A 144179-nucleotide genomic window follows, 5' to 3' on the forward strand; every position below is an offset into this window, starting at 1 on the left:
CCTGCTTGCCACTCCAGGAGCAAAGATGAATATGGCAGAGCTGCACTCCACCTTAGATCTCTACAGGAACAAGACAAGAAGAAGAAGGACTGTCCTGCTGGATCACTGGCCTGCACCTGGACACTGCACTGAGAAGGACTGCACCAGCTTCACACTTGGGCTTCAGCACAAAAAGGATTTTGACTGATTTTTATGGTGTTTTGTGTTTTACTTATTTACTGTTTTGTGATTTTTAAATGATTTACACACCTGTCTCCTAAGTTAAGTGACTGATTACAATTGTGGCTGTCCTTGGACCGCCACGCTCATGGCAGCTGTCAGACCGCTGTGGTTATGGTGGTCCAAGTGCCACACTACGAGGTTGGCGGGCAGCCCCACCAACTTACCGAGCTGCCAGTGGCAGGGGTCGGAATCAGCCGGGGTGGTCAGCGCCTCCCTGCTGATTACGACCTGATTCTTTGCCAGCCTTTTCATGGTGGTTTCACCGCCATCAAAATTTTGACGGAGAACAGGTTAAGGGTGCATTAGGGGGGCATATTATGTATATGTTAAATATGTATTTTATATGTATATGTATATATATATCCAACAAGCAAAACCTCAATCGTCGGGCCCCCAACCCTGCATTATAGTTGGATATATAATACATAATATATATATATAAAAAAAAGTTAGATTCTTACAACACTTCAGAGCCATAAAAAACCAAGATAGAACTTATCCTTTGGCTAAACATTTCTGGGATATACATAAAGGAGATTGTAGTACATTATCTTTTTATGGTATTAAATGCATTAAAAATAATCCCAGAGCTGGAAATAGAACACTAGAGCTCAGACAAATGGAATCAAAAATGATTCTATTATTAGGCTCTGAATCCCCTTGGGGGCACAATCTTGATGCGGAGTTATATGTCCATCTCAGATGACATCATAACCATCAATTGTATCTATTTTGAATTTAGAAAGAGACTCTTAATGCCTTTCATCTTCGTAAATAGTATTGTAAATATGATAACATTTTACCATCATCATGTCTATGAGGGAAGGTGAGAAGACTATAACTACTAAAAAATGCCATAATAAACTTTTAAAGGGGTTATATCTATCAATTTGTATTTATCTTATCCCCAACTGTAGTCCTATGAACTTTGTGGGAAAAGGGTCCTTTGTATGACTATGTATGTCTCACTGTGCAATTGGTTTTTTAAGCATACCTCCTTGCAATCTAGAAAATGCAGAATATTGAATTAACATATATATATATATATATGGAATAGGATAGAAGATAAAGAAACAAACACATTTTTTTTTAAATTAATATTAGGGTTTTGTAACACTCAGCTGCACTTTATATGCTTTTTTTGCACACATTATTATTATATATCCTTAGCACTATGCACTTCAAGCTTAGGCCCTGTTTAAATACAGTTTATTAACATGCATCTATAGAGCCACTTACTACATAGATACGAACAGAGAAGAATTAATCCTGATTATATAGGTATTAGAGACATATTTAAGTATCACAATACAATCAAATATGATTTTGATATATGGTACCAACTGGCTACACATATGAAAAACGACAATTTAAAAATAATAAGAAATTGCAGGTCCTTTTCTCATTTGAGTAATTCTAACACGAGACCAGACATCACTATCTATTGAAAACTATTGGAATATATTATTCATTTTAATATGGGGCCTATTGATGATATAGAAGAGGTTCCAAGTGTGAACATAATGTAATTGATTGTTGTCGCACATGATAAATGTTAAATTGAGGAATCATGTATGATTAATTGGGTTTTTCTATGATCTATTTATCAACTATCTAATAATTTTCTAACAATTTTTACAATTTTGCATAGTTAATTGGTTATAGTCAACTTTTGATATTCTACCCATTTTTAATATTGTTTCATGTGTAATAACAATTCATTCTTATTAGTTTCCGATTTTTTGCAATATTTATAATATTTAGAAAAATTTGTGACTAGATGATGATGTGTACAAATTGATAAAACTATAAGTAAATAGTTGTATACTTTTAGAGAAGAATATATTCTATAGAAACATAACTCAAAATCATACTTTAAACAACATCTGATTAACTGATTGAATATAGGTTGACCAGAACAATTGATAACTGTGGTTTCAATGATGAATCAATTTGCATTATTTGTCATCAAATAGCTAACCTATGATTGATACCAGAATGAATTAATGATATGTATTAATATGTATTATTATTTATTTGGGCTTCTCAAGTGATACACATATGATATCTATGTCTTTTTAATTCGAACTTTTTAAAGCATTCTCATGAATGAAGGTGATTCTTTTATCAAGTGTTGAATTTAAATAATGATCTTTGCATGTTTTAAAATGGCCGTCGCTTTACATCACACTAGGTTGTTATGGAAACAAATGAAGGACTTCTAATTTGCATGTAAATGGTGCCTGCTTTGTAGCCAAACTGTCCAGTAGAAGGTGTTTTGCCGAAACGCGTTGACATTGCATTTCAGGACTCTGTGTTACCTGCATAAAGAAATAAATTTATGAACTGAATACGAGCTTATTGGATATGAATTTGCTTCGATAATTGGGATCCATTCGACGGGATCAGGGCAGCCGTCAGATGGCCATCAGTCCATCTGTTGAAGAATTATATATATATATATAGAGAGAGAGAGAGAGAGAGAGAGAGGAAGAGAGAGAGAGATATCTGTCTTTCTATATATATATATATATATATGTATGGAAAGAGAGTGAGAGGTTTATGCCTTGTATAGAAATATTATCAATTGTGATATGTATTTTTTAGTTATTAACAGTACTTTTACCTATGACTGTTCCTCCACTCTGAATCTTGGCTTCCTAAACATCCTTCCCACCTAAGGGAAGAATGCGAAAGAATACAATTTCTGAAAGCAAGTGTTTTTTTTTTAACAAGGTTGACACCAGTAACATTTTGACATAATTAGGAAAAGCATTTTTCAGCCACGTGTTACATTTTTCCATACATTTTAAACACTGAACATGAGACTTTTTTTTTAAACCAATCTCTTCCAATAAAAACTGTTGCTAGTAAATGTTTACTACAAAGAGACTTCACGTCCGACCTCTCCCTTTCTTCAATGCTAACAAAGAGAACAAAATACTAGCTACGGCAGTAAAATGGATATTTTTTAAAGTTCAATTGCATTTTGTCAGAAATGTAAGGTGCAAAATCTTCACAATTTTTAATTGATAGGGCCCATATGTTCTTAGCAGATGGACGTCACACTTGTCCCACAGGCTCGAAGCACATTCTTGGTCTATTTTTGGTTGGTTTCATTTGAAAGTAGGAGCGCCGTGCCTCACTGAGGCTATGTCAGTATGTAGCACGTATTTTAAGAAAAAGAAAGTTCTCATATTCCATTCTCCCTAAAATTGAAGGAACAAAAGGACTCTGATCGCAGACGCTGATGTACCACCAACCTCTCAACGCTCAAAAGAACATAAGGATTTCAGTCTCGAGTTTGAATGTACAACATAATCTTCATAATCAGGTTTTTGGTATAATATGTAGTTACTACCGCCTACACCAAGCAACATTCTGCCTTGGTTTGGCACAATGGAAAAAAAATGTTTCCTGAAATACTGAAATAAGGGACGTTTTGGGTATTCTGTGCTGCACTTTACCTAAAAAAAAAAAAAAATTATCTGTGTGCACTGCAGGTACACGAGATGTAATGTCACATACAGTCATGTTGTGTGGTCACAGCGAAAGGCTATGCAGGACAGTGGTCTGAGGGGCATATTTATACTCTGTTTGCACCGAATGTGCTTCAAAAATTTTGACGCACATTCGGCGCAAACAGTGCACCGTATTTAAACTTTGACGCCGAGCCCTCGGACGTCAAAATTACTCTGTGTACGTAATTTTCGAGATGCAGGAAATCACCTTGCGTTAATGACATGCAAGGTAGGCGTTCCCGCCCAAAAAATGACTTTGAGGCCTGTGCGCCTTATTTATACTCCTGCATCATTTTGATGCATAGGAGGGGGCGGGCCTTAAAAAACGGCGCACAGCCTGATGTGCACCGTTTTTTAACGCCTGGGTGAAGGCAGGCGTTAAGGGACCTGTAGGCTCACTTCTATAGTCTCTGACCATGGAAGCAGTCCAGAGGAGCCCTTCCCTGACCCCAGGGACACCCCCTGCCACCCTCGCCCACCCCTGGAGGACACCCATGGATGGAGGGACCCATCCCAGGTAAGTACAGGTAAGTTGAAGTAAGTATTTTTTTTATTTTTTTAAAGTGACATAGGAGGGCCTAATTTGGCCCCCCCTACATGCCACTGTGCCCAAAGACCATGCCCAGGGGACAGAAGTCCCCGGGGCATGGCCATTTGGCAAGGGGGCACGACTCCTGTCTTTGCTAAGACAGGAGTCATTTTCATGGTGGTTGTGCGTCAAAAAATGGTGCAAGTCTGGTTTGAGGCATGATTTTTGCCTCAAACCTAACTTGCACCATTTTTTGACACACAACCTCCATTTTCCCCTATCCCAGCGCTGCCTAGTTTGAGTCTTTTGTTTTTTACTCTGACCAGTCCGCAGGGCCAGCTAACGCCATTCCTTAAATAAGGCACCGGCATGGCGCGTAGGAATGGCATTAGCCGGCGGTAAAAATTTTGACGCAAACCAGCGCCGGTGCTGGTTTGCGTCAAAAAGTATAAATATGGGCCTAAGTGTCTGCCCATCTGTTCCACGGTTTTTCAGTGGTCAGGATTGGGATAACGGTCGGAGGCAGCACTTTTACGCAGCTGTTGTTGAAGCACTTTACTCCTACAGGAGATGCCCATAATTACAAAATGATGCTAAGCTAGATAGGAAGTGTCCTACATCTAATTGAGACCTTCAATTTATTCATTTCACATGCGCGAGTTAGGCATTCTGCTTTGATTTTTTTTTTTTTTTTTTACTTTTTTGTTTGCTTTCTTTGCCCTGTCTATGACACTGACACATATTGTTCTTATTGCTATTATTGTTGTGTTGTTCCAAGGGTTGTTGTCGGAGCCATAACTCGTACAACAGTTGTGTTGCTAGTACAGCATCTGTACTATGCTGGTGAAATTTCTGAAAAGTCTTGAAATGTATTATGTAATCCTGCGTACCTTTTTTGCCGCAGCCTAGTAGTTGCACAGAAAATACCTTTTGCAGTCTTTCTTGTGACTTTTTAAAACAAAAACTCACAAAGAATACAGGTAAGCCACATTTCATACAAAAAAAAATATTTTATAGAATTTTCAAAAAGCTTCATGAAGTTTTGTTTAAGAAAACACTGTTTTGCACAGCCTCATGACTTTTTGTTTGCCCATGTGTATAGAATACAGATACATCAATGATAAAGTATCGGGGAACTGTAGGTAGTTAATCAGAGGTGGAAAGTATTCATACCAGATTTGAGAGAGGCCTAGGCTTCGATTACAAGTACTCTGTACTGGCATTAGGTATTTACTGAACCAGTTAAAGAACAACACGCTGGAGAGAGGTATTTAGCAGGTTATTTACTAATACCTAGCAAATATATCATGTTGGCTCACTAGAAGTGGACAACCAAATATGTAATTTTGTCTTCTGCACCCAATTATGCTTGTATCAAATTTTACAAGGCGTTTTTCAAAGGTACGTTTTGGAACTGTTAATATCGAACTTGAATTGGTCAGAATTGCAGGGGGCGCTGTGTTTGCTACACAACTTATAATTCAGAAGCCTGTCAAAAAGAGGAGTGTATGCAGGGTTTAGAATTTCTAGGCCCACTATAAATGGGACCATGGTCGATGAGTAATCAGAGACTGATATAGGGCCTGATTACGACTTCGGCAGAGAGAGTTAATCCGTCCCAAATGTGACGGATATTACGCCAGCCCTAATATGAGTTCCATAGGATATAATGGACTCGTAATTCAGCGGGCGGATATCTGTCACATTTGGGATGGAGTACCTCTCTCCGCCGAAGTTGTAATCAGGCCCATAGTGTTAAGACTTTACATACGTATTATGTTCCAGCATGCAGGAGGTTCTGCCAGGTCAGACTGGCTAGTTATCCAATTTGTCATTTCCCCAGGGGGCTTAGGCAAATGGATGCTGGTTGTTGGAGGCTCTGCACTGCTGGCTGCGCCTCTGTCCCTTTCTCCAGATGGCCGAGATTAAAAGAAGCAGTGAAGAAAATAGGGTGCATGGCCAAGGTGGCAGCCAATAGGAGAGCTTTTGTGCAAATCTGCCACCTGACTGCCTTAGAATATAGCCATACTGAACAAATGCACAGGCCAAATGCTGAGACTACTGGTAGAAACATTGTGGGAGACATTGGGGTCCCTTAACCTGCCTCGGGAGAGAGGATCTCACTGGATTCAGCCCCTTTACCTGCGACTGAAACAGGACTAGAAAATGGCGCTCGCCACAGATCCAGACTGGGGTGACCTAGCCAGACGCTACCCAGCACAAGGCCTCTGTCAGCTGTTGCCCACCGAATCGGGTTCACCTCCTATAAACAGGTCTGGGGCATAGGGAGCATTCTCCTTCTGACGTGGATGACTGGTGAGAGAAGGGACATCTAGCTCCATCGGCTTCAGCCTGCTCAGTGGTAGGCATTTACCCCAATGCAGATAGCAGGGCTGGGTGACCTGGTAGACTGCAGATGCAGTGTCATCTAGCGGGCTCTGGTGGGGCAATACAGCAAGCCCCAGAGGGGCAATCCGCTTAGTTGCACACACCTGAGTGGAGAACCCTTCCAAGGAACTGTAGCCACCATCCTACCATTACAAACTGGACTGGACACATGTCATCAGACTTGTAAGTGCCTTCCTACTTCTGAGTGGCAGAGATACCACCATTCTTGACTACTCTCGGATCAGCCAAGCCAGATGGTGCAGGCCTTGTTTTACCTCAGCTTAGGTAAGGGACCTTTTCCCAGAGGTAGTCATAGCCACTCACCATTATAGCCATTCTGAGAAGCCACCATCCTCTCCCCACAATGTAGGAACACAGGTAAAAAAAGACACCTCATTAAAGGACATGTTGCTTAAAACCTCCTGAAAAAAACAGACCAGGTGAGAGCCACTCTGTCCCTGGAGTTGATGGACTCTGGGTGTGGCCCACTGACACTGATCAGGCAGATGCAGAGGGCCCTTTCACCCTTTCTTACATGGAAGTACTAGTTGGGGCTCCAGAAGGACATCACAAAGCTCAAGAATGAGATTGCCACAGAACTCAAGGAGGTGAAATGCAATGTAGTGGAGCTCGGCCGGTAAGTTCAGCCATTTAAGCAAAGAGGTGATGCCAAAGAGGAAGAACTTGGTGCTTTTGACGGCAAACTGTTGGAGCTATGAGCATGTAATGCAGATCTACAGCTCCATCTTGAGGATATGGAAAACAGACCCTGTCGTTTTAACATCAGGACTAGAGGTGTTCCTCTCCTGGTGGACATTGGAGAACTGGAAGGCTACTTTCATCGACTCATCTGCCACATATTACCTTTTCTGGCCCAGGGGGAGACTGATGCTCCATCCCTGTGGCAAACTAAGGTTCCAGTACTTTTATTTGCGGATGACACTCTGTTGATTTCCAAAACCCTGAGCGGACTGCAGAAACTCCTTACTTCTTTTGACGAGTTCTGTCACACTTGTGGGCTTCAGATCAACACATCCAAAACTAAATTGATGACATTTAACCCACATAAGCCATTCAAAGGAAATATTGTCCTGGGAGACACTTTGCTTGAGACGGTGGACTCCTTTACTTACCTGGGAATAAAAATCTCCAAGTATCATGTGGAAGCCACATATTACAAAAGTGGGCACCAAACTAAAGCAAATCATGGGTGCCCTAATTAAAGAGCTTTCTCTTTCATACATAAAACCAATTTGACTGGCATTACAGATCTACAAGGCTGGGGCCTTTGGCTCAGCCCTCTATGGTGCAGAACTGTGGGGGTTCTCTAGCATCCAGGAACTAGCTAAAGTAGAAAACAACTTTGTGAGGAACTTAGACCCATTTTTATACTTTTTCTGATGCAAAATCGGCGCAAACTTACAAAATACAATTGTATTTTGTAACTTTGCGCTGATTTTGCGTCAGAAAACCATGCAAATGCAGCGCTAAAAAAGTATAAATATGGGCTTTAGTTTCTCTTCCACAGAGCACCCTGTTGATCTGTCTTTTCATGGACTTGCGTATTAGGGAGCTGGCATGCAAAGCTGGATTGCATTCTCTTATGTATTGGAGGCATCTCTTGTCTACTCCTGAACTAGTCCACTATTTGGGAGCTCTTAAGGCTGTGTTAAAAGCTGACCGCTTTACCATAGTACCATGGCTCAGGAGTGTAAAAAACATGCTGTATTCACTTGGGTTGTCTGAGTTGTGGAATTGCCCAGAGGCTATTATATTTTCATCTAAGACTGATTTGAAAAAGTGCTATTGGTCAATCGTAGCTGCTGATGAAGTGCGTATTGCTGCTGGCTTGAAGTTATCTTGTAAATGAATTGATTTTAAATGTGAAAGAAGACATGAGGAATTTTGGGGCCAGATCTTGGCACCAAGGGACTGGAAACTTTACTTCCAGTTTCGAGTAGGTGCCTTGCCATTAAGATCATTCAAATGGTCTTACAAATGATCGAGTGGGGGAGCAATTGTGTGTCCACCTTGTAATATTTATAACTAGGATCTACCCCACGTTCTATTTGTCTGTCCAGTTTATGCTTTGCCTCGCAGGAAGTGGTTAGCTCCAGCATGTAGACTTATAGGTGTAGTTAGGCCCATATTTATACGCAGGTTTGCGTCAAAAAGTATAGTGCTGGCTTGCGCCATTCCAAGATGCAAGCCGGGAGCCATATTTATGGAATGGGGCAATCCGGCGTAAAGGGTGGGCTAGCGTAAAAAATATTGACGTTAGCCGAGTGGTGGTGGTGGTATGAAAGAAGGGGTTTTTGCACCAAAAAATGATGCTGGGCTGGTTAGAGTAAAAAAAGATGACTCTAACCAGCCTGGCGTCATTTCTTGACACTAAACCTACCATACCACATGACTCCTGTCTTAGAAAAGACAGGAGTCATGCCCACCACCCCAATGGCCAGCACACGGGACAAGGGTCACCTGGGCATGGCCATTGCACCAAGTGCCATGCGCGGAGCCCCATTTCAGGGCCCCCAATGGCACTTAAAAAAAAATCAAAAAATACTTACCTCTACTTACCTATACTTACCTGGGATGAGGCCCCCCATCCTCCGCTGTCCCTCTGGTGTGGGTGGGGTGTCCTTGGGACCTGGGGAGGGCACCTGTGGACTTATTCCATGGTGTTCCACCATGGAAATAGGCCCACAAGTCCCCTAACACCTGCCTGACCCAGGCGTTAAATAATGGTGCTAAGCAAGCTTAACTCCATTATTTAGGCCCGCCTCCCTCTCGTGCACCATTTTTGCACGGGAGGATAAATAAGGTGCATGGGCCTTAGAGTAATTTTTTTGCCCGGGGACGTCTACCTCGCGTCTCATTGACATAAGGAAGTTTTGCGCCAAAAATTACTTTAACTCCAATATTGTGATGCTAGGCGGGTCTAGCGTCAATATATAAATATGGAGTTAAGTTTGCGCTGAAATAGCGTCAAAATAAACAATGCTATTCCCGCAGAAACAGAGCATAAATATGGGCCTTAATTGCTTTACGCATCTTCGGACGGACAGCAGACCAGCCTTGGTCGTTTCTGGTGCTGTGTTTCTTGGCGCCATGTGGCTCCTTGGAATGAAAATTCTACGTCTACTGGAGAAGCCTGAAGATTTTTGGTAATTTAATCGCTGTACTTTTTATCATTTTTAAGATTTGATTTTCGGAAGGGCAATTTGTGTACAGGTATTATTAATGATTTGTAATGTTCATATTTTATTGTCCGAAATGTGTTTATGTCAATATTTATTAGCTTTATTTTGTTGTTTGTACTTTTATGGCACTGGTGGCTGAAATAAAGTTTTAACAATGACAATGACCTAAGGCGGCTGACAAGGACATCATCCTAGACCTCATCCACAGGGCAGGCTGAATGTCCACTGCCACTGGCACAGTGTAGTACATATTACGTGCATCCATCATTTCCTTCAGACAGAAGCTATCATGGCTGCGGTCTGTGACCAAGGGATCATCCTATTTGAAGGTGTGTAGGTGTGGCTATGCAAAGACTAGTCACCTATAACTCTTCAGACAAGTCACACTCTCAAAGAGGCCAACACCTTTCTGCTATACAAGGGGGTTTAACACAAATAGGGCCACACATTCAGCTTCACCTTTGAATGGAACAGCAAAACCAATGTAATCCACACTATGGAGTAGTCTCTCAATCCTCAGACTCAGACCCCCGCTCTGGAGAAATGGACCAACCTGCTTGACCTAGAGACTGACCATGATTAAGCAGCAAGAAACAACATCACTCCTCGAGGCGGAATGCCCACAAGCCATCAGTGGATACAAGATTCCAGGAATGATCAGCAGTGCTCCATCAACTACAGCACATCAATATCACCTGCGCAGTAAGCCCACTTTGATACCACTACAGTAGTCCCTGCTCAAGATGGAAATTGTAATGACAACACCCTATGAGCAAAGACTATACTGATGCAGTGACTCTTGCACACCGGAGGCTGTAGATCTATTTTCCTGATGAATAATGTTTGGGTGGCTGAAGATACTTACCCTACCTGACCACTGACCCATTACAGTAACCACCACCATGACCCCCCAGTCGTGTTGAGTTTCTTGTGCCTATGGAGGGAGCAGTGATGTTCCAAGTTGCACCACCAGTTAGATCCTTCTTCCCACCCAAGATATCACACGTTGACTAAGAGCCTCACTTACTCATGGGAAACACAGGTTCTTCGTTTTAGCACCCATACTTGGCCCTACCTCGTATCCTCTTACTGCCACCACCACCCATTACACATGGTTGAGGTCCTGAGCTTCAATGTTTGTGGCCTCAATGCACTTGCAAAACATTCAGCACACTTGTACCTACTGAGAGACTCTGACTGCAAAATATGCTTATTGCAAGAGCCGCATCTCCTGGAGAAGGATTAGGCGAGGACTACTGGTTAGGTAGGCAATTCTACTCATCTAGGCTGGCTAAACGAGCAGGAGTGGTGATTCTGTTGGCCACTAAATTTCGAAAGCATATCCTGCAGACCTAAGCGGAACAGTCTGGTAGGCTACTTTCCCTATGTATAGCATTACACAACTTTATCATCCCCTTAGCCACACTTTATGTACATGAAGACCATCAACAGCAATCTATCTCAAATGATCTGGGCCAGGTCACATCCTCTCCTGATTCAGATATCACAATAGGGTGAGACTTTAACTTAGTCCCTGATGCCACACTGGACAGATCGTCTCAGGGAGTGGGACAAACTGGAACATCAGAAGGCCTATGCTGGCTGCATGAGGTGTTCTGTCTGATCCTTGGAGGTTACAACATCCAGCTTCCAGGGATTATACATTTTTTTCCACATCCCACCAGACATATGCCTGTATATATTATTTTCTCATCACTTACCGTAAATGGATTGCCATCACACAAGCAGAGGTGAGCATTATGGCTCTCTCCCACCACTACCCAGCAGAATAAATCTTTGTACTCCAGGACTCCTCTCAGGACACACACCCTGGCAGCTTAATGACTCTCTCTGACAGACAATTCCATTCTTAATTCAGCCTGGGAGGGATCTGCAATTTTTTGCAGATGAATGACACACCAAACACCCCTAAACCTCTGCTTTGGGAAACACAGAAAACATTAATCTGGGGGACCTTGATAGCTGCCATATTCACACAACTGAATACAATTAAAAAGGCCAAACACTTCTCCCTAGAGAAACAAGTCCATGCTCTTGAAACCACCTACAAGAAGTCTGGGTCCCATAGGGTGTAGGGACAACGGACCCTAGCACATAAGCAACTTAAGGATTTAGACACCTACAAAGTGGAATATGCCCTACTCCGCTTAAAACAGAAATACTACACTGGAGGGAATGAAGTGGGATGAATTCTTGCTAATAAACTCCGGGCTCACGTTCACAAAAGTAGGGTCAGAAATTCACTTACTCACAGGGCGCCAGGTACACAAGGACAAGGGAACTTCCCACACTTTTGAGCATTTTTACGCATATTTGTACACCACAGAAACATTAAACCTCATTGACACAGATGCCTACCTAGCTACTACCCATATAACCAGGGTCACTGGAATTATGAGATTGTGCAGCTGCAGAGATTTTTGCATAAATATACTTTTGCCACATTTACTGCATGATCCATCATCTGCCATATTATCTTCAGATTTTCACAAAATAACTTGTTTCTAGCTCAAATAGTTCAAAAGTTATTAAAAATGCAGCGAAATGTGTTGCTGTGCAGTGGAAGCCCCTTTGCAAAGCTGGACTGGTCAACATTCTGTTTCTTATTGTTATATTTGGATGTTAAACTGGTACTATTGAGGTACAACCATTGCCCAGACACTGTTACTAACTTTAAATATGACAACATAATGAAGTAATACTATTATTACATAATGTGCTGAATTATGCTGCACAATTTTCCTTTTCTTTCTGCATAATTTCCTCAGCCCTGCTGCATAATGTGGCCCTCTCCTGCTGCATAATTCCAGTGGCCCTGCATATAACACACCTCCTGGCACCTGAAGTGCATCCCTGGAAGTGGATATTTGCCAAGAGGAAGTCTTTTCAGCCATTACCCGATTACAACCGTGAAGAGCCTACAGATCAGACAGCTTCACCCCCAACATTGACAAAGCATTTGCTGCCCAAATGGCCTCTCTTCTCACTCATCTGTGGAATTCCTTCTGGGGCACTGGGGCCCTTACTGACTCCATGTGAGAAGCAGTGATCACAGTTATTCCTAAACCAGAGAAGGAACCCACAAAATGCCCCTCCTACCATCCCATCATCCTCTTAAATGTTGACACAAAACTTTTCATGGGCATCCCTTTGTCACGCCACAATTAACACATGCAAGACCTGGAAGATCCAAACCAAGGAGGATTTATATGGAATTTATTCTGAAGCAAGGCTGCAGCAATAATACCAAACAATTGTTCCACCTTATAGATAATGCTCACAGCTCCTGAACCCTAGTGCTCCTCATGTCGATTAATGCTGAAAAGATGCCTGATCAAGTGCACTGGCCTCTTCTGTGGCAGGCACTCAACAAGATAGGACTGGACCCAAGCTTTATATGGTGAGTGATGTGTAGTTACAAAGCCCCCATAGCCCAAGTAGGAGTCAATGGTGGAATGTCCCAAGCCTTCTCCATCATTAGAGACACACCCCAGTGCTTCCCCCTCTTCCCACTCATGTTTGCCCTTTACATGGAGCCATTGGCGGACATTAAGGGTCCATGCAGATCTGGGGCGTTACTTTAGGCTAGCAAGAACACAACATAGCACTGTATGCTGATAATGTTATGATCCACCTCTCACAACCCTTCGGTTCCTTGCCCACCATACTCAGTGAGTTAGAGAGTTTTAATGCTGTTGTTCGCTTTAAAGTCAATGTTAAAAAGTCACAGGACCCTGAATCTCATGATACAACAAGTCTATAGATGTGGGACTGAATGCCCTAGAAACTGACTTCGAAGACACACCTTTGGCCAATAACTTGGCGCTACATAGCATAATGGTCAGCCCTGCTGCATGGGAGTTTATAGTTATGGAACTGCATGTCCCAAAAATCCTTCTGGGCCAAGAAGTGCCCCCTGACTTCAGAGATTTACCTTTGGCCAGTAACTTGGCACTACATAGTGCAGTGACAAACAGTGCTGCATGGGACGCACCGGGGCAAATCTGGGCCAACGGAGTGCCCATCCTGCATCTGTCAGCACCAGGAAGAGCCAGGGCAGGGCCAGTCCCTTTGACTCTTCATTAACCCAAATTTCAGCCCTCATTTCACCCTGGTAAGCCTCCTTGAGTGTTTTTTTGTTTTGTGTACTTGTGAACCTTTTATTCCATTCGATTGCTGCTAGGGCCCTTGCTTGTCAGTCACCCTGTGACTTTGTTTTCCACCATGGATAAAAGAAAGACATTCAACAACCCTTTAGGACACGCAGGCACCCAAGCATTTAAACTTCCAAATTATTCAATTTTATAAGGGTAAACTGAATAGTGTCTGCCCCAGTGCTATATCCACTTTGATACCAGCAGAGGCAATGCCATTGATCCCTATTACCATGCATGCTGCCAGGCTAACCCCTGTTACTGGGGGCTCTTTTGGAAAATGCTTTAGCCAAGGCCAAGCATCAATCCTTACACTTTGTCAGCAGGTCCTCACAACTGTTCAATCCCTGAGGTCGGCGGTAAGGATGGGACCTATACTGGCCCATGAAGTACAATGGGGATCTGAAAACATTTTGGTCCTGACAAAGCTGTCCACATTTCGGTGTGAGTCGTCTGAAACATGCCAACCTTTTATTATCACTAACTGGAAGTAAGGGACAGATTATGCACTTACAGTGCATCTCATACATTTTTAATCTTGCCCTGATCTCAGTTTATCTTATTAAAGGAAAGGAGTACTTTTGGGGATTGAAGGCATTTTTAACTTTGAGCACATATGCCCACCTTGTCTCAGATGATGGAGACCTTAACTCCTGGTGGAGGAGAGCCCTTGTGATGAAGTTATTGACTACCAGTACTCTAGTTGCTCTGGACAATGTCAGAGAGATCCCTTGGTTGAACTACATCAAGCATCAATTTGTTTCATTGTGTCACCCTGATCTGCTCCTATGCCCTGAAAAGATCATAAAGGCTGATTATACGTGAATGAAGCAGAATGTGTTACTGCATTTTAATATCATAAGGGAGGGCTCTGAACGGCTGTGCTCATTGTCTGATAAAAACTGAAATTTCAATTGAGCCCTATGTTGCTTGGGTAACTAATGCATACCACTGCCATCTGTTAATTAGGTTTAGATTAAACACATTTCTGCAACTTATTAGTTTGCTGAAGGGCTGGTCTGCCTCCCTTGGACCTTACAAATGTGCCAATCTCTCCATGAAGTCTTTCATCCACTCTGTCTTTTTCTATTCATTTTACACTGCCCCAAGGAAAAGATTCCTCTTCCTGATCTTCAAGGCCCAAAACTGTGAACAAGTGATATCAGCATTGCTGCACTTCCTAATGCTTAAAGATGTTTATACTTGTGTGAATGTTGGGTGCTTTCTGAGCTATACTGTGAAGCTCTGAGAGGACTGGTCCTGATCCAGCTTATGGCCCAAGTGCTGACTCATAAGGCAACCCTGACTATCTTTCTGACTATCTTTAGCCTTTGGTTGTGTGTTCCCCACTTTTAGATTGTTTACATATATTCCTCGTACTGCTTTGGAACCACGGCCCTGTTTGTGTTTGTTCCATAGGAGAGCACTACTGGCTTAATTTCAAGATCTTTGTATTATCACTCTACTTTAGATAGCATAGAGGACCCTAGATAGAGGTTTTTGCTGTATAGAATTTAGAGGTAATTATGTTGGGCCTGTTTGTTCTTCACCTTATATTGTCTTAAACCTTATTTTACCTCATAGCCATGCCTCAGCATGACAATTGCTTTAAACAAATAGGTGCCCCTGGGAGTTGTTTTTAACATATTGATTGTTAACAGTTTTTGATAATGATACTGTTGAAGGGATGCTTTAATATTGTTGACATTGCAATGTCTTTGTCTCACATTTTACCCTTCCTACAACCTTATTTTAGGATGTTTTCTTATTAATCTGGTTCATATTTTTTATCCAATTTCAGAGATGTAGTATGCCTGATTTGATGTGACTCAGATTATTTCATTTTATCTATAATTGTTGTGTCTTATATGCTTTTAATTTTAGAACAGAAGAAAGGTTTTTCTTATTCATGAAACCACAACAAGACTGACTCTGCCTGGAGTACCAGTTTCCATTCCCATGGGCGGATTCTTCAGTCGTCTATATAGGACTTAAATCTGCTCCACACTGGAAAGAACAGTGGAGCGTAACTACACTTAGCTCTTGGACACAGAATGTGCCACCCTACACTCCTGGGTATGTAAAGGTCTTTCCTGGTTAGGACGCAGCACTGCAGTTAAAATTATTCTCATCTCTAAGATACTCTATCCCAAGCAGACACTGGCCCTGCAACCTCCAAAGCTCCTCAACAAACTGCAGCTATTGATTGAAACTTGTAAGTGGGTGGTAAAAGAACCCTGCATAGCCTATAAGAGTACTTACTTAGCACTAGCTGAAGGAGGACTCAGAATACATCTCCTCACCTATTATAACCAAGAAGCACAACTGTGCTACACAGTAGAGTGGAACAGACCATTCACGGAGCAGCAGTGGTGCACTTAACCTTCAGGAACCAAATTATAGCTGGGACACACAATGAAGCTGCCAGGGCGGCAAGTGAAGGGTGCCTCTTAGGGATCAGAGTTAGTGGAAGCTGTGTGCAGCCGGTCTCATGGTGCGGGTGAAGCGTGGGTGCGAAGGTCGCCTAACAGTTAGTTAAGAGCTGGTGATTCAGTGGCCTCGGCCTGGTAGTGTTTACCTTGTGTCATCCTGTGGGGGTGCTAGCCCCGCTGCCCCACCATGGGTCAGTGGCTCCAGTCCCTTTCCATCCTCCTCCAGGCTCCCTGCTCCGGACCTGCAGCCTCAAGTCTGAAAGAGCTGTGTTTAGTGTTTTCATGGCAATGGTGCGCAGGGGGATTATTTGGAGGGGGAGGAGGCGGCCCACAATCTAAGTGAGGTGGACTAGGACCACGCCTCTCTGCAAAACATTAGTTTGCTCTCCTGGAACATATATGGGTTTAGGACCGTAAGCAGATGGCAAGTGGTTGATGGAATTCTAAGGCAGTATTCTATTTTATGTTTCCAGGAGACATAGCGGTGCAGAGAACCCCCACGTTTAGATGGTTTCCTGGGGATCTATCATGTGGCTGCAGAAAATAATGCAGGTTGGCCCTCTGGGGGATTGTTAACTTTGGTCTCTACCCAAATTGCCTCCAAGGTATGGCAGATTGAAACATGGTATAATTGGATAAAGGCCTAAGGTATACAACTGTTGGATATAGGTAGGAGAAAGAAATATATTATCATTTAAATGTATATATGAATGTGTGTGGTAGCTCTGATTATACTGGGCAGATTGAACTGTTAAGGACAATGTTATTGCAATAGGTGCATTGAATCCCGAAACCCTGACCATTATGATGGGAGATTTCAATCACAAATTGCTTTCTGAGTTGGAGGATGGAAAGTATGGGGTGTGCCTAGCTGCTTTTAATTTGATGTGCAACTGAGAAGGATATTGCTTGATTAGATTATCTTTGGTCAATTGGATTAGTGAATGTAAACGGTTGTGTGCCCAGAGATAATCCAGGAGTGACCATTATCCACTATGAACTTTTATTAAAATGGATATTGCCCAAGACAGATGAGGGATCCAATGGAGCAATTACGAACAAGGTTCTCAGAAAAGCACCTAAGCTTGTTGAAGGAATTGCAGTATAATTATAGTGATCTAGATCACAGGATCGTTCCCTTAGATCCCTAAATCGGGTATGTGAATGTGATAAACAAGGTGGTTGCGTGCCTTAAACCCAAAGTTAGGAATTTTAATCCTAGACACATTTTTAAAAAAGCTGTAAAGCATGAAATAAATAATTGGTTTGATAAAGAATGCAGGATATTAAAAAGTAATATGAGGAAATTGGAAAGGTACCACAGGCGTTCAAGAAATATAGGCGGGAGATGGCAGCTCTTGAAAAGGGAACTCAGAATTTTGGTAGCTCAAAAGAAAAGGGAATCAAAGGCAAAATGTTGGGGTGTGATGTTAAAAACTATAGAGTCTAACGATGTTAGGATCTTTCAGAGGTTAGTACAATGTGGGGCAGGTTTCTCATAAAAGTGGACCTAGGAACAGGTGGGAGAGGAAGTGTTGGTTACATTTTTAGAGGAGACATATAATCATGGTGTCCCGACAGAACAGACACCAAGTAGCCCCTCTACTTTTAGTATTGATAAGGAAACAAAGATGGGATTTTCTGAGCTAATAATTAAGGAAACTATTGAGTGGATAAAGTTCACTAGTGCTGCAGGCCCAGATAATGTGCCGGCAGTGGTAATAAAAACTAATATTGCATGGTGGTCCAGGCTGTTCTATACTGTCTTCCAGGAAATCCTGGCAAAGGGAAGATTTCCAGAGAGTTGGAAGGGGACAATGATAAAACCAATCCGCAAGAAAGGCGACTATAGCGTCCCGGAAAATTATAGGCAAATTAATCTATTGCACATAGGTGTTAAGAATTTTTCCAAAATATTATTGAAGATGATTAAGGATTAAGCGGATGTAAATTCCATCATACCACTGGAGCAAGGCGGTTTCAAGGAGAGTCACTCGCCCATTGATCACTGTTTTAGTTTGTGGGCCATTGCAAAGAAATCCATAGAACAGAGGGGGGCACATTTTTATTGTTTTGTTGACTTTAGCTCTGCTTTCGACTTGGTTGATCAGGAATTGCTGTGGGAGGTATTAAAGGGATTAAAGAGATATGGGATCCCAAAAGACCTGCTTTTAATTCTGCAAGAACTGCATAGGGGCAACTGGGACCAAGCAATGCTGGATAGATCAGGTTCACTTTTTAGGAAAATCAGTCTAAGAAATGGTCTCAGACAAGGATGTGTATTGGCCCTAAAATTGTTTCCCTGTTTCTTGACGATCTCCCTGAAGTTTTAAATTTGCCAAATGTTTTTAGTCCCAAAATGAATGGCAGAAAGATTAGTTGTCTCTTATATGTGGACAATTTAGTGATTTTTGATCGGACAGGAATTGGACTACAATGGAAATTGAATATATTTGGGGATTATTGCATTAAGAAAAAATTGAAAATGAACATGAAAAAATGGAAGTGCTCAAAATAGGGAATCATGGGAAGAGTATGAGTTGGGTAATTAATACAACTAAAATAAAGACAATCAATAAATATAAATACTTAGGGGTATGGTTTTCACATAATTTGGTTGGAAGGGCCCTCTCGCCTCCTCACAAGATAAGGCACTGTTATCAGTAGCGGGGCTAAGGAAATGTGACAAACAATATGGGACCAGGAAGAAGGAATGTGCCTAGAAAGGCTACTCTGCCTCCCATCCTCTACTATGGCACAGGCGATTAGGGAAGAGATAGGTCTATTAGGGTGGACACTGATTGCTTGTGTAGAGATATTAAAATTTTGGACAAGAATTGATAGGGCAGGAATATCGAAAATCTCCCTGTTATGTAAAAAGGAGTTACTACAAAGTGAATTATCTTGGGCACGGGGAGTGAGAGGAAGAATTTAGGCTAGCGCCAGGGCATTAAATATACAGGTAACATGGAGTAATGATGAGGTGGGAATAAGTGAGACAGAGTTTAAAAGATTATTGAAACAGCTCTCCAGGGATGAGGATCTGTTGTGCCTGAGGAATAAATGCCCAGTCTCACATTTGCTAAATTCCTGGGGGAATGCTGGAATCTTCCTCCATTTGAAAAAGATTCCAAAAATTCAGATGCACCACAGTATATTAAGGTTTTGTTGTGGATTAAACTGAGTTTTTATGTCAGGGAATTCGGAGGTTCTGCAAAATTAATCGAAAATCTGCCAATGTGGTCTTAATGTGAAAATTAAATCTCTCCATATCCTGATTGTCTGCCTGTGGTTTTTACCCCAATGGGCGAAGTACCTAAAGCCTCTTTTTTTTAAATATGGTGTTAGAGACAGGGGACTGGTGATTGACCTATTGATGGACTTGAGACTTTTAGATGTGACATTTGTGATGGGTCTATTTTTAATCTCCTTGAGTACATCGCTGACAGAGAATAATGTGATTGATCTACCAGGTTGAAGGAGAAAAGTTATTTTATATAATAGGGTTTTGTATATGGTGTATTTATAGAGTTAGGACATGTTTTATTGTATTTTATGGTATAGTATTTAATTGTGTATATTGAAATTTTATGTGATAAAGTGATTTAGTAGTGTTTTAAAGGCTATAGCCTTCATAAATATGTTTTTTTCAACAACAACAACAACATATTTGAAAAATTTCCCCAGGAGTTTATATCTCACCCGTGCCACAATAGAAGCATGGGACAGAGAAAAGATACCTAAGAGCCTACCACCCCACATTTCCTCCCTCGCACCAATCATAGGCAACACAGAGTTTCTGCCTGCAGAGGCCAGGTCCACATTTCAAGCCATGCAGGCAGCTAATTGTAAGAGGCTAGGAAATATATGCAATCACACAGGACGTATGGACTTTCCGCAACTTCAAAAGAATTATGGGCTACTGACTAAGTAAATCTGGTGTTACACAGAAATTAAACACTGGGTCGCTGAGCCGTCAACTCTCTCCCTTGCGGTCAGTCAGACTCCTTATGAAATTTGAAAAGTGGCTGATTATCAGAAGTGACGACAAAGGCCTCCTCTCTGACATTTATGCCTTTCCTAATAAACCCACAAACCTTACCCAGTCTCCAGCCCAGAGGATATGGGAAGCAAAGCTATAGCGCACGTTTACATCTAAAGAATGGGCCGATATATTACATAGAGCACATACTTCATCCCGCAGTGGAGAGGGAGAAGAGGCAGTACTTAATGTTACACAGTATTGAAAATACAGTCCAATAAGGGTGGCCAGGTGGAGGATCGACACCTGCTGCTGTCACTGTGACCAGACGGACACCCAGACACATCTCATTTGCTGCTGTCCAAAACTTGAAAGATAATGGGAGGAAGTACTCATAGATATTAAGGTGATTTTTACTATGATTAGCCCCACCTTGCCGAAATATGTCCTTTTATGGCTGCCAAACACGCTAACATATCCACTACACTTCAACAAGGGGAAGGCCGTTATGATGGCACTGTCCTGCGAAACAGGCCATCACCTTTAAATGCCCAACCAATCCTGCACCAGACCACACGGACTGGTTGCATAAATTGTGGGACATTGTTGGAATGGAGAAAATCACAACCTCACTAGATGCTAAGCTGCCACATTCCATAAAATGTGAGGCAGATGCACCCAATTCTTAGCACAGAAATTTCATAAACTTGCATGTCTGTAATATCTTTGAATCCTGAAACTAACTTCAAAAACGTCACTGAGTCCAAAGGTAAAAATCTTCACTGAGCAAAGGCACCAAAAGTACCTGGTCGCAGAGGAACCTTCCTTGGGTGTGAAACAGAAATTTCTCCAGTGTGGGGCTTTCCTCCCAAATGTCAAAGGAGTCAGCAGGACCTTCTTCAGCAACTATCCAATGTCACAGAGCCCTCTTTAGGCAGAGACTATGCCTTGCCTTGCTGCATTTTTCTGATTTCCATTTCAGAGACTGTATTCGAAGGTAAAACTTCTTACCTTGTTTTTATTTCTGACCTGCACTCCATCGGAGTCAGCCTTAAGTTATAACTAAGTATTGATCAAGGGCAACCAGATGATTGTGGTTGGTGCACAATATTTTTTGGTGCTATTTTTATACTTAAACTTTAAAAACAATAACCCCAGTTTCTCTTTTTGTTGTTTTGGTATACTATTATTTATTAAAATATACTCTATTTTTCAAACTTTTTGGTTTGTTGTGTTTTGATTTTATTACTGCTTTGGAACTCCATAATTACTTTACACATTGCCTCTAAGTTAAGCCTATCTGGTCTATACCACAGATTAAAAGGGGTGAGCTGAGATTTATTGAGTGATTTTAGTGGTTCACCCTGACATGGGCTGTGGTTATTACTAAAGGTGGGTTCTCACCCCGCCTCAACTAATACCCCAATGCCTTACACTGGGGAAGATGGCATTGTTGGAAATCATTTAACTAGGTGCTAATATAAGAGGTGTTTGACACCCCATTGCCTACCTCCATGTCCTGAGTGGGAAAGTGCTGAAAGTACCATTTTTTTAAACCACAGAAGAGTTCAGTTTGGGGCATCATACACATGGTTGCTTGTTCCTAGCACATTCCCTGATAATTATGTTGTTCATAATGAGAAGTACCCTCAACTTCACAACTCTCATCCCAAACGTATTCTGTTTGTATTGCAGTATTGATCCAGCAATACAGTTAATCCCTTTTACATGTTTAACAGCATGTTTTTTTCAGTATCACCTCCATTGCTTACATCTATGTTTTGATATGTGTAAATAAACATAGGTTGTTTACTTCAGAATATTACCTCCCCACCCCTCAGATACGATGGTAACAATTTAGTTGCCTGACAAAATTTTGTGTCATCCCTTTTAGAGCAAGAAATAAGTAACCTGTAAATTACTTTGAAAAATATTGATACTGGGTCACTTATTTCCCTTCACAAAATAAATGTGAAGGTACTAAACCAAGGCTGGGCTCCTGGGGCCTACTATTCTGATTTTATACCTCATATCTTAATTGCTCTAAATTTCTAATGTCTTAAATCATTTATGTGTTCCTTCAACAAGTCTGATGTAACTAAAATGCAAAAACCATGCAATCATGCTCTGGTTCTAATGTGATAGTAAAGTGGTAGTAAATGGGAACTTATTCACTCAAATAAAACCCCTGCAATGTAAACTTTGACTAATCTCAGATGCCTGCCATAGTGGGAAATACACTCAGTGGTTACAAAACATTGTGTATCTACAAATAGTTTCCCTTCTAGAAATTGTCCCAATAGAACAGGTACCTTTAAGCAAAGGCTAGTTCTGTGCATTGATGTCACATATTGTGCTGCTATGTGGTCAACGGCAGACCAGAACAATAAAGTAATCTTTGCAGTGAGACAGAAGCTGAGCATACAGCGTGAGTGCTAAAAATAGAAGTATAGGCGGCTTAGTGACTGCAAGGCCAGCTGGGAGTGATTCTTGCTAACGGTTCGCCATCACCTTTCTGGCTCCTTCTTGCACCAGCCCACAAGTTAAAAAGACATAGCTATTCAAAATGGCTTGAGGATATAGGTTTTATATTTCTGAACTGCTTTTTTGCTTAAGTTTGAACCTCAAATTGAACATTTAGCAGGGGAAAACTAGAGGTACTGGTCTATAATTTAGCAGTTGATTATTTTACACTTAGGGGCATATTTACAGGCCCTCTGGTCTTTTCCCCCATGCCAGATTTGTAAAGTGTTGCAATGCATGCATTGCCCCACTTTGCAACCCCTTACGCCAAATTATGCAGCTGGGAGGCACGAAAAAAAGGCGCAGTCAAATTTACTAGATTTCACTGCGCTATTTTTTCCACCACTTTTAACGCCCGATCAAGTCAGGTGTTAAAATGACGCACCCATTAAAATTCAATGGGTCTCCCTGTGCTTTGCTGCACTAGCGCCACAACGCAATCAGAATCTCTGATTAGGAGTTGGGGCCTCTCATAAATTAAGGGGCACTTTCCTTGTGGAAATTGCAATGTCTGTCACATCACTCAAGTGACTAAGAACTTGGAAGTAGGCGTAAGACTAGGGTGGGAACTACGAAATCAGACAAACTGTAGCACTAAGAATTGTCTTTGTATGATCACATGCAATCGTGATCTAGAAATGTCGGTATTACAACCAGACCAGTCAAAGTTAGAATAAAATAATATAATCAGATGTAAATGCTGTACTACCAAGCTTACAACCCTCTTTCTTGAAGTCCTGCACACACCCAATGACGTGCAATGGACTACATAAGAATCAGTATCATTAGGTCCCAAGAGCAAGAATTTTCTACTGGAGACATATAATTAAGGCAATGTAGCGAGGTCTAGGAGGGGAGGTTATATTTGTGTTGAGTATCACTATAATGGTGATGTGTTGATACCTTGAAAAAGTGAGAATTATGCATTTAGAACAAAAAAATAAATATAGTTGAAAACCATTAGAATAAATTGAGGAAAATGACTGATCCCTTGAAGAATGAAGGTGATGCTAAATAGTTTGTGTCCAATCGGTACTTGACCCAAGATAATTAAAAGTTTGGCAATGTTCATGTCCTCTATAAACGCGAGTAGAGTGGTAAAGATGATGGCTACGATATGCCCATAGTGTTTGGGATGAAAAGAAAGTGAGGTCGCTATACCTATATTGTGGTGTACCAAAGAAAACAGTAAATACACAGTGACCAGCTGCAGCATAAGCTAACATTTATGTCTCCGTGGACTGACCTGTACCTTAAGCCCTTCAAAAGAGTGAATCTTCGGGGGCTAAAAGAATATCCATAGAAAGTAGACTAGTAATGGCTAAATTGGAAAATAGAACTTATGAGTGAAACAAATCTATGGTGACCAAGGTAAAGAGGAAAGGAAGCAGGGGAGAAGGGAACGGAGTGATCCTTTACAAAGAAAAGGCATCAGCGGGACCAGATTTGGGAACAGAGAAAGAGGTGTGTTTAACGAGATGCACAAGAAGAACAGTTAGATAGTGTGAAGAAAATTAAGGAGGCAGGTGTTAGTAAAGAATAGAAATGAACATCAGATGTCAATACAGGTAAAAAAAAAAAAAATCCAATTTTAAATGTGCAAATATCACATTGTACATACATTAGCGCCTTATGTAGGACCTTAAACTCAAACCCAACACCATATCATGCCCCAAACATTATAACATTGTCCAAAGCAAGTTACTCATTTTCGGGCTTGTGTCAGAGTATTATCTATGATGTATATGGTCAGGCAATGCAATAATACTTATATGAATTTTCGGCGTCTCTACATAACAGTGGTATATTATAGTGGTGGGCTATCTAGCTCATGTCAATACGTTGCATAGCATATTTAACTTATAACAACTAAATTCCAATACTGTAATATATTTTACTAGATACAAATGGGGAGAAATAACCGCTGCCATGCACTACCAGACCAGTCCACACCATCTTGGGTGGCAGTCCCCAGATGGGTAGCCAACCCCAGGCCTTGACCACATAAGCTGAGTGAACAATGGAAGGAGGAGACCCAGACTATGCAATGAAGTCTACAGGGGAGGCGGGGGAGGATGCATCATCACCCAGACACACACAACTATTTATCACACGATACCACTCCACAGCCCAATAGGGTATAACAGCGCCCGCATCCCACTATTTAGTGATCATCCACTGAGGGGTCTCCATCCTCTCCCATAGACTCCTCGTGCAGACTTTCAAGCATGCCATGCCAGAATTCAAGGTCGCTTTCTGTATGCTCATCCATTCATGCCTTGGGAAGGCTACCCTCCTCTGCATTGGCCCACTCAATGAGGTCATTCAGCCATGTCTCCCGTACCGGAGGGGCCAGACTCGCCCATCAAATCGCAATGCGCCTCTTAGCAAAAACAAGCCCCAGCTTTGCGAATTTAAATGCCATTTTGCACTCTGTTTTAGGGAGAGCAAGGAGGCACATTAAACAATGTTTCTTTGTTACTTGCAGTTTCATAGCTGTTACCCCTCTTAGCGTTCGCACTATTTGGCACCAAAACGGTATAATAGAATTGCATGTCGATGTGACATGCTTGAAATTGGTGGGGACACGCCACACCGAGCACAGCCATCAGAACGCAACGGGAAAAGCCGGCATTGCGGCGTCAGGTATACTCTATGCAAATAGTCAAAATGTGTCAGTTTAAACCTGGCATTGCTAGTCCCTTCACGCACTAATGCACAGGCCCTATTCCAATCCCCATCTGTAAGCGGAGATCCCAGGTCTGCCTCCCACTTATTCCTTATCCCAGTGATATTGATCTGTCTATCTCTCTTGAGAGCCTTATAGGTGCTAGAAAGAAGAGCAAAATCACATCCCGGGTCAATAATAGCCATCACAAGGTGAGATTCACTGGGTTCTGCTGGGAAAGAGGTCCAGATCTCCCCAGCTCTCTACAGTAAGCTGGCATATTGTAGGAATTGGCCCTGGTCTATGCCAATGAGGTTCTCAGCTTCTTCTCACGTGACAAATGTGCCATTTTGATATAAATCCCCTGCATTGTTGAATCCGCCAGCTTGCCATCTAGAAAGATCCAGTAACTCGGAGGCACTAACAAAAGGGCGAATCCACCAGAGTGGGAGAAGGCGTGCATATTGCTCTCTCTGCAATACCCGTGTGACTGCTCTCTCCCACATCTTCGCCACCTGTAACACCCAAAATGGGCCATTCCGCGGTAGTACAGTTTCACTCATAAGCAGGCCTGGCAATCTGGATGTACATATACAGTAGAGCCTGCTAGTAACTAGTAACTCTTTTTCCCAATTGGGGGTATCGTTACACTGTATGACTGCATACTGTAATAAACTTGCCATGTAATATAAATGGAGGTCTGGCAGCCCCAGTCCCCCGTCGGCTAAGTCTAACTTCAAAACCTCTAGGCGGACTCTGCATCATCTGCATGCCCAAATGAAAGATCACAGTAGTTTCTCAATCTGCCAAAACAGCGAAGAAGGCAATTCACAGGAGGAATTTTGTATGACATATAGACATTGTGGGAGTAATACCATTTTACTGAGTGCTATTCTACCCATTACCGATAATGGTAGGGTTATCCAGAACCGAACAGAGGCACAGAGACCATCCATTATTCTTCCCATGTTCAATTCATATTGAAGCTGAGGGGAGTGGGCTATTTGCATGCCCAGGTACTGAAAAGACTTGGGGCCAGATGTATCCTCACGGCCCTTTGCGATTCGGAAATAGCGATTTTTAAGAAATCGCTATTTCCGACTCACAAAGTGCCATGTAACACATTTGCGATTCGGTAATAGCGATTTCTTAAAAATCGCAAATGCTATTACCAAATCGCAAATTGCGTTACCGGCCCCATTTGCAGCTATGGGCCTGTTGGCCCATATCTGCAAATTTTTTGCATTTCCAAAATTGCGATTTCTGAACCTGAAATCGCAATTTCGGAAATGCAAAACCCCAGGGTGCTGGGGGGCTAAGGCCCCCTCTGCTGCACCCAAAACATTTTTGGGGGGACATGTAAGGTGCACACATGCCAAAAGAGCATGTGTGCTTTACATGTACAATTTAAAAATGCATTTTCAATGCATTTTTAAATTTTGCACCAGGTTACCACCTGGTTTCAGTTAATGGTATTTTGCATGTGCAAAATGCCATTCTGCTAAAAATCGCAATTTGCGATTTTTTGATGCATCTCTTTGCGACTTGGATTTTGCAAGTCGCAATTTGCGCCTCGCAATTTCCTACTGGAAATACCGAATCGCAAATTGCGACTCGCAAAACCAGGTCGCAACGCAAAAAATCGCAATTTTTGCGATTTTTTATTTGTGGTCTGCGAATGCCTTTCATGCATCGCAGACCACTTTTTTGCACTCGCAAACGGCCGATTTTAGCGATTCGCACCGTTTGCAAGTGCAAACAATTTCATACATCTGGCCCTTTGTCTCCCATGTCAACCCCCACCGGCGGCAATGCCGATGCCTCGACATGGGGAACAGTACCATCTTTTGGTGATTGACTTGGAGGCCAGATATCTCTCCAAAGTCTGCCATCATTTGTAGCAACAGCAGGATGGATCCCTCCGGAACAGTGACATTCACCAGAGTGTTGTCTGTGTACATCAATACGACATGCATTCTGGTCCCCACTCTGATGCCCCACCCTTCTAAGCCTGCCCTCAGTTGTATAGCTAGAGACTCTATAGCCAACGCGAATAGTAGTGGTGACAACGGGCAGCCCTGCGGGTACCTTGTTCAATATCAAAAGGGTCCAACACCATCATTCCCATTCTCACCCTTGCTCACGGTGCTATATACAGCAAGCGTACCCATGCCAGGAGGTTTGGTCCAATTCCCATTCTGCATAGCACCTCCCTTATGGAATCCCAGGACAAGGTATCAAATGCATTTTCTATGACTAGGGCTGCTAATGCGGCACAAGCTGCAGAGTCGGACGTCTCATGTATTACATGCAATAACCTCTTTAGATTCATATATGTTCCCCTCCCCGGGAATAAATTCACATTGATCGTCTCTAACTAGATGGGCCATAACTCGCCGCAGTTGGGTTGCCAAGACTTTGGCCAGCAACTTCACATCAACATTGAGCATAGAAAATGGTCTGTAGGAGCCAAGTTCCATTGGATCCCTCCCTAGTTACAGAACCATAACTATCAGTGCTTCCCTCATGTGTGTTGGGAGAGTGCCTACATTGTGGGCTTCGCAGAACATTTCTAATAATTGGGGAAGGAGCGTTGCAGAATATACACAGTAAATCTCAGTTGGGAGTCCATCCGGACCCTGCGTCTTACCGTGCGCCATGGTGTCCAAAGCTTCCTGTAGCCCCTCTTACATCACCTTCCCATCCAGCTCCCCCGTCTGATCCTTAGTGAGCCGGGGAATGTGGAGTCTGTCTAAATACCTGTACATCTGGCCTATGCCCTTCGTCTTCGGGGAAGTGTATATGTATTTCAGGTGATCCCACGAAAGGAGGTTCACACGCACCTGTCCCAAATACCTCTCCCTGGACGGATCTTGCAATGATAGGCTTGCTGGCACCGGCCGCTCTCGCTTAAGGAGCCAGGAAAACATGCGCCCTGAACAGTCACCCTCCCTGTACAGCCTCTGCCTGTAATCCTGACTTACATAACTATCTAGTAGCAAAGTGTAGGTAAACTCATGTTTCAATTGGTTAATTCATATCTTCACTTTCACAGTTCAAATTATAGTCAGCACATCCAAACAGGTCAGTAAATCCAAAGATAGTTTATTGTGAAGTACATAGATGACCGGAAGTCAATGTAATGTGCATTAGTGAGGTAAAAACACCAACACGTGTTTCGCCCCCTAGTGGTATGTAAAACTGGGGCTTTCTCAAGGCTGAAAAATACAAAGGCAAATTAAAATAAAATTAAAGCACCTACTTATAAGAAGAACACAAAAAGAAAAGAAAAGAAAAGACCAAGTGTCACCCAAGTGCAACCTCCCAAGTAAGCCCGAGCAAATTAGAGCCAGAAGCCATGAATCTGAGTAGAGAAAAGGCCATCTCATAGTATATATAATTGCCAAACTCAGAAGACCCCTCTTGGTACATAACTATCTAGCCTGTTCGAAATACCTCCTATTTTTGCATGCTTTGCGCAACAGTCTGCCTCAGAGATATCTCCACTAGTCACTTGGGACTAAAGAGCAGTCAGGACCTCCTCCTGTTGCGTAAGTTCCTGTTCTAGCTTTTTCCGTATGCCATAGTATTTGCCAATACTCTCATCCCAAAGAACTACCTTTAGGGCCTCCCATTCTATGCCTCGTGTTTGAGTTGAAGACCAGTTCACGCTAAAATATCCATTTAGGGCCATTCACATGTCAACTTTATATTCTGGGTCCCCTAATAACTCAAGCCGCAACCTCCACATGGGGATTGTCAGTCTGGGTGTATGGGTCTCGCACTCTAATAACAAAGAGGCTTGGTCTGACAGAAACCGCACCTGATAGGCAATCTGACAAACATCTAGTGTACCCATGTTAGCCAGCAAAACTCTATCCTGTCTGCTATATGCCCCATGCATAGACGTATAACAGGAGTACACTGAGGAAGCAGGGTGTAGTTCCCTCCATATGTCCACGAAATGCAGGCCATTCATAACCTTGCGTAGTTGAGCTGTCATGTGTGGCTTATTGCCAAGTTTCGGAGGGCTCCTGTCTAAAACGCCATCCAGGACACAATTAAAGTCTCCCGCCCAGATGATGGGCATTCCCACATAGGGTACCAACTCCTGTTGCAGTTTTTTAAAGAACTCTGCATCGTCTGAGTTAGGGGCATATATATTCAGGATGTGGAGTTTGAGCCCAGCAAAATCTCTGTGTAAGTATATATAATAGCCTTGTACATCTGCTGTTAAGCGTTTAAAATGGAAAGGCACCCCAGGGCCAACCCAAACAGAGACCCCCCCTAGCGTCCGAGGAACAAGTCACAGAGTACAATTGCCTATTTTTCTGTAGCTTTTGCACTTCACTATCCACAAATGCGTCTCTTGGAGTAGAGCAATTTGGGCGCATGTGCGTCTAAGGTAAGTGTGCACTCTATAACGCTTTACAACAAAATTCATCCCCCTCACATTCCTTGTGATAATTTGCATCTAGGTACACATCTTGAGCTAAGTCTACCAACAGATGCTCATCCCCATCCCCCCATCATACCCATGCTCACCCCAACTGTATATTCTGGTCCAACATGTGCTCAATATTGCAGCTCTATATCCCCTCTCCCTCACAATAAATACAGTACCCCAGGTGTATAACATAGAACACCAACTGTAACTTAGCATCACAGTCAAAATCCCCAACCCGCACCAGGTAAACACCACCCCCAACTAGTGTCTGCTCACTCCGTGTGTGTGCCCGGCTATCTACTCTAGGATCCAGAGGAGAGAGAGAGCAAAACAATACTCCCGCTCAATAGCAAGGAACTGTTCGAGATGGTACGGTTCAATTCCCACACAAGCATCCAAACCTCACCCACACTACACCCAATATAGTAGCCTGCTACTGCAATAAAATAAATAATTGAATGTAATAACAAAATGCAGGGCGCGGCCAGCTGCGGTAGAAGGTAAAAGAGCGTGCCTGTTAGATCGCTTCCCCCTCCCCACATTGTGGCCATCCCGAGTCGCCGCCCACCCAGCATCAACAGGCAGCAGCATAGAAGAAAGGGAGGGAGAGAAGAAAAACTAGAAAGAGGAGAGCAGTAATAATGTCAATATTTCCAGACCTGACACAGGTTCGAGACTGACAGTCCTTCATGGCGTCACGGCAGCACCCTCAGCTAGCTGCAATATCCAAGCCCGGTGTCAGGTCTACACCACCGTTTGGTGATCCAGAGGGCGATGATGTCGAGGTGACCAACTGGACTAATAGTCTGGCCTCCTCGCGTTCCTGTCTCAGTTGCTCCAGACTCAGGGTATCATCCGTGTGCATCTTTACTCTGTCTTCACGGCCGGTGCGGCAGCGTCTGTTGTTTCTGCGTGCGGTGGCCTGCGTGTCACTTGCCCTCTGATCTCTTCCACGGATCCCCCTGTATGGTGTCCCCAGTGGTCCCTTACCGGTTCTCAATTCCAGCCAGTCCCAAACTCCTTTGGGCGACTGAAAGAAATGCGTGCAGCCTGTATGTAATACCTTTAATTTTGCGGGGTAGAGTAGCATATAAGTATAACCCAGTTCTTTTAGTTTTTGTTTAGCTCCTATATATGACTGGTCTCTGGAGTTGCACCGCCCTAGTGTAGTCAGGAAAGAACCGTATGGTGTGGTTTTCATAGGAGGGATCTCCGTGTTTGTGAACTTCCTGTAAGATTATATCTCAATCTCTATAGTTGAAAATCTTGGTGATGATCGTTCTAGGGGGAGCCCCTGGCGGTGAGGCGAGCCAATGCCCTATGCACCCGCTCAACTACAAACACTGGCGACAGGGGGGCAGAGGGCATTATTTTTTTAATCCACTCTTCTAGAAAGGCCTCTGGGGCATTCCCCTCCACCCCTCAGGGAATCCCACCACGCTTAAGTTGCATATCCTCGCTCTGCATCTTCGGCTCGCGCCTCCAGCTTGCGCGTCTTCATCTCAAGAGCGCCCACTGTGGCTTTCAGAGTATCCATATCCATTTGTAGGGATGTCACTTGCTTCTCAGTGGCCACCAAGTGCTCTGTCACCACCCTCAAATCCACTCTCATTAAGTTAACATCTACTGTTATAGCGGTGATTTGCACCTGCACTGACTGTCCTGATGTCTCAATGGCTGCTAGGATATGTGTTCTGGTGGGCTCGTCCCCCTTACCCATGGGGGGTCTTTCTGTAGACTCCCTCCTGCATTCTGGGCAGTATGTTGGTCCATCTTGGTCGGCTGTGCACCTTTATTTGATCTGTCCTTGCCCAAGGTGTATTATTTCGCAACCTTGGCCACCAACAGTCTCACAGGGCCCCGGTAGCCAGGTCTGCCGTGTCACAGCATGTAGCAGCAGTTTTGTCTGAAATGCACTAAAAACAGTCAGTGTGTCCAGTCCATTCCGTCTGTGTAGATGCAGTTTCTGTTGTTACTCAAGCAATCAACTTATCTGGCCATGCAAGTGCCAACAGGGAGTGCGGGCATCTACCTCCCAGTGTGGAGGACAGGGGGAGATGGAGGCAACCACATCCAAAACCGTCAACCCAGTTACGAAGTCCTGGTCACCTCCAGAGCCTCTCAACCCCGTCCTTCGGCTCAGCACTGTCCCACACCAGATTTGGGTCCACTCCAGGAACGCCCGGTCAGGCACCCCTCATCGTCTCAGCCGCTCTGCTCACCATATCTCGCCCTCGTTGCCGGGCCCTCCTCACTTTCACTCCAGCAGTCCACCAGGCCAAACTCAGAGGCCTCTCCGGCCTAGATCTCCACAGAGCGGGGGGTGTCCGAAGTACAAGCCACCAACCACATGCCCGTCTTAGAGCCTCCCAGTCGGGCCCCTCCAGTGCCACACGCCCTCCGCGGGCTCTACACGGCGATGATCACTGCCATGGCTGCCATTTTGGGGTCAGGCATTCCTCATGTGTGTCACTCTGCAAAGCCTCCATGGCACATCTGTTCCTCTCCCCGTCCTCACCACCGTCCCCCACCCTCTCAACCATCAGTTCGCCGGGCCGGCGGCAAGCCAGGGTGGTAGGATGGTGCAGGATCCAATTGCCGGGGCCCAGGAGCACTCGCTTAGTGCGTCCGGTTGGCCATCTTGTTGGCCACGCCCCCCCACAGGTAAAAATATTGACAAGCCATTTTGGTATTTGAGTAAAACAGATGCAAAAAAGGCAAAATGTAAGAGAGGCATTTTACAAGTAAAATGTCAAAGGTAAAAACCTGGAAGATAACAAACTATAAATTAGCAAAGGCTGTACATACGACAAACAAACCTTTAGGTTGAATTTGTAGCCGAGAAACAATGTGAAGGGAATGCAATACAAAAGTTTTGTCATAGTAAAAATAAATAATAGAACAGCCTAAATTATACTTTCATTTTAGCCATACATAGATGAGAAGATTAATGTAAGCAAGTTTAATCAGTTACAAAGAAATGTAGTTCTCTGTCTTGATTGATGCCAAACTCCACAGCTCTTAGTTCCGCAATCCATATTCCCTTAACCATGTGAGGTAAGTGTAACATACAGGGTCTTGAAGAAATGGCACTTAACCTGGCGGGCAGTCTGGAGGGAAACATGTAGACCAAAGTTGAGGGACCACCGAATGACTAGTGTTCAATTTGTCCACATAGTGTTTTTAAACTCAGCAAGAATCCCCACACAATACTATAATTTTATGTGGGGATTCATAGTCAATTTGTACACTTACGTTTAGCCACTCATTACACAAAGGCACCCACCAATGCCACTAACGCACTACCACTAATCATGCACAGTGAAAACACCTCTCTAAATAAGACCCCCCCAACCTTAGGTTTTGAGGCCTGCTAGCAATTGGCCCGCCTGCCTAGTGTGAAGTTGAACTCTATGATGAAGCATGCCATCTGGGTGGGTGAGGGTTTGTGTTCCTAAACATAGGATACCCTAAGTAGGACTTGTTAGACCAATAGGGATACCAAATGTAGTTAAAAAAAAACTCTGCCACAGGTATAGGCCAGAGGGACGTTTTGGAGTCCCATGTATTGATTAGTTGATTAGTATAGGGAGAATATGTGACAGATCATTTCCAATCTCACAGCCCCCTTCTTTGTTTATATAATGCCACTGCATGTAGCCACTGCCGACGGTGTTGTGAATAGGACTGAAAGAAATGAAAACTACGTGAGTGTAATTTCTGGAATTTCTGGAATTTCTGGAATTTCTGGAATTTCTGGAATTTTGTATTATGGTGTTAGAAGATGGGTCTCCAGTTGGCAGTATACACCCGTGTACAAGTAGGGACCACAATCCTAGTCAGGGTAAGTCACAACACAATCAAACTTATCCTGTGCTCACCATCTGGCAGCTTGGCACAGAGCAGACAGGCTTAACTTAGAAGGCAATGCATAAAATATTTGTGCAATAACTCATACAGTAACACAGTGAAAACACCACAAAAAGTACTCCACGTAGTTTAGAAAAATAAATAATATTTATCTGAATGAAATAAGAGCAAAATGAAAAAAATCCAATATGCACAAGTCGAGATATAACTTTTTAAAGGTTTAAATGACCCTGAATCCTTAAGATTCAGTGATTATATCCTTGTAACACATAGTACCTGGGGTGCGTCAAAAATAACGATGCACGGGGACACAGAGGAGGAGATATGTTGAAAAATAAGGCCCTGCTTCGGATTTTGCAGCACAGACGGTGCTTCATTTCTTTCCATGCTACAAGGTGATGCGTTGATTTCCAGGAGCACAGCCTTGGTTCCTCACTGTGATGCAGGGGTTATTTGGATTCCCATGGATGATGCATTGAAAATCCTTGACATGCTGGTAGAAGGAGCAGGCGCTGCATCGATCTGGTAGGCAATGCCACAATTGTTCCACTGCGAGGCAGGCACTGATTCGATTTCTGCAGGTGTTGCAATCGATTTTCCGATGCACAGGGATTCTTTTCTCTGCGGTGAAGTCTTCTTGGCCCTGAGAATTCAGAAAAGGAGACAAGCTCAATCCAAGCCCTTGGAGAGCAATTGTTGGGAAGGTAGAGTCCTTCCAGCAGAGTCAGAGACCAGCAAACCGCAGGGCAAAAAGCAGGCAGCAGTCCTTCTCAGCAAAGCAGTCCAAGTGAGTCCTTCAGGCAGTCAGGCAGTCCCTCTGACTGGGTCCAGGTGTAGATCCAGAAGTGTCTGATTTGGTGGGGTCAGAGAGCCAGTATATATACCCAAACATGCCTTTGAAGTGGGGGAAACTTCAAAGAGTGGTTTTGAAGTGCACAAGTTCCCCCTTACACCCAGTCCTCTCTGTCAGGATCCCTGTGGATGGTTATCAGACCTTTGTGTGAGGGCAGGCCATTGGCCTTTGGAGTTGGAGAGAGAGCCCCTCCGCCCTTCCTGCCCAGGGAGACCCATTCACTATGCAGATGAATGCAGATGTGACTGAGTGTCCTCTGTTTATGGCTGTCTGGGTGGAATGCACAAGAGGAGCTGTCAACCAGCACAGACCAGATGTGGATGGAAACAGGCTGTAAGGCACAATTGGCAGTAAGTGCAGAGAAATGCCCACTTTCTAAACGTGGCATTTCTAAAATAGTAATATAAAATCCAACTTTACCAGTAGGCAGGATTTTCTATTACCACCTGGCCATACTAAACATGACAGGGCTACTCCTTTAGAGATCAGAATCGACCACTTAAAAGTATATGAGAGCAGTTCTAATGATGGCCCATGAGTGGAGCAGCCCTAACATCAATGGAAAACAGATTTGTGGGCTTTTCAAGACCAGGACATATAAAACACATACTACATTTCCTGCTTTTTACTTACATAGCACCCTGCTCTATGGGTTACTTCAGGGGTGACAAATGTAGAAAAGGGGCAGTTTAAGGCTTTGCATGTAGTTTCAAATGCCAAGTCGAAGGGCAATGAAACTGCATACGCAAGCCTTGCAATGGCAGGCCTGAGACATGGTTAAGGGGCTACTTATGTGGGTATCACAACCAGTGCTGCAGGCCCACTAGTAGCCACCTTTAATTTACAGGCCCTGGACACATCTAGTGCAATTTACTAGGGACTTAGCAGTAAATTAAATATGACTATAGGGTAGGAACCAGTGTCACCATGTCTAGGGGAGAGAGAACATGGACTTTAGCATTGGTCAGCAGTGGTAAATTGCACTGAGTCCTAAAATCAGGAACAAACAGGGTCAGAAAAATGGAGAGGGGCAGGCAAAAATTTGGGGGATGACCACCCTAAGGCTGTCAAGTCTAACATATGTTTGTTAGGAAAGTGTTCCAAAATTACGGCACTACACCAGGTGCAATTATGTCCCATTCACTGTATGAATGTAGTGCAAAATGTTCAACTTGTGGTAAAAACTGCAAGCAAACAAGAGAACATGAGTAGCTGTTGATGGCAGTGATCTGTTTAAATGCATCATTTGACAAAGACTGACATAAGATTGCATTCTCAGCTAATTAATAGCAGAAATGACAGATTTAACTTGAGTTATTACGCATAATTTGGCGTAAGTTTGCCTTACATTAGGTGCATGAACATGATGCAGCTAATTACATGAATTCCCATTATGTGGATTTTGTGTTTAGTCATTTCTTTCTTACTACTAATTGTTCTCCTCTTCCCATCTTTTCCATGACCTAGAACAGGTACTCCTACTCAACTTTGTCAAAGGGTTTCCCTAACAAGATCGCAAATTTTCATCTTTGTCATTACAGACTTGCAGAGCACATGTGTGAGTGCCCTAAGATGTAATGCAGAGGAGCAATGCAGGACAAAGCCTACTTGATCTCCATGAACTAAGGAAAACAAGACACCTTTCAGTCTGTTGGCCAAGTCTTTGACCTGAATCTTAGTATCCAGAGAAGGAGGGAAATTGGCACTATTCAGTGGATCTTTACAGGGCTTGAAGATTATGAACATTCTGGCTTTACTTGTTTCCCTCAGAGGGGCATTGGTACTCCTTTGGGCATATCTAAAGACTTTCCAGTGTAAGGGGACTAAATAGGTGTCTATTAACTTTGTGTAATTCTGAGGGATCCATTGACTCCTGCCGCCTTGTGATAGGAAACGTTTTCTATTGCTTTCCTAATTTTATTTCCTATGATTTCATCTTTCAAACTTGGGCCGAGATCTACTAATGCTTTGCACAAAGTGTTATGCTGGAATTTGCCATCTAATTCAAATTAGGATTTGCAATGGATAGTTTCAGGTAAAGCAAATTTGTGCTATGCACTGCTTTGTATTACTTTCATAGTGTCTTTGCCTAAGACAGAATAGAGATATTTCTGCTTTCAAGCTCATATTTCACCTTGAGCCAACAAAGTATCCCCAATGAGTGAGTGGACGAGCAACTCCCCATTAAGTCTTTCACCCTAAGTTCCAGACTGCGTTGTGTCTGCATCATTTCCCTTTTGTGATGGGAAAACGTTTTGTTTGTTTTTGAAATGCATCCTGTTTTCCTTAAAGGAAACTGGGCTGCATAAAAAAAGCATTGCTATATTTAAAATGAACACAGACATGGTGGTCTGCTGACCCCAGTAGACCACCAACCCTGTGTTTTTAGCTGTTCCCAATGGGTCACAAATTGTGACCTACAACATAAATATTAATGAAGTAGGTCCATTTGCGACCCTTTGGGAATCGCTAAATGTGGCTGAGACACATTAGTACATCACTGTTTGCTATTTCCTAATTGTAATTTGCAATGGTTCGCAATTATGAAATTGCACATTCAATGCTACTTACATCCGGCCCATATCTGTATACCATTGTCTTAGCCTGATAACACTTTTCAGTTATATAGTCATGCATTTTACCCAGCACAGAGTGAGGCTAAGAAATAATGTATACGAGCATGTGTGCAGTGGGCAAAAGAAGTGTACATATAGTTTAACCTTCTTGGGTGCATAAAGCTCCATGTATCCAATTGGGAATAATCTGTCATCAAGTCTCCTAGCAGGCTTCCATCTGTGTGGTGTCTGAATAGGTTGTCTTATTTATCAAAAAATGGGTCAAGACAGTCCATTTATATTGATGGATACTCAAAATAATCAAGTGAGGGGTTTGTATGCTGAAGTTCAACTAATCTGGGTTGTAACATTACCTGTATACAAATGGAAAACAAAGTAGGTATCCAATAGCTAGATAACAATTTGTCAAGGGTAATTAAGAATTAAGAGTGAGCTGTATGCTATCAGGCTACTGTGGATACTAATCAGTGGTAAATTCAAGTTCAGATATGGATTGTGGGCATCTAATCCCCATGTGGGCAATGTTAAGGAGCGTTACTAATGTAAGAATGTAATCAATTAATCTGGCCAATGATTTGCCCACTTTGAGGAAAGAGGGTTAAGCTCTTTGGCCGGGGGGGTTGATGGTTGTCTGGGTCGCCACTTGCCCCCATTGCTCCAGCGTCCGTGATGAACAGTTTCCTTGTCAACTATGTATACTCCTATAGGAGTCCTGGAGGAGTCCTCACTTAGCAGCTGAGGGAGGCATGAGGTGGCCCTGTGATGTGTTCAGTGTGACGGGGAATACAAAACTCTGTACCAGAGGCTATTTTAACTGTCATTAGATGTTGAATATCGATCCAGGAGAAGGGCCTGTTTAAGTTGAAATGCATTGGGTGGTGGATAGCACTGATTTATGGAATAATTAAAGGCTGAGACAAGAACTTCTTGGAGTGCGATGATTTACTTTGCTGGAGAAATGTATGAGAGTTCTGGTCGCTAACTCTATCATCGGCACCGGCAGCAAGAGCACGCGATTTTACATGTGGTCGATTGGTGAACCATCGTCTAGCTACTTCTTCCAGCCATTTAGTGGTTAGGAGCATAGTGTATTTTGTTGGGTTGAGTGAGTGTCTAGTTTTCCTTGCTCTTGGGTAATGGCTATGTCAGAATCCTCTAGTGGGGCTAAAAAGCCTTGTAGTTGGCCTGGGTCGTTATATTCCATAGTATTGCTTGCATGGGTGATTAGCATTGTCAAGGTGTTTAGCAAGACATACCATTCTTTAATTTCTGAAGGTGCGGTGTCAACATCAAGAATCTTTTGCATCTGTCAAGAGTTTTTTGTGAGGAGCCTTTCATGACATAGAGTCACTGGACATCATAAATAAAAGCCCTACGTTTCTTTGCTTCTGTGGTAATCTTACATGTGTGTTGGTGTCTTAAGAAGTAGGTGAATGTCTGTCATGGCTCTTTTTTACCCTTCGTGCATCTGGACCTGGGCACCTGTTGCAACTCCACTGGGCATTCAAGCTAAGTTTGTAGTTTCTGGAATGAAGTAAGAACATCTATCATGCCATTACCTTTCAGTAGTTGGCTATACCTGAAAAGCAGAGATTGTCTTTATAATGTCTGTCTAGCTGTACAATCTATTTTTGCAAGTAACAGGGGCCGTGTTCCCCTTCAATTGAAGTTGTTATCCTATTTTTCTACCTGGGCTAATCTGTCTTCAGTTCCATGTTAACTTATGTGAAAGTGAGCAATGTCTGCTCTGATGGAAGGGATATCTGCTCACAATTTTGTGGTGTTATTTGTGACTCTGTTCATTGTGATCCTGAGAGTCATCAATTCTAGCATAGTTTCTAAGGCAGTCTTTTAAGATGAGGCCTGTCCTTGGTTTGGACGGTTGTCAAGTTGGCTTTAACATTATATCTGATGCATGCATCAGATTTAGATAATTGTATTTTGTAGAAACGTTTTTATTATAACAGACTGTCTCTATTACTTTATTGAGGTGGAGAGGCTTTGGCAACCTTGCGAGATGCACTCATTGAGAAACTTAAAGGAGTGTGACTTGTATAACTCTAATCCTATCAGCTTTAACGGTAGGTTGTAAAATGCATAATACACAGGCCTGTTATCTTTGCAAACCTTAATAAAAACTGTTTAAAAAAAAAGCATTATATTAGGATAGTTTCGCGCAGTCGGCTAGAGGATCTGGTCATCACTTACTAGATCTGTTGCAGTCGTCCAGCAATCGCTGCACTGTCTGGAAGGATGGGACATAATGTGGTCCAACTCAGTCAGTTGTGCACTCGTCGTGAAATGCCATATTCTACAGTGTCCTAATTCTTAATTTCAGACTGGGTGTGATCTATTATGCCCCTCTTAATTGATGTCTACATGTCCATTGTGCTGTTTAAAAGAGGGAGGCACAGTTAGTGCCTGAAGGATTTCCATTAATTGTATGAAGTATATTATATTACGTAATTATATGACGTCGTTAATTGCAGATATGACCCAAACATGTTCAGTGGTGATGAGGAGTCCACTGGTGTGGGAGTGTTTTCGCCAAAAGCAGGTCTCTAATTCTTTACATCTTTACATGTACAACTTCAAGTCAGGTTCTCCTTTCAATAATTCAGTGAAGCTCATCCATGCTTGTTGGGCAGTACAAACAGAATGCAGCACACAGTGAAAGAGGCAAATGCCTGTTGGGATTGTTTTTGCGCAGGAAGATGTTCATTCCTGCACAAAAACAACCCTTTTTACAATGCAGACACCCTTGCACCATGATTCATTGGTGTCTACATTGGTGCTAGGCAGCACATTGTGCACCAGTGCTGGGAAATGACATACAATATTAAGTATGACACATTCTTGCCCTTTCCCTATCACACAGTGCAGTAAGGTGACTTGCGGCGCTGCTTGGAGTGATATATTGAGAAATATGCCCCTAAGCCTGTATGCCACTTCAGTTGTCTAGCTAGACTCCTGTCATTCTATGTGGATATGAAGTTAATGAAAATGTATAGTATCAGCCCTCTTTCTTTGGCTAGGCTCTAAGCGGATCTCTGTTGGCTTGTAAAGGGATGAGAGGAACTGCTGTTTCTTCATGTAGCATCCTGGACCGGGGCCTCCTTGCTACACACATACACTTCTTGATCACAAGACTCACTCTCAGGGCTAAACTGGTCGTCGCTCATGTATCTTCTTGTCTTCGGGCTGCACCACGGCCTTTTGTTTCCAGATTCACGGCATCTCCATAACGGATGCTCTGCTGGTCCAATAGATTGTGGCTGCTGCCATACTTCTTCCACCACCTCCTCTCCGGTAGGTGATAATTTTTTGTTCACTGAGGGTGCCAAAGTTGATGCACAAGAGCGGTCTACAGCGGTACTGTAACGAACAGCCACTAACTCACCAGGAATGAGGGTCCGCCTCCCCCACTTTCTTCCCAAGATGGCCACTGTGGATGCGTGTGCATGCTTGGGGGCCAATTCGGAATTATATTTTCTACAATCTAGATGGCTATAAAAAAGCTTACAAAATAGAACACATTCTTCAAAGAAAATACTCTAGAGACTATGGCAAAAATGGCTGAAGCTGTACATTGCCTACAAATTGACAAATCAACAAACTATTAGTAATCTTGAAAGGAACCCACATAGTTAGGCGAAATCATATTTTAATGTAGAGTAGGGCAATGCCTACGAACCACCACTGAGAGTAAGTATTTTTAAGTAGTAAACACAACCGTTTTCGGCATCTGATTTGTGAAAGGCTGAGGACAGGTCCTGCATGATATTTTTAATGTGATCACAATTACTCATGTCGATCTGCCACATTTAAATCCACATTTGTAAATGCTCTAGTTTCAAAATAGAAGCCTGCTCTTACGCCTTAAATACAACAACACCAAATGATTCATACCGGGCTCTGATCTGAACTGTGGAGTGACTCACCGCGCACCTGCTTCTTCCAGAATTTCGGCTATTTCAGTACTGCTGGGTGTTTGCTCTAGTACATGGATTCCAAACATAGTTATAATTAGTCACTCACTCTCCAGCCTCCTCTTTGATTACTGCTTTAGCAAGACATTCACTGACACGGTTTGTTTATTTTACATACGCATGAGAATGCTAAACCATCGAAGAGACTGCATTTATTTAGCAGTTGATATGAGAAGTAGGATGTGAATATTTCCCTTTTCACACTTGAGGATCGGCCAAAACGGTTTGGGGGGGCTGGATACCAGAATTTTTGGATGCCCCTGTAGGATAAATGTACATTTAATAGATCTCAATACAGCTGAGTCAATGGGTCTAATATACTCTTGCAGGATTCGGCTATCAGGATTTACATTGGACACCCCAGTTTTGCACTTTCCACATTTAAAAAAAATCATTGGAAATCACCATTAAGACTATCATTATGAGTCAGGCCGAGTGGCATCACCTCATAAAATTCTAATCTTCTAATTCGAAGTTGGTCGGTATTTCCACAACTATTTTTTCAGATAGTGAGAAAACAAGACCTGATTTTACTGGGCGAATATTCACCTAAGGTTTAGATAGCAGAAGCATCCAAGCCTGATTCTCAATTTGTGTGCTTCCCCTCCCAGAAAACACCTTCCTTCCCTAATTACCACAATCCCTTTTCTCTTCCTCATCTCACCAAAACTTTCCCAAATTATTTTACTACCTGCTCAGAGCAGGTGGTAAATGCACGTTTATTTCACATGAAGTTTTGAATTCGTGTGGTCCCACAAAATATTTCCACATTCCAAAGGGCATTACTTGTAATTATATGCTACGGGTCTCTCGACGTAACATCAAATGTGCATGTGATTTTTACTGTGCTCCCTGTACTGTGAATGAAGACCCTCGGAGTAGGAAGGCAGCCCTTCTACAACTTTGAGTAGACGAAGCAGGTGCAGTGAATATAAAAAGGTATTTGAACAGTTTTTTGGGGCATATGACTACCCGTTTTTTGGATAGTAAGGGGCATATTTATACTCTGTTTGCGCCGGAATTGCGTAATTTTTTTTGACGCAATTCCGACGCAAAACTAACTCCATATTTATACTTTGGCGTTAGACGCGTCTAGTGCTAAAGTCCATGGAGTTTGCGTCATTTTTTAGCGTGGACACCTACTTTGCGTTAATGATATGCAAAGGCGTTCCCGTCTAAAAAATTGACTCCGAGACATGTGCACCGTATTTACACTCCTGGGCAAAATTCACGCCCGGGAGTGGGCGGGTCAAAAAAAATGACGTCCAGCCACTTTTGAGTCGTTTTTTAGCGCCTGGTCAGGGCAGGCGTTAAGGGACCTGTGGGCTCGGAAGGAGCCCAGAGGTGCCCTCCCATGCCCCCAGGGACCCCCCCTGCCACCCTTGCCCACCCCAGGAGGACGCCCATGGATTGAGGGACCCATCCCAGGGAACATAAGGTAAGTTCAGGTAAGTATTTTTTTTTTGTGGCATAGGGGGGCCTTATTTTTGCCCCCCTACATGCCACTATGCCCAATGACCATGCCCAGGGGACAGAAGTCCATGGCATGGCCATTGGGCAAGGGGGCGTGACTCCTGTCTTTGCTAAGACAGGAGTCATTTCAATGGGTGTTGGGAGTCGAAAAAATGGCGCAAATCGGGTAGAGGCGATAATTTTGCCTCAGCCTGACTTGCCCCATTTTTTGGCGCCCAAGCTCCATATTCCCCTACGCCGGCGCTGCCTGGTGTACGTCATTTTTTTTGACGCACACCAGGCAGCGCCGCCGGCTAACGCCGGCTAACGTCATTGAATAAATACGGCGCCCGCATGGTGCTTCAGAATGGCGTTAGCCGGCGTTAGATTTTTTGACGCACAACTGCGTTGGCGCAGTTGTGCGTCGAAAAGTATAAATATGGCCCTAAGTACTGTAGACATTATTTTGTTAAATGCTTTTCAGAATCAGGATTGCTCAAACATTAAATAATCGGTTGCCTCTTTGTATTTGTGAGGCTACATTCTATTGAAGCTGCTCACTATTCAATGCCTTCCAGTAGTTCAGTGTAGAAAGCGTAGATAGCTATTTTTTAACCTCTTCTGTGCCTTGGACGAGATGATCTCGTCCAAGGCTACAGTTCCCCTGTGCCTTGGACGAGATCATCTCGTCCATGGCACAGGGGAACTTGGGGGCGCGCTAGCTAGTATTTCCTTCCCTTTGAAGTCTCTCCGAGGGTTTCAAAAGCCGGATTGCTTGCAATCCGGCTTTTGAAACCCCACAAGACACCAGGGATTTTTTTTTTTTTATTGTTATTGACAAAAGGGAGCGACCCCTTGGGCAAGGGTCGCTCCCAGGGGGGGCATATTTTCGGGAAGGCCTTCTCTAGGCACCAGGGACCATTTATTTTATTTTTTTTTGTTTTTAGGTTTAATTTTTTTTTTTTGGTGGGGAGCGACCCCTTAGGCAAGGGTCGCTCCCTGGGGGGGAGGGCAATTTATTTTAGGCCATTTCTGCCCCCCCTGGGGGCAGATCGGCCTATTATTAGGCCGATCTGCCCCCGGGGGGGCAGAAACCTCTAGACTCCAGGGCGAATTTTTTTTTTGTGTTTTTTTTTTTTTGTTGTTTCTTTTTTTAGAGATGGGGAGTGACCCATCAGGCAAGGGTCGCTCCCCTGGCGGGCAAATTGTATTTAGACCATTTCTGCCCCCTTGGGGGCAGATTGGCCGATTTTAGGTCAATCTGCCCCCAAGGGGGCAGAAACCACCAGGCACCGGGGATTTGTTTTTTGGCGCCAATGTCAAGCAGGGGGAGCGACCCCGTAGGCAAGGGTCGTTCCCGGGGGGGGTGGGGTAGGGGTTGGGTGGGCAAATTTATTTTAGGCCATTTCTGCCCCCCCGGGGGCAGATCGGCCTAATATTAGGCTGATCTGCGCCCGGGGGGGTGGGGGGCAGAAACCTCTAGGCGCCAGGGCAAATTTTTTTGTTGTGTTTTTTTTTTGTTGTTTCTTTTTTTCGAGATGGGGAGCGACCCATCAGGCAAGGGTCGCTCCCCTGGGGGGCAAATTGTATTTAGACCATTTCTGCCCCCCTGGGGGCAGATTGGTCGATTTTAGGTCAATCTGCCCCCAAGGGGGCAGAAACCACTAGGCACCTGGGATTTGTTTTTTGGCGCCAATGTCACGCATGGGGAGCGACCCCGTAGGCAAGGGTCGCTCCTGGGGGGGGGCAAATTTATTTTAGGCCATTTCTGCCCCCCCGGGGGGCAGATCGGCCTATTATTAGGCCGAACTGCCCCCAGGGGGGGGCAGAACCCTCAGGGCACCAGGGCAAATTTTTTTGTTGTGTTTTTTTTTTTTTTTTTTTTTCGAGATGGGGAGCGACCCATCAGGCAAGGGTCGCTCCCCTGGGGGGCAAATTGTATTTAGGCCATTTCTGCCCCCCTTGGGGGCAGATTGGCCGATTTTAGGTCAATCTGCCCCCAAGGGGGCAGAAACCACTAGGCACCAGGGATTTGTTTTTTGGCGCCAACGTCACGCAGGGGGAGCGGCCCCGTAGGCAAGGGTTGCTCCGGGGGGGGGGGTTGGGGGGGCAAATGTATTTTAGGCCATTTCTGCCTATTATTAGGCTGAACTGCCCCCAGGGGGGGCAGAACCCTCAGGGCACCAGGGCAAATTTTTTTGTTGTGTTTTTTTTTGTGTTTGTTTGATTTTTTCGAGATGGGGAGCGACCCATCAGGCAAGGGTCGCTCCCCTGGGGGGCAAATTGTATTTAGACCATTTCAGCCCCCCTGGGGGCAGATTGGCCGATTTTAGGTCAATCTGCCCCCAAGGTGGCAGAAACCACTAGGCACCGGGGATTTGTTTTTTGGCGCCAACGTCACGCAGGGGGAGCCACCCCGTAGGCAAGGGTCGCTCCGGGGAGGGGGGTTGGGGGGGCAAATTTATTTTAGGCCATTTCTGCCTATTATTAGGCCGAACTGCCCCCAGGGGGGGGCAGAACCCTCAGGGCACCAGGGCAATTTTTTTTTTTTTTTTTTTTTTGTGTTTGTTTGTTTTTTTCCAAATGGGGAGCGACCCATCAGGCAAGGGTCGCTCCCCTGGGGGGCAAATTGTATTTAGGCCATTTCTGCCCCCCTTGGGGGCAGATTGGCCGATTTTAGGTCAATCTGCCCCCAAGGGGGCAGAAACCACTAGGCACCTGGGATTTGTTTTTTGGCGCCAATGTCACGCAGGGGGAGCGACCCCGTAGGCAGGGGTTGTTCCCGGGCAGGGGCAGGGGTGGCTTGCGGAATTTATTTTAGGGCATTTCTGCCCCCCCCCCTCCCGGGGCCGGCTGAGCTAGAGGCCAAACTCCACAGGTAGGCACTTTGCAAAAAACACCTCTGTTTTCTGTGAAAAAATATGTTCTGTCCACGTTGCGCTTTGGGCCATTTCCTTTCGTGGGCGCTAGGCCTGCCCACAGAAGTGAGGTACCATTTTTATTGAGAGACTTAGGGGAACGCTGGTTGGAAGGAAATTTGTGGCTCCTCTCAGATTCCAGAACTTTCTGCCACTGAAATGTGAGGAACATGTGTTTTTTTAGCCAAATTTTGAGGTTTGCAAAGGATTCTGGGTATCAGAACCTGGTCCGAGCCCCACAAGTCACCCCATCTTGGATTCCCCTAGGTCTCTAGTTTTCAGAAATGCACAGGTTTGGTAGGTTTCCCTAGGTGCCGGCTGAGCTACAGGCCAAAATCCACAGGTAGGCACTGTTTTCTTTCAAAAATTTGGATGTGTCCACGTTGCGCTTTGGGGCGTTTCCTGTCGTGGGCGCTAGGCCTACCCACACAAGTGAGGTATCATTATTATCGGGAGACTTGGGGGAACGCTGGGTGGAAGGAAATTTGTGGCTCCTCTCAGATTCCTGAACTTTCTGCCACAGAAATATGAGGAACATGTGTTTTTTTAGCCAAATTTTGAGGTTTGCAAAGGATTCTGGGTAACAGAACCTGGTCCGAGCCCCGCAAGTCACCCCTCCTTAGATTCCCCTAGGTCTCTAGTTTTGAGAAATGCACAGGTTTGGTAGGTTTCCCTAGGTGCCGGCTGAGCTAGAGGCCAAAATCTACAGGTAGGCACTTCGCAAAAAACACCTCTGTTTTCTTCCAAAAATTTGGATGTGTCCACGTTGTGCTTTGGGGCTTTTCCTGTCGCAGGCGCTAGGCCTACCCACACAAGTGAGGTATCATTTTTATCGGGAGACTTGGGGGAACGCTGGGTGGAAGGAAATTTGTGGCTCCTCTCAGATTCCCGAACTTTCTGCCACAGAAATGTGAGGAACATGTGTTTTTTTAGCCAAATTTTGAGGTTTGCAAAGGATTCTGGGTAACAGAACCTGGTCCGAGCCCCGCAAGTCACCCCTCCTTGGATTCCCCTAGGTCTCTAGTTTTCAGAAACGCGCAGGTTTGGTAGGTTTCCCTAGGTGCCGGCTGAGCTGGAGGCCAAAATCTACAGGTAGGCACTTCGCAAAAAACACCTCTGTTTTCTTCCAAAAATGTGGATGTGTCCACGTTGTGCTTTGGGGCGTTTCCTGTCGCGGGCGCTAGGCCTTCCCACACAAGTGAGGTATCATTTTTATCGGGAGACTTGGGGGAACGCTGGGTGGAAGGAAATTTGTGGCTCCTCTCAGATTCCCGAACTTTCTGCCACAGAAATGTGAGGAACATGTGTTTTTTTAGCCAAATTTTGAGGTTTGCAAAGGATTCTGGGTACAGAACCTGGTCCGAGCCCCGCAAGTCACCCCTCCTTGGATTCCCCTAGGTCTCTAGTTTTCAGAAATGCACAGGTTTGGTAGGTTTCCTTAGGTGCCGGCTGAGCTAGAGGCCAAAATCTACAGGTAGGCACTTCGCTAAAAACACCTCTGTTTTCTTCCAAAAATTTGGATGTGTCCACGTTGCGCTTTGGGGCGTTTCCTGTCGCGGGCGCTAGGCCTACCCACACAAGTGAGGTATCATTTTTATCAGGAGACTTGGGGGAATGCTGGGTGGAAGGAAATTTGTGGCTCCTCTCAGATTCCCGAACTTTCTGCCACAGAAATGTGAGGAACATGTGTTTTTTTAGCCAAATTTTGAGGTTTGCAAAGGATTCTGGGTAACAGAACCTGGACCGAGCCCCGCAAGTCACCCCTCCTTGGATTCCCCTAGGTCTCTAGTTTTCAGAAATGCACAGGTTTGGTAGGTTTCCCTAGGTGCCGGCTGAGCTAGAGGCCAAAATCTACAGGTAGGCACTTCGCAAAAAACACCTCTGTTTTCTTCCAAAAATTTGGATGTGTCCACGTTGCGCTTTGGGGCATTTCCTGTCGCGGGCGCTAGGCCTACCCACACAAGTGAGGTATCATTTTTATCGGGAGACTTGGGGGAACGCTGGGTGGAAGGAAATTTGTGGCTCCTCTCAGATTCCCGAACTTTCTGCCACAGAAATGTGAGGAACATGTGTTTTTTTAGCCAAATGTTGAGGTTTGCAAAGGATTCTGGGTAACAGAACCTGGTCCGAGCCCCGCAAGTCACCCCTCCTTGGATTCCCCTAGGTCTCTAGTTTTCAGAAATGCACAGGTTTGGTAGGTTTCCCTAGGTGCCGGCTGAGCTAGAGGCCAAAATCTACAGGTAGATACTTCGCAAAAAACACCTCTGTTTTCTTCCAAAAATTTGGATGTGTCCACGTTGCGCTTTGGGGCGTTTCCTGTCGCGGGCGCTAGGCCTACCCACACAAGTGAGGTATCATTTTTATTGGGAGACTTGGGGGAACGCTGGGTGGAAGGAAATTTGTGGCTCCTCTCAGATTCCCGAACTTTCTGCCACAGAAATTTGAGGAACATGTGTTTTTTTAGCCAAATTTTGAGGTTTGCAAAGGATTCTGGGTAACAGAACCTCGTCCGAGCCCCGCAAGTCACCCCTCCTTGGATTCCCCTAGGTCTCTAGTTTTCAGAAATGCACAGGTTTGGTAGGTTTCCCTAGGTGCCGGCTGAGCTACAGGCCAAAATCCACAGGTAGGCACTGTTTTCTTTCTAAAATTTGGATGTGTCCACGTTGCGCTTTGGGGCGTTTCCTGTCGCGGGCGCTAGGCCTACCCACACAAGTGAGGTATCATTTTTATTGGGAGACTTGGGGGAACGCTGGGTGGAAGGAAATTTGTGGCTCCTCTCAGATTCCCGAACTTTCTGCCACAGAAATTTGAGGAACATGTGTTTTTTTAGCCAAATTTTGAGGTTTGCAAAGGATTCTGGGTAACAGAACCTCGTCCGAGCCCCGCAAGTCACCCCTCCTTGGATTCCCCTAGGTCTCTAGTTTTCAGAAATGCACAGGTTTGGTAGGTTTCCCTAGGTGCCGGCTGAGCTACAGGCCAAAATCCACAGGTAGGCACTGTTTTCTTTCAAAAATTTGGATGTGTCCACGTTGCGCTTTGGGGCGTTTTCTGTCGCGGGCGCTAGCCCTACCCACACAAGTGAGGTATCATTTTTATCGGGAGACTTGGGGGAATGCTGGATGGAAGGAAATTTGTTGCTCCTCTCAGATTCCCAAACTTTCTGCCACAGAAATGTGAGGAACATGTGTTTTTTTAGCCAAATTTTGAGGTTTGCAAAGGATTCTGGGTAACAGAACCTGGTCCGAGCCCCGCAAGTCACCCCTCCTTGGATTCCCCTAGGTCTCTAGTTTTCAGAAATGCACAGGTTTGGTAGGTTTCCCTAGGTGCCGGCTGAGCTAGAGGCCAAAATCTACAGGTAGATACTTCGCAAAAAACACCTCTGTTTTCTTCCAAAAATTTGGATGTGTCCACGTTGCGCTTTGGGGCGTTTCCTGTCGCGGGCGCTAGGCCTACCCACACAAGTGAGGTATCATTTTTATCAGGAGACTTGGGGGAACGCTGGGTGGAAGGAAATTTGTGGCTCCTCTCAGATTCCCGAACTTTCTGCCACAGAAATTTGAGGAACATGTGTTTTTTTAGCCAAATTTTGAGGTTTGCAAAGGATTCTGGGTAACAGAACCTCGTCCGAGTCCCGCAAGTCACCCCTCCTTGGATTCCCCTAGGTCTCTAGTTTTCAGAAATGCACAGGTTTGGTAGGTTTCCCTAGGTGCCGGCTGAGCTAGAGGCCAAAATCTACAGGTAGATACTTCGCAAAAAACACCTCTGTTTTCTTCCAAAAATTTGGATGTGTCCACGTTGCGCTTTGGGGCGTTTCCTGTCGCGGGCGCTAGGCCTACCCACACAAGTGAGGTATCATTTTTATCGGGAGACTTGGGGGAACGCTGGGTGGAAGGAAATTTGTGGCTCCTCTCAGATTCCCGAACTTTCTGCCACAGAAATTTGAGGAACATGTGTTTTTTTAGCCAAATTTTGAGGTTTGCAAAGGATTCTGGGTAACAGAACCTCGTCCGAGTCCCGCAAGTCACCCCTCCTTGGATTCCCCTAGGTCTCTAGTTTTCAGAAATGCACAGGTTTGGTAGGTTTCCCTAGGTGCCGGCTGAGCTAGAGGCCAAAATCTACAGGTAGGCACTTCGCAAAAAACACCTCTGTTTTCTTCCAAAAATTTGGATGTGTCCACGTTGCGCTTTGGGGCATTTCCTGTCGCGGGCGCTAGGCCTACCCACACAAGTGAGGTATCATTTTTATCGGGAGACTTGGGGGAACGCTGGGTGGAAGGAAATTTGTGGCTCCTCTCAGATTCCCGAACTTTCTGCCACAGAAATGTGAGGAACATGTGTTTTTTTAGCCAAATGTTGAGGTTTGCAAAGGATTCTGGGTAACAGAACCTGGTCCGAGCCCCGCAAGTCACCCCTCCTTGGATTCCCCTAGGTCTCTAGTTTTCAGAAATGCACAGGTTTGGTAGGTTTCCCTAGGTGCCGGCTGAGCTAGAGGCCAAAATCTACAGGTAGATACTTCGCAAAAAACACCTCTGTTTTCTTCCAAAAATTTGGATGTGTCCACGTTGCGCTTTGGGGCGTTTCCTGTCGCGGGCGCTAGGCCTACCCACACAAGTGAGGTATCATTTTTATCGGGAGACTTGGGGGAACGCTGGGTGGAAGGAAATTTGTGGCTCCTCTCAGATTCCCGAACTTTCTGCCACAGAAATTTGAGGAACATGTGTTTTTTTAGCCAAATTTTGAGGTTTGCAAAGGATTCTGGGTAACAGAACCTCGTCCGAGCCCCGCAAGTCACCCCTCCTTGGATTCCCCTAGGTCTCTAGTTTTCAGAAATGCACAGGTTTGGTAGGTTTCCCTAGGTGACGGCTGAGCTAGAGGCCAAAATCTACAGGTAGGCACTTCGCAAAAAAAACTCTGTTTTCTTCCAAAAATTTGGATGTGTCCACGTTGCGCTTTGGGGCGTTTTCTGTCGCGGGCGCTAGCCCTACCCACACAAGTGAGTTATCATTTTTATCGGGAGACTTGGGGGAATGCTGGATGGAAGGAAATTTGTTGCTCCTCTCAGATTCCCAAACTTTCTGCCACAGAAATGTGAGGAACATGTGTTTTTTTAGCCAAATTTTGAGGTTTGCAAAGGATTCTGGGTAACAGAACCTGGTCCGAGCCCCGCAAGTCACCCCTCCTTGGATTCCCCTAGGTCTCTAGTTTTCAGAAATGCACAGGTTTGGTAGGTTTCCCTAGGTGCCGGCTGAGCTAGAGGCCAAAATCTACAGGTAGATACTTCGCAAAAAACACCTCTGTTTTCTTCCAAAAATTTGGATGTGTCCACGTTGCGCTTTGGGGCGTTTCCTGTCGCGGGCGCTAGGCCTACCCACACAAGTGAGGTATCATTTTTATCGGGAGACTTGGGGGAACGCTGGGTGGAAGGAAATTTGTGGCTCCTCTCAGATTCCCGAACTTTCTGCCACAGAAATTTGAGGAACATGTGTTTTTTTAGCCAAATTTTGAGGTTTGCAAAGGATTCTGGGTAACAGAACCTCGTCCGAGTCCCGCAAGTCACCCCTCCTTGGATTCCCCTAGGTCTCTAGTTTTCAGAAATGCACAGGTTTGGTAGGTTTCCCTAGGTGCCGGCTGAGCTAGAGGCCAAAATCTACAGGTAGATACTTCGCAAAAAACACCTCTGTTTTCTTCCAAAAATTTGGATGTGTCCACGTTGCGCTTTGGGGCGTTTCCTGTTGCGGGCGCTAGGCCTACCCACACAAGTGAGGTATCATTTTTATCGGGAGACTTGGGGGAACGCTGGGTGGAAGGAAATTTGTGGCTCCTCTCAGATTCCCGAACTTTCTGCCACAGAAATTTGAGGAACATGTGTTTTTTTAGCCAAATTTTGAGGTTTGCAAAGGATTCTGGGTAACAGAACCTCGTCCGAGTCCCGCAAGTCACCCCTCCTTGGATTCCCCTAGGTCTCTAGTTTTCAGAAATGCACAGGTTTGGTAGGTTTCCCTAGGTGCCGGCTGAGCTAGAGGCCAAAATCTACAGGTAGGCACTTCGCAAAAAACACCTCTGTTTTCTTCCAAAAATTTGGATATGTCCACGTTGCGCTTTGGGGCATTTCCTGTCGCGGGCGCTAGGCCTACCCACACAAGTGAGGTATCATTTTTATCGGGAGACTTGGGGGAACGCTGGGTGGAAGGAAATTTGTGGCTCCTCTCAGATTCCCGAACTTTCTGCCACAGAAATGTGAGGAACATGTGTTTTTTTTGCCAAATTTTGAGGTTTGCAAAGGATTCTGGGTAACAGAACCTGGTCCGAGCCCCGCAAGTCACCCCTCCTTGGATTCCCCTAGGTCTGTAGTTTTCAGAAATGCACAGGTTTGGTAGGTTTCCCTAGGTGCCGGCTGAGCTAGAGGCCAAAATCTACAGGTAGGTACTTCGCAAAAAACACCTCTGTTTTCTTCCAAAAATCTGGATGTGTCCACGTTGCGCTTTGGGGCGTTTCCTGTCGCGGGCGCTAGGCCTACCCACACAAGTGAGGTATCATTTTTATCGGGAGACTTGGGGGAACGCTGGGTGGAAGGAAATTTGTGGCTCCTCTCAGATTCCCGAACTTTCTGCCACAGAAATGTGAGGAACATGTGTTTTTTTAGCCAAATTTTGAGGTTTGCAAAGGATTCTGGGTAACAGAACCTGGTCCGAGCCCCGCAAGTCACCCCTCCTTGGATTCCCCTAGATCTCTAGTTTTCAGAAATGCACAGGTTTGGTAGGTTTTCCTAGGTGACGGCTGAGCTAGAGGCCAAAATCTACAGGTAGGCACTTCGCAAAAAACACCTCTGTTTTCTTCCAAAAATTTGGATGTGTCCACGTTGCGCTTTGGGGCGTTTCCTGTCGCGGGCGCTAGGCCTACCCACACAAGTGAGGTATCATTTTTATCAGGAGACTTGGGGGAACGCTGGGTGGAAGGAAATTTGTGGCTCCTCTCAGATTCCCGAACTTTCTGCCACAGAAATTTGAGGAACATGTGTTTTTTTAGCCAAATTTTGAGGTTTGCAAAGGATTCTGGGTAACAGAACCTCGTCCGAGTCCCGCAAGTCACCCCTCCTTGGATTCCCCTAGGTCTCTAGTTTTCAGAAATGCACAGGTTTGGTAGGTTTCCCTAGGTGCCGGCTGAGCTAGAGGCCAAAATCTACAGGTAGATACTTCGCAAAAAACACCTCTGTTTTCTTCCAAAAATTTGGATGTGTCCACGTTGCGCTTTGGGGCGTTTCCTGTCGCGGGCGCTAGGCCTACCCACACAAGTGAGGTATCATTTTTATCGGGAGACTTGGGGGAACGCTGGGTGGAAGGAAATTTGTGGCTCCTCTCAGATTCCCGAACTTTCTGCCACAGAAATGTGAGGAACATGTGTTTTTTTAGCCAAATGTTGAGGTTTGCAAAGGATTCTGGGTAACAGAACCTGGTCCGAGCCCCGCAAGTCACCCCTCCTTGGATTCCCCTAGGTCTCTAGTTTTCAGAAATGCACAGGTTTGGTAGGTTTCCCTAGGTGCCGGCTGAGCTAGAGGCCAAAATCTACAGGTAGATACTTCGCAAAAAACACCTTTGTTTTCTTCCAAAAATTTGGATGTGTCCACGTTGCGCTTTGGGGCGTTTCCTGTCGCGGGCGCTAGGCCTACCCACACAAGTGAGGTATCATTTTTATCAGGAGACTTGGGGGAACGCTGGGTGGAAGGAAATTTGTGGCTCCTCTCAGATTCCCGAACTTTCTGCCACAGAAATTTGAGGAACATGTGTTTTTTTAGCCAAATTTTGAGGTTTGCAAAGGATTCTGGGTAACAGAACCTCGTCTGAGTCCCGCAAGTCACCCCTCCTTGGATTCCCCTAGGTCTCTAGTTTTCAGAAATGCACAGGTTTGGTAGGTTTCCCTAGGTGCCGGCTGAGCTAGAGGCCAAAATCTACAGGTAGATACTTCGCAAAAAACACCTCTGTTTTCTTCCAAAAATTTGGATGTGTCCACGTTGCGCTTTGGGGCATTTCCTGTCGCGGGCGCTAGGCCTACCCACACAAGTGAGGTATCATTTTTATCGGGAGACTTGGGGGAACGCTGGGTGGAAGGAAATTTGTGGCTCCTCTCAGATTCCCGAACTTTCTGCCACAGAAATTTGAGGAACATGTGTTTTTTTAGCCAAATTTTGAGGTTTGCAAAGGATTCTGGGTAACAGAACCTCGTCCGAGTCCCGCAAGTCACCCCTCCTTGGATTCCCCTAGGTCTCTAGTTTTCAGAAATGCACAGGTTTGGTAGGTTTCCCTAGGTGCCGGCTGAGCTAGAGGCCAAAATCTACAGGTAGGCACTTCGCAAAAAACACCTCTGTTTTCTTCCAAAAATTTGGATGTGTCCACGTTGCGCTTTGGGGCATTTCCTGTCGCGGGCGCTAGGCCTACCCACACAAGTGAGGTATCATTTTTATCGGGAGACTTGGGGGAACGCTGGGTGGAAGGAAATTTGTGGCTCCTCTCAGATTCCCGAACTTTCTGCCACAGAAATGTGAGGAACATGTGTTTTTTTAGCCAAATGTTGAGGTTTGCAAAGGATTCTGGGTAACAGAACCTGGTCCGAGCCCCGCAAGTCACCCCTCCTTGGATTCCCCTAGGTCTCTAGTTTTCAGAAATGCACAGGTTTGGTAGGTTTCCCTAGGTGCCGGCTGAGCTAGAGGCCAAAATCTACAGGTAGATACTTCGCAAAAAACACCTCTGTTTTCTTCCAAAAATTTGGATGTGTCCACGTTGCGCTTTGGGGCGTTTCCTGTCGCGGGCGCTAGGCCTACCCACACAAGTGAGGTATCATTTTTATCGGGAGACTTGGGGGAACGCTGGGTGGAAGGAAATTTGTGGCTCCTCTCAGATTCCCGAACTTTCTGCCACAGAAATTTGAGGAACATGTGTTTTTTTAGCCAAATTTTGAGGTTTGCAAAGGATTCTGGGTAACAGAACCTCGTCCGAGCCCCGCAAGTCACCCCTCCTTGGATTCCCCTAGGTCTCTAGTTTTCAGAAATGCACAGGTTTGGTAGGTTTCCCTAGGTGACGGCTGAGCTAGAGGCCAAAATCTACAGGTAGGCACTTCGCAAAAAAAACTCTGTTTTCTTCCAAAAATTTGGATGTGTCCACGTTGCGCTTTGGGGCGTTTTCTGTCGCGGGCGCTAGCCCTACCCACACAAGTGAGGTATCATTTTTATCGGGAGACTTGGGGGAATGCTGGATGGAAGGAAATTTGTTGCTCCTCTCAGATTCCCAAACTTTCTGCCACAGAAATGTGAGGAACATGTGTTTTTTTAGCCAAATTTTGAGGTTTGCAAAGGATTCTGGGTAACAGAACCTGGTCCGAGCCCCGCAAGTCACCCCTCCTTGGATTCCCCTAGGTCTCTAGTTTTCAGAAATGCACAGGTTTGGTAGGTTTCCCTAGGTGCCGGCTGAGCTAGAGGCCAAAATCTACAGGTAGATACTTCGCAAAAAACACCTCTGTTTTCTTCCAAAAATTTGGATGTGTCCACGTTGCGCTTTGGGGCGTTTCCTGTCGCGGGCGCTAGGCCTACCCACACAAGTGAGGTATCATTTTTATCGGGAGACTTGGGGGAACGCTGGGTGGAAGGAAATTTGTGGCTCCTCTCAGATTCCCGAACTTTCTGCCACAGAAATTTGAGGAACATGTGTTTTTTTAGCCAAATTTTGAGGTTTGCAAAGGATTCTGGGTAACAGAACCTCGTCCGAGTCCCGCAAGTCACCCCTCCTTGGATTCCCCTAGGTCTCTAGTTTTCAGAAATGCACAGGTTTGGTAGGTTTCCCTAGGTGCCGGCTGAGCTAGAGGCCAAAATCTACAGGTAGATACTTCGCAAAAAACACCTCTGTTTTCTTCCAAAAATTTGGATGTGTCCACGTTGCGCTTTGGGGCGTTTCCTGTTGCGGGCGCTAGGCCTACCCACACAAGTGAGGTATCATTTTTATCGGGAGACTTGGGGGAACGCTGGGTGGAAGGAAATTTGTGGCTCCTCTCAGATTCCCGAACTTTCTGCCACAGAAATTTGAGGAACATGTGTTTTTTTAGCCAAATTTTGAGGTTTGCAAAGGATTCTGGGTAACAGAACCTCGTCCGAGTCCCGCAAGTCACCCCTCCTTGGATTCCCCTAGGTCTCTAGTTTTCAGAAATGCACAGGTTTGGTAGGTTTCCCTAGGTGCCGGCTGAGCTAGAGGCCAAAATCTACAGGTAGGCACTTCGCAAAAAACACCTCTGTTTTCTTCCAAAAATTTGGATGTGTCCACGTTGCGCTTTGGGGCATTTCCTGTTGCGGGCGCTAGGCCTACCCACACAAGTGAGGTATCATTTTTATCGGGAGACTTGGGGGAACGCTGGGTGGAAGGAAATTTGTGGCTCCTCTCAGATTCCCGAACTTTCTGCCACAGAAATGTGAGGAACATGTGTTTTTTTTGCCAAATTTTGAGGTTTGCAAAGGATTCTGGGTAACAGAACCTGGTCCGAGCCCCGCAAGTCACCCCTCCTTGGATTCCCCTAGGTCTGTAGTTTTCAGAAATGCACAGGTTTGGTAGGTTTCCCTAGGTGCCGGCTGAGCTAGAGGCCAAAATCTACAGGTAGGTACTTCGCAAAAAACACCTCTGTTTTCTTCCAAAAATGTGGATGTGTCCACGTTGCGCTTTGGGGCGTTTCCTGTCGCGGGCGCTAGGCCTACCCACACAAGTGAGGTATCATTTTTATCGGGAGACTTGGGGGAACGCTGGGTGGAAGGAAATTTGTGGCTCCTCTCAGATTCCCGAACTTTCTGCCACAGAAATGTGAGGAACATGTGTTTTTTTAGCCAAATTTTGAGGTTTGCAAAGGATTCTGGGTAACAGAACCTGGTCCGAGCCCCGCAAGTCACCCCTCCTTGGATTCCCCTAGATCTCTAGTTTTCAGAAATGCACAGGTTTGGTAGGTTTTCCTATGTGACGGCTGAGCTAGAGGCCAAAATCTACAGGTAGGCACTTCGCAAAAAACACCTCTGTTTTCTTCCAAAAATTTGGATGTGTCCACGTTGCGCTTTGGGGCGTTTCCTGTCGCGGGCGCTAGGCCTACCCACACAAGTGAGGTATCATTTTTATCGGGAGACTTGGGGGAACGCTGGGTGGAAGGAAATTTGTGGCTCCTCTCAGATTCCAGAACTTTCTGCCACAGAAATGTGAGGAACATGTGTTTTTTTAGCCAAATTTTGAGGTTTGCAAAGGATTCTGGGTAACAGAACCTGGTCCGAGCCCCGCAAGTCACCCCTCCTTGGATTCCCCTAGGTCTGTAGTTTTCAGAAATGCACAGGTTTGGTAGGTTTCCCTAGGTGCCGGATGAGCTAGAGGCCAAAATCTACAGGTAGGTACTTCGCAAAAAACACCTCTGTTTTCTTCCAAAAATTTGGATGTGTCCACGTTGCGCTTTGGGGCGTTTCCTGTCGCGGGCGCTAGGCCTACCCACACAAGTGAGGTATCATTTTTATCGGGAGACTTGGGGGAACGCTGGGTGGAAGGAAATTTGTGGCTCCTCTCAGATTCCCGAACTTTCTGCCACAGAAATGTGAGGAACATGTGTTTTTTTAGCCAAATTTTGAGGTTTGCAAAGGATTCTGGGTAACAGAACCTGGTCCGAGCCCCGCAAGTCACCCCTCCTTGGATTCCCCTAGGTCTCTAGTTTTCAGAAATGCACAGGTTTGGTAGGTTTCCCTAGGTGACGGCTGAGCTAGAGGCCAAAATCTACAGGTAGGCACTTCGCAAAAAACACCTCTGTTTTCTTCCAAAAATTTGGATGTGTCCACGTTGCGCTTTGGGGCGTTTCCTGTCGCGGGCGCTAGGCCTACCCACACAAGTGAGGTATCATTTTTATCAGGAGACTTGGGGGAACGCTGGGTGGAAGGAAATTTGTGGCTCCTCTCAGATTCCTGAACTTTCTGCCACAGAAATGTGAGGAACATGTGTTTTTTTAGCCAAATTTTGAGGTTTGCAAAGGATTCTGTGTAACAGAACCTGGTCCGAGCCCCGCAAGTCACCCCTCCTTGGATTCCCCTAGGTCTCTAGTTTTCAGAAATGCACAGGTTTGGTAGGTTTCCCTAGGTGACGGCTGAGCTAGAGGCCAAAATCTACAGGTAGGCACTTCGCAAAAAACACCTCTGTTTTCTTCAAAAAATTTGGATGTGTCCACGTTGCGCTTTGGGGCGTTTCCTGTCGCGGGCGCTAGGCCTACCCACACAAGTGAGGTATCATTTTTATCAGGAGACTTGGGGGAACGCTGGGTGGAAGGAAATTTGTGGCTCCTCTCAGATTCCAGAACTTTCTGCCACAGAAATGTGAGGAACATGTGTTTTTTTAGCCAAATTTTGAGGTTTGCAAAGGATTCTGGGTAACAGAACCTGGTCCGAGCCCCGCAAGTCACCCCTCCTTGGATTTCCCTAGGTCTGCATTTTTCAGAAATGCACAGGTTTGGTAGGTTTCCCTAGGTGCCGGCTGAGCTAGAGGCCAAAATCTACAGGTTGGTACTTCGCAAAAAACACCTCTGTTTTCTTCCAAAAATTTGGATGTGTCCACGTTGCGCTTTGGGGCGTTTCCTGTCGCGGGTGCTAGGCCTACCCACACAAGTGAGGTATCATTTTTATCGGGAGACTTGGGGGAACGCTGGGTGGAAGGAAATTTGTGGCTCCTCTCAGATTCCCGAACTTTCTGCCACAGAAATGTGAGGAACATGTGTTTTTTTAGCCAAATTTTGAGGTTTGCAAAGGATTCCGGGTAACAGAACCTGGTCCGAGCCCCGCAAGTCACCCCTCCTTGGATTCCCCTAGGTCTCTAGTTTTAAAAAATGTACAGGTTTGGTAGGTTTCCCTAGGTGCCGGCTGAGCTAGAGGCCAAAATCTACAGGTAGGCACTTCGCAAAAAACACCTCTGTTTTCTTCCAAAAATTTTGGGGAAAATTTCGTTTTTTTCAAAAAAATTGGAAAAAGTGGCTGCAGAAGAAGGCTTCTGGTTTTTCCCCTGAAAACGGCATCAACAAAGGGTTTGCAGTGCTAAAATCACCATCTTCCCAGCTTTCAGGAGCAGGCAGACTAGAATCAGAAAACTGCTTTTTCAACACAATTTTGGCATTTTACTGGGACACACCCCATTTTCACTATTTTTGTGCTTTTAGCCTCCTTCCAGTTAGTGACAGATATTGGTGTAAAACCAATGCTGGATCCCGGAAAGGTAAACATTTCTGAAAAGTAGACACAATTCTGAATTCACCAAGGGGTCACTTGTGTATATCCTACAAGGTTTTCCTACGGCAAATAACAGCTAAAATAAAACAAATATTGAAATTGAGGTGAAAAAAAACAGCAATTTCTCTCCACATTTTACTCTGTAACTTTTTCCAGCGATGTCAGATTTTTAAAAGCAATATACCGTTACATTTGCTGGACTCTTCTTGTTGTGGGGATGTATAAGGCTTGTGGGTTCATCAAGAACCCTAGGTATCCAGAGCCAATAAATGAGCTGCACCTTGCAATGGGTTTTCATTCTATACGGGTCATACAGCAATTCATTTGCTGAAATATAAAGAGTGAAAAATAGGTATCAAGGAAACCTTATTATTTCTAAAATGAGCAAAAGATAAGGTGTTGAGAAGCAGTGGTTATTTGGACATCTCTGAATTCTGGGGTCCCCATACTAACATGTGAATTACAGTGCATTTCTCAAATAGATGTCTTTTTTACACACTGTCTGACATTTGGAAGGCAAAAAAGTAGAGATGAAAAGGGGCAATGACACTTGTTCTTCTATTCTGTGTTCAGCCAAGTCTCCTGCTAAAAATGGTACCTAATTGCATGGGTAGGCCTAATGCCCGCAACAGGAAAGGCAATATGGACACATCACATTTTTACATTGAAATCTGACGTGTTTTTTGCAAAGTGCCTAGCTGTGGATTTTGGCCACTAGCTCAGCCGGCACCTAGCCTACCAAACCTGTGCATTTTTTAAAACTAGATACCTAGAGGAATCCAGGATGTAGTGTCTTGTGGGGCTCTCCCCATGTTCTTTTACCCAGAATCCTGTGCAAACCTCAAAATTTGGCCAAAAATAAACTTTTTCCCCACATTTCGGTGACAGAAAGTTCTGGAATCTGAAAGGAGCCACAAATTTCCTTCCACCAAGCATTTCCCCAAGTCTCCTGATAAAAATGGTACCTCACTTGTGTGGGTAGGCCTAGCGCCTGCAAAAGGAAATGCCCCAAAACACTATGTGGATGCATCAAAATTGTCAAACACAAAACTATTTGTTTCTGCTGGGGGCACCTGCGTTTTTGGTCCTGTGCTCAGCAGCCATATAGGGAAACCTACCAAACCCACACATTTCTGAAAACTAGACATGTGAGGGAGTCCAGGGAGGTGTGACTTGTGTGGATCCCCCAGTGTTTTCTTACCCAGAATCCTCAGCAAACCTCAAATTTAGCAAAAAAAAAATCAACATTTTCCCACATTTCTGTGTGGGTTAACGTCACCGGGACAAATTTCCTACCACCCAACATTCCCCTCAGTCTCCCGGTAAAAATTATACCTCACTTGTATACGTGAGCCCAGAGCCTTTGACAGGGAAGAGCCAAAAAATATGTTGAAATTGAGGGGGGACCAAAGCGGGTCCAAAAGGGCAGTTTGAAAATAAACATTTTTAGGCTGAGAAGTGGGACACAATTTTTGACGATATAGATGAGAGAATGCTGGGTGGAAGGTATTTTGTGGTTTTCTGCAGATTTCGGAAGGTTCTATCACAAAAATGACGGAAAAATGTGTGTTTTCCAGAAAAGTTGGAGGTTTGCAGGGCATTGTGGGTAAGAAAATGGTGTGGGGTGCACCTGAAGCACACCACCCTGGACTCACACAGATGTTTACTTTTCAGATGTGTCTAGGTCTTGTTGATTTTTCTACATGGCAGCGTCCCAAAGTCCAAAAAGTGCAGCCCTCACCATTCCAAGTGGGACGATTTTGAGAGTTAGACAAGCTCTCATGGCCCAATTGTAAAACCAAAACACAAAATAATCTAATGTCCTCTTGCTTGCCATGGGATAAGATGTTTTGGAGTGTGGAGCAGAGCTGAAAGACTTTTACCCCCTTCAGTTGAAGTGGGGGCATAACCATGCCCATACTGGTTGGTAGCCACCACCCCACCACATTTTAAAAAAATTCCCTGGCATTTAGTTGGCTTTCTTCCCCCGGGTAGTGGATCGGGGGTAATTGCCCCATCTGCCCACCGGTGGACAGAGCAGTTTGTCCCCATTTATTTGGGGTGGGGGTATGGCCATACACCCACCCTCTTTTTAAAAAAAATGTCAAACAAATTCTTCCCTGGGGTCTAGTGGGCTTTCTGGCCCCCTTGGCGCAGATGGGCCTTCCAAAAATAGACTGATCTGCCCCGAGGGGGGCAGATATGGCCAACAGTAATGTGCCCCCATGGAGAACGACTGCCCCCACAAACAAAACACACACATACACATACACCAATCCCTGGGTCTAAGTAGTTTCTTCCCCCCCGGTTGCAGATTGGCCTAATAGAAATAGGCCGATCTGCCCCCAAGGGGGTCAGAAATGGCCTAAAATAAATTTCACCCCCAGGGGAGCGAGCCTTCTCTAAGGGGTCACTCCCCTTGCATTAAATTGGTGCAAAAAATAATCCCTGGTGCCTAGCGGTTTCTGCCCCCTTAGGGGCAGATTGGCCTAATAAACATTGGCCAATCTGCCCCCAAGGGGGGTAGAAATGGCCTAAAATAAAATTGCCCCCCCAGGGGTACAACCCTTGCCTAAGGGGTCGCTTCCATCTGTAAAAAAATAAAATAAAATCCTGGTGCCTAGTGGTTTCTGCCCCCCTTGGGGGAAGATTGGCTTGATAAAAATAGACCGATCTGCCCCCAAGAGGGGCAGAAATGGCCTAAAAACAATTCCCTCCTCCAGGGGAGCGACCGTTGCCTAAGGGTTTGCTCCCCACATGTAAACAATAATTTAAAAAAAGATCCTGGTGTCTAGTGGTTTCTGCTCCCCCTGGGGGAGGATCAGCCCAATTAGATTAGGCCGATCCGCCAAAGGTGGGCAGGGGGGCAGAAAAGGCCTAAAAATGATTTTCCTCCCTGTGCGTGGCCCTTGCTCAAGGGGTTGCTCCCCTTATAGATAAGTATAGTGGGCCTCCATCAGGCAGCAGGAATGCAGAAAGAGACATCAAAGGAAAGGAAAGGCCTTTCCTTTCATGCCTCTCTAGCCCCCTCCACATGATCGTAGGAGAAATGCTTTGCATTTCTCCTCCGATCCGTGCTCTAAGCTGAGCTTCCAGAATGGAGAGGGCATCCTCTGATGAGGTCAGCGCGTGATTGGCGGGCCCATAGCAGGACGAGCTGGTCTCGTCCTCGGCACCGGAGCGCCATGGCCGACGGCAAGACCAGCTTGTCCAAGGCGCTCAAGGTGTTAACATCTGCATTATACAGATTGTAGGAACCTTATTCTATGAATAATGATAGCTATAAATCATTTAAGGCTTGATTCCTTAATGTGGACAATTTCATCAAGAATTGTCATAACATTTTAACCCCTTGTGTGTGTCAGACAGCTAGAAGCCGTTGTACGCCACAGTGCTTGTGTGTATCGGACAGGTCCCAGCTGCCCACGCACATGGCACAGGAAATCTTAAGGGACTTACTTTCTGCCAAAACAGCCTTGAGAGCTGGGAAATAGATTCACCAGCTCCTGAGGCTGTTTTAGGTTTTCAGCTTGCATGGTGTGCTGACATAATTTCACTCAAAACAAAAGTGAAATGAGCCTATCACTTTCACTGCATCGGTGCTCAGGGGAATATCTCAGCCCCCCCAGCACAGACGCAGATGGGAGAAGTATCATTGGAAATGGGAGAATCCCCTCCTCAAAGCACCGGGGATCCTTTTTTGTTAGTATGTAGGGGCTGACCATAATGGTCATGCCAATGCCCCTGCCACACCAAATGATAAATAGGGACAGTCCTTCTGCCCCCATGGGGGTAGATGGGGTTACTTCCCTGATCTGCCCCCTGGGGCAGAAAGTCCTCTAGAAAGAGTTTTTATAAAAATAATAGAGTTGTAGGCCTGCCCACAATGAACAAAGTCATGACCCCACCATATATAAATATGAACGGGGGCATCAGGGATTTTTATGAATACATAGGTGTTAGAAATGGGGTATTTGGTTGGCAGTCAGGTTAACCCCTGTCCAAGCAAGGACCCTCACTCTAGTCAGGGTGAAAGAGAATCACCCTTGGCTAACCCCTGCTTACCCCCTTGGTAGCTTGGCACGAGCAGTAGGCTTAACTTCAGAGTGCTATGTGTAAAGTACTTATACCAACACACACAGTAACTTAATGAAAACACTACAAAATGACACAACACAGGTTTAGAAAAATAGGAAATATTTATCTAAACAAAACAAGGCCAAAATGACAAAAATCCACAATACACAAGTCAAGTTATCAATTAAAAAGCAAAAAGAGTCTTCATGTAGTTTTAAACACACACTAACACTGTTAGCGTGAAAATGTACGTTGGGTGTGTAAAAAATAACCCAGCACGGGTGAGTGTACATCAAAAAGGGCTTGAGATGCGTCGATTTCACTCATGAGCGAGACCTTACATCGTTTCTCCTTTCATCGGGTTGGGGCGCATCGTTTCCTATCCCTGCAGGAGAACGATGTGTTGATCCAGTCAGCACTCTCGGGATTCGGGCAGGCCTTGCGTTGTTTTTATATGCCTTGCGGTGCTTGCGTCGGAAATCCAGCTGCACGATGATCCGAAAACCACGCAGCGCAGGTTGCGATCTCAGCAGCCTCCATCAGCGATGCTGCACATCATTTCTCCAGCTCTGTGTGTCAATTCTTCAGTTGCATTACAGGCGAGTGCCAATTTTCAGCCAGGAAGCCGGCGGCGCAACGATTTCCCAGCCGCAGATCTGAGTTGCGTCGATCTTTTCCGCTCACGGCGTTCTGTGTGTGGATTTCTTCTTCTTAGGCTGCCAGCTTCTCCTTTCAGGGTCCCAGGAACTGGATGGGCACCACAGGGCAGAGTAGGAGTCTCTCAAGAGACTCCAGGTGCTGGCAGAGAGAAGTCTTTGCTGTCCCTGAGACTTCAAACAACAGGAGGCAAGCTCTAAATCAAGCCCGTGGGGATCTTCACAAGATGGAAGGCACACAAAGTCCAGTCTTTGCCCTCTTACTCTAGCAGAAGCAGCAACTGCAGGATAGCTCCACAAAGGACAGTCACAGGCAGGGCAGCTCTTCTTCCTCAGCTCTTCAGCTCTTCTCCAGACAGAGGTTCCGCTTGGTTTCCAGAAGTGTTCCAAAGTCTGTGGTTTTGGGTGCCCTTCTTATACCCATTTTCTCCTTTGAAGTAGGCCTACTTCGAAGCAAAGTCTCTCTTGATTGTGAAATCCTGCCTTGCCCAGGCCAGGCCCCAAACACTCACCAGGGGGTTGGAGACTGCATTGTGTGAGGGCAGGCCCAGCCCTTTCATGTGTGAGTGACCACTCCTCCCCTCCCTCCTAGCACAGATGGCTCATCAGGAAATGCAGACTACACCCCAGCTCCCTGTGTGTCACTGTCTAGTGTGAGGGGCAACCAGCCCAGCTGTCAAACTGACCCAGACAGGGAATCCACAAACAGGCAGAGTCAAAGAAATGGTATAAGCAAGAAAATGCTCAATTTCTAAAAGTGCCATTTTCAAACACACAATCTTAAAATCATCTCTACTAAAAGATGTACTTTTAAAGTGTGAGCTCAGAGACCCCAAACTCCACATGTCCATCTGCTCCCAAAGGGAATCTACACTTTAATCATATTTAAAGGTAGCTCCCACGTTAACCTATGAGAGGGACAGGCCTTGCAACAGTGAAAAATGAATTTAGCAATATTTCACTGTCAGGACATATAAAACACATTACTATATGTCCCAGCTTAGCATACACTGCACCCTGCCCTTGCGGCTACTTTGGGCCTGCCTTAGTTGTGTCTTACATGTAAGAAAAGGGAAAGTTTAGGCCTGGCAAGTGGGTACACTTGCCAAGTCGAATTTACAGTAAAAACTACACACAAAGACACTGCAGTGGCAGGTCTGAGCCATGATTACAGAGCTTCTTACGTGGGTGGCACAACCAGTGCTGCAGGGCCACTAGTAGCATTTGATGTATAGGCCCTGGGGACCTCTAGAGCACTGTACTAGGGACTTACTACTAAATCAAATATGTCAATCATGTATAAGCCAATTACACACACGTTTTGTAAAGGAGCACTTGCAGTTTAGCACTGGTTAGCAGTGGTGAAGGTGCCCAGAGTAACAAAAACAGCAAAAACAGAGTCCAGCTCACATCAACAACCTGTGAAACAGAGGCAAAAAGTTGAGGGAGACCACACCAAGGATGAAAAGTCTAACAATAGGCTTGAGGGAGCTGCTCAAAATGTGCATGCCAATGCCCCCACCCCTCCCAAACACAAATGGGAACAGTCTTTCTGACCATTGGGAGGCAGACTGGGGTTATTACCCCCGATCTGACCCCTGGAGGGGGGAAGAAAGCCCACTAGACACCAGAGATCTTTTTTTAGAGCAGTGGTGGGCTCTGCCCAGAATGGGCATGGCAATGCCCCGACCCCCTACCTAAAAAAGGTCACAGTCTTTCTGCCCCCCACCCCTTGGGGGGTTGATGTGGATTATTACCCCTGATCTGTCCCCCGGACAGGACAGAAAGCCCACTAAACACCAGAGATTTTTTTTTTTTTTTTAAAGATGGTTGGGAGCATGGCCATGCCTTCACCCCAAATAAATGGGCACACAGTTTTTCTGTCCTCCCTGGATGGGCAATGGTGCAAGGGTGCCTGCATTGGCGCTAAGAAGCACATTGTGCACCAGTGCAGTGGAAAGGGCAGGAATGCACTGCATTGTCTTAAATACAGCACATTCCTGTTCTTTCCCAGTGACTCAGTGCAGCACAACAAGGCGACTTGCTGCGCTGCACTGCACCACTTTTCATAAACATGCACCTAGGTTTACAGGTGTATCATTAAAACTCTCAAATACAAAATGCACTAAAGAACTAAAGCAATGCAGGGGTTAGGTCAATGAAATAATCTTTGAGGTTTGGCAACTAGAGAGATGTACAAAGAAAGGATGCCTTCTTCCACAACTACTCTTTACACTAGGCATCACACCTCTGACATGTGTGATCAGGATCCGACAGCAGAAAAAGTTATACAGATTGGCATAAAAGAACATATAATCCCATTATATGCAGACACCACGTAGAAATATATGAGAAATCTGTCAACAATGGTTGACCTCTTAATGCAAATAAAGGACAATTCTGACGTCTTTGAGGGCAATAAACCTGCAAAAGTATGTATAATTCACAGTGTGGACGACATGCAACTGATCGGAAAAGGCAGACAAAAAGCTTGCCATGATATAGGAACCAGAACCTTTAAACACTTGGGGATCCAAATAGCAAAAACAGAAGAGGAGTGGCCTGCGCTTAAAATGAACACAATGATAAAAGGGTTTAAAAAACCAGAGACTTCCCTTGTTCCTCTCTTGAAGAGTGGCACTCATAAAAATTGTGTTTTTACCATGGTGCTTCCACATATTCTAGTGCAGTATGTACTGTTGCTGGACGACATTTTACAAAGAGTGGATAGTAGTCTGAAAACAGACATGAGGCAGGAAATGCAGTAGAATGGAACTAAGTACGTTCCAATTATCCAATAAGGAAGTTGGTATGTAAATGCTACAGATGAGAAAACGCTACCCGGCACCATAGATTAGTATCCTATTGGCATGGGAATAAAAAAGTCAGTACAGTGAATTATTAGTAAAGTCAACGCTTGTAACAGTCCTCCTGCTACATTTATTCAGTGAATGACATAAATATCGAAATATAAATTAAATAAGATGTCACATGAATACCATGTCAAAAATATTATGACTACCAAAATATTATGGAACAGAATATAAAAGCTAAGAATATCAGCTTTTTGGTATATAATTTAGGCGGTCATTACAACGTTGGTGGTAAAAGCCGCTTACCGCTGTGCAGAAGACCGCCAACACACTGCCGCGGCTGCGGAATTCCGCCACAGCTATTATGACCCACAGTTCAGAATCCGCCAAAATCTAGACACCCACACAAGTCCGCCACACCAAAGGTCAGTGATAAACTGGCAAAAACAAAACCTCCACCGTCACGCCAACAGAAATACGCCCACACTATCATGACCCACGAATCCACGCAGCAGTCTTTCAACCGCGGTATTCCATAGGCGGTACACACCGCCGCGCTCAAAATACACACACATATACAAAACACAACCACATTGGACAATTCCAAATACACACACCTGATATACATACACACACCACTCCCACACATCCAATACAATATAAACCACACACCCACATCACCCACAAACCCCTACGACCCAAAATTTTATACAAAGGCCAGAGAGACAGCACAGCAAAGACAACACCAGCATACAGAGGCACTCAACATCATCACCCACATAACTTCCACGCACCTCACACAACACCCCACTACATATCGCACACTTATCACCCCACACACCACCCCACACATCACCTACACCACCCCATGGCACGGCAAAGACACCCCAGGTTCTCGGAGGAGGAGCTCAGGGTCATGGTGGAGGAAATTGTCCGGGTAGAGCCACAGCTATTCGGATCACAGGTGCAGCACACCTCAATTGCAAAGAAGATGGAGCTATGGCGAAGAATAGTGGACAGGGTCAACGCAGTGGGAAAACACCCAAGAAATCATGAGGACGTCAGGAAGAGGTAAAATGACCTACGGGGGAAGGTGCGTTCCGTGGTCTCCAGACACCACCTGGTGGTTCAGCGGACTGGCGGCGGACCCCCACCTCCTCCCCCACAACTAACAACATGGGAGGAGCAGGTCTTGGCGATTCTGCATCCTGAGGGCCTCGCAGGAGTAGGTGGAGGAATGGACTCTGGTAAGTGAAATCTTAACTATTACATCCCCCACCCTACCTGCATGCCAGCACATATCCCCACCCTCAACCCCAGCACTCCTACTCCTCACAAATGTCCCAACATCACAAACCACACATCCCAACACCAAGCCCTGCATGCAACAACAAAGCATGGACACCCATCACTAAAGCATGCCCACTGCACATACCCATACACCCCCTAAACCATCATCACACGAGGTCCCACACAGGAATGCAAGCACTGGGGTACACGGTCACCCACCCATTGCACACCATGACACACAAAGATGTAATAACCATCCTTTTATACCCCTGCATGACCCCTACCCAACGTCACCGGACAGGAGGGTCCACACATGTCCACACCACCAACAGAAGAGGCCCACAGTGATGACAGCACCTCTGTCCAACTAGATCTAGATGACCAGCCCGGCCCATCAGGGACCTCGGGACAGTCGGTTTCCCTGACACAGTCACAGGCCACTACAGAGCTTCCCCCAGCTGGAAACACCAGCACAGCACCCACCTAGCGGGCCCATACCTCCGTCCCCAGGACACGTCAATCAGCTGTGTGTCCACCACTACAGTGAACCCAGGCTAACCCACCACCCCAACAACAACAGGGACCTGGGGGCAGTGGTAGTGGGCACACGGTCCAGGGGACGGAGGCCCAGGAACACAGGGGAACTGGGAGGGCTGCTGTGCGATAGGGAGCGGACAGGCCAAGGGAACCCACACTCCACGAGGCCCTCTCCTCCATCATGGGAGCCTTTCACCACTCCCAGGAGACGATGGCAACCTTACTGGCCAAGTTTCAGGAGACCCAGCGCCTGCAGGAGGAACAGTATATGGGCTTCAGGGAGGAACTCAGAACCATCAACTCCACCCTGGGCATCATTGTAGGGGTGCTGAAGGAACTCGTGAACACCAGGAGGGACACTGTGGCACTACAAGGGGCCCCTGACACTAGCCTGGACGATGAACTGCCCACCACCTCCACTGGCGCTAGTTGACAGGCACCCCACCACAGGACCACCACACCAGCACCCCAAATCCTGCAGAGGGAGAACCACCTCGCAAACGGTCCCTGAGATCCAGGAACAAGACAGAGAACGATGCCAAGACCCCTGCCAAGAAATGAGACCACCCTGATTGTCATCCTACTGTCCCACTTTGTCACCCTGTCCATCCTTAAACTGCCCCAGCTCCACTTCCTATGCCCATATGGGCAATGCACCTGTGAGACTAATAGACTGGACTCTGCCATGGACATTCCTCCACCATCACCCCTCACCATTTTACTACCCCCTCCAATATTGAGCACTTAAATAAACACCCTTAAAGCACAAAACAATCTGGAGTCTGTCTGTGATTTCGGAATACTGTATTAGCAATAACTGTGTCAAAAAGCTTTTTTCATTGGTAATGTCAACATACCTATGTCACACAGCTCTAGTCCATGAGGAATCAAAGCAGATGTCACACAGTGGGACCCACATCTGTGAAATCATAAGGGAAAGTAACAACTCAGTGACCATACACTGGGTGAAAACGACAGACAGTAGAGAGGCAGTAGTGTTTAAGTACATGTAGTAGGCAGGTCTGTACTCTTACCTGTGTCTCACTGGAAATATTGCTGGATCACTGAGTCCCTGTTGTTCATGTCTTCTTCCTCTGCTTCCTCGTCGTCACTGTCCACAGGCTCCACAGCTGCCACAACACCTCCATCTGGACCATCCTCCTGCAGAAAAGGCACCTTTCGTTGCAAAGCCAAGTTGTAAAGCATACAGCAGGCACGATGATCTGGCACACCTTCTTTGGTGAGTAGAATAGGGATCCACCTGTCATATGGAGGCACCGGAACCTGGCCTTCAGGAGGCCGAAGGTCCGCTCGATCACCCTCCTATTTCACCCATGGGCCTCATTGTAGCGTTCCTCTGCCCTTGTCCTGGGATTCCTCACTGGGGTCAGTAGCCATGACAGGTTGGGGTAACCAGAGTCACCTGCAAATGGCAAGGGACAACTGTTAGACACACACTAACCCTGAGGGATATCCCCAGACCCAGACAACCATTCCCACTGACTAGCTTCCAGGTGCTCACCTAATAGCCACACACAGTGCCTCTGGAGTTGACCCATCACATAAGGGATGCTGCTATTCCGCAGGATGTAGGCATCATGCACTGAGCCAGGGAACATGGCATTCACATGGGAGATGTACTGGTCTGCCAAACATACCATCTGTACATTCATCGAATGATAACTCTTCCGGTTTCTGTACACCTGTTCACTCCTGTGGGGGGGACCAAAGCCACATGTGTCCCATCAATGGCACCTATGATGTTGGGGATGTGTCCTAGGGCATTGAAATCACCTTTCACTGTAGGCAAATACTCCACCTGAGGGAAAATGATGTGGCTCCGCATGTGTTTCAGCAGGGCAGACAACACTCTGGACAACATGTTAGAAAACATAGGCTGGGACATCCCTGATGCTATGGCCACTGTTGTTTGAAATGACCCACTTCCAAGGAAATGGAGCACTGACAGCACCTGCACTTGAGGGGGGATTCCTGTGGGATGGCGGATAGCTGACATCAGGTCTGGCTCCAACTCGGTGCACAGTTCCTAGATTGTGGCACTGTCAAGCCTGTATGTGATTATCACATGTCTTTCCTCCATTGTCGACGGGTCCGCCATCTCCTCACATGTCCCAGCGGACGGTGCCTATGAAGGACAACAGTGAGCACAGAGTCAAACAACTCTGAGGTACGTACCCACAGCTTACACAGAACACCATTCATACTCAAAACGTGGCCTGTATGTGTGTTGAGTCTAGGCCTAGGTATGTGTGACGCAGTTGAAAATGAAGCCATGTGGGTCCCTGAAATGGCGGCTGCCTGACCTGTAAAGTGGGACAATGGGATGTGAGGTAACTGCGCTGGCTTTGTACACCGTTGCGGTAGGCGGTCGAAGACTGCGGCACAATGCTGCATTGGTTAACATTGGACCCTATGGGTCGCAGGAGCCAATGACGATGTACGCGGACGTGACCGCCATTTTCTATCTGTTCAATCACTCGATACCTGATCTTTGACAGGAGAGGACCTACACTGCAAGTGCTGCTGTGACCTCGGTCTGGAAGAGACAATGGCTCGAGTGTCTGGGGAAGGGGCCCCTGCCTTCACATCGGAGGAGTTGGAGAAACTCGTGGATGGGGTCTTCCCCCAGTACACGCTACTCTACGGTCCTCCAGACAAACAGGTAAGTACACAGGGAGCATGATGTATGGGCTATGCCTGTGTGGAGAGGGCTGGATGTAAGAAGGAAGGGGGGAGAGTGCAGTGTGCATGAAACAACGGTGAATGTATGTGCCACATGGCAAGGGTAGGGATGGGGGCCAATCACTTTAATGGTGCAGTTGGTAATAACTTTCTCTTCCCCCTGTACAATTCTTGTAGGTCAGCGCCCACCAGAAAAAACATATTTGGTGTGCCATCGCCAAGGATGTCCGGACCCTGGGGGTCTACCACAGACGGAGCACCCACTGCTGGAAAAGATGGGAGGACATTCGCCGCTGGAGGAAGAAGACGGCGGAGGCTCAGCTAGGGATGGCCTCCCAACGTGGGAGGGGTGCCCGTCGCACCATGACCCCCCTGATTTTCAGGATCCTGCCGGTGGCGTACCCGGAGTTGGATGGGCGCTTGAGGGCATCACAGCAGCCACAAGGGGGTGAGTACACTCGCATTCTGCTGACTTTGCGTGCATTGTAGGTGTCTGGGTGGGGGAGGTGGGCTGTGGGTTTCCATAGGCCAGGACGAGTTCCGTCGGCAAGGTCCCTCCATAAGGCAGGCCATGTGGCACCCCTCCCCACCTCTATAGAGTCCCAAGTACACCTAGTCATGCCCCTGTGTCATCTATGTGTGCAGATGTCGTCCATAGCCTTGTAGGTCATTTCCCAGGAATTGAACAGTGGAGCCCAATAGCGCAGCGTAGTGCAGGGGGCTTCTGTGTCTGTCGTGTCCGCCAACGGTAACGGTAATGCATGCACTCAATATGTTTTTCTTCTGTCATCCCCCCCTTTTTGTGGTCTCCCTGTTCTTGTGTGCATTAGCATCATCAGGCGGAGGAGCAGTGGCACCGGAGCACCAGGGGGCTGCATCCCACATGGTCATGGAGGGCCACACTACAGAATCGGACTTCACCAGTGGGACGGAGGGCGCGGGGAGCTCCACGGCAGGGACAGGAGCTGAGACCAGTGACACGGACTCGTCCTCTGATGGGAGCTCCTTTGTGGTGGCGGCAACATCTGTGCCACCCCCATCTACAGGTACAGCCGCCACCCCCCTTCCAGCACCGCCCTCCCAGCAGCCCCTCAGCCTTCGCCCCGTGCCCGTTCACCCGGGAGGGTGGGCATCACCTTCGCCCCAGGCACCTCAGGCCCTGCCCCAGTCACCCCTGCTGCCCTCAGTGAGGAGGCCATTGACCTCCTCAGATCCCTCACTGTTGGACAGTCTACCATTTTGAATGCCATCCAGGGTGTCGAAAGGCAGTTGCAACAAACCAATGCATTCCTGGAGGGCATTCATTCTGGTTAGGCGGCCCTTCAGCAAGCTTTTCAAACTCTGGCATCGGCACTGATGGCAGCCATTGTCCCTGTGTCTAGCCTCCCCCTTCCAACTTCCTCCACCCAGACCCAATCCCCTCCACCTCAGCCTTTCCCAAGCACACCTTCAGACCAGCATGCACACACGTCAACACACAAGGGAAGCTCAGGCAAACATAAGCACCACACATCCCACAGGCACTCACGCAAGCATCACACACATGCAGACATACCAACATCCACTGCCTCCACTGTGTCCCTCTCCTCCTCGTCTCCCTCCTCCCTCCCTGTCTCATCTATAATCACACCTGCATGCACTACCTCTACAGCTACTACGTCCCTCTCCAGCACACCCACCACCACACCCTGCTCACGTGCATTCACCACCCCCACTACCATTCACATGTCCCCTGTGTCCTCTCCCAGTGTGTCTGTGACGTCCCCTCCCAAGATACACAAACGCAGGCACACACCCACCCAACAGCCATCCACCTCACGACAGCCTCCAGCGCATGGACCTTCAACCAAAGTCAGCAAACGAACACCTCCTACAACCACCACCTCTTCCTCCGCTCAAAACCCCCTCCAGCTACCCATCCCAGTGTGTCAAAAAAACTTTTCCTGTCCAACCTTGACCTCTTTCCCACACCTCCCCCACCCCGTTCGTCTCATAGGTCCCGAACTAGCACCTCAGCCACAACATCTCTGGGACCAGTGGTGCCTGTAGTCACTGGAATCTGGAGTGCACCGGCTACCAGGGCAGCAAGTGTGGCACGGAGCCACAGCACAGACAGTCCCCCACCTGTGAAACATCAGAAGTTGGCCAGTGCCCAGCGGGAGAGGGGGAGGACTCCAACCACCAAAGCCACTCCCAGGTGTCCCGGTGGGAGTGTGGAGTCAGCTGTGACACCTTCCAAGGTGGGAAAGGGCCACAAGAAACCCGGCAAGTCTGGGATGAGCAGCACGGCGGAGAAGACCGCCATCATCCCCGCTGCCCAGGAGGCCACCGCCATCATCCCAGCTGCCCAGGAGGCCACTGCCAGCATCAGCCCAGCTGCCCAGGAGGCCACTGCCAGCACCAGCCCAGCTGCCCAGGAGGCCACCACCAGCACCAGCCCAGCTGCCCGGGAGGCCACTGCCAGCACAAGCCCTGCTGCCCAGGAGGCCACTGCCAGCACCAGCCCAGCTGCCCAGGATGCCCAGGAGGCCACCGCCAGCACCAGCCCAGCTGCCCAGGAGGCCACCGCCAGCACCAGCCCAGCTGCCCAGGAGGCCACCGCCAGCAAAAGCCCCGCTGGGCCATGAAGGACTGCCAGCAAAAGCCCCGCTGAGCCATGAAAGACCGCCAGCAAAAGCCCTGCTGGGCCATGAAGGACTGCCAGCAAAAGCCCCTCTGGCCATGAAGGAGAGCCAGCAGCTGAGTCCCTGCAATGGAGACTGCCGCCTCAAGCACCGCTGAACAGGGCACCGCTGTCTCAAGCACCGCTGAACAGGGCACAGCCGTCTCAAGCACCGCTGAACGGGGCACCGCCGTCTCATGCACCGCTGAACAGGGCACCGCCGTCTCAAGCACCGCTGGACAGGGCACCACCGTCTCAAGCACCACTGAACAGGGCACCACCGTCTCATGCACCGCTGAACAAGGCACAGCCGTCTCATGCTCCGCTGAACAGGGCACCGCCGTCTCATGCACCGCTGAACAGGGCACCGCCGTCTCAAGCACCGCTGATCAGGGCACCGCCGTCTCAATCACTGCTGGCCCATGAGCGCCAAGGACACTGACGCTACTGAGTCGTCACGGGGTGAATGAAGCACTCTGGGCACTATGCCCCTTCCAGAACCAGTGGAGAGATCCATCCACTACCTCTGTCCTTGGCAGGATAAAGCACTCTGGGCAAAAGGCCCCCTCCAGAACCAGTGGAGACCGTCATCCACTACCTCTGTCCTTGGCAGGATGAAGCACTCTGGGCAGAAGGCCCCCTCCAGAACCAGTGGAGACTGTCATCCACTACCTCAGTCCTTAGCAGGATGAAGCATTCTGGGCAGAAGGCCCTCTCCAGAACCAGTGGAGACTGTTATCCACTTGAGAGACTGTGGCTTTGCACTCCCCAGGATGGAACAGTGGACAAGCCACCCACAATAGAGACTTGAGAGACTGTGGCTTTGCACTCCCCAGGATTGAACAGTGGGCAAACCACCCACTGTAGAGACTTGAGAGACTGTGGCTTTGCTCTCCCCAGGATTGAACAGTGCGCAAACCACCAACTGTAGAGACTTGAGAGACTGTTGCTTTGCACTCCCCAGGATGGAACAGTGGGCAAGCCACCCACTGTAGAGACTTGAGAGACTGTGGCTTTGCACTCCCCAGGATTGAACAGTGGGCAACCCACCCACTGTAGAGACTTGAGAGACTGTGGCTTTGCACTCCCCAGGATTGAACATTGGGCTAACCACCCAATGTAGAGACTTGAGAGACTGTGGCTTTGCACTCCCCAGGATTGAACAGTGGGCATGTGACCCCCTCGTGGATTTGGCGTCGTGCACTCAACCGGCTGAGGTGCCCCCCCTTTCCCTCCCCCTGAGGTGCCTGTTTTATTGCTATCTGATGCCCCTGCAGTGTTCTCTCCGTCATGGTCGGGGATCGTGTGTGGGCCTCGCCCATACCGTGTGGGCCCAGTGTTCCACTGACTTAATTGGAGCACTGCCTGGACTACTATGCTAGGTGTTTATTTTGTCAATGGTGTGTATATATATTTCTGCCTACTTGATTTTAATATATTACAATGGTTACACTCATTTTCTATTGTCTTTGCCTTCTTCCGGGGAGGTTTGGGGGCGTAACTGTGATGTATTAATATGCATTAGTGTGTGTGTTGCAGTGGGTGGGGGTGTTGCGTGTTGCGTGTGTGTGTCCCTGTTTTTTCCCTCCCCCTCCCCTGTGTCGTAGGTGCAGTACTCACCGTGGTCTTCGCCGTCGGCGTTCGTGCTCCTGGTAGAGGAGCAGGAAGACTATCGCAGGTAGAATTTGGAGTCCGGGTCCATGGTGTCATCGTTCCTCGTGGGGTGTGTAGAGGTGAGCGTTTTCCCTTCGGAATTCTTGTTTCCGCCGTGTTTTTATCCGCGGTGAATCCACCCCGGAAAAGGTGGCGGATTGGCCTGTCATAATAGTGTGGGCGGTACTTTGTCCTCCACCTGTCTGTTGGCCGTGACCGCCAAGCTGTTTGTTTGTACCGCCGTGGCGGTCTGAGTGTTAAAGTGGCTGTCTTTGTTGGCAGTTTCCGCCACGGTAGTGATTGCACATTTTTTCCGCCGGCCTGTTGGAGGTCTTACCGCCGCTTTATCACCTTCCGCCAGGGTTGTAATGACCACCTTAGTCTTTAAGAATATTGTTGTATTTAATATTGTTTACTTTAATATAGTTCTGATAAATATTTCCCTTGTATTAGTTGGAAATATATGAGTATATTCATTTTAGGTGTTAGTACTTTTAGTATAATTGTTATTCATCTTTTCAACTATAGTTTGTGATTTTAAACCCATCATTGATTTTGCTTAAATCAGTTAGTAATTTAGTAGTGAGTTGTTGGGTTTCTAGAAGAATAGGGTAAGAAATTAATAATCAATATAATGTTAAAGTCATTATTTTATTGTAATTATCTATTTAATTGTTGAATAAATATAAAATCTGAATAACTTTTATTTTCATTTTATTTATTTAAATTCATTAAAACAACACATGAATAAACAGCTTAAATTGTATACAGAACAAAATTGCCTGCTCCACTCCTTGCAGTCAGGCTTCAAAGCTGGCCCTTCTTGGTGTGACTGAATGTGAGAGAGCAGTTCTGGCTACCTGGTCCGTGCAGATTTTTGTTTTTGGATCACCCAGTTTTCAACCTTTTACTGTGAGGGAGCCTCATAGCCTGGGACTCACTCATAGTAAACTTATTGTAAAATGGACTATGCATGTTTACCACCAGTGCCACCATTTTAAGACAAAGCTGCTGTGATGCAGTAAGAGTAGAAGGCGTAGTACTGGTTACATATGATCACGTGTGCACATGCGTGTGCACCCATATGAAGGTTGTGCGGGGAAGACTCCTGGCTTTCACAACCCAAAAATTGGACACAGGTAGCCTGGTGCAGAAGGGACTATGTAGGGTGGGGCGGTGACCTGGAATAGGCACTATAATGTGGATGTACACATGTAAGTGATAGTCAGTGTGCTTTACTCTTTTGACGGTAGTGACACTCTGTTAGACTTGGCATCCTTGGCGTGGTCTCCCCTAACTTTTTGCCTCTGCTTCCCAGGTTGTTGATGTGTACTGGACTCTGTTTTTGCTGTTTTTGATACTCTGGGCACTTTAACACTGCTAACCAGTGCTAAAGTGCAAGTGCTCCTATGTAAAATGTATGTGGAATTAGCTTATCCATGATTGACATGTTTGATTTACTAGTAAGTCCCTAGTAAAGTGCACTAGAGGTGCCCAGGGCCTGTAAATCGAATGCTACTAGTGCGCCTGCAGCGCTGCTTGTGCCACCCAGGTGAGGAGCCCTGTAAACATGACTCAGGCCTGCCACTACAGTGTCTGTGTGTGCAGGTTTAAACTGCCAATTCGACTTGGCAAGTGTACCCACTTGCCAGGCCTAAACCGTCCCTTTTTATACATGTAAGGCACCCCTAAGGTAGGCTCTAGGTAGCCCCATGGGCAAGGTGCAGTGTATGTTAAAGGTGGGACATGTACTGGTGTGTTTTACATGTCCTAACAGTGAAATACTGCTAAATTTAGTTTTCACTGTTGCAAGGCATATCTCTCGCATAGGTTAACATACGGGCTGTCTTTAAATATTATTAAAGTGCAGATTCCCTTTGGGAGCAGATAGAAATGTGGAGCTTGGAGTCTCTGAATTCACAATTTAAAAATACATATTTTAGTGAAGTTTGTTTTTAGATTGTTAGTTAGAAAATGCCACTTTCAGAAAGTAGGCCTTTTCTTGCTTAAACCATTCTGTGACTGCCTGTTTGTGGATTTCCTGTCTGGGTCAGTTTGACAGTTGAGCTATTTGTGAATCCCCTCTAGACAGTGAGACAAAGGGAGCTGGGGTGCAGCCTGCATATCCTGATGAGCCATCTGTGCTGGAGTGGAGGGAGGAGTGGTCACTTACCCCTGAATGGGCTGTGCCTGCCCTCTCACAATGCAGTCTCCAACCCCCTGGTGTGTGTCTGAGGCCTGGTCTTGGCAAGGCAGTATCTTGTGAATAACAGAATTTCCTTTGAAGTAGACCTACATCAAAGACATAAAGGGGTATAAGTAATGGACCCAAACCCCCTGAAAGTTAGATCACTTCCTGATTCAAGAGGAACCCCTGCCAAGGAGAAGAGCTGAGGAGAAGTGCTGCCCCTCCCTGTGACTGTGCTTTGTTTGGCTAGCTTGCAGTTGCTGCTTCTGCCTCTGAAAGGAGATAAAGACTGGACTTTGTTGTGCATTCCTGCTTGAGAATAAACTCCAAGCACTTGAACTGAGCTTGCCTCCTGTTTTGAAATCTCAGGGCCATCAAAGACTTCCTCTGCCAACATCTGGACTCTCTGCTGAGACTCCTGTTCTGCCAAGTGGTGTCCTATCCAGACCCTGAGCACTCCAAAGGTGAAGTTGGCGGACAAGAGCTGAAAATCCATGCACAGAGCGCAGTGCAGGAAAATTTGCAACCCACCATCTGCAATACGGCTGATAAATGATGGGCCGCCAGCCTCATGGCTAAAATCGACACATCGTGGCTGTAGAAACAACACGCAACGCCCGCTTGCGGCTGCTGATAATGATGCTAACCTCACACAGTGCAGTTTTCTAACACACTGCAATAGGATTTTCCACGCATCATCCCTGGGCGTCAAAGTCAACCCGACTCTGTGAGGATCCGAGGTGCCCCTTCCGGAAATCAACGCAAAGCTCTCTTGCGAGGGAGAAGAAACGCCACATTGTGGACCTGACTGGAGAGGAAACGATGCACGGCCTGCCTTGCGAGGATGGAATTGACGTATCGCTGTCTTTTCTGACACATGCTCGCCTGTGCAGCTTTATTTTTTACGCTAACCAGGTACTTTGTGCAATATCATTGTTTCCATTGTTTTCTATGGAGTAGGACTCTTATTCTTTTGAAAATTCATATTTTAACATGTGTATGTTGGATTCTTGTCGTTTCAGTCTTGTTTGATTTAGATAAATATTACTTATTTTTCTAAACTGGTCTGGTGTCCATTTATTTGGTGTTTTCACTGCATTGCTGTGTGTGTTGGTACAAATACTTCACACACTGCTTCTGAGTTAAGCCTGCCTGCTCGTGCCAAGGTAACAAGGGGTTGAGCGGAGGTTAAATTAATGTGATTCTCCTTTACCCTGACTAGAGTGAGGGTCCTTTCTTGGACAGGATGTAACCTGACTGCCAGCCAAAGACCCCATTTCTAATATTGGTGATCAGCGGTGAGGATTAGATTTGTATTTGTTCTTGACATATAGTGATTAAGTGTACACTACTGTTTTCAGTGCAGACCATTACGTAACCACATACTACTTGTTTTTGCTTTTGATCTTTTTGGACTTGTTTTTTCTACTTCCATATTTCTGGTGATCTTTTTATTGATTCTTGAACTTCTCTTTGGGATCTCTTTTTCTGCCTTGCAACTTTGCACTTTTGATTTGCCATCCTATCGCAATCTGTAGATGCACCAGCTGGAGCTGTTTTTGAAATAGGGAAACTGGAAAGCTACACAGTTGCTCAATTGAAACAGTTTTGTAAGAATCTTGCCTGTCCCATTAAGGGCTCCATCAGGAAGGAGGAACTGCAGAAGGCAGTGAGGGCCTGGATGACAGCCAAGGAGGCTGGAGGGCACCCTGAGGAGGAGAATGAGGATGAGGAGATGCAGAGTATACACAATGCTATAGTGGGTGGGGCTGTTATGCCTTGGGGGAGGGTCTCCAGGGCAGGTAGCAGTGTGTTATCCAAGGATCTGGCTCCTGAGGAATTACAGGACATACAGGCAGAGAGGAGTCACCAGATGGAACTAGAGAGGCTCAAAATGGAGATGGAAGGTAGGAGACTGGCCATTGAAGAGAAAAAGTCACTGCTGGCTCATGAGCTCAGCTTGTGAGGAGCCAGTCCAGTAGGGATGGTGGCAGCAATACCTCAGTGCAGCCTGAGAGAAAGGTACACATTCCGAAAGACTTAGGTGCATATTTATACTTTTTGATGCAAATCAGCGGTAGGGCAGATTTGCGTCAAAAAGTTTACCGCTGGCTAACGCCATTCCAACGTGCCAGCCGGGCGCCTTATTTATGGAATGATGTTAGCCGGCGCTGCGGCCTGGTTAGCGTCAAAATAAATGACGGTAACCAGGCAGCGAAGGCGAAGGGAAGACTAGGGGTGGGTGAGGGTGCCAGGGGGTGTCCCTGGGTGCAGGGAAGGACACCTGTAGACTACTTCTATGGTCTCCCACCAAAGAAATGAGCCCACAGGACCCTTAATGCCTGCCCTGACCCAGCCGTTAAAAAAACGGTGCACATCCGGCTGGGTGCCATGTTTTAAGGCCCGCCTATTCCTGTGCGTCCTTTTGATGCCAGAGGATAAATAAGGCGCACATGCCTTAGAGTCATTTTTTGCACGGGAACGTCTACCTTGCATGTCAGTAGCGCAAGGTAGGTTTTCACGTACAAAAAATGACTCAAACTCCATAACTTTGGTGCTAGACGGGTCTAGCGCCAAAGTATAAATATGGAGTTAAATATGCGCTGAATTTGCATAAACAAAATGACGCAAATCTGGCGCAAACAGAGGATAAATATGGGCCTTAGTGAAGGACTATAAGAGAGAGAATGACATATACTTGTGGTTCAAGTGGTATGAGTCCGCTCTCCATATGAACCTGGTCCCTGAGGCACATTGGAGGGTGGGTCTGTGGAAGCACTTTGAGCTAGAGGGGAGGGAAACTCTGACATTGCAAATTGGTGAATATTTAGAATAATTACCCTAAACATTTGCTACAATGCCCTTGTTAAAACAGACAATTAAAAATTCTAAGCTTGTGATTTTTTCATGCTCAATTATTTATTTAAACTGAATATAGTTTATGTTTTCTATCATCAGCAGTCCACATTTTTGTTTCCAAACAAGGTTCTATCTGCTAGAATCTCAGACACATGCTATGACTAAGAATTTATATGGAAGGGGCAGAGTAGGAAATGCACAAGTTAAATAGGCTCACTATTGCTAACCCAAACACCAGAGCGGGCACATGTAATGGTCCGTCTTAGCAGTGCTACAGTTATTCTTGTGTAGACCATATGCAATCAGATAGCAATCAAGTTATGCAATATCTTGCTGACTCAGACACCATATATCACTAGTATTTTCTTTAAAAGCTGAATTATTAAAATAACTACATGTCCCTAAACGAATAATGGAATAACAGATACATGTTCAGTGGCACAAGGGAACAGCGTCAGAAATAAGTGGCACAAACCCAGCACAAGTTATCACTCAATTACCATCACTAAAAGTATTTTGGGGTTGAATAATTGTGTTACATACCATCAGTTTTCCTATTTCAAACATCATTATTTTTTTAGATTAGGGTAAGAAACTCAATTCTCCAAACTAAAGTTAATCATTTTCATGGAAATCACTTTTGTCCTGGAACATCACCTTTTCATTTTTCGTTTGTGGCAAACATTTAATTTAGTTCCAAATATCAGCTCAAGCCTAACATCAAAATTCAAATTTAGTACCATAGCATGACAGATTCCACCTTGCCATCTATGTGTCACAATCATCTGCTAGGGGCGCCCATCATACACTCAGGGATAGCCGTAATTATCTTCAGATAACCCAGAATTTGTCAAGTGCCAATTTAATGCCATTAATGAACTCTAAAATTTCAAGGTTGCTCAAAATGTGAAATGGATAACGTCATTATACTGTTATTAGTATTATACCACAACAGTTTCCATAATGCCAGTGACAACAAAGTTGAGATAAACCAAAATTGTGCCAGGGGTGGGTACCATTATGTAAGGATGCCATAAATATTGCAAGGATTACCCCACTAATTCCCTTGCCACAATTATGAGACAATGAGCACCAACATTTAAATGATGTCCACAGTAAGCTCAGAATGATCACTATTATACTAAGGAACAAGCTCCATAGTGCCACAATTGCACACATTTTGCCAGAAACCAGCACCACCACTAGAGCCAGATTCTATAGTTGCATGATGAGTGTTACCATCTGGATGAGAGAGAACTGACTGAAACTCAATACCAACAAAACAGAACTTCTGATCTTTGGCAAGACCTTCACTTCCTGAAACTATTTCTGGTGGCCTGTGGAAATAGGACCAGCACCCTCCCCATCCGATCACGCTAGGAGTCTCTGCATCATCCTCAACAGCAAACTGACCATGCTATTCCAGGTCAATGCAGTCTCATCCTCCTGCATCTTCACTCTGTACATGCTATGGAAGATCTTCAAGTGTCTCCACACCAACATCAGACACACTGTCACACAAGCCCTCGTCACGGGCATACTTGACTATGGCAACACTCTTTACTATGGGATCTCCACACATCATCTAAAAAAACTACAGGCTATCCAGAACACCACAGGCAAACACATCCTCAACCTCCCCTGCTGGACCCACATCTCTCCCCTCTCAAGGAACTCCACTAGCTCCCAGTAAAGAAGAGATGTCAATTCAAACTACTGACCCACGCACGCAAAGCCCTTCACAACCTGAGACCTGCCTATATCAACTACCACCTGAATTTCCACCAACTAGCCAGACTCCTCTGATCCAACTCCATAATGATCGCCCACATTCCCCACATCTACAGAACACCAGTGGAGGAAGTACCTTCTCCTACCTCACTGAGTAGGCTTGGAATGACATCCCCTGAAGCTCCATACCTCTCCATCTCTACCAGAATTCTGAAAAACTCTCAAAACGTATTTCTTCAACTGAGTGTATCACACCCTGCAAGCACGTGGATACCCTCATGGGTGATTAGAAGAGCTATACATATCAACTGATTGGTTAATCGAGCACTATATTTCTTGACTTGCATTATGCCTTGTTGGTCCACACTATACTTTAGATGGCCACAATATGTCAAGCTCTACTTCAATTTGCCTTTACCAGCATTATACCTAGGTTGGCACAATAGAGCCAAGGATGCCCAAAATATGCCAAAAATGGTCCTCCAGTGCCAGTATTATGCTAGGGATGTACACTGGTCAAACAAGGCTTGCCACAATATATCAAGCATGGCAACTATTAAGCCTGAGGTGTGCCCATTCAAGCCAGAGATGACTCCTATATACTCAGAGGAGATATGTCATATGTTGACCGAGATGTAATGTGGCTTCTTAGGGTACCTTACAGGATGTGGGACATCACAGACATGAGAGACATGCATACAACATATAAGTTCATACACATACAGATAAGATACAGACAAGCAGACACAAATACACACTTATAGACTTAAACACACACACGAGGCCCTTTTAACAGTTTCCTCTGCATCCACACTCCCAAGAAACTGATCCCACATCTTACACATGCTATGCAATTCGGCTCTAGCTCAACAGGTCTGTGTGGCATGCACTGTGTTCACACCGCCAGTCTGATTGATTAAATGGGCCTGCATCAAAGTTCATCCCCATGCAGCAGAAACGATATGGCGACTGCTAATGTTGCAGGCCCTACACTGCCAATCATTTTGTATGAGTGCTGAACTCTGCCAGTTATTGGCTGTTGTATTTGGACAAAATATTAAGTTTTGAATATAAAAATACTGAAATATCAGAAAAACAATATTGTAATAAAAATATTGTGATGCAGAAATATCTCTGACAAGAATATTGATTATTTGGGTAAGTAAGTAAGTATTGTTTCCAAAAATATCTGTGTTGTAAATATCGTTTTTAATAATATAGTTCTAAAAAAATATTGTTTTGTAATTTTCTTTACGTGTTTTAGTTAATATATTAATTTTATATGTTACATATGGTTTGTATAATTGTTGAAATCATTTTTAAATATAGTTTATAATTTTAAGTGATTTATAATTTTTATTTTAATTGTTAATTGTAATTTATAGTGTCACAGCAGGTTGTGAGGCTTGTAGAGGTACAGGGTTGGAATTTAATTATGTATAATTAATTAACCATTAATTATATTAATGATTCATTATTTACTAAATTGTTAATTATGTAAATTGTGTTAAAAGTATATTTTTAAGTTATGTATTAGGTGCGAGTTGTTGGGTTTGTAGGCGTATAGGGTGGGAAGTTTAATTAAGTAACAATTAATTAACAACTGCTCATTAATTTAGTATTATTTATTTAATTGATTATTAATTATGTAAATTGTTTAATAGTTATATTTTTTAAGTTACATGTTAGGTGAGGGCTGTTGTGTTTGTAGGGGAATAGGAAGGAAACACAGACTGAAGTGGGAATAGTAAATTTAACCTCTCCGAAGTCCAGTGCTCACTCTACTGTTGCACAGACTAGAGCAGGAATAGTAAATTTTACCTCTCCAGATTCCAACACTTTCCTCACTGTTGCATAGTGGAGAGGGAATAGTACATTTCACTCCTCTGAAGTCCAGCGCATTACCTACTGTTGCACAGACCGGAGTGGTAATAGTGGATATTTTATTTTTCTGATTTAGATACTTATTTAAAAAATAGCAAAAATATGTATTCATATTTTTTGTTTAATTTTATGTTATTTGTTTATATATAGATATTTTCAAAAAAGCGTAATATTTTTTAAAATTTGTTTGAAATGTTATATTTTTTTATATTTAATTATTTGAGAATGTATTTTTATGTTTTATACTTGTAATATTTTTGTTTCCTGTAAATATATAAATATATAGGCATATTTATGCTTTTTATCGTAGTAAATTAGAAAAATAATTCAAAAAATGTATTTTTCAATAACATATATTTGTATTAATAGTGTTCAATTATATATATGTGTATATATAAACATGTATATGTGTGTGTGTGTGTCTGTGTGTGTGTTTGTATGTTTCATATGAGTATGTTTATTTTTAAATATTCCGGAGCTGATTGATTGGCACTGCCTCTAAAAGGTGTTGCTCCACAACTCCTAATACTCAAACTAGCAGGAAAAATATCTGGGGGAGCTCTGTTATAAGGCCTCTGTGGGCAGCCTGTTAACGGAGGGTACAGTCGAAATAATAGAGAAACAATTGCAGAAATAAACGTGCGTTTAGCTTTTGTGGCCTAATCGTTTTGCAGCGTGGTGCTGTTACCATGCAAAACAGTCATGCTGGTATTACTCGTCACACTGTTACTATAAATTCGAATAGACACGTTCTGTAAGGGCCATGAGACTGTACTGTGCTTTAAAGTGAAACACTGTACAGAGAGATTTAAGGAATGAAGATATAATTTTGAGATGGTAGTTAGGTGGAAAATAAAGAACTTCATTTACCAAACTGCAGTGAGAGAAATTACTTAAAGAAGGGTCAATTTTCAAAGTATCACTGTAATCACAAAACTATATGGCGGTTTGAATGTGGATAGTATGCTGTGCACCACCACAGCAAAAATGAATTGCCATGCTGGACAGCGATCTGCATTAAAGGAAAAATTCATGTTATGATATCTTGTGCTTTGAGGCAAGCATCTTGGAAAATGGACAGATCTCTGCATTTTCTAAATACTAATAATATGTCTGTTTGATACTTCCTCCCTTGGAGTGCTTTAGCAGTCCTAAGATGTGCACTCATGCCAAGAGTTCCATGAAGCGCCCCAGCTGAGGAATGCTGCAGAGAGAAGAGGAACCAGGGCACAAAGTGAAAGAGAGTCTGTAACTCGTATTAACCCCGAGGGTTCATAGAAAAAAACACCACGCGCCTGCATTACAGATCAAAGATGGCATTTGTTTATTGTGCACCGAGAAGGGGATTTCAGTTGACATGTAACCTCCATTGATGTTGAAAATGTAACATCTTGGTTAAAAGAACTGGTATTTCTGTCAAGGAGCATGTTATGGGCTCTGGCATAGCTGCTGGCCTCAGCGTTTAGATCATAGGCTGATGCAAAGGGTAAGGGAGATGATTTCAAATGCAGTTTTTATAGATATTTTGAAAAAAAGTATTAAGAAGGAGGCTTTCAAAGAAGGACATTAGTTAATGCTATATTCTAGCAGGGTAGGCGATGATAGTCGGTCCCCCTGCAACTCCTTAAATTAAACATTCTATAGCATTCCTACTGCAAAACCGAAAAACACAGACACGTGAGTGTTTGACTGGTGGGCGCCTAGACTGCATTGTTCAACTTAACCGTTACTATTATTTTCTATTTATGAGTTGATGAGTCATATAAAAATCAATACATGTATTTTAAAGTATTGTGAAATAATAGGACGAATCTTGTGGACTTTGCTTTGCGTGAGCGGACTTGTACCCCGAAATAACGGTTCAACCAAGAAGAACAGTATGGAAGCTTTCTCCATCTAAGAAGTGAACTGATAAAACCACTTTCGCTCATTTACTACTTTGGTTCCAAGGTCGAATTCCTTATTTTGACAACAGTACAATGTAACTGTCTTGTGAAAACTATGCTCATTGTCTCAAATATTCCATTCTAGCGTCATTTGCCATAAAAAAAAAAAATGGGGCTTTGCACCCAAAGTTTAGCTAACAAAGGTATGAAGAGCAGGCTTTGTGATGATGGCACCTAGTGCGGCAATTTTTTAAGGCTCACTCCCCAATGACCTCAGTCTCCACGGATCCCCGTACTATTGCTCTCAAACAGAGCACCTCATCTCTCCATCCCCTCTCTCTCACATACATTTAATTTGTTTTACAGCAGTGGTTGGCCTACCTAATAGGAAAGTATTTTCACACAAAGCAACTCCTTTAAGCAACATTAGGAATAGATAATGAAAGCATAGGTGAATTTATTTATGAGAGCCTTGTGCAGCCAGAGCATCACTTTTTGTAATGCTCTGGCCGTGCAAACCTCTCAACCATATCGACAGGGCCACGCAAAGCCACTTTGCTTGGCTTTAAATGGCCTCATAAACAAGTAAGGCAAAGAAGCGCCAGGGAGGTATTCCATGAGTGTTGCAGTAGATTTTCCCACTCAACACCCCCGGATTTTGAAGCTGCCCAAGCTTTACATAACAATATAAACCTAGGGTAGCACCAAAACCTTACACCTTCCAAGGAAAGACTTAACAAGGAGAAATATTTTTTTTTCCCTAGTTTTTTCCTTTTTCCATGTGTGTTGCATTCTACAACACACATAGAAAGATGAAAACAAGCCTCTCTGAATTGTTTTTGTGCAGGAGGGTGCCCCTTCCTGCACCAAAACAATGATGCATTCAATGCAGGCACCCTTGCACCATAGCGCAAGGATACCTGCATTGGCGCTAGGCTGCTAATTAAGCCTTACCGCAGAGGGAAAGGAGAGGGATGCACTGTATTGCAATAATATAGTACATGCCTGCCCATTCAAGTAGTTAAAAGTCACAGTACTATGTTAGAGCTGTATCTTAAGAACTGCAAGTAATAAAAGCAGTAAGCCACTGAACTATCAACAGAAAATACAGTTCTGTGATGTGCATGCTCTTTCTCTTCTACTTTATCATGAGTCCCTTTAGACAAAACTCCTATCTCTTCCCAGCCGCAACATTAATCACCAGAGTTATCTCCCTATTTTTATCTGCATATTTTTATTGTTGCCTGAAATCTTCTTGCCACACAGGAAACTCTGCAGCAGGTACTTGAAACCCATAAGTTATTTTTAAGCAGAGCACCACACAGTAAGCTCCAGGCATGGCTGCACCAGTCGCACCACTCTAAAGCCAGCCCTGGGCTGCAGTTGCAGGCCGACACATGTTTTCCACTGCTATTTTAGTGGGTGGCACAATGAGTGCTGCAGCCCACTTGAAGCATTTAATTTATTGGCCCTGGATACATATACTACCATATTCTAGGGACTTGTAAGTAAATTAAATGTGCCAATTAAGTGGATGCCAGTTTCATCATGTTTAAGGGCAAGAGGACAAGCACTTTGCCACTATATTATAGTATAATCAGTCAATAAACTTTATTAGGAACAAAGCCATAAAAGCTTTAAAAACAACACAATCATTTAAATAAAAATGATTAAAAATACAAAAATCCACATAAACATTGGTAGCAGATGAAACCGTCAATGTTCATTAGTAATTTGATCACAAATAGACTTCATCATAACAATGCTGGGATACTGAAAACATCCTAGTATCAGTTCAAAGCTTCAAAGTGTGGTACCGAATATAATGGACACAACAGTATAACATGGCATGCGGGTAGGTCACATTGCCAAGCGTTTTGCATTGGGAAGGCCACCTTAAAGTGCACAGTATTCAACCTAAAATAATATTGTTGCAATGGGTCGGGTACCCATGATAAATATGGTTCAATGGTCCTAGTAGTTGACACCAATGTGTACCTTACAAAGAAAGTTCAAAATAACATTTTTTTACAGTCTCTTTACAATTTAAATTAAACTTTTGTGGATATACATATACTTCTGCCAAGCCAAGTTTATCTAAAGTGCTCTTCAAATAAGTAAGCCACGCGATTCGATTGGCACCATCTAAGGGCTAAACAATCAGCCACGCAGGATCTCACTAGGGCTGCTTCCGGATTCCCACGTCATTTAATCCACAATAACAGTGCCAACCTGATGTGATCCTCAGTATATGATAATCCTTATTCCTCATTGGAGATGAAAGTGGGGTATTTTTTTGCCAATGCCAGCAGTCTGTGGGTGAAACAATTTTCTAACTTCTGACGGGGCCCCGGGTTATAGTAGCCCCACAAGCCCGCACCATATATCCCTGCTGAGAGGCTTTTGCTTTAATATAAATTTATCATCTCCATAATGATTTGTGCTTTAACTTCCAAACAATCTAAAAATGGCTTCAGTATTTGTTTTAAATTGCTGCGCTCTTGCAGCAGGGAGCGCTTTCTAGGAGAGGTATTAGCTAAAAATAATACCTAAACAGTTACAATTTTGTACCTTCTTCACACAAGGTCTCCCCATTGAGAAAAGCTTTATTTTCATATTAGGTTCCAGCATGTCATAATGTATGGTTTGGAATAAATTACTTTTAATTCTGAGGTTTCCATATAAGACAGAAAGGAGTCAGTAGCAACAGTAAACCATTTGCAGTGTGGGAAATTAAAAACAAATCATCCACAAACAGCAGAATGGGTATATATTGATTCCCCATCTTTGACATATCCTCTCCTGCCCCTATTTAATGCTTCCTGATTCCCTTTATGTAGAGAAACAAAAGAAAGGGGGCTAGAATGCACCCCTGTCTTACACCCTGTAAGGAACTAATCTGTGAGGACCTCTCACCATGCAGGCAATATCGGACCGTCACTGTTAGATCATGGTAGATGCACTTTATAGGGTCAAAAGATTAAATTCAACTCCCATATCCTCCATGGGATAACTTTTGCCTGGTTGACTAGATCAAAGGCACTTGTTAGATCTATAAATGCCATATGTAGAGAGCCCATCTTAGCCATAACGAACTTCCCTGCAATACGATAAAAATGCAAAGATTGATCCACTGTGCTAATAGCTGGTCTCAAGCCAAGTTGAACTTGTTAGCAGGAGTAAAGTGCACAGAGTCCTAATGACAACAAAAACGGGGTTAGGAAAAACAGGACAGTGAAGGCACAAGTTCTGGGGCAATGCCCCGCCAAAGATGTGAGGGCTAAAAATAGGGAATCACTGCAAACTAGCACAGTAGTGCAACAAGAAACTGTGAGCCCCCTCAAATAAAATAATAAAAAAGCACTGTAATTGTTTTAATTTCAATGATTTTTGTTAAACAATTTATTTCCCAGAAATAGAACTATAAAAACTCATAATAATCTTCTTGCAATGTCAGAATGAAATCCAGTTCATCCCTGTTATAATAATAATAATAATCATAACACTAGAAGTTCTGCCCTTTAATTGTAACACTTTCCTTTAAGCCAAATCGACTTCAACATGTAGGTTGTGTGCATGTCTGATCTTCATGCAACGAGGGAAGTGCGAAGAAGTCAGAGAAAGAACAACTGGGAGCAGCAAAAATGATAAGTGAGTTGTCAGTACAAGTACAAAGATCTATTAGATGTTCTGGACAGGTTTAGCTTGAATAGTGAATAGCTAAATTGAGGGTAATATACAAGCCTTTTGGACCATAATAAATTTTGTGAATTTTTCATGAAGAACTGTGGGATTCCATCACGGAAAAATGTTATCAGCCTTGGGGGATTATTAAGAGGAAAGCAGACAGAAATAGCAGTACTCCACAGAAGGCACTTACACAGGCAATGTAGCTGATGAGTGATAGTTTGAGAAAATTAGTAGAAAGATAGTTTTTTCACTTAAAAATGAATATTTAACCGTCTGGGTGTGTAAATGCAGTGTTACAAATATTAGAAAACAAGAAAGTCAGAATATCTTTTGGGTTAATTCATACCTCATTTCATCGTGCCCGTCATTAATACCCTTTCTTACCCCAGTAGGATAGCTCAAGGGGTTTAGTATACATTTGGCCCAGATTCACCAGATTCCTACACAGCACAGCGGGCTAAAAAAATGTGCTACAGTGCGTGAGAAGGAGGGAGCTCCAGAAATATGTCTCTTTCCTCCCCTCTCTGTGGTGCTGGTGTTGATTTTAGCTGCTGAGTGCTACGCACACACCTTAGCGCCATAGTGCTAGGGTGTGTGGGTGGGTCTAGCTAAAGTTTTGTTCTGGTAGGTTACCCTTCCAGTACAACATAATGTTCATAAACACACCTTAAATCACTCCCTATGGTGTATGTGTGCTGCGCAGTGCAGCACACATGCAAAAGAAGGAAGAAATAAAAAAAATTCGCCTTTTAACATCTGCTTTCCAGTGGTTTTCATTTTAGGCACTAAACCCTTTCAAACTAATATTATCAGACAGGGTTTAGCATCAAAAAGCATGGGTGGTTGCATGGGAACGCCCCCCTTGAACCACCTATGTACACCCCGCTGTGCTAAGCAATGCAAAGCTGTGCTTCTCCCTGCTTTGGGTTACTTTTAGGGTACTTTCCAGCACAAAACAAGTTTTGTACTGGAAAGTAAATAGGTAAAAAAAGATTTAGCATTGACTTGCATCACTTTTGTGATGCAAAAACAGCATATATTCTAGTAACTATACCCCTCTGTGTGTAATCTACTGATCACATGCAAAGACCCTGTGGTCGGATTCAAAAAGAAAGACCACTGCAGTTAAAAGTAGCTATTTGATGGCTGTGGTTTGCCTGTTGAGTACAAGAATGATTACGGTAGTTGTGGTATTTGGATCATTCTCAACACCCTGGAAAATGCATCACACACACTCAATATTAAGACACTGAACCAAGGAGCATTTCCATTCTACTCCCTACACAAGGTGAACTCTTAGGGCCTGATTACGATTTTGGTGATTCCACCACAGGGACACCAAAGCTGCGGTTAGGCCACCACCACCATGGCTGTGGCATTTCCCCCAAACGTATTACAAAGCCCAGCTGGAACATTGTATTATGAGATTCCCGCCGGGGTGCCCGGCAGGAACAGTGCTACGGTATTGGGAACCCAGGCCAGTACCGTAGCACACCAGCACAATCGGAATGTGCACTGTCTGCAAGTGTCTGTGGCCACTTGCACTGGCAGTGCGGTCCGATCATCACCACGAGACAGGCGGTCCTTGGACCTCCAGCCTCGTAATGAGGCCCTTAAGGCCTGATTACGACGGACTGCCAAAGGTCAGGGGGGGGATGCCGCCTTGGTGGTGGCGTTCCCCTGGCCCTATTACAATATTCCCACCGGACTGACCTGCCTGTTGGGGACAGTGCTACAATACGGGCCAAGGGAGCTGAGGCCAATACCATAGCACCCCAGGACCATCTGAATATGTACTGTCTGTAAAGCAGACTGTGCACATTCCAATGGTGCTGGGCAGGGAGGAAACTGGACTGTCCATAGGCATGGGCAGTCCAGAGGCCCCTCTGTGGCTCCCTGCACTGGCTTTCCACTAGCCTTTCCATGGTTGTATGACTACGATGGAAAGGCTCGTGGAAAGTGGGGATGCAATCAGCCAGGCGGCGCTGAGTACAGTGCGCCCTGGCTGGTTTCAACTGCGGCTGCTGTTGACCCGTCGGGAACCACGTTCCCATTGGAGACAGCAGTCTCCTGGCAGGTTCACCATCCAAGGTTGTAATGTGGCAGTCGGACTGTCACTGCGAGGCTGGATGTCCTTGTAATGACACCCTTAGTCACTGACTAGTGCTGTGAAGCATAAAAACCCACCACCCTTTACTAGTTCTCTGTATTTCCTGGCAGTGTCTGAGTGCAGGCTTTTCTGCTGATTCTGTCAAATGCTTCCATTATAGAAAATACATTAAATGAAAGGTTATCATCCACTGCACATTGTTTTATTGAACATACAGCTGGCAAACAATTCATCAATGGGTTGTGCAAAGTTGCAAAATGTAGAATAAAGATCTGTGGAAAATGTTCCAACTGTTTAAGGGTTAAAAATGTTTTCACTTTGCCACATCAACAGGTAAAGTGTGACTTTTGCAACGCTCTATGTAGTCCATACATCTTTATTCAACACTAACAAAATTAATTTTCATAAGATATGTTTCATAACAAACAGGCTGTGCCATAGTTGGGCTGCAAATCCCATTTTGGGAGCTAACTAACTCAATTTTGCTCCGAAAATAAGGTTATAATTTCAGTGCAAGCCATGGGTAAAGCAAGTTGTAGTAAATGAAACTTCCTACAAAATGAGAGCGCAAATATCACATGCGCTATTTTGCACTTCAAAATGGTGTGGAAATGTGGCATATTAGTATGTCATTTCCCATTCTCAGAAGTCCAGCTTGGATTCAATCAGGATCAAATTAAGCACCTGATAATTTCCAAAGTCTGTGCTATGCATACAAGTGGCTTGGCAATTTCTACCTTATTTTTTGGGCCCCATCAGGAGGGGCTCGAGCATTCTCCTATAAAATATCTACATGAAGAAAAGCATTGCAAGAGGCAATCCTTAAAAAAAAACCTGCATATAGTTCACTTTGTGAATAGAAACACTCTGCAAAAGATAAACTTGGCTAGATGAATTCTACATATATTGCATGGCATAGCTGGAATTATTTAAAGTGAAAAATATTTTGCTGTACAGGGGAAGTTATCTTGCTATGACATGTAGAAATATGATGCAGATAAGGCAAGTGTAAACACCAAAAGATTACTGGGAGAAAGTCATCCCTTTAGTCATTTTCACCCCCATCTTTTATTTTTACTGATACTCGTGGTAACGGACTCTGACTATGCCTTGGGCTCTGCTAGCCAGCCCCAGGGTGAGTGCTCTGATTAATAAGGAATCTGGTAATTAGGTATTACAATTGGAAATGACAGACCCCTGTAAGTTCCCAGAACATAATAAGGCAATGAGGATTCAAACTACCCATAAGGCCCTAGTGTATAATAGGGCAGGGAGGTTTAGAGGTCCACTAGGTTTCCTGCACTGGAATGTGCATTGTTGTGTTGCCTGCTGTGATTATTAAAGGCAGCCCTGCTTTGCAGACTGTCTTTAAAAGTAAAATATATGCAAATCCAACTTTGGAATTAAAGGTACTTCCAAAGCGTTAATCAACTTTATTTTTACATATAAGTCACCTCTAAGGTCTACCCTAGGTGCCCCAGAGTGGGGTGCCATGTAACTATAAGCAGGGACATTATTAAAGATATTTTATATGCCTTGGTGAGGGAAAAACTGCCCATTTTGTTTTCCCATTTGTAGATACCGAGCTTCATAGGCTAACATTGGACTATTTTATTTAAGTATAAATATTGCTAGGAAGGAGCTAAAATGTAATTCAAGTACTTAAAAGTTTGCCAGATGTGGGTCCTTTGCTCACTGAGACACCAGATTCAAGCTAGACCGGCTGAAGCGGGGTGATTCCCCAAAACTGGTCCCAGGATGCCTGTTTCCAGTCCAGGGAGGAACCTGGCTTGGCAGTTCGGGCTGGACTGTTCCCATGGGAGCAGGGTGAAGACTGTTTTGCATTTGGCTGGGTTCAAACTGGAGTGACATGGTAAACAAAATAACAATGGATTAAACCCAGGTCTGTGAATTGGGGGTGAGTGCTGAAAAGTTTCAACATCTTGTCCATCATTTTATTTTGTGATGTTGTCCTGTGTTAAGCCTGCCTGCTTTCAGCCAGCTACCAAGGGTTGATCCAAGTTCTTATGTTGCGTTGGTGGCCTTCCTGCTAGTGGTATGTGCATACTTACCACCGTCCAACAATGACAAACTATAGAAAGGGCAAAAGACTGAAACATTGGAGACAGGGAAAAACGTAGTGCCTCATTATGAGTTTGGCGGTCCCATCGCAAAACTGCCAAAATTAGAAGTGGGACGCCACCACGATGGAGGTGATGCCCTCTCCCCCCAAGGGTATTACAGTATTCCCACTGGGCTGACTGGTGGGAACATTGTAACATGCGGGTCCTGCCGGGTTACCTGGTGGGAACAGTACTACAATATTGGCCGTGGCTCCCTTAAAGGAGCCGAGGCCAACATCATAGCACTCCAGCACCCTTGGAATGTGCAGTGCATTCCCAAGTGGCTAGGCAGGGGGGGCTCCTGCACTGCCCATGCCATGGGCAGTGTAAGGGCCCATCTGTAGTCCCCGGCATTGGCTTTCCGCCATCCTTTTCATGGTGGGGTTCCAGCCATGGAAAGGCTAGGGCATTAGTAAGCTGCTACAAAAATGTCTCACTTCTCCTTTCTATGCATCTGCATGATCTGTGAATGCTTTTGATTGTCATGTAGAAAGCGTTAAGCAAAAAAGTGTAAAATGAAAAATCAAGCGTTCTTGCAACAAACACTCTTTTTTGAAAAACAGGAGAAACACCTAATCACTTAACAATTTTAAATTTCTTAAGCCGATACTTGATTAGAAACATTGTTAAAATAAAGATGTTCAACACAGGATCAGGAATTGCAGATGGATTCCAGATCTTTATATTTTTTTATTTCTATTGAATATGAATGGAACCCAAGTACAAGATTTCCTGAAAATCGAATAAGGACCCCCCCATTCTGGACCCTGAATTTCAACCATGAATTAAGGATTAAGAACTTATTATCTGTTTTACTAAATTATTTTCACAAAGCTCACAGTTCAGAGAAGAGGTATGCTAAGACTAAGCAAATTAAGACTGAAAAATGGTGCAATGCCTATGCCAGAGCCAAAATAATGGATGCAGGGAAAGTTCCCTTTCACTGCATTGTCTCTTTGTTACCCAATATAGGTCTCTAGGTTGTCAATATGAGTTAACCAAGTCCCTGGCATCATTCTCCTTTTGTTAATGTAATGGGTTTTAGGCTTCTCAGTGAATGATAGTTGCAGGCAGCAGGTAAACATAGGTGCTCACACTTGGATTTGTCATGCATGAGTTCATGATAAATGTGGTTTGCAGAGGTGAAAATGACTTACTAGCAGGGCACGCAAGTGCTAGTAGAAGGACCTCAGATCCCTCAGATGGCTGTCAACCTCATAAAACTATATAAATTGAGAAGCAGATGGAGCAGTTGTAGGAACAGAGAATAAGAAAGGAGAACTTGTGGGAGACATACCTGTAAGACACAAAAATAAATACAATAATTAGGAATGTTTTTAACTGTGCTAAGTATATTTATACTTTGAACAATATTTAGGGCCTGATTATGAGTCTAGCAGCCAGACCTCATATTGGCGTTCCTAAAAAGACCGCTGCACCAGCGATCCCTAGCCTGCCATATTATAATGGAAACAGGCAAAACAGTCAGCCCACCAAGCAAAAAGACAGCCCGCCAGCGGCACCAGCAGCAGAGTGATCTTGTATCTAGGCGGTTTGACCTCCAGCGCCATCAGGCCCACTGCCAACCACCAAGCCGATTAAAAACACACAGTCGCTGTGACAGTCCCCTTGCGGCGGTTAGGCAGGGGCTGTCACCCATCGCGGTACGCATTCAGCAAAGTAATGGACAAGTGGACACTGGAGGAACTAAAAAAACACATTCGTCCAATGGACACACCTGCAAATCACAATATAAAACACAACCTTTTCACAGACCACAGTCCTTTGAATCTCCCTTGCAAGAAAAACACCAGAGACCACCCATTTGGTAATATTGCTAGATAAGGCAACCCTTTTTTTACCCATCTTATTTAACAAAATTGCACACACTTTTGTCCATTCACTCGCTGTTTCAAGTCCCAAGCTAAATAAGCCTCTATCCTCCACTGTAGTTGTCCACCATGTCATATGCAAAACAAATCCCCATTTCTCTGAAGATGAGTTGAAAGTCATGGTGGATGAAATCATAGGAGTAGAGCCACAATTGTTTGGAGCTCAGGTCCAGCATAATCCTCTCAGAAGGAAAATGGAAATGTTGGCACCACCCTGCTCACAAAGAAAGACATTAGGAAGAAGTGGAATGACCTGAGGAGCAAGGTGCATTCCCTGGCCTCCAGGCAACAGATAGAGGCCAACAAGTCTGCTGGTGGTCCTCCCAGTGCCCCATGAAGACTCTGGGAGGAGAAGGTCTTGGCCATCCAGAATCCTGAGGGCTTGACAGGAATACCTGGGGGAGTGGAGTCTGGTGAGTTACCACACAAAAACCGTCACAAAAATGCAATGTCCTGCACGCTCACAGCTCAGCTTATGCCACTGTGTTGTTAATGTATGTATCATTTTTTCCCTGGTCACCACAAGACTTTTTAAACAGATACTGGTGGTTACTGACTCTTGGCTGTGCCCTGGGTACTGCTTACCAGTCCCAGGGCCAGCACTCTGTGTAAAGTGGATATGCAAAGTAGACTAATTATAATTGGGAGTGTCAACCTACCTATAAGTCCCTAGTATATGGTAGGTCATGTAGGTTTAGCAACCCCAGCAAAGGTAGTGCACCCATAGGTGTGCAGCTAAGGCGCCCAGTGTCATTTTAAAGGCAGACTTGCCTTAATGGCTGCTTTTAAACTAAAGTTATATGCAAATTCGACTTTTAAATTGAAAATACTTCCAAAGTCTTAAACTGCCTTATTTTTAATTGTATCACCCTTAAGGTGTGCCCTAAGTGCCCCTAGGGTTGCGTGCTATGTAACTATAAGCAGGGACCTTATAAAAATTGTTCTATAAACCCTGGTGGGGTAAAATAGCCAAATTTGTTTTACCCCCACTGTAGATAATGGGCTCTGTAGGCTAAAATGGGGAGACATTACTTTAAGTGAGTCCCAGAAGGAGCCAGATATTTCAAGTTTAGTACCAAATTGATTGTTTTAATAAATCCCACAACTTGGCATTGTAGGATTTAATATGACTAGTTCACAGAAAGAGTTTTAGAACTCTACTTGGAAGTTGCCAACTTCAGCACTGTAATGCCCTTCTCTGATTGGGCAGCCTCTGGCAACCTGGCAAGGCTGTCTTGATGAGGTGTGAAGTGGCCTGGGATGAAGACAAAGAATGTGCCTGGGTGAGAAGATCTGCTTCAGCAGATGGAGTAAACAGGATGAGGGGGAGAGCAGCCAAACTGGACTTCCCCATTTCCTGCAAACCCAAACAATTAGGTGCCCTCTTGATTAGATTAGAAGAGGGCAGGAGAGGGGTGTGTTAAGAATGTTCAGCCACACTAGTGAGTGGGCTCAGTCAGACCTAACCTCCAAAATTCAGATTCAGCTACGTTGGATTTTTAAAGAATGTTGCTCCCTGGGACTGATTTTTGCCACACTTCCTAGGAAGTGGTTATCTAAGGGGGTAGTGGCTTTCCTGTGATCGGACAGGCTCCCCACCTCCTTTTCACCCCAGGAGCAGGGATAAATTTGGCAGAGCTGCACCCACGTCTCAGATCCCTACAAGGAACAACAACAGAAGAAGAAGAAGGACTGCCCTGCACTTGGACGCTGCACTCTAAAGGACTGCACCAGGCGCACACTTGGGCTCCACCACTAAAAAGACTTTGCCTTTCTTCAACTGGTTCAAGAAGGGACTCCCTGCTTGCTACAGGTGAAAAATAACTATTCAGAGACCCCGATCCGACAACCTTGCATCGAAATCGGCTTTCTGTGGAGGGTCGATCCCGTCTAAAAGGAAGAGCTCTTAAAAGGTGACAAAGTCTGAACGTAAAAAGTTGACTGGGACTTTCCACACAGCTTATCAGAGTAGGTCTCCAGGGATGTCAGATCAAGATTCAGCTTTCGCCCGGATGAAGATTTCTGTCCTGAAAAAAGTCCAAAGGTAGAATTCTTCACTGAGGTCTCCTGCGACATGTATCTGAAGAGGGCTCCATGGAGGTCAAATTGGATTGGTTACTTTGTCCCGCTGATGAACATCTTAAACTTAAACTTTGACATTCGAGGTGCGACCACATATTCCAAGTTGCGCCTTTAGATTCTAAGCTTTAAAAAACATTAATTATTTTAAAATTCATGTCTCCGGTTCCCCTTATCAGATTTTATTCACTTTGGTGTCAAATTAAAGATAAACATATTTCCTAGTTTTATAAATTGGTTTTGGAGTTTTATTTTATTACTGTTTTTTTATACTTGAATGCTTTGCACGCTTTGTCTCCTAAGGTAAGCCTTGTTGCTCATTGCCAAGCCACCAAGGGTTGAGCTGGGGTTAATTTTTTGAGACCTAAATGAACCTGGTGGTGGTTAGTGGCCTATTGCTAAATGTAGGTACTTACCTGCCCTTATCAATAATCCACTTTCCAACAATGTATGTCCCCAACTTTCAATACCCAGAGTATCGGAGATGCAACACTGTCAATGTGTATTGTTGGACCCTGACAGCTACCAAGGCCAATCACATACCTTAAGTGGAAATGGTGCCTGTAAGTCTTCCATATGAAAAAAGCATCCCAGGAATCATGGTATGTTTCAGCATGTAAATGTATGCTCAAGCTTAAATGTAATCTGCCTATAGATGTGTTAAACGCAATATTTATCTAGAAGTAGAGGGAGTTACCTGATTGCAACTCTCAGGAGACCCTATGTCTAAAATTTGAAACATCAGCCCATTGGTCACTTGCCCCAATACATCTTTTAGTAAACTCTCAAATGAAGGTTACATACCTGCGAGTATACCCTTTGTCAAGTGTTGGGAAGTAGAGGGAGTGACCTGACTGCCAAGCCCAATAGTTCCTGTTTCTTTAACTCCAACCAGCAGACCATTGGTCACTTGCCCAAATACACCTGTTAGTGAACTCTCAAAAAGGGTTTACTCACCTGGGGTATACCATTTATCAAGTTTTGGGAAGTCGAGGGAGTGATCTGACTGCCAAGCCCAATAGGTCCTGTTTCTGTAGCTCCAGCTACCAGCCCAGTGGTCATTTACCCATATACACATGTTTGTTAACTCTCAATTGAAGTGTACTCAGCTGGGAGGATACCATTTGTCAAGTGTGTGAAGTACAGGGAGTAACCTGACTGCAACTCCCAGGTGGTCCTGTGTCTGTAATTCCAACTACCAGCTCAGAGGTACTTACTCATATACCCCGGTATATTGTCTCTCAATTGAAGTGTACTCAGCTGGGAGGATACCATTCATCAAATGTGGAAAGCAGAGGGAGTGACCTGACTGGAACTCCCAGGAGTGTGTATATCTGTAATTCCAAACACCAGCCCAGTGTTCACTTGCCCATATACCCCTGCTTCTTAACTCTCAATTGAAGTGTACTCAGTAAGTAGAATACCTTATGTCAAGTGTATGAAGTAGAGGGAGTAACCTGACTGCAGCTCCCAGGAGACCCAGTGTCTGTAATTCCAACCACCAGCCCAGAGATCACTTACTCATATATCCCTGTTTATCGACTTAATTGAAGTGTACTCAGCTCGGAGGATAACATTCGTCAAATGTGAGAAGTAGAGGGAGTGACCTGGCTGCAACTCCCAGGAGGCCCTGTATCTGTAATTCCAAACACCAACCCAGTGGTCACTTGCCCATATATCCCTGTTTGTTAACTCTCAATTCAAGTGTACTCAGATGGGAGGATACCATTTGCTGAGTGTGGAATGTAGAGGGAATGCCCTGACTGCAACTCCCAGGAGGCCCTGTGTCTGTAATTCCAACCACAAGCCCAGTGGTCACTTACACACACATCCCTGTTTGTTGACTAACAATGGCATTGTACTGACCTGGGAGGATACCATTCATCAGGTGCGGGAAGTAGAGGGAGTGACCTGACTGCAACTACCAGGAGGCCTTGTGTCTGTAATTCCAACCACCAGCCCAGTGGCCGCTTACACACACACCCATTTGTTGACTAATAATGGCATTGTACTGAGCTGGGAGGACACCATTCGTTAGCTGCGGGAAGTAGAGGGAGTGACCTGACTGCAACTCCCAGGTGGTCCTGTGTCTGTAATTCTAACTACCAGCTCAGAGGTCACTTACTCATATACCCCGGTATATTGTCTCTCAATTGAAGTGTACTCAGCTGGGAGGATGCCATTCATCAAATGTAGAAAGCAGAGGGAGTGACCTGACTGGAACTCCCAGGAGTGTGTGTTTCTGTAATTCCAAACACCGGCCAAGTGTTTACTTGCCCATATACCCCTGTTTGTTAACTCTCAATTGAAGTGTACTCAGCAAGGAGGATACCATATGTCAAGTATAGGAAGTAGAGGGAGTAACCTGACTGCAACTCCCAGGAGACCCAGTGTCTGTAATTTCAACAACCAGCCCACTGATCACTTGCCCAAATATACCTGTATGTTAACTCTCAATTGAAGTGTACTCAGTTGGGAAGATAACATTTTTCAAGTGTGGTAAGTAGAAGTAGTGACCTGACTGCAACTCCCAGGTGGTCCTGTGTCTGTGATTCCAACCACCAGCCCAGAGGTCACTTACTCATATACCCCTATTTATTGACTCAATTGAAGTGTACTCAGCTGGGAGGATACCATTCGTCAGGTTTGGGAAGTAGAGGGAGTGACCTGGCTGCAACTCCCAGGAGGCCCTGTATCTGTAATTCCAAATACCAGCCCAGTGGTCACTTGCCCACATATTCCCGTTTGTTAACTCTCAATTCAAGTGTACTCAGCTGGGAGGATACCATTTGTTAAGTGTGGAATGTAGAGGGAGTAACCTGACTGCAAATTCCAGGAGGCCCTGTGTCTAATTCCAACCACCAGCCCAGTGGTCACTTACACACACACCCCTGTTTGTTGACTAACAATGGCATTGTACTGAGCTGGGAGGATACCATTCATCAGGTGCGGGAAGTAGAGCAAGTGACCTCACTCCAACTCCCAGGAGGCCCTGTGTCTGTAATTCCAACCACCAGCCCAGTGGTGACTTACCCGTATACCTTTGTTTGTTGACTCTCAATTGAAATGTACTCAGCTGGGAGGATACCATTAGTCATGTGTGGGGAGTAGAGCGAGTGACCCAATTGCAACTCCCAGGAGGCCCTGTGTCTATAATTCAAACCACCAGCCCAGTGGTCACTTGCCCAAATACCCCTGTTGGTTAACTCTCAATTGAAGTTCACTCAGCTGGCAGAATACCATTTGTCAAGTGTGGGAAGTGGAGGGAGTGACCAGAACGCAACTCCCAGGTGGTCCTGTGTCTGTAATTCAAACCACCAGCCCAGAGGTCGCTTACTCATATACCCCTGTTTGTTGACTCTCAATTGAAGTGTACTCAGCTGGGAGGGTACCATTCGTTAAGTGTGGAAAGCAGAGGGAGTGGCCTGACTGCAACTTTCAGGAGGCCCTATATCTGTAATTCCATCCACTGGTCCAGTGGTCACCTGCTCATATACCCATGTTTCTTAATTCTGAATATAAGTGTACTCAGCTTGGAGGATACGATTTGTCTAGTGTGGGAAGTAGAGGGAGTAACCTGACTGCAACTCCCACAAAGCACTGTGTCTGTAATTCCAACCACCAGCACAGTGGTCACTTACCCATATACCCCTGTTTGTTAACTCTCAATTGAAGTGTACTCAGCTGAGAGGATACCATTTGTCAAGTGTGGGAAGTGAAAGGTGTGATCTGACTGCAGTTCCAAGGCGGCCCTGTTTCTGTAATTTCAACCACCAGCCCAGTGACCACTTGCCCATATACCCTTGTTTGTGGACTGTCAACCGAAGTGTACTCAGCTGCGAGAATACCATTTGTCAAGGGTGGGAATTAGAGGGAGGGGCATGACTACAACTCCCACGAGGCACTGTGTATGTAATTCCAACTACCAGCCCAGTGGTCACTTGCCCAAATCCACCTGTTTGTTAATTCTCAATTGATGTGTACTTACCTGAGAGTGAGCAATATACAGATCATGCTCAACCTACTCTACCTAGCTCTATCTTGACCTACTATCCCAAGATGAAACTATTGAGGACAGGAACAACACCTTACCAAGTGTGAACACAAAGTATTCCTAAGGCCTCAAGCATCTCTAGAGTGGTATCAACCGCATAGACATTCACACAACACCGCACACATGATGACTGCAGTTACATATACAACAAAGTTGTGTTTTCCTGTATCTCCCTCAACTAGGCCTCCAAATGATCAAAGGCATATGTTGCCTCTTTGCTGTGTTGTCTTCACTGTTGGTAAGATGACATTTTCATTCCATCATCCAAAGTGCAACTGATCTGCACAGCTCATCAGCTGCTTTAGTCCAATAGTTTGTGCCACCTTCAAACATGTCATGTCAAATACTCCAGTACCATGGTAACATGGCACAATAAGCTAACCTACAACTCAAGAATGTCCAATGTCTCTGCCTACTGTAGCACAAAACCTTTGGAGTTAGATGTCATAATTCATCCAGTAGCAATGTACTTCCTTCATCAACAGGTCGAGCTGCCACTGACCCACAGAGGCTACGGAACAGACACCCACTACCCCCCAGGATTAAGCCCTCAGTGATGATGACACACCTGGACTTGTGGACGTGGAGGACAGTCCTGGCCCATCTGGGCAACCTGGTCAGACGGCAACAGTGGGTCTCACTGTGGCCACAATGTCACCTTCCAGCCCTGTTCCAGCAACATCCCAGGCAATAATGCAGCTCCCTACCTTTGTACCTAGCACACTTTCCACCATCTTGTGCCCCCCACTCGTCCTGGGTCTTGAGGTGTAACTCAACACTCCTGATACTAAGGGTCCAGGACCCAGTTGCAAAGGGCACCCTGTTTCAAGGACACAGACTTGTGGGGTTAGGAGTGTGGGAGTGATGCTGTGGGTCAGCGGAGTGAGGTCATTGGGGCTGCTGTCAGACAGGACACTATCAGCCACATCTTGGGGTCTATCAGGAGTAACAAGGTGTGGTGGGCCAGGTGTTGACTGAACTCTGTTTAATGAAGCAGCATCAGAGGGTCATGACTGAAAAAATGAATGCCCATAACAATGAAATGGGCAACCTAACAGGGTGCTGAGGGAAATCAACACCACCCTGAGCAGGGCTTTCATCCCACCATCTACCCATTCCTTCTTGTATGACAACTACATCATGCCAAAGTTCCTCTGCGACAGCCACAGGCAGGGAGACCCTGCCAGGGGCACAAATACCCACAGATACTCCTGCCTCTGCAGCAGCTGATTTCCCCCCTTGCAAGCAGGGACATCCAGCAAATAATCCAGGAGTGCAGATGGCAAGACACCCACCACTGCCAGCAGTAAAACTATTACTTAAAGTCCTCCTTTGTGTGTCACACATACACTCTGTGGGCTGATCCTGAACCACATTCCATTTCCAATGGGAGGAATACTCTGGACGTTGGACTTCCAATGGTGTGGCATCCACTCAAATGATTTAATTCAACATGACTGACACCTTCACTTTATATTTTTGTTAATTTATATCACAAATATTTTCTGTTAGTTGTAGCATGTCAATAAATTCATCCATCAATCAATCACTCATTGGTTTTATAAAGCGCACTACATACCCGTGAGGGTTTCTAGGCGCTAGAGGGGGCTGGAGTTACTGGTCGAAGAGCCAGGTCTTGAGTCTTCTGAAGGTGAGTAGGTCTTGGGTCTGTCGCAGGTTGGTGGGGAAGGTGTTCCAGGTTTTGACAGTGAGGTATGACAAGGATCTGCCGCTGGAGGTCTTTCTTCGGATGCGGGGGCCACGCCGAGGGCGAGGTAAGAGGAGCGGAGCTGACGAGTGGGGGTGTAGAAGCTGAGTCTGTTGTTTAGGTAGGCTGGTCCGGTGTCGTGGAGCGCTTTGTGAGCGTGGGTAAGAAGCTTGAAAGTGATCCTTTTGTCCACGGGGAGCCAGTGAAGGTTTCTCAGGTGGTGGGAGACGTGGCTGTGGTGGGGTACGTTGAGGATCAGTCGGGCGGAGGCGTTTTGGATGCGTTGGAGGCGTAGTAGGTCTTTCGCTGGGATGCCTGTGTAGAGTGCGTTGCCATAGTCCAGCCTGCTGCTGACGAGGGCCTGTGTCACTGTTCTTCTTCTTTCTGTCGGGATCCACTTGTAGATTCTGCGGAGCATGCAGAGTGTGTTGTGGCAGGAGGAGGAAACTGCATTGACCTGTTTAGACAAGGTGAGGGAGGAGTCGAGGATGAAGCCCAGGTTGCGATCGTGGTCGGTCGGTGTCGGTGGGGTTCATAGTGCGGTGGGCCACCAGGAGTCGTCCCAGGCGGAGGGCGTCGATCCAAGGATGAGGACCTTCGTCTTGTCCGAGTTCAGTTTCAGACGGCTGATTCTCATCCATTCGGCGATGGATTTCATCCCCTCGTGGAGGTTGGTTTTGGCGGTGCGCGGGTCTTAGGTGAGTGAGAGGATGAGCTGGGTGTCGTTGGCATAGGTGAGAATGTTGAGGTTGTGTTGTCGGGCCACTTGTGCGAGGGGGGCCATGTAGATGTTGAACAGCGTCGGGCTGAGGGATGAGCCTTGGGGGACGCTGCAGATCATGTTGGTGGCTTTGGAGCAGAAGGGGGGGAGGCAAACTCTCTGGGTTCTGCCAGAGAGGAATGAGACGATCCAGTCGAGGGCTTTTCCTTGAATTCCGGTTTCATGGAGGTGTGATTCCAGGGTGCGGTGGCAGACTGTGTCGAAGGCGGCAGATAGGTCCAGGAGGATGAGGGCTGATGTTTCGCTGTTGTCCATTTGGCATCTGATGTCGTCTGTGGCAGCGAGAAGGGCGGTTTCGGTGCTGTGGTTTCGTATGAAGCCGGACTGGGAGGGGTCTAGGATGCCGTTGTCTTCGAAGTGGCTGGTTAGTTGTGTGTTGACGATTTTTTCAATCACTTTTGCGGGAAAGGGGAGCAGGGAGATGGGTCGGAAGTTTTTGAGGTCGTTGGGGTCGGCTTTGGGTTTCTGGAGGAGGGCGCGGATTTCTGCGTGTTTCCATTTTTCAGGGAATGTCGCTGTTTCGAAGGAGATGTTGATGACCTTCCGTAGTTGGGGCGCGATGGTGGCGTCAGCTTTGTTGTATACGTGGTGTGGGCAGGGGTCTGACTGAGATCCTGAGTGGATGGAGTTCATGATCTTGCGTGTCTCTGTGTCGCTCACATTGGTCCAGGAGGTCAGGTGATTTGCATAGGTGGAGTGTTCGGGGTGGGGTCTGGCATGAGAGTGCCTTCAAAACTGTTGTGGATGCCGATGATCTTCCGGTGGAAGAAGGTGGACAGTGCGTTGCAGAGTTCTTGGGATGGAGGGATGTCGTTGACGTTGGCGCTGGGGTTGGAGAGTTCTTTCACAATGCTGAAGAGCTCTTTGCTGTCGTGTGTGTTGTTGTCCAGGCGGTCTTTGAAGTGGGATCGTTTGGCTTGTCTGATGAGTTGGTGGTGCTTGTGGGTGGCGTCCTTGTGGGCTGTGAGGCTGTCAGGTGTGCGTTTGAGGAGGTATTCCTTTTTTAGCTTCCGGCAGTCGCGTTTGGAATTTAGCAGCTCGTCGGTGAACCAGGTGGCTTTTCTTCTGGCTTGGTTGTCGGTGGGTTTTTTGAGTGGCGCAAGGGTGTTGGCGCTTTCGTTGAGCCACAGGGTGAGGTTGTTGGCAGCGGTGTCTGGGTCGGTGGAGTCGGGGGGGGTGGGTTCTGGATGAGGGCGTTGGTAAGCTGGTCTTCCGTAACTTTGTTCCAGCATTGGCGGGTGGTTGTTGGGTGCGATGGTGCTCGGTATGTTTTTTGTAGGTGACGTGGATGCAGTGGTGGTCGGTCCAGTGGAGTACGGTGGTATGGTTGAAGGTGATGTGGGCGCTTGAGGAGAAGATGGGATCAAGCGTGTGGCCGGCGATGTGGGTTGGTGTGTTGACGAGTTGTTTGAGGCTGTGGTTGGCGAGGTTGGCGATCAGAGTGGTGGAGTTGGTGTCGTTGTTGTTCTCCAGGTGGAAATTTAGGCCTCCGAGGAGGATGTAATCCATTGAGGTGAGTGCGGGGGTGCTGGTGTGGTCGGCGAGGGATTCGCTGAAAGGTGCTCGTGGTCCGGGGGGTCTGTAGATGAGCGTTCCTCTGAGAGTGGTGTTGGGGTCGGTGTGGATGCGGAAGTGTAGGTGTTTGGCGTCTTGAGGGAGTCGTCAGTGTGGGTGTCGACTTTAAGGGAGGATTTGTGGGCGATGGCTATGCCTCCTCCGGTTCCATTGTTGCGGTCCCTACGGATGATCTTGTAGCCGTCCGGGATGGCCATTGCGACGTTGGGTGCCGAGGAGTCGTTCCACCAGGTTTCGGTCAGGAAGGCTACGTCTGGGGTGGTGGAGTCGAGCAGGTCCCAGAGCTCGATGGCGTGCTTGCGTGCGGAGCAGGTGTTGAGGAGAATGCAGTGGAGGTGGTTTGTTCCGGTCTTTATAGGTTTCCTTGTTCTGTCGCAGGTGAATTGCAGGCGTGGCATGCAAAGGGTCCGTGGGTGGTCCTAGGTGATGACTGGGAGCAAGCTGTGGTGCGGCCGGGGTTGAGGGCGTTGAGTTGGTTGGCCGTGTAGCGGCGTCTGGAGGCACAGGGGTCTCGTGGACCGGAGGGGGTGGCGCTGGGCGCGGTCCAGGCGTGGACAGCCGCAGACGGGCTTGCCTTTGGCGGGCGCGCTCGCTGCACGCATTCGCTGCGCGCGCCCGCTGCGAGTTCGCGCTACCGTTGCCATAAGAGGAGGGGAGGGTGGGAATGGCAGCTGGGAGGTGGGAGGGTTCGTCCAATGAGAGGGCTGGGGCCTCAGGGGATGCAGCGGCGGGAAAAGAGGGAAGCAAAAGACGGTGAGAGAATGAGGGGGGAGGTGGGAGGGGCCGCAGGGGATGCAGCGGCTGGAAAAAGAGGGAAGCAAAAGACAGTGAGAGAACGAGGGGGGAGGTGGGAGAGGCCACAGGGGACGCAGTGGCGGGAAAAAGAGGGAAGCAAAAGACGGTGAGAGAACGAGGGGGGAGGCGGGAGGGGCCGCAGGGGACGCAACAGCGGGAAAAAGAGGAAAGCAAGAGTGAATGGCAAAAGGTGGTGGTGGCGCAGAGGGCAAAAGCGGGGAGCGACCTACCTGCAAGCAGGGTCAAAGGATCACAAACTTGTTAACCATTCAAATATAAAGAAGTACACTGATCACAAACTTGTTAGCCATGTAGATATGTCAGACCATGTGAACCATACGATGATGATCCAAGGTACTTGTTTAAGATGGGATATGTTGCATGTAGACAATGTCCAGATCAGGATTACAACCATTCTACACAATCACATACATACAAGTGTCTTGTCAAAGAAGAAATTTTATTACATTGGTCAGCACATAGGCTGCCAATATGTCTGAAACATACAAATTATACATGATTGAATCATACTGGGTAATTGATCACATTTACAGGTACAGACCTCCAGACCATTGAAGGGAGGAATTCATCAGACATTGTCCTCTAGAATAGTTGGAGCCATATCGGCTACCACACAAAAGTAATCCAACCTCAGACAGATGGCAGTACAACTCCCATTTGTTTCTGATCACACTGTGTTGTGCCTGCAAACCTGGATGTGCTGCAGTAAAGAACTCTTAAGCCAATCATCAGCCTTTGCAGGGACCAAGGTTTGTTGTAACCCCCATAAGAATGTTTTACAGATACCAATGGTTGTTTACAAAGACCAGTGCTTGATGAAACCAATGCTTGTTTTGGACACGTGTTGCTCAAGCCTCTAGCATCCCTATGAGACAGACTGGGTGTGGCTGGAAGCAGCAGATATTTAAACCACGCCGGCCTAAGTGAATTGCTTGCTGCAAAGGTCACTGGCTGCAGAGAAGGAGTCCCTGCTTCCTCATGTTTGATCTTCGTGTTCAGTCCTGTATCCTGGATGTCACTTGTGAGGAGTTGAAGAAATCAAGAGAATTGACTACTAAAAAGGCGGCAACTCACTGTGCGCGCTTGAAAAGCATTTATTTGTGAAAACTTGACACATGCTGTCTTGATATTTGAAAGTTGGATGTTTTCATCATTGGTGTTTAAGGTCACTGGGATGCTTGCAGCTAGTCGCGTAGTAACGCTTATCGTTATTGCGTGCTGTATATATCTTTCGTGCAATTATCATAAAAATGATGTGTTGTGAATATGTTTGTTATCCCTAAGTTAAATTTGACATTGGCATAATTGGCGCTGGTCATACAGAACATTCTGTGAATGGCCAGAAAGTTTCATTGCTATGCTAAAATTACGTTGTGACGTAACAGTGATAAAACCGATCACTTGTGTTATTGATATTAACTCTATGTTCCCAGAGTGTTACAAACATTGTGCTGTGATCTTTTGACATTAATCCTATGTTCCCAGAGTGGTGCAAATATTGCACTGTGATCTTTTGATATTAACCCTATGTTTCCAGAGAGATGCACACTTTGCACCGTAATCTTTTGATATTAACCCTAAGTTTTCAGTGTGAGCAAAAGACACTGAGGCCCTCATTATGACATTGGCTGTAAATCCTGCTTACTGCCATGGTGATGGCTGCCAACATACCGCTGCAGTGTTGATTATCTGTTCGCCATATTATGATACACACACACCAAACCAACAGAATACACAAATCCGCCAGCCTAAAGGTCAGTGGTAAACTGTTGGTACCAACACCCATATTGTTATGCCAACAAAACAACGCCCACTACATCATGACCTACAAATCACCACGGCAGACGTTCAACTGAGGTAAACCATTGGTGATACACACCAGCACGCTCAGAATGGACACCCAAATACTAAACTGCACAAAATTGGCCAATACCAAAAACACACACCTGACACTCATACACACACTACACCCACACACCCACAGCACTATAAAATACACACCCACATTTCCCACAACCCTTTATGAATACAAATGATTGCCACCAGACTGACACCAAGACCACTGCGACAACTAGACACACACACCACATACACCCATATATCACTCACTCACACCACTACGCAAACCCAACCACACTACACAGCACCCACACACTTACACACACCACACAACACCCATGTCCCCACAAAAGCAGCCTTGTTTCACAGATGAGGAGTTGAGGGTCATGGTGGAGGAAATTGTCAGGGTAGAGGCACAGCTGTTTGTAGCACAGTTACAGCAAATATCCATTGCCAGGAAGCTGGAGCTATGGCAGAGAATAGTGGACAGGGTGAACGCCGTGGGACAGCATCCAAGAACAAGGGACGACATCAGGAAGAGGTGGAACGACCTACAGGGGAAAGTACATTCCATAGCAGCAAGGCACCAGCTTGCCATACAGAGGACTGGCAGTGGGCCCCCACCTCCTCCCCCACAGCATGGGAGGAGCAAGTCTTGGCATTACTTCATCCTGAGGGACTCACTGGAGTTGCCGGAGGACTGGACACTGGTACTACTTCTTACCCCCATACCTGCATGTCATTACACCCCCTCACCCTCACTCCCATCATTCCACTACATCCAACACCTTACACCTAAACATATGACTAATCACAATGCCCAGCCCTGCATACAATACCAATGCATGTACAGCCCTCCCAGTCCTGCATGGGCACCCATCACAAAAGCATTCACAGCATAGGGGAACTAACAATCCCACAATACATCCCCATACACAAACAAAGGTGGCAGAGAAACAGCAATGATAGAAGGGAAGCTAGGGATGTATAATACGACACAGGCATGAAGCATAATACATCACTTACATCCCCGCAGGTGCCCCAGACAATGTTACCGGAGAGGAGGTGCCACAACAACCCTTTCCCCCAGCAGAAGATGCCCCAGTAATGACAGTATCTCTGGACTTCAGGATCTGGATCAAGAACCTGGCCCATCAGGGACCACTGGACAGTCGGTCACTCAAGCCCACTCACAGTCCACCCATCAGTATCCATTACCACAGCACCCACCCAGCGGCCCCAGGACACATCAATCAGAAGTGTGCCCTTCCTGTACAGGGACCCCAGTCCACACCTCACCTCTAAGGCAATCAGGGACCTGCGGTCAGTGGCAGTGGGCACATCGTTCAGGAGACAGGGGCACAGGGCAACAGGGACACTGGGAGGACTGCTGTGCACCAGGGGGAGGACAGGCCCAGGGAACCGACTGTCCAGGAGGCACTCACAAAGATCCTGGATGCCTACCAACAATCCCAGGACACATTCCTTGTGACCCAGACAGAAACCAGAGACACTTGCCAAGACCACGACAACCGCCAGGAAAAGAGACTCACCTCATTGTCCCCCTTGTGTCCCATTCTGTCACCTTGTCCACTTTGAACTGCCATTGCTCCCCTTCCTATGGCCCCTTGGATACTGCACATGTGCTACAATCAGACTGGAACAATACTCTGGACTTTCCTCTACCATCACCCCATTTCATTGCACTTTACCCTTTATTTTATATCACCAAAATAAATACCGTTGAGCACAACGTGACTGATTGTATTTAATGTGTTGAAAATCTGCATTTAGGGGAACAGTCACATCTGGTGCAACTGATATGGACACTGTAACAGTATACAATTAACGACCTGTATCTGTAGTAATCACATAAGGACACTGTTGTCATATCACCAACATCTGTAAAATTACAAGCCATAGGTGACAGTAAGTTTAGATGCAAAGGAAGTGAATGCCATCATGTCACAGTCACACAGATGTAATCAGTTTTCAGGGCAATGATCAGTTCCACTGTCTCACTTGTGTATCATTTGAAGTATTGGCATATAACTGATGTTCTCTTGTCCACATCCTCTGCCTCCTCATCCTCACTGTCCTCAGGGTCCACTGCTGCCACTGGGGCATCTCCAGTCTCCTCCTCCTGCAGAAAAGGCACATGCCATCTGAGGGCTAGGTTGTGCAACATGCAACATGCCACTACTATCTGGCAGACCTTCCCAGGTGAGTAGCACAGGGATCCACCTGTCAGATGGAGGCACCCGAACCTGGCCTTCAGGAGGCCAAATGTCCTTTCAATAATTCTTCTGGTTTGCCCATGTGCCTCATAATAACGGTTCTCAGCCCCTGTCCTGGCATTCCACACAGGGTTCAGAAACCACAAAAGGTTTGTGTAGCCAGAGTCACCTGCAAATAGTGAGAGATAAACATTAGCCTTACACAATCCTATGGGGATAACACCTCAAGGCACACACTAACATAGAGTGGGTGGGAACTCTGGCTCACCTATTAGCAACACCCTGTTCCTCTGTAGTCGGCCCATCACTTTTGGGATGCTGCTTTTCCTGAGGACAAAGGTGTCATGCACTGACCCAGGATACTTGGCAGTGACATGGGAGAGGAACTGGTCAGCCAGGCACCCATTTGCACATTCAGTGAGTGGAAACTCTTCTGATTCCTGAACAACAGTTCATTCTGGTGGCGGGAATAACACAATGTGTGTACAGTTAATCACCCCAATAATATTGGGGATATGGCCCATTGCATAGAATCCTGCCTAAACAGTGGCCAAATCTTCCATGTGGGGGAAAACAATGTAGCTGCAAATGTGTTTCACCAGGGCAGACAGAACCCTTGCCAGCACGATTGAGAACATTGGCTGTGACATTCCTGCTGCCAAGCCCACTGTCACTTGGAAAGAACCAGTTGCCAGGAAATGGAGCACTGATAGCACTTGCACTAAAGGGCGGATTCTAGTGGGATGACGGATAGCTGATATCAGGTCAGGTTCCAATTGGGCACCCAGCTCTGTGATTGTGGCCCTGTCCAGTCTATAAGTGAGTATAATGTGCCTGTCCTCCAGCGTAGCCAAGTCCACAAGGGATCTGTACACTGGGGTTGTCTCCTCCTCCTATTCATCCACAGCGGTAGGTATTTAAGGGACACAAGAGTGAGTAGGCTGTTACAATTTGAAAAATAGAACCACCACCTCAGTGTACATACAGTATCAATGTGATGGGACAGTGGGAATGGCAATGTATGTGCTATTTTAGGCAATGGCGCAGTTATGGATAATCTTAACATTGTCCACCACCCTGAAATGGCGACGGCCTGTCCTGTATCTAGGGACAGGTGGAAGTGAGGTAACTCTGCCGATGTTAGGTGTCGTGGGGGAAGGCTGTCTTGCACCGCCGTGCAATTCCGTATTGGATAATATGGGGCTCTATGGAGTACAGTGGCCAATGAGGATCTGCGCCGGAAGTGACGGTATACACTGCCACGGACTTGACAGCTATTTTATATCCCAACCTTCACTTGTTTTCTGACTTTCCACTGCGTGTGCTGCTGTTACCTGTGTCTGGAACCTACCATGGACTTTGGAGGAGTTGGAGCAATTGGTGGATGTGGTCCTACCCCAGTATGGACTGCTGTATGGGCCTCCAGACCAACAGGTGAGTACACCATGGGCACGAAGAATGTGGGAAAGATGCATGAGGATGTGTGCGCAAGCACCGTATCACTGGGGGGATGTCTGGTAGTAGTGTACAGGTCGGGTGCCAGACGATGTGTGTGATGGAAACTGGATATGTGTGAGAGGCTGGATTGTATGGTTAATGCTGTCCTCCTGTCTGTGTTTCCTCTGCAGGTCAGTGCCCATCAGAAGAAGGGATTGTGGTGTGCCATTGCCAAGGACATGCGGATCCTGGGGGTCTACAGCAGGCGGAGCACCCACTGTAGTAAACGGTGGGAGGTCCTGAGACTCTGGGCACCGAAGACCGTGGAGGCCCAGCTGGGGATGGGCTCTCAACGAGGAAGGGGTGCCCATCGGAACCTTGAAGTACTGGGTTTTTCAGAACCCAGCGGTGCCAGGGAACACACCCTAAGACTTTGAGTCCTTCCTGTTTCAGACTACAGAAACACAGAGTCTTCTTGGTGAAGTCAAAGATCTTGTTTATTGGCTGCAGCCAGCAACAGGTATCCTAGAAGTACAACACGGTGTATATTCTCAGGAGACTGCTCCCTTTGCAAAGCTAACCTTCTCTTTTATACAAAATATTATGCTCTAGGCAAACATTCCTTATTTTACAGTTGACCATTCACATATTTTCACTACAAAGAAATAGCAGGTTTATGATGACAAGCCCATATTCCAGTTTGTCCAGCCCTCAATCAATTACCCAGCAAGGCTTAGTACTTTCATCAGATATCGACGGACCCCCAATATAAACGGGCACCTCCTCCTTGTAAAGCAAGTCATAAAGAAAGAAACAGGGACAGGTGTGTGTGTAAGATTAGGCATGGTTTGTGTGTGATGAAAGGTTTTATGATGTGTTGTGCCTTGATACTAATCTAATTCGGCCACTGGGAAAGAAACTGGCCGAACAGGTTTGGCTTCAGGCAGTGGAGTCAGCTTGCCCAGGTCACAGAGGAGTCAGCAAAGGTGTACGTGTCCTTCAGACTCGTTTTCAGCATTAGACTTTGGTCTATGTGAGGGCAATCACAAAATGGCTGTCGTTTAAATGGAACACGAGGGTTCAAGACGGAAACTCTGATATTTGGGTGATTTCGTTACCCGAATATGAATACAATGCTTGTGCATACTATTCTGATCATTCTCGGTCTGCTGATACCAAAATCGTTGTGATACGACGACGTTTATAACACGGGTCCAGAATTTTCAGTACCACAACCTGATGGCTCGCATACTGGTGGTGGCCTACCCTGGATGGACACTTGAGGGCATCACAGTAGCCGCAAGGGGGTGAGTACAGTGGGCATTACTACAATAATTGGTAGGTGGCATAGGATCCAGATGCTGCATGTGAGTTAGTGGCCAGGCCAGACATTGCAGCATGATCCAGCTCAAGGGTAATGGGAGTATGGTGAATGCAGGTAACCTAGCTTGTTTGCATTCCATGTAAGTCAGAGCTTAGTGGGTCCCAGGAGGGGTGCAGCTGGTGGTGTTTGGTCCTCATCTTGCTGTGGCATCTAGCCACATCACTGGCAGTGCAACGCATAGTGCTCAATCCTGATCCCTGTGTGTGACTGTGGTGTTGGTGCTGTAATTGACCCAGTGTTCCATTTCTCTCTTGCCCCCTCTTTTTTCTTCTGTCACCCTGTCCATGTGTGCATTAGCATCATCTGGCGGAGGAGCAGGGGCACTGGCAACAGAGGGAACTGCTTACCACAAGACCCAGGAGGCAGAGTTAGGGTGACCAGATGTCCCGGATTTCCCCGGACAGTCCCGGTTTTTAGACGACTGTCCCGGTGTCCCGACGTTTCTTTTAATTTTAAACAAATGTCCCTGGTTTTTGGGACAAAGGTCAGATCATTACATAAATGTCCCGGTTTTTGGGACAAAGGTCAGATTATCTAGGGAAGCATAAATTAAAGGTCTGCTCTCCTTTAACACACGCCTACAAAGTATGCAATAACTAAAGTAATTTATCTGTTACTGTCAGGCAACACTTTTCCCTGTCTGCTCCCAGCAGAGAGATGGAGTGTGTAGCAGAGAGGGTTGGGAGTGCAGGGTGGGAGGTCAAACCATAGATAATTTCTATGTGTGGTCATGTAAATGTGTGTGTGTGTGTGTGTAAACACACACATGTATAGGCACACATTCACAAAGCTACAAAAAACAAAAAAACTGGACATGCCAGATATAAAAGTGAGTGTAAAGTCTTTAGCCCTTCTTTTATGTCTGACCTGTCCCGTGTTTTGCTTCTCAAAATCTGGTCACCCTAGGCAGAGTCCACTGACGTCGAGGGAGCCAGTGGGACGGAGGGCGAGGGTAGCACGACAGCAGAAACAGGAGGTGACAACATAGACTCAGATACCTCCTCTGATAGAAACTCCCTGGTGGTGGTGGACACATTTGTGACAACCCCAGCTGCAGATACAGCCGCCACCCCCGTACCAGCACCACCCTCCCAGCAGCCCCTCAACTAGTTACCCGTGCATCTCCTTCACCCTAGGTACCTCAGGCCTGCCCCACTGAGCCCTGTTGCCCTGAGTGAGGAGGCTATTGACCTCCTGAGATCCATCTCTGTAGGGCAATCAACAATTGTGAATGCCATCCAGGGGCTGGCATCCCAGATGCAGCAATGCATTCCTGGAGGGCTTCCACAGTGGATTGGCGGCCCAACAGAGATCGATTCAGGCTCTGGCCTCTTTTCTGATGGCAGCCATTGTCCTTGTTCCTACTCCCACCCCTCCAACTACCACTTTCCAGTCCCAGTCTCCTCAACCCCAACCCATCCCATGCCCACATACAGATGAGCATGCACACAAGACAACACACAAGAGTGGCACAGTCAAACACAGACACCACACTTCAGCCCAGAAGCACTCACGCAAACACCAGCCAGTTGCAGACACACCAACATCCACTGCATCCATTGTCTCCCTCTCCTCTTCCTCCTCCTTCACCTCACTTACAATCACGTCCACACTTACACCTGCATGCATTGCTTCAACATCCACTACCAGCCTCATCACACCAAGCAGTACACACACCTCACTTGCAGACACCTTCAGAACGTCTATGCACAAGTCCCCAGTGTCCTCTCCCACCTTGTCTGTCCCCCCTCCGAAGGGACACAAACGCAGGCACTCAGACACCAAACAGCCATCCACCTCACACCAGCACACTCCCCATGCACTTGCACCCAAGTCTAGGAGACGTCCTCCTGAAACAACCACTCTCTCAACCTCCACTCCCATCCCTCCTCCCTCATCCCACCTAAGAAGCTTGTCCTGCCCATAAGAGCAGGGTCCCAACGACCCAGCCCAGCACCTCAGCCAAACAGTCCACGGGGACAGTGGAGGCACCTTGAAGTCAGGGAGGCAAGATAGTGAAGGTGAAGGATCCCACTCCAACAGCCAGGAAGGAGAAGGATCCCACCCCAACAGCCAAGAAGGATAAGGATCCAACATCAACAGCGTGGAAGGGGAAGGATCCCACACCAAGTCAGAAAGGGGAAGAATCCCACACCAACAGCCAGGAAGGGGAAGGATCCCACTCCAACAACCAGAAAGGGGAAGGATCCCACACCAACAGCTAGGAAGGGTAAGGATCCTACTCCAACAGCCAGGACAGGGAAGGAGCCCTCAGCTCCTGCCATGAAAGTGAAGAAGCTCTCACCTCTAGCTGAGACACAGCAGCCCTCACCTCCTGCAGTGGGTGAGTTCCCCACTTGGGAGATTGTAACCTTGTACTCCCCAGCAAAGGAAAATGGGCATGGAGCCCCATCCAGAAGCAGTGGGCGAGTTCTCCAGCTGAAAGACTGTGACTTTGCACTTCCCAGCAAAGGAAAATGGGCATTGATCCCCCTCCAGAGCCAGTGGGCGACTTCCCGACTTCAGCTGTGGTGCCCCCCACCCCCTCTTCCTCCTGAGGTGCCTGCCAACTTCATTCATGATGCACCTGAACAGTTGTGTGAGGATGTCGTCAGAAAACTAGTTGGGCCTTGGACTGTGTCCTGTGGGCATGTGAGCCCTTAGTACTTTGGACTGGGCATTGGCCCTTTGTGGACAATTGAACATATCTGGTTCATATGGTGGCTTTTCCCTTGCTAATACATTTTCAGTACTTCCGAAATCTAGTCCTTGTTTTATTATGCTGTGTATTGTGTGCCATTGGTTTACATCTGAAGCTGGTTGTGTGTATGGTGTATGTGTGTCTGGTGTGTGTTGTGTGTGTGTGTGTCACTCTTCTTTATCTCCCTCCCTCCCTTGTGTGGCTGTACTCACCGTCATCGTCTTCGTCAGCGTTGGTGTCCCAGGTGAAGCATGCCGTAGAAAAGCATCTGGAAGATTTGCAGTTCTGGTTCCATGGTGGCGTTGTTCTTCCCTGTGTCTCTGAAGGTGAGCCTTTGCTCTTCTGTGCAGTCTTTCCGGAAGGCTTTTGATGGTGTTGATTCCGCCCCGGAAATCCTGACAGATTGCAAGGTCATAATATGGTGGGTGGTACCTTGTCTTCCACCTGGCTGTTGATGACTACAGCCTTGGTGAGTGGTGTTAACGCCCTGGCGGTTGGTGTGGTACATTGACTATCTGTGGGAGTTCTCCCGGCCATGGTCATAATTTGGCGGTAATTACCCCCAGCCTGTTGGTTCACCGCCAATGTCATAAAGACCACCTGAATGTGTGTTCCTTAGAATTTTAAGTACAGTGCATAAATCAACCCATGAATGTCTGCAAGCCGAATTACCTGAGTAATTGTCATAATTTGCTACCTATTTAAATGTCTATGGAGTTGAGTGAGTCAGTATCTTAGGAAATCTCAGCAAAGTCATCAAACAAGATATCCACGGCACTTCAAGTTAATTTAGGTAATCCACTAGTGTGCTCAATCTGGGGTCAGAGTGGGAGTAGTCATAGATATTATAGGAGGTTCAAGGTTGTTATTTAATTACAGGTAAACCACATCGATTCCCCAAAATTCCTAGCGAGAGGGAGAACCATATAAAGCGGGAAAGGGGACCCTGTCAGGTACACCTAGCTTGCACATACTAGTCACAAACTAATATATACATGGTTACGAGTTATGAGCTGTTCAACTGATAAGTAATTAATTAAAGGAAATCGCTATCCTTCAAGGACCATCATCAGTTGATCAGATCTGAACTAGTGGCTCCAGTGGCTCTCTCTCTCTCTCTCTCTCTCTTTCATCCATCCCCTTTCCCTTGGGGAGTTCTGATGTGAACAAGTGCATTTAAGTGGGAGCCACGTAAAGTCTAAGGGGAATTGGGAGTAAGCAACTTGGTCAACATTGTGGCCCTGATTATGACAGTGGCGTTCTTCTGACCACTAGAGTAAATGTGGCGGTAGTACTACCAACAGGCTGGTGGTACATACCGCCACATTATGAGATTGGCGGGTTGGCTGCAGCCAACCTGCCACTTCTCCACTCATACTGCCATGGAGGTATGAGCCACTGGGCTGGAGATGTCTATCTCCAGCCCGGAGGCCGACATAATACTGCCCATGGCATTGTGAACTGGCCTACCACCATGGTTTTCGTGGCGGCAATGCCACAAAAACCATGGCGATAGGCTCACCTGATGACCCCCACCCATCTCCATCCAAAATAACCACCCCATTGACACATTAACGCCCTACCCTGATACACAAACTAACCCCCTTCGATCCACTCACTCACCCCCCACCCCCTCCAATCCACTCACTCACCCCCACCCCCTCTGATAAATTCACACACCCCCTCACCCCCTCCAATACATTCACCCCCACTCCCATACATGCACACACCCGCAGACACGAACACACCACACAACTGACCCCACAGCCACACATGCACACATCACCCCCGCTTCCCGCATACACACACACAGACACCCACATGCAGCATGCATACACCCATTCACTTACACAGGCATTCACACATTCATAAACACACTGGCATGCATGCATACTTCCAGACATACTCACACACATTCTTACACACAATCACACTGACATGCAGACAAACACACTCACACATTCATGCACACACTAAGACACACACAAACAACACCCCTCACCCTCCCACCCCCAACCCCTGTCGGACACCCGACTTACGTTGTCCGGCGAGGAGTTCGTCCGTCAGAGAACGGAAAGGGGCACTGCTACCGCCAGAAGCGCCCCGCCAGCAGAACACCGCCAGGCCGTATCACTGATCATAATATAGCTGGCGGCATTCTACTGGCGTGGCAGTGCTGGTGTTAGCAGTGCCAGGTTACCACCTTCCCTCACTATGAACACTGCCGGATTTCCGCCCTTATTGTGGCGGAAGTCAGGCAGTGCTCATAACATGGCAGACGGACGGTAGCTGCTGTGGCGGTATGTTGAAGGCCGTCACTGTGGTGGTAAGTGGTATTTACCGCCAATGTTATAATGAGGGCCTGTGTCTCCGTAGGACAAACAGGTTAGTGCTTGACACAGGGTCATTACAATCCAGTGCGTCGGCATCTGGTAGTAAGACACAAACAAATGTCAGGGATGTGGCATAGGCACTTTGGCCCACACTGACAAAAAACATCAACAGCTACATACATTTCATACAAAAAGAGTGTTTAGCCAATGTGAAGGAAAACTTGCATGATTTTGGCCTACTACTACATATTTTCTGACCACATGATGACATACATGTGGCATCAGGGCCATCAAAGAACAAGGAACAAGTCCAAAGGAGTCTTCTAAACTTCCATTATGTCAATGTGCAAGCTGTCTTGGCACCGTTCTCATACACCCAAGGTCTGTTCTGTGACCTACATTCCCTGGAACAATCCATATCCACTCCGTATGTCAGAATAGCATCACATACTTACCAATGTCCACATGAAACTGTCATGGTGAAGATACCTAAACAAAGAACAAAACAAGGAGTATATTTATGAAACTATACATATGACACAAGTCACATAACAAGCACCTGGAGAAGAAAGTACATTACAATAGATCTAACACAAACAAAGCAACATCATCATGATGAGGCTGTGTCAAAAGCTACCTCATCAAACAACCTTTGGCTGATTTTGCCTGAACATCAGCTCTCTAACTATTTCTAAGAATTTACTACACACATTATCACAACTACAGTTCATTGTACACTCCAAATCATAATATCACATCACATACACTCATCAGAAGAAGCTGTCAATGAGATCCTGTCACAAGTCAGCTGCTTCTGGACTTCAGGAGCCCAAAGCCCACTCCACTGCCTGCTGTGTTCTTCCTTGTGCCTCATTGAAGCGGACTTCCTGTGCCGTATTTGTATTCCATGTCAATAACCAAGGACAGTTGGGATATGCTGAGTCTCCTGTTTCGGAATGAGACATAAGTCAACAATGAATCATTCACTTTATGATTGTAGCACAAACAGTTTAAAGCACACTGCCCGACATCCCAGCCTTTGAATCAACCCCATTGTATCATGATAAACTGTTTGTACTTTATGATTGTAGCACCTGACATTGCTCATACAAAATCAGGACAGATGTGACTTACCAATCAGGCAGGCCCTCTCTGGTTGCAGTTGTGACATCAGCTGGGTATGGTGCTGTTACGCATTACAAAGGAATTGTGGGCTTAACCAGAGAACCGGGCACATGCATTTGAGATAGATATCTGACAACCTGCATATTGAAGAAAGAAAGTTTCTCCTGTTGCGGTAGACTTGTTCACTGGCTTGCAGTGGCATCAAGGCAACATGTGTGCCATGAGTGGTTCTCACCACACGTGGCAGGTGAGCAAAACCATAGAAGTCAACCTTCACATTGACAAAATCCTCACGTCTGGGGAAAATAATATAGCTCTCAAAGTGTTATTGTTAGACCTGACAGCCTTAGGGTAGTCACCCCTAACTTTTTGCCTGCCTCCCTCCATTTTTTGGACACTGTTTTTGCTGGTTTATAGACTCTGCGCACTTTACCACTGCTAACCAGTGCTAAAGTGCATATGCTCTCTCCCTTAAAACATGGTAACCTGGAATCATACCTGATTGGACTACTAATTTACTTATAAGTCCCTAGTAAGGTGCACTTTATGTGCATAGGGCTGGTAAATTAAATGCTACTAGTGGGCCTGCAGCACTGGTTGTGCCACCCACTTAAGTAGCCCCGTTTTCCTTGTCTCAGGCCTGCCATTGCAAGGCCTGTGTGTGCAGTTTCACTGCCACCTCGACTTGGCATTTAAAAGTACTTGCCAAGCCTAGAACTCCCCTTTTTCTACATATAAGTCACCCTTAAGGTGTGCCCTAGGTAACCCCTAGGGCAGGGTGCTGTGTAGGTAAAAGGCAGGACATGTACCTGTGTAGTTATATGTCCTGGAAGTGTAAAACTCCTAAATTCGTTTTCACACTACTGAGAGGCCTGCTCCCTTCATAGGCTAACATTAGGGCTGCCCTCATACACTGTTGAAGTGGCAGCTGCTGATCTGAAAGGAGCAGGAAGGTCATATTTAGTATGGCCAGAATGGTAATACAAAGTCCTACTGACTGGTGAAGTCGGATTTAATATTACTATTCTAGAAATGCCACTTTTAGAAAGTGAGCATTTCTTTGCACTTAAATCCTTCTGTGCCTTACAATCCACGTCTGGCTGGGCTTGGTTGACAGCTCCTTGTGCATTCACTCAGACACACCCCAAACACAGGGTACTCAGCCTCACTTGCATACATCTGCATTTTGAATGGGTCTTCCTGGGCTGGGAGGGTGGAGGGCCTGCTCTCACACAAAGGACTGCCACACCCCCTACTGGGACCCTGGCAGACAGGAGTAAACTGAAAGGGGACCTGGTGCACTTCTTAGCCACTCTTTGAAGTCTCCCGCACTTCAAAGGCACATTTGGGTATAAAACAGGGCCTCTGCCCTACCTCATCAGACACTTGCTGGAGAAGAACCCTGAACCAGAAACTACATCCTGCCAAGAAGAACTGCCTGGCTGCTCAAAGGACTCACCTGTCTGCTTTCTACAAAGGACTGCTGCCTTGCTGTTGCCCTGCTGCCTTGCTGAACTCTTGTCTGGCTGTGAAAGTGCTCTCCAAGGGCTTGGATAGAGCTTGCCTCCTGTTCCCTGAAGTCTCAGGACCAAAAAGACTTCTCTCTTTTACTTGGACGCTCCGTGCGCCGAAAATTTAGACGCACAGCTTGTTTCGCGGCGAGAAAAACGCCGCACACCGACGCTGATCGACGCGACGCTCTTGGGACGATCGAAGATCCGACGCACGGCCTCGCAAGGACAACGCCGCCCGACCTCTAGAGGAGAAATCGACGCGACGCCTGCCGTGAGATCGTAATTTCAACGCGCAGCCCCGCAGATCGAAGTCTAGAGGAGAAATCGACGCGACGCCTGCCGTGAGTTCGTAAATTCGACGCGCAGCCCCGCAGATCGACGCACAGCCGGAGAACAAGCAGGAGAATCCACGCACAGACCCGGGACATCTGGTAATCCCCGCGATCCACAGAAAGAGACTGTCCACGCGCCGGAAAACGACGCCCGACTTCCCCGCGTGGAAAATAACGACGCAAGTCCGTGTGTGCTGGGGAGAAATCGACGCACACACCCTTTTTCCACGCACCTCTTTCTTGTGGCCCTCTGAGGAGATTTTTCCACTCCTAACCAGGTACTTGTGCTTGAAAGAGACTTTTGTTACATTCTAAAGACTTAAGACACTTTATACCACTTCCCTGTGATATCTCTACAATTTTCCATTGCAACTTTCTTCTTTTTGACCTACAATTATCCTGATAAATATTATATATTTTTCTAAACACTGTGTGGTGTATTTTTGTGGTGCTATATGGTGGTATTGTATGATTTATTGCACAAATACTTTACACATTGCCTTCTAAGTTAAGCCTGACTGCTCGTGCCAAGCTACCAGAGGGTGGGCACAGGATAATCTTGGACAGTGTGTGACTTACCCTGACTAGAGTGATGGCTTTTGCTTGGACAGAGGGTAACCTGACTGCCAACTAAAAACCCCATTTCTAACATTGGTGATCAGCGGTGAGGATAGGACTTGTATTTGTGCAGTGACATACAGTAGCTAAGTATTTCACTACCTACCCACAGTTGAAGGTCAACTTTGTTTTTATCTCTTTTTGAAAATCCGTTTTTTCCTGACAATTTTCAAAAACTAAATCCTCACTCAACATGTCTCTGACTGGGTCTCAGACAGGGGACTTTGACCTAGTCCAGTTGGATACATACACGGTCAAACAACTAAGAGGATTCTGCAGGGCATTAAGGGTACCCACCCAAGGGGCCTCCAGAAAGGAGGACTTTCAAGTGGCGCTGAGGGCCTGGGCAGAAGCCCATTTAGAGGATGATGAGGAAGGGGAGCCAGAAAATGGCCCCTCAGAAGGATTTTCACTATCTATGGATGGTGTTACCACTGCAATTGTGCACCCTTCCAGACCAGGGAGCAGTGTCTCCATGCAAAGCCTGACCGCAGAGGAAAGGAGAGAGGAAAGGGAGTTCCAATTGCAAATGGCAAAACTGAAAATTGAGGCGCAACAGGAGGAGAGGAGGGCAGAAAGAGAAGCCAAACAAGCTGAGGCTGAAAGAGCAGCCAAACAGATTGAAGCTGAAAGAACAGCCAAACAGATTCAAGCAGAAGCTGAAAGGGCAGCCAAACAAGCAGAAGCTGAAAGAGCAGCCAAACAAGTGGAAGCTGAAAGAGCTTTGGCTGAAAAGAAACTATTGTTGGCTCATGAACTGAGTCTCAAGGAGCTGGAGATCAAGGCAAGACAGTCTGAATCCAGCAATAATGGTGGCAGCATACAGACAGGACCTGCTGGAGAAAAGAAGGTTTGTATACCCAAAAATGTGGTGCCCAGTTTTGTGGTGGGAGATGACATAGATAAATGGTTAGCTGCTTATGAAGTTGCACTAAGGGCTCATGAGGTTCCTGAAGGGCAATGGGGGGTAGCTATGTGGGGTTATGTGCCGCCATTGGGGAGGGACACACTTCTCACATTGGATCCACCGGATCAAAACACATACCCACTCCAGAAAGCCACTTTACTTGCCAAGTTTGGGCTGACCCCTGAGGGATACCGTCAGAGGTTCAGGGACAGCACCAAACAAACCACACAAACATGGGTAGATTTCTTTGATTTCTCTAGTAAGGCACTGAATGGATGGGTGCGGGGCAACAAAGTAGCAGATTATAAAGGTTTATATGACTTGATCCTGAGAGAGCATATGCTTAATGTTACTTATACAGATTTGCGCCAGCACCTAGTGGATAGTAAGCTGACTGATCCCAGGAAGCTTGCTGAGGAGGCGGACCTCTGGGTTAGCACCAGAGTGTCCAAAAAGGTACCTGGGGGGGACTCCCACAAAGGTGGTCATGGTTCCCAACAGAAGAAAGAGGGGGGAGATAAACTTACAGATAAGGAACTCTCTAAAGGCCCCCAAAAGAATTCCCAGGGAGGGGGTGGCAACCCTTCCTTTTCCAAATTTGGGAAAAAGCCAGGGACATTTGACAAGTCAGGAAAATCTAGCCCCAAGTGCATGGAGTGTTACCAATATGGTCACTACAAAGGCGATCCACAGTGCCCCAAGAGGGCACCGTCCACTACCGGACAGGCACCTGGGTTGACTAGTGTAGCACTCGGGGGGGAGATGGACCCAACTAGCTTTGGGGAGCAGGTAGAGATTTCCCTAGTGTCCCTGGGAGAAGGAGAAATGGTGCCCAAGGCCCACATGCCCAGAAATACTTCCAAGTACCGGCAGTGGGTCACCATTGATGGGCAGAGGGTGGAGGCTCTGCGTGACACAGGAGCCAGTATGACTACTATCAAGAGTCAGCTGGTGTCAGCAGAGCAGATAGTACCTAATACATTCCACCAGGTCAGAGTCGCTGACAATCGCGAGAGTCACCTACCGGTGGCTCTGGTTCCCTTTGAGTGGGGGGGGTCTCTGGTACTCTGAAAGTAGCTGTGAGTCCTGCCATGCCTGTAGATTGTCTGTTAGGCAATGACCTTGAGCACACTGCTTGGAAAGAAGTGGAGCTCAGGTCTCACCTGGAGATGTTAGGGTTACCTGAGTGGGTCTGCATGACCACACGGTCCATGGCTGACCGAGAGGGAAGTCAAGGGCATCTGGAGCCTGGAACGATGGCCCAGAGAGCTGCCAGGAGGAGGGACCAGGGGTGCGGGAAACCGGCCCCAGCTGTTCCCACAGTGGCTGACGGGGCTCCTGAGGAGGAGGCTTCCGAGCCAACTGGGGAAGACATTGCCGCCCTAGGTGACTTACCTGAGCTTGCTGGCTGGCAAGTTGAGGGTGGACCCACCAGGGAGGAATTCTGCAAGGCGCAGAAAGAATGTCCCACTCTAGAAGGTTTGAGGAAACAAGCCTCAAACCAGGCAGCCGGCGACGCCTCTGGCAATCACCACCTATATTGGGAGAATGATCTCCTCTACAGTGAGCCTAAGGTTCCGGGCTTTGGGGCAGCACGTGTGCTGGTGGTCCCCCAATGTTACCGAACCTTCCTACTGGGTCTGGCTCACGACATTCCCCTGGCAGGACATTTGGGGCAGGGCAAGACCTTTAACAGGCTTGTCACCCACTTTTATTGGCCCAAAATGAGGACACACTCAGACAAGTTCTGCAGATCCTGTCCTACCTGCCAGGCCAGTGGTAAAGCAGGGAAAAGGGTTAAAACCCCCCTGATTCCACTTCCGGTCGTTGGCACCCCCTTTGAAAGGGTGGGCATCGACATTGTGGGTCCCTTGGACCCCAAAACTGCCTTAGGCAACAGGTTCATCCTGGTTTTGGTGGACCATGCCACCCGTTACCCAGAGGCAATCTCTCTGAGGACAGTAACTGCACCGGTGGTGGCCAGAACCCTGATGGGGATATTTACCCGTGTGGGATTCCCCAAGGAAATAGTGTCTGACAGAGGCACTAACTTCATGTCTGCATACATGAAGTCTCTGTGGGATGCGTGTGGTGTAACTTACAAGTTCACCACACCCTATCACCCCCAGTCGAATGGTCTTGTGGAGAGATTCAACAAGACCCTGAAAGGCATGATTGGTGGCCTCCCTGAGGCCATGAGGCGTAAGTGGGACGTCCTCTTACCATGCCTTCTCTTTGCTTACAGAGAGGTCCCCCAGAGAGGGGTAGGGTTCAGTCCCTTTGAACTTCTCTATGGGTACCCTGTCAGGGGACCCTTAAGCATTGTCCAGGAGGGATTTGAGAAAGCTCCAAAGACACCCCCTCAGGATGTGGTCAGCTATATGTTGGCCCTCCACAACCAGATGACCCGCTTCTGGAAAGAAGCCCAAGATAACCTTGAGGCCAGTCAAGAGGTGATGAAACAATGGTATGACCAGAAGGCCACCCTGGTAGAGTTTCAACCTGGAGACAAAGTGTGGGTAATGGAGCCAGTAGAGCCCAGAGCTCTCCAGGACCGCTGGTCTGGCCCATTTGAAATAAAGGAGCGGAAAGGGGAGGCCACTTACCTAGTGGACCTCAAAACCCCTAGGAATCCCCTAAGGGTGCTCCATGTGAACCGACTAAAAGCTCATTTCGAGAGGTCGGAGATCAACATGCTTCTGGTCACAGATGAAGGAACGGAAGAGGAGAGTGAACCTCTCCCCGACCTCCTCTCTGCCCAAGAAGGTGATGGGTCAGTAAGCGGGGTCATTCTGTCTGACTCCCTGACTCTAAATCAGAAAGGAGACTGTTATGAGCTGTTGGAGCAGTTCTCCCCCCTGTTCTCCCTTACTCCTGGGCTGACCCACCTCTGTGTTCATGATATTGACACCGGTGACAGTCTCCCTGTGAAAAACAAAATTTACAGGTTGTCGGATAAGGTGAAGGCCAGCATCAAGGAAGAGGTCTCCAAGATGTTGACTCTAGGGGTCATTGAGAAATCCAGTAGTCCCTGGGCCAGCCCAGTGGTATTGGTCCCTAAGGCTACTGCCCCAGGTGCGAAGCCAGAACTCCGGTTCTGTGTGGACTACCGGGGTCTCAACTCAGTCACCCGGACTGATGCTCACCCCATCCCCCGAGCTGATGAGCTCGTGGACAGGCTAGGCGCTGCCAAGTTCCTGAGTACGTTTGATCTTACTTCAGGGTACTGGCAGATCGGCCTAACTGAGGGGGCCAAGGAAAGATCCGCATTTTCAACCCCGGATGGCCATTACCAGTTCCGGGTGATGCCGTTTGGGTTGAAAAATGCCCCCGCTACCTTCCAACGGTTGGTTAACGGGGTCCTAGCTGGCAAGGATGCCTTCTGTGCAGCCTACCTGGATGACATAGCTGTCTACAGTTCCAGCTGGGAGGAACACCTGCTTCACCTCAAGGAGGTGCTTCAGGCCCTGCAACAGGCAGGCCTGACCATCAAGGCCAGTAAGTGCCAGATTGGGCAGGGTTCCGTGGTGTACTTAGGACACCTAGTGCGTGGTGGCAAGGTGCAGCCACTCCAGGCCAAGATTGAAACTATCAAGGCCTGGCAACCACCCCGAACACAGACGGAGGTGAGAGCCTTTCTAGGCCTCACAGGATACTACCGCCGATTTGTCAAGGGCTATGGTACCATTGTAACACCCTTGACAGAACTCACTTCCAAGAAGCAACCTAGGTTGGTGAATTGGACAGAGGCTTGTCAGAAAGCCTTTGACGCCCTGAAGGAAGCCATGTGCACGGCCCCCGTACTCATGGCCCCTGACTACTCCCAGGAATTTATCGTGCAGACAGACGCTTCAGAGCATGGCATAGGGGCAGTCCTAGCACAGCTGAATGAGGAGGGCAGAGATCAACCGGTAGTCTTTATTAGCAGAAGGCTATTACCACAGGAACAGAGGTGGAGTGCTATTGAACGAGAAGCTTTTGCTGTGGTCTGGGCACTGAAGAAGCTAAGACCCTACCTGTTTGGGACTCACTTCCGGGTTCAGACAGACCACAGGCCCCTCAGATGGCTCATGCAGATGAGGGGTGAGAATCCAAAACTCTTGAGGTGGTCCATTTCCCTTCAGGGGAGGGACTTTACGGTGGAACATCGCCCAGGGGTTGACCGCGCCAATGCTGATGGTCTCTCCAGGTACTTCTGCCTTAGCGATGAGAGCTCCCAGGAGGTCGGGTAGCTCTCCCCACTTTCAGCTGGGGGGGACACATGTTAGACCTGACAGCCTTAGGGTAGTCACCCCTAACTTTTTGCCTGCCTCCCTCCATTTTTTGGACACTGTTTTTGCTGGTTTATAGACTCTGCGCACTTTACCACTGCTAACCAGTGCTAAAGTGCATATGCTCTCTCCCTTAAAACATGGTAACCTGGAATCATACCTGATTGGACTACTAATTTACTTATAAGTCCCTAGTAAGGTGCACTTTATGTGCATAGGGCTGGTAAATTAAATGCTACTAGTGGGCCTGCAGCACTAGTTGTGCCACCCACTTAAGTAGCCCCGTTTTCCTTGTCTCAGGCCTGCCATTGCAAGGCCTGTGTGTGCAGTTTCACTGCCACCTCGACTTGGCATTTAAAAGTACTTGCCAAGCCTAGAACTCCCCTTTTTCTACATATAAGTCACCCTTAAGGTGTGCCCTAGGTAACCCCTAGGGCAGGGTGCTGTGTAGGTAAAAGGCAGGACATGTACCTGTGTAGTTATATGTCCTGGTAGTGTAAAACTCCTAAATTCGTTTTCACACTACTGAGAGGCCTGCTCCCTTCATATGCTAACATTAGGGCTGCCCTCATACACTGTTGAAGTGGCAGCTGCTGATCTGAAAGGAGCAGGGAGGTCATATTTAGTATGGCCAGAATGGTAATACAAAGTCCTACTGACTGGTGAAGTCGGATTTAATATTACTATTCTAGAAATGCCACTTTTAGAAAGTGAGCATTTCTTTGCACTTAAATCCTTCTGTGCCTTACAATCCACGTCTGGCTGGGCTTGGTTGACAGCTCCTTGTGCATTCACTCAGACACACCCCAAACACAGGGTACTCAGCCTCACTTGCATACATCTGCATTTTGAATGGGTCTTCCTGGGCTGGGAGGGTGGAGGGCCTGCTCTCACACAAAGGACTGCCACACCCCCTACTGGGACCCTGGCAGACAGGAGTAAACTGAAAGGGGACCTGGTGCACTTCTTAGCCACTCTTTGAAGTCTCCCCCACTTCAAAGGCACATTTGGGTATAAAACAGGGCCTCTGCCCTACCTCATCAGACACTTGCTGGAGAAGAACCCTGAACCAGAAACTACATCCTGCCAAGAAGAACTGCCTGGCTGCTCAAAGGACTCACCTGTCTGCTTTCTACAAAGGACTGCTGCCTTGCTGTTGCCCTGCTGCCTTGCTGAACTCTTGTCTGGCTGTGAAAGTGCTCTCCAAGGGCTTGGATAGAGCTTGCCTCCTGTTCCCTGAAGTCTCAGGACCAAAAAGACTTCTCTCTTTTACTTGGACGCTCCGTGCGCCGAAAATTTCGACGCACAGCTTGTTTCGCGGCGAGAAAAACGCCGCACACCGACGCTGATCGACGCGACGCTCTTGGGACGATCGAAGATCCGACGCACGGCCTCGCAAGGACAACGCCGCCCGACCTCTAGAGGAGAAATCGACGCGACGCCTGCCGTGAGATCGTAATTTCAACGCGCAGCCCCGCAGATCGAAGTCTAGAGGAGAAATCGACGCGACGCCTGCCGTGAGTTCGTAAATTCGACGCGCAGCCCCGCAGATCGACGCACAGCCGGAGAACAAGCAGGAGAATCCACGCACAGACCCGGGACATCTGGTAATCCCCGCGATCCACAGAAAGAGACTGTCCACGCGCCGGAAAACGACGCCCGACTTCCCCGCGTGGAAAATAACGACGCAAGTCCGTGTGTGCTGGGGAGAAATCGACGCACACACCCTTTTTCCACGCACCTCTTTCTTGTGGCCCTCTGAGGAGATTTTTCCACTCCTAACCAGGTACTTGTGCTTGAAAGAGACTTTTGTTACATTCTAAAGACTTAAGACACTTTATACCACTTCCCTGTGATATCTCTACAATTTTCCATTGCAACTTTATTCTTTTTGACCTACAATTATCCTGATAAATATTATATATTTTTCTAAACACTGTGTGGTGTATTTTTGTGGTGCTATATGGTGGTATTGTATGATTTATTGCACAAATACTTTACACATTGCCTTCTAAGTTAAGCCTGACTGCTCGTGCCAAGCTACCAGAGGGTGGGCACAGGATAATCTTGGATAGTGTGTGACTTACCCTGACTAGAGTGATGGCTTTTGCTTGGACAGAGGGTAACCTGACTGCCAACTAAAAACCCCATTTCTAACATTGGTGATCAGCGGTGAGGATAGGACTTGTATTTGTGCAGTGACATACAGTAGCTAAGTATTTCACTACCTACCCACAGTTGAAGGTCAACTTTGTTTTTATCTCTTTTTGAAAATCCGTTTTTTCCTGACAATTTTCAAAAACTAAATCCTCACTCAACATGTCTCTGACTAGGTCTCAGACAGGGGACTTTGACCTAGTCCAGTTGGATACATACACGGTCAAACAACTAAGAGGATTCTGCAGGGCATTAAGGGTACCCACCCAAGGGGCCTCCAGAAAGGAGGACTTTCAAGTGGCGCTGAGGGCCTGGGCAGAAGCCCATTTAGAGGATGATGAGGAAGGGGAGCCAGAAAATGGCCCCTCAGAAGGATTTTCACTATCTATGGATAGTGTTACCACTGCAATTGTGCACCCTTCCAGACCAGGGAGCAGTGTCTCCATGCAAAGCCTGACCGCAGAGGAAAGGAGAGAGGAAAGGGAGTTCCAATTGCAAATGGCAAAACTGAAAATTGAGGCGCAACAGGAGGAGAGGAGGGCAGAAAGAGAAGCCAAACAAGCTGAGGCTGAAAGAGCAGCCAAACAGATTGAAGCTGAAAGAACAGCCAAACAGATTCAAGCAGAAGCTGAAAGGGCAGCCAAACAAGCAGAAGCTGAAAGAGCAGCCAAACAAGTGGAAGCTGAAAGAGCTTTGGCTGAAAAGAAACTATTGTTGGCTCATGAACTGAGTCTCAAGGAGCTGGAGATCAAGGCAAGACAGTCTGAATCCAGCAATAATGGTGGCAGCATACAGACAGGACCTGCTGGAGAAAAGAAGGTTTGTATACCCAAAAATGTGGTGCCCAGTTTTGTGGTGGGAGATGACATAGATAAATGGTTAGCTGCTTATGAAGTTGCACTAAGGGCTCATGAGGTTCCTGAAGGGCAATGGGGGGTAGCTATGTGGGGTTATGTGCCGCCATTGGGGAGGGACACACTTCTCACATTGGATCCACCGGATCAAAACACATACCCACTCCAGAAAGCCACTTTACTTGCCAAGTTTGGGCTGACCCCTGAGGGATACCGTCAGAGGTTCAGGGACAGCACCAAACAAACCACACAAACATGGGTAGATTTCTTTGATTTCTCTAGTAAGGCACTGAATGGATGGGTGCGGGGCAACAAAGTAGCAGATTATAAAGGTTTATATGACTTGATCCTGAGAGAGCATATGCTTAATGTTACTTATACAGATTTGCGCCAGCACCTAGTGGATAGTAAGCTGACTGATCCCAGGAAGCTTGCTGAGGAGGCGGACCTCTGGGTTAGCACCAGAGTGTCCAAAAAGGTACCTGGGGGTGACTCCCACAAAGGTGGTCAGGGTTCCCAACAGAAGAAAGAGGGGGGAGATAAACTTACAGATAAGGAACTCTCTAAAGGCCCCCAAAAGAATTCCCAGGGAGGGGGTGGCAACCCTTCCTTTTCCAAATTTGGGAAAAAGCCAGGGACATTTGACAAGTCAGGAAAATCTAGCCCCAAATGCATGGAGTGTTACCAATATGGTCACTACAAAGGCGATCCACAGTGCCCCAAGAGGGCACCGTCCACTACCGGACAGGCACCTGGGTTGACTAGTGTAGCACTCGGGGGAGATGGACCCAACTAGCTTTGGGGAGCAGGTAGAGATTTCCCTAGTGTCCCTGGGAGAAGGAGAAATGGTGCCCAAGGCCCACATGCCCAGAAATACTTCCAAGTACCGGCAGTGGGTCACCATTGATGGGCAGAGGGTGGAGGCTCTGCGTGACACAGGAGCCAGTATGACTACTATCAAGAGTCAGCTGGTGTCAGCAGAGCAGATAGTACCTAATACATTCCACCAGGTCAGAGTCGCTGACAATCGCGAGAGTCACCTACCGGTGGCTCTGGTTCCCTTTGAGTGGGGGGGGGTCTCTGGTACTCTGAAAGTAGCTGTGAGTCCTGCCATGCCTGTAGATTGTCTGTTAGGCAATGACCTTGAGCACACTGCTTGGAAAGAAGTGGAGCTCAGGTCTCACCTGGAGATGTTAGGGTTACCTGAGTGGGTCTGCATGACCACACGTCCATGGCTGACCGAGAGGGAAGTCAAGGGCATCTGGAGCCTGGAACGATGGCCCAGAGAGCTGCCAGGAGGAGGGACCAGGGGTGCGGGAAACCGGCCCCAGCTGTTCCCACAGTGGCTGACGGGGCTCCTGAGGAGGAGGCTTCCGAGCCAACTGGGGAAGACATTGCCGCCCTAGGTGACTTACCTGAGCTTGCTGGCTGGCAAGTTGAGGGTGGACCCACCAGGGAGGAATTCTGCAAGGCGCAGAAAGAATGTCCCACTCTAGAAGGTTTGAGGAAACAAGCCTCAAACCAGGCAGCCGGCGACGCCTCTGGCAATCACCACCTATATTGGGAGAATGATCTCCTCTACAGTGAGCCTAAGGTTCCGGGCTTTGGGGCAGCACGTGTGCTGGTGGTCCCCCAATGTTACCGAACCTTCCTACTGGGTCTGGCTCACGACATTCCCCTGGCAGGACATTTGGGGCAGGGCAAGACCTTTAACAGGCTTGTCACCCACTTTTATTGGCCCAAAATGAGGACACACTCAGACAAGTTCTGCAGATCCTGTCCTACCTGCCAGGCCAGTGGTAAAGCAGGGAAAAGGGTTAAAACCCCCCTGATTCCACTTCCGGTCGTTGGCATCCCCTTTGAAAGGGTGGGCATCGACATTGTTGGTCCCTTGGACCCCAAAACTGCCTTAGGCAACAGGTTCATCCTGGTTTTGGTGGACCATGCCACCCGTTACCCAGAGGCAATCCCTCTGAGGACAGTAACTGCACCGGTGGTGGCCAGAACCCTGATGGGGATATTTACCCGTGTGGGATTCCCCAAGGAAATAGTGTCTGACAGAGGCACTAACTTCATGTCTGCATACATGAAGTCTCTGTGGGATGCGTGTGGTGTAACTTACAAGTTCACCACACCCTATCACCCCCAGTCGAATGGTCTTGTGGAGAGATTCAACAAGACCCTGAAAGGCATGATTGGTGGCCTCCCTGAGGCCATGAGGCGTAAGTGGGACGTCCTCTTACCATGCCTTCTCTTTGCTTACAGAGAGGTCCCCCAGAGAGGGGTAGGGTTCAGTCCCTTTGAACTTCTCTATGGGTACCCTGTCAGGGGACCCTTAAGCATTGTCCAGGAGGGATTGGAGAAAGCTCCAAAGACACCCCCTCAGGATGTGGTCAGCTACTGTATATGTTGGCCCTCCACAACCAGATGACCCGCTTCTGGAAAGAAGCCCAAGATAACCTTGAGGCCAGTCAAGAGGTGATGAAACAATGGTATGACCAGAAGGCCACCCTGGTAGAGTTTCAACCTGGAGACAAAGTGTGGGTAATGGAGCCAGTAGAGCCCAGAGCTCTCCAGGACCGCTGGTCTGGCCCATTTGAAATAAAGGAGCGGAAAGGGGAGGCCACTTACCTAGTGGACCTCAAAACCCCTAGGAATCCCCTAAGGGTGCTCCATGTGAACCGACTAAAAGCTCATTTCGAGAGGTCGGAGATCAACATGCTTCTGGTCACAGATGAAGGAACGGAAGAGGAGAGTGAACCTCTCCCCGACCTCCTCTCTGCCCAAGAAGGTGATGGGTCAGTAAGCGGGGTCATTCTGTCTGACTCCCTGACTCTAAATCAGAAAGGAGACTGTTATGAGCTGTTGGAGCAGTTCTCCCCCCTGTTCTCCCTTACTCCTGGGCTGACCCACCTCTGTGTTCATGATATTGACACCGGTGACAGTCTCCCTGTGAAAAACAAAATTTACAGGTTGTCGGATAAGGTGAAGGCCAGCATCAAGGAAGAGGTCTCCAAGATGTTGACTCTAGTGGTCATTGAGAAATCCAGTAGTCCCTGGGCCAGCCCAGTGGTATTGGTCCCTAAGGCTACTGCCCCAGGTGCGAAGCCAGAACTCCGGTTCTGTGTGGACTACCGGGGTCTCAACTCAGTCACCCGGACTGATGCTCACCCCATCCCCCGAGCTGATGAGCTCGTGGACAGGCTAGGCGCTGCCAAGTTCCTGAGTACGTTTGATCTTACTTCAGGGTACTGGCAGATCGGCCTAACTGAGGGGGCCAAGGAAAGATCCGCATTTTCAACCCCGGATGGCCATTACCAGTTCCGGGTGATGCCGTTTGGGTTGAAAAATGCCCCCGCTACCTTCCAACGGTTGGTTAACGGGGTCCTAGCTGGCAAGGATGCCTTCTGTGCAGCCTACCTGGATGACATAGCTGTCTACAGTTCCAGCTGGGAGGAACACCTGCTTCACCTCAAGGAGGTGCTTCAGGCCCTGCAACAGGCAGGCCTGACCATCAAGGCCAGTAAGTGCCAGATTGGGCAGGGTTCCGTGGTGTACTTAGGACACCTAGTGCGTGGTGGCAAGGTGCAACCACTCCAGGCCAAGATTGAAACTATCAAGGCCTGGCAACCACCCCGAACACAGACGGAGGTGAGAGCCTTTCTAGGCCTCACAGGATACTACCGCCGATTTGTCAAGGGCTATGGTACCATTGTAACACCCTTGACAGAACTCACTTTCAAGAAGCAACCTAGGTTGGTGAATTGGACAGAGGCTTGTCAGAAAGCCTTTGACGCCCTGAAGGAAGCCATGTGCACGGCCCCCGTACTCATGGCCCCTGACTACTCCCAGGAATTTATCGTGCAGACAGACGCTTCAGAGCATGGCATAGGGGCAGTCCTAGCACAGCTGAATGAGGAGGGCAGAGATCAACCGGTAGTCTTTATTAGCAGAAGGCTATTACCACGGGAACAGAGGTGGAGTGCTATTGAACGAGAAGCTTTTGCTGTGGTCTGGGCACTGAAGAAGCTAAGACCCTACCTGTTTGGGACTCACTTCCGGGTTCAGACAGACCACAGGCCCCTCAGATGGCTCATGCAGATGAGGGGTGAGAATCCAAAACTCTTGAGGTGGTCCATTTCCCTTCAGGGGATGGACTTTACGGTGGAACATCGCCCAGGGGTTGACCACGCCAATGCTGATGGTCTCTCCAGGTACTTCCGCCTTAGCGATGAGAGCTCCCAGGAGGTCGGGTAGCTCTCCCCACTTTCAGCTGGGGGGGACACATGTTAGACCTGACAGCCTTAGGGTAGTCACCCCTAACTTTTTGCCTGCCTCCCTCCATTTTTTGGACACTGTTTTTGCTGGTTTATAGACTCTGCGCACTTTACCACTGCTAACCAGTGCTAAAGTGCATATGCTCTCTCCCTTAAAACATGGTAACCTGGAATCATACCTGATTGGACTACTAATTTACTTATAAGTCCCTAGTAAGGTGCACTTTATGTGCATAGGGCTGGTAAATTAAATGCTACTAGTGGGCCTGCAGCACTAGTTGTGCCACCCACTTAAGTAGCCCCGTTTTCCTTGTCTCAGGCCTGCCATTGCAAGGCCTGTGTGTGCAGTTTCACTGCCACCTCGACTTGGCATTTAAAAGTACTTGCCAAGCCTAGAACTCCCCTTTTTCTACATATAAGTCACCCTTAAGGTGTGCCCTAGGTAACCCCTAGGGCAGGGTGCTGTGTAGGTAAAAGGCAGGACATGTACCTGTGTAGTTATATGTCCTGGTAGTGTAAAACTCCTAAATTCGTTTTCACACTACTGAGAGGCCTGCTCCCTTCATATGCTAACATTAGGGCTGCCCTCATACACTGTTGAAGTGGCAGCTGCTGATCTGAAAGGAGCAGGGAGGTCATATTTAGTATGGCCAGAATGGTAATACAAAGTCCTACTGACTGGTGAAGTCGGATTTAATATTACTATTCTAGAAATGCCACTTTTAGAAAGTGAGCATTTCTTTGCACTTAAATCCTTCTGTGCCTTACAATCCACGTCTGGCTGGGCTTGGTTGACAGCTCCTTGTGCATTCACTCAGACACACCCCAAACACAGGGTACTCAGCCTCACTTGCATACATCTGCATTTTGAATGGGTCTTCCTGGGCTGGGAGGGTGGAGGGCCTGCTCTCACACAAAGGACTGCCACACCCCCTACTGGGACCCTGGCAGACAGGAGTAAACTGAAAGGGGACCTGGTGCACTTCTTAGCCACTCTTTGAAGTCTCCCCCACTTCAAAGGCACATTTGGGTATAAAACAGGGCCTCTGCCCTACCTCATCAGACACTTGCTGGAGAAGAACCCTGAACCAGAAACTACATCCTGCCAAGAAGAACTGCCTGGCTGCTCAAAGGACTCACCTGTCTGCTTTCTACAAAGGACTGCTGCCTTGCTGTTGCCCTGCTGCCTTGCTGAACTCTTGTCTGGCTGTGAAAGTGCTCTCCAAGGGCTTGGATAGAGCTTGCCTCCTGTTCCCTGAAGTCTCAGGACCAAAAAGACTTCTCTCTTTTACTTGGACGCTCCGTGCGCCGAAAATTTCGCCGCACAGCTTGTTTCGCGGCGAGAAAAACGCCGCACACCGACGCTGATCGACGCGACGCTCTTGGGACGATCGAAGATCCGACGCACGGCCTCGCAAGGACAACGCCGCCCGACCTCTAGAGGAGAAATCGACGCGACGCCTGCCGTGAGATCGTAATTTCAACGCGCAGCCCCGCAGATCGAAGTCTAGAGGAGAAATCGACGCGACGCCTGCCGTGAGTTCGTAAATTCGACGCGCAGCCCCGCAGATCGACGCACAGCCGGAGAACAAGCAGGAGAATCCACGCACAGACCCGGGACATCTGGTAATCCCCGCGATCCACAGAAAGAGACTGTCCACGCGCCGGAAAACGACGCCCGACTTCCCCGCGTGGAAAATAACAACGCAAGTCCGTGTGTGCTGGGGAGAAATCGACGCACACACCCTTTTTCCACGCACCTCTTTCTTGTGGCCCTCTGAGGAGATTTTTCCACTCCTAACCAGGTACTTGTGCTTGAAAGAGACTTTTGTTACATTCTAAAGACTTAAGACACTTTATACCACTTCCCTGTGATATCTCTACAATTTTCCATTGCAACTTTCTTCTTTTTGACCTACAATTATCCTGATAAATATTATATATTTTTCTAAACACTGTGTGGTGTATTTTTGTGGTGCTATATGGTGGTATTGTATGATTTATTGCACAAATACTTTACACATTGCCTTCTAAGTTAAGCCTGACTGCTCGTGCCAAGCTACCAGAGGGTGGGCACAGGATAATCTTGGATAGTGTGTGACTTACCCTGACTAGAGTGAGGGCTTTTGCTTGGACAGAGGGTAACCTGACTGCCAACTAAAAACCCCATTTCTAACATTGGTGATCAGCGGTGAGGATAGGACTTGTATTTGTGCAGTGACATACAGTAGCTAAGTATTTCACTACCTACCCACAGTTGAAGGTCAACTTTGTTTTTATCTCTTTTTGAAAATCCGTTTTTTCCTGACAATTTTCAAAAACTAAATCCTCACTCAACATGTCTCTGACTGGGTCTCAGACAGGGGACTTTGACCTAGTCCCGTTGGATACATACACGGTCAAACAACTAAGAGGATTCTGCAGGGCATTAAGGGTACCCACCCAAGGGGCCTCCCTAAAGGAGGACTTTCAAGTGGCGCTGAGGGCCTGGGCAGAAGCCCATTTAGAGGATGATGAGGAAGGGGAGCCAGAAAATGGCCCCTCAGAAGGATTTTCACTATCTATGGATGGTGTTACCACTGCAATTGTGCACCCTTCCAGACCAGGGAGTAGTTTCTCCATGCAAAGCCTGACCGCAGAGGAAAGGAGAGAGGAAAGGGAGTTCCAATTGCAAATGGCAAAACTGAAAATTGAGGCGCAACAGGAGGAGAGGAGGGCAGAAAGAGAAGCCAAACAAGCTGAGGCTGAAAGAGCAGCCAAACAGATTGAAGCTGAAAGAACAGCCAAACAGATTCAAGCAGAAGCTGAAAGGGCAGCCAAACAAGCAGAAGCTGAAAGAGCAGCCAAACAAGTGGAAGCTGAAAGAGCTTTGGCTGAAAAGAAACTATTGTTGGCTCATGAACTGAGTCTCAAGGAGCTGGAGATCAAGGCAAGACAGTCTGAATCCAGCAATAATGGTGGCAGCATACATACAGGACCTGCTGGAGAAAAGAAGGTTTGTATACCCAAAAATGTGGTGCCCAGTTTTGTGGTGGGAGATGACATAGATAAATGGTTAGCTGCTTATGAAGTTGCACTAAGGGCTCATGAGGTTCCTGAAGGGCAATGGGGGGTAGCTATGTGGGGTTATGTGCCGCCATTGGGGAGGGACACACTTCTCACATTGGATCCACCGGATCAAAACACATACCCACTCCAGAAAGCCACTTTACTTGCCAAGTTTGGGCTGACCCCTGAGGGATACCGTCAGAGGTTCAGGGACAGCACCAAACAAACCACACAAACATGGGTAGATTTCTTTGATTTCTCTAGTAAGGCACTGAATGGATGGGTGCGGGGCAACAAAGTAGCAGATTATAAAGGTTTATATGACTTGATCCTGAGAGAGCATATGCTTAATGTTACTTATACAGATTTGCGCCAGCACCTAGTGGATAGTAAGCTGATTGATCCCAGGAAGCTTGCTGAGGAGGCGGACCTCTGGGTTAGCACCAGAGTGTCCAAAAAGGTACCTGGGGGGACTCCCACAAAGGTGGTCAGGGTTCCCAACAGAAGAAAGAGGGGGGAGATAAACTTACAGATAAGGAACTCTCTAAAGGCCCCCAAAAGAATTCCCAGGGAGGGGGTGGCAACCCTTCCTTTTCCAAATTTTGGAAAAAGCCAGGGACATTTGACAAGTCAGGAAAATCTAGCCCCAAATGCATGGAGTGTTACCAATATGGTCACTACAAAGGCGATCCACAGTGCCCCAAGAGGGCACCGTCCACTACCGGACAGGCACCTGGGTTGACTAGTGTAGCACTCGGGGGGAGATGGACCCAACTAGCTTTGGGGAGCAGGTAGAGATTTCCCTAGTGTCCCTGGGAGAAGGAGAAATGGTGCCCAAGGCCCACATGCCCAGAAATACTTCCAAGTACCGGCAGTGGGTCACCATTGATGGGCAGAGGGTGGAGGCTCTGCGTGACACAGGAGCCAGTATGACTACTATCAAGAGTCAGCTGGTGTCAGCAGAGCAGATAGTACCTAATACATTCCACCAGGTCAGAGTCGCTGACAATCGCGAGAGTCACCTACCGGTGGCTCTGGTTCCCTTTGAGTGGGGGGGGGTCTCTGGTACTCTGAAAGTAGCTGTGAGTCCTGCCATGCCTGTAGATTGTCTGTTAGGCAATGACCTTGAGCACACTGCTTGGAAAGAAGTGGAGCTCAGGTCTCACCTGGAGATGTTAGGGTTACCTGAGTGGGTCTGCATGACCACACGGTCCATGGCTGACCGAGAGGGAAGTCAAGGGCATCTGGAGCCTGGAACGATGGCCCAGAGAGCTGCCAGGAGGAGGGACCAGGGGTGCGGGAAACCGGCCCCAGCTGTTCCCACAGTGGCTGACGGGGCTCCTGAGGAGGAGGCTTCCGAGCCAACTGGGGAAGACATTGCCGCCCTAGGTGACTTACCTGAGCTTGCTGGCTGGCAAGTTGAGGGTGGACCCACCAGGGAGGAATTCTGCAAGGCGCAGAAAGAATGTCCCACTCTAGAAGGTTTGAGGAAACAAGCCTCAAACCAGGCAGCCGGCGACGCCTCTGGCAATCACCACCTATATTGGGAGAATGATCTCCTCTACAGTGAGCCTAAGGTTCCGGGCTTTGGGGCAGCACGTGTGCTGGTGGTCCCCCAATGTTACCGAACCTTCCTACTGGGTCTGGCTCACGACATTCCCCTGGCAGGACATTTGGGGCAGGGCAAGACCTTTAACAGGCTTGTCACCCACTTTTATTGGCCCAAAATGAGGACACACTCAGACAAGTTCTGCAGATCCTGTCCTACCTGCCAGGCCAGTGGTAAAGCAGGGAAAAGGGTTAAAACCCCCCTGATTCCACTTCCGGTCGTTGGCACCCCCTTTGAAAGGGTGGGCATCGACATTGTTGGTCCCTTGGACCCCAAAACTGCCTTAGGCAACAGGTTCATCCTGGTTTTGGTGGACCATGCCACCCGTTACCCAGAGGCAATCCCTCTGAGGACAGTAACTGCACCGGTGGTGGCCAGAACCCTGATGGGGATATTTACCCGTGTGGGATTCCCCAAGGAAATAGTGTCTGACAGAGGCACTAACTTCATGTCTGCATACATGAAGTCTCTGTGGGATGCGTGTGGTGTAACTTACAAGTTCACCACACCCTATCACCCCCAGTCGAATGGTCTTGTGGAGAGATTCAACAAGACCCTGAAAGGCATGATTGGTGGCCTCCCTGAGGCCATGAGGCGTAAGTGGGACGTCCTCTTACCATGCCTTCTCTTTGCTTACAGAGAGGTCCCCCAGAGAGGGGTAGGGTTCAGTCCCTTTGAACTTCTCTATGGGTACCCTGTCAGGGGACCCTTAAGCATTGTCCAGGAGGGATTTGAGAAAGCTCCAAAGACACCCCCTCAGGATGTGGTCAGCTATATGTTGGCCCTCCACAACCAGATGACCCGCTTCTGGAAAGAAGCCCAAGATAACCTTGAGGCCAGTCAAGAGGTGATGAAACAATGGTATGACCAGAAGGCCACCCTGGTAGAGTTTCAACCTGGAGACAAAGTGTGGGTAATGGAGCCAGTAGAGCCCAGAGCTCTCCAGGACCGCTGGTCTGGCCCATTTGAAATAAAGGAGCGGAAAGGGGAGGCCACTTACCTAGTGGACCTCAAAACCCCTAGGAATCCCCTAAGGGTGCTCCATGTGAACCGACTAAAAGCTCATTTCGAGAGGTCGGAGATCAACATGCTTCTGGTCACAGATGAAGGAACGGAAGAGGAGAGTGAACCTCTCCCCGACCTCCTCTCTGCCCAAGAAGGTGATGGGTCAGTAAGCAGGGTCATTCTGTCTGACTCCCTGACTCTAAATCAGAAAGGATACTGTTATGAGCTGTTGGAGCAGTTCTCCCCCCTGTTCTCCCTTACTCCTGGGCTGACCCACCTCTGTGTTCATGATATTGACACCGGTGACAGTCTCCCTGTGAAAAACAAAATTTACAGGTTGTCGGATAAGGTGAAGGCCAGCATCAAGGAAGAGGTCTCCAAGATGTTGACTCTAGGGGTCATTGAGAAATCCAGTAGTCCCTGGGCCAGCCCAGTGGTATTGGTCCCTAAGGCTACTGCCCCAGGTGCGAAGCCAGAACTCCGGTTCTGTGTGGACTACCGGGGTCTCAACTCAGTCACCCGGACTGATGCTCACCCCATCCCCCGAGCTGATGAGCTCGTGGACAGGCTAGGCGCTGCCAAGTTCCTGAGTACGTTTGATCTTACTTCAGGGTACTGGCAGATCGGCCTAACTGAGGGGGCCAAGGAAAGATCCGCATTTTCAACCCCGGATGGCCATTACCAGTTCCGGGTGATGCCGTTTGGGTTGAAAAATGCCCCCGCTACCTTCCAACGGTTGGTTAACGGGGTCCTAGCTGGCAAGGATGCCTTCTGTGCAGCCTACCTGGATGACATAGCTGTCTACAGTTCCAGCTGGGAGGAACACCTGCTTCACCTCAAGGAGGTGCTTCAGGCCCTGCAACAGGCAGGCCTGACCATCAAGGCCAGTAAGTGCCAGATTGGGCAGGGTTCCGTGGTGTACTTAGGACACCTAGTGCGTGGTGGCAAGGTGCAGCCACTCCAGGCCAAGATTGAAACTATCAAGGCCTGGCAACCACCCCGAACACAGACGGAGGTGAGAGCCTTTCTAGGCCTCACAGGATACTACCGCCGATTTGTCAAGGGCTATGGTACCATTGTAACACCCTTGACAGAACTCACTTCCAAGAAGCAACCTAGGTTGGTGAATTGGACAGAGGCTTGTCAGAAAGCCTTTGACGCCCTGAAGGAAGCCATGTGCACGGCCCCCGTACTCATGGCCCCTGACTACTCCCAGGAATTTATCGTGCAGACAGACGCTTCAGAGCATGGCATAGGGGCAGTCCTAGCACAGCTGAATGAGGAGGGCAGAGATCAACCGGTAGTCTTTATTAGCAGAAGGCTATTACCACGGGAACAGAGGTGGAGTGCTATTGAACGAGAAGCTTTTGCTGTGGTCTGGGCACTGAAGAAGCTAAGACCCTACCTGTTTGGGACTCACTTCCGGGTTCAGACAGACCACAGGCCCCTCAGATGGCTCATGCAGATGAGGGGTGAGAATCCAAAACTCTTGAGGTGGTCCATTTCCCTTCAGGGGATGGACTTTACGGTGGAACATCGCCCAGGGGTTGACCACGCCAATGCTGATGGTCTCTCCAGGTACTTCCGCCTTATCGATGAGAGCTCCCAGGAGGTCGGGTAGCTCTCCCCACTTTCAGCTGGGGGGGACACATGTTAGACCTGACAGCCTTAGGGTAGTCACCCCTAACTTTTTGCCTGCCTCCCTCCATTTTTTGGACACTGTTTTTGCTGGTTTATAGACTCTGCGCACTTTACCACTGCTAACCAGTGCTAAAGTGCATATGCTCTCTCCCTTAAAACATGGTAACCTGGAATCATACCTGATTGGACTACTAATTTACTTATAAGTCCCTAGTAAGGTGCACTTTATGTGCATAGGGCTGGTAAATTAAATGCTACTAGTGGGCCTGCAGCACTAGTTGTGCCACCCACTTAAGTAGCCCCGTTTTCCTTGTCTCAGGCCTGCCATTGCAAGGCCTGTGTGTGCAGTTTCACTGCCACCTCGACTTGGCATTTAAAAGTACTTGCCAAGCCTAGAACTCCCCTTTTTCTACATATAAGTCACCCTTAAGGTGTGCCCTAGGTAACCCCTAGGGCAGGGTGCTGTGTAGGTAAAAGGCAGGACATGTACCTGTGTAGTTATATGTCCTGGTAGTGTAAAACTCCTAAATTCGTTTTCACACTACTGAGAGGCCTGCTCCCTTCATATGCTAACATTAGGGCTGCCCTCATACACTGTTGAAGTGGCAGCTGCTGATCTGAAAGGAGCAGGGAGGTCATATTTAGTATGGCCAGAATGGTAATACAAAGTCCTACTGACTGGTGAAGTCGGATTTAATATTACTATTCTAGAAATGCCACTTTTAGAAAGTGAGCATTTCTTTGCACTTAAATCCTTCTGTGCCTTACAATCCACGTCTGGCTGGGCTTGGTTGACAGCTCCTTGTGCATTCACTCAGACACACCCCAAACACAGGGTACTCAGCCTCACTTGCATACATCTGCATTTTGAATGGGTCTTCCTGGGCTGGGAGGGTGGAGGGCCTGCTCTCACACAAAGGACTGCCACACCCCCTACTGGGACCCTGGCTGACAGGAGTAAACTGAAAGGGGACCTGGTGCACTTCTTAGCCACTCTTTGAAGTCTCCCCCACTTCAAAGGCACATTTGGGTATAAAACAGGGCCTCTGCCCTACCTCATCAGACACTTGCTGGAGAAGAACCCTGAACCAGAAACTACATCCTGCCAAGAAGAACTGCCTGGCTGCTCAAAGGACTCACCTGTCTGCTTTCTACAAAGGACTGCTGCCTTGCTGTTGCCCTGCTGCCTTGCTGAACTCTTGTCTGGCTGTGAAAGTGCTCTCCAAGGGCTTGGATAGAGCTTGCCTCCTGTTCCCTGAAGTCTCAGGACCAAAAAGACTTCTCTCTTTTACTTGGACGCTCCGTGCGCCGAAAATTTCGACGCACAGCTTGTTTCGCGGCGAGAAAAACGCCGCACACCGACGCTGATCGACGCGACGCTCTTGGGACGATCGAAGATCCGACGCACGGCCTCGCAAGGACAACGCCGCCCGACCTCTAGAGGAGAAATCGACGCGACGCCTGCCGTGAGATCGTAATTTCAACGCGCAGCCCCGCAGATCGAAGTCTAGAGGAGAAATCGACGCGACGCCTGCCGTGAGTTCGTAAATTCGACGCGCAGCCCCGCAGATCGACGCACAGCCGGAGAACAAGCAGGAGAATCCACGCACAGACCCGGGACATCTGGTAATCCCCGCGATCCACAGAAAGAGACTGTCCACGCACCGGAAAACGACGCCCGACTTCCCCGCGTGGAAAATAACGACGCAAGTCCGTGTGTGCTGGGGAGAAATCGACGCACACACACTTTTTCCACGCACCTCTTTCTTGTGGCCCTCTGAGGAGATTTTTCCACTCCTAACCAGGTACTTGTGCTTGAAAGAGACTTTTGTTACATTCTAAAGACTTAAGACACTTTATACCACTTCCCTGTGATATCTCTACAATTTTCCATTGCAACTTTATTCTTTTTGACCTACAATTATCCTGATAAATATTATATATTTTTCTAAACACTGTGTGGTGTATTTTTGTGGTGCTATATGGTGGTATTGTATGATTTATTGCACCAATACTTTACACATTGCCTTCTAAGTTAAGCCTGACTGCTCGTGCCAAGCTACCAGAGGGTGGTCACAGGATAATCTTGGATAGTGTGTGACTTACCCT

The sequence above is a fragment of the Pleurodeles waltl genome, chromosome 3_1 (assembly GCF_031143425.1).
Source record: "Pleurodeles waltl isolate 20211129_DDA chromosome 3_1, aPleWal1.hap1.20221129, whole genome shotgun sequence".
NCBI lineage: Eukaryota > Metazoa > Chordata > Amphibia > Caudata > Salamandridae > Pleurodeles > Pleurodeles waltl.